This window comes from Sabethes cyaneus, chromosome 3 (assembly GCF_943734655.1).
Source record: "Sabethes cyaneus chromosome 3, idSabCyanKW18_F2, whole genome shotgun sequence".
Taxonomy (NCBI): Eukaryota; Metazoa; Arthropoda; class Insecta; order Diptera; family Culicidae; genus Sabethes; species Sabethes cyaneus.
Window position 1 is genome coordinate 101,926,577 of NC_071355.1, and position 144,179 is coordinate 102,070,755.

General features: G+C 39.7%; 3 protein-coding genes across 6 annotated transcripts in view; 2 read left to right on the forward strand and 1 right to left on the reverse strand.

The window, feature by feature from the left end:
• Positions 1–15,569: 15,569 nt before the first annotated feature.
• LOC128741284 (mothers against decapentaplegic homolog 4) lies at positions 15,570–78,445 on the reverse strand. Of its 3 annotated transcripts, none has more exons than XM_053836985.1 (9): positions 77,818–78,445; positions 46,211–46,464; positions 45,976–46,150; positions 45,731–45,910; positions 45,378–45,560; positions 42,829–43,600; positions 17,236–17,404; positions 17,055–17,178; positions 15,570–16,996 (listed from the first exon to the last, which is right to left on the reverse strand). In XM_053836985.1, exons 1-9 carry the CDS (start codon positions 77,876–77,878, stop codon positions 16,785–16,787), a joined length of 2,130 nt encoding a protein of 709 aa, XP_053692960.1. In that variant the 5' UTR covers positions 77,879–78,445; the 3' UTR covers positions 15,570–16,784. The 3 variants fall into 3 exon arrangements, with proteins under 3 accessions (XP_053692960.1, XP_053692959.1, XP_053692961.1); XM_053836984.1 differs by having other exon boundaries at positions 46,211–46,467; XM_053836986.1 differs by lacking the exon at positions 45,378–45,560 and having other exon boundaries at positions 46,211–46,467.
• Positions 78,446–84,465: 6,020 nt separating this feature from the next.
• On the forward strand, positions 84,466–85,611 carry LOC128743070 (protein unc-50 homolog). Of its 2 annotated transcripts, XM_053839589.1 has the most exons (4): positions 84,466–84,573; positions 84,623–84,885; positions 84,945–85,010; positions 85,066–85,611. In XM_053839589.1, the coding sequence occupies exons 2-4, from the start codon at positions 84,633–84,635 to the stop codon at positions 85,560–85,562; spliced, it is 816 nt and encodes a 271-aa protein (XP_053695564.1). In that variant the 5' UTR covers positions 84,466–84,573; positions 84,623–84,632; the 3' UTR covers positions 85,563–85,611. The 2 variants fall into 2 exon arrangements, with proteins under 2 accessions (XP_053695564.1, XP_053695563.1); XM_053839588.1 differs by lacking the exon at positions 84,466–84,573 and having other exon boundaries at positions 84,609–84,885.
• Positions 85,612–97,686: 12,075 nt separating this feature from the next.
• LOC128739225 (ubiquitin carboxyl-terminal hydrolase 8) overlaps positions 97,687–144,179 on the forward strand; it is a 55,865-nt gene continuing 9,372 nt past the window's right edge. Inside the window, exons 1-9 of the mRNA XM_053834681.1 lie at positions 97,687–98,549; positions 98,607–98,748; positions 100,471–100,811; positions 101,976–102,106; positions 102,170–102,377; positions 141,274–141,404; positions 141,463–141,562; positions 141,635–141,751; positions 141,814–142,023. Of these exons, the coding sequence (XP_053690656.1) occupies positions 97,818–98,549; positions 98,607–98,748; positions 100,471–100,811; positions 101,976–102,106; positions 102,170–102,377; positions 141,274–141,404; positions 141,463–141,562; positions 141,635–141,751; positions 141,814–142,023 (2,112 nt within the window). The 5' untranslated portion in view covers positions 97,687–97,817. The remainder of the gene's footprint in view (positions 98,550–98,606; positions 98,749–100,470; positions 100,812–101,975; positions 102,107–102,169; positions 102,378–141,273; positions 141,405–141,462; positions 141,563–141,634; positions 141,752–141,813; positions 142,024–144,179) is intronic.

Consider the following 144,179-nt stretch of genomic DNA (forward strand, 5'->3'; position numbering starts at 1 on the left):
TGATATTAACTAGAGCTAGACTGCCTAGAATTCATATTGATATTAACTAGAGCTAGAGTGCCTAGAAGTCGAACAAGAAACATCTAGGCTAGAGTGCCTAAAAGTAAAATGAGTTTGATAGTAACTAGAGCTTGAGTGCCTAGATATAAAACTGATATTAACTAGAGCTAGAGTGCCTAGAAATCAAACGAGAAGCATCTAGGCTAGAGTGCCTAGAAGTAAAATGAGTTTGATAGTAACTAGAGCTAGACTGCCTACAAATCAAACGACAATTGATATTGATATTAACTAGAGCTAGAGTGCCTAGAAATCAAACGAGAAGCATCTAGGCTAAAGTGCCTAGAAGTAAAATGAGTTTGATAGTAACTAGAGCTAGAGTGCCTAGAAATCAAACGACAAATGATATTGATATTAATTGGAGCTAGAGTGCCTAGAAATCAAACGAGAACCATCTAGTGCTAGAGTGCCTAGAATTAATATTGATATTAACTAGAGCTAGAGTGCCTAAAAGTCTAACGAGATGCATCTAGGCTAGAGTGCCTAAGTAGAAGTAAAATGATTTTGATAGTAACTAGAGCAAGAGTGCCACGAAATCAAACGAGAAGCATCTAGTACTAGAGTGCCTAGAATTGATATTGACAAGAACTAGCGTACATAGAAGTCGAACGAGAACCATCTAGTGCTAGAGTGCCTAGAAGTAAAATGAGTTTGATAGTAACTAGAGCTAGACTGCCTACAAATCAAACGACAATTGATATTGATATTAACTAGAACTAGAGTGCCTAATAATCAAACGAGAACCATCTAGGCTAAAGTGCCTAGTAGTAAAATGAATTTGATATTAACTAGAGCTAGACTGCCTAGAATTCATATTGATATTAACTAGAGCTAGAGTGCCTAGAAGTCGAACAAGAAGCATCTAGGCTAGAGTGCTTAGAAGTAAAATGAGTTTGATAGTAACTAGAGTTAGAGTGCCTACAAATCAAACGACAACTGATATCGATATTAACTAGAGCTAGAGTGCCTAGAAATCAAACGAGAACCATCTAGGCTAGAGTGCCTAGGGGTAAAATGAATTTGATAGTAACTAGAGCTAGAGTGCCTACAAATCAAACGACAATTGATATTGATATTAACTATAGCTAGAGTGCCTAGAAATCAAACGAGAAGCATCTAGGCTAGAGTGCCTAGAAGTAAAATTAGTTTGATAGTAACTAGAGCTAGAGTGCCTAGAAATCAAACGACAAATGATATTGATATTAATTGGAGCTAGAGTGCCTAGAAATCAAACGAGAACCATCTAGTGCTAGAGTGCCTAGAATTAATATTGATATTAACTAGAGCTAGAGTGCCTAAGTAGAAGTAAAATGATTTTGATAGTAACTAGAGCAAGAGTGCCACGAAATCAAACGAGAAGCATCTAGTACTAGAGTGCCTAGAATTGATATTGACAAGAACTAGCGTACATAGAAGTCGAACGAGAACCATCTAGTGCTAGAGTGCCTAGAATTAAGCTTGATATAAACTAGAGGCAGAGCGCCTAGAAGTCGGACGAAGACCTTTGAGTGTTGTTGACGTCGTCAAAATAGATAAGAAAAACCAAAGGTCCGAGATGGCTACCTTGCGGAATTCCAGAGAAAGCGGTGAAAACTTGCGAAATGGACCCGTCGATAGATACATTAACGTGACGATAGACAGATACGATTTAAACCACCGGAGCAGCGGCCCTCCAATAGTGAGTTTGTCCAGTTTAGCGATAGCGATTTGATGATTCAGCTTGTCAAAGGCACCATAGAGGTCCGTGTACATAACGTCTGTCTGAGAACGGTCTTCGAAGCAATCCATTATGTGGGAAGTGAGTGATATGATACAGTAGTTCAGTTATTTTTCAATCTGCGCAAGAAAGACTCAAATTGCAAAGGAATGTGCCGGAGGATCTTTCGTGCGTTTGTTATATAAATACCAAAAAAAATTCAAGCTGTTGTCGATATAATACAAACCAGCCCCTCGAAAGATGAGTCTTCCATATAATGTTCAAGCAAAACACACTCAAATGAAATAATACAAAAATGCGAATCAATTTTGGGACGTATGCAGAAGACCAAACCTACCGATCCTATTGTCCGAATTATGAAAAGCGATCAAGAGTTAAAGATTACTCGCAAAGGCAATATTCAAAAACCAAAATTATATGAATCCGTATCATTACAGAGTAGAGGTAAAGGTGGATGTAGGGAATGAGAGTATATACAGTGTGACGGAAGAAAGTGAGGGGAAAAGAGAGATAGAAACATGAATTCAATAGGAGCAAGGAAACGACAAGATTCACTAACGAATAGTAGTTCGGTTGGAAAAAGTAAACAGACGTCAGTCTTGTGATTGACTTGATGGAAAGAGGAGAGCAGCGAGGTGATAGTTAGTCTGTTGATCCGGAGTGCCTTCCACCGGACACGACACCTACTACCAATTTTTTGGTTAAAAAACTACTCAAAATCTGAGTTTGTACACTTTAAGGGCATTTTGAGTAGTTTCAACCTAGCTTTAACTAAATCCGACCAATTTACAGGTAGAATCATTTAAGAGTGTACACTTATATTAAATACAGAATCAAAGTGGAACCTAATCTTTTCATTGTTGAAATTTAGTTCTAGATTGTTTAACAAGTAAATAGCTGAATTTTATGCTACAATGTTAATATATATTGGCATTTTTAACTGTTTCACCGTGATGCTAAAAATAGGAGGGTCAAGTTCATAAGGGATCGAAAAACGATATGAGGCCATTGTGTTTCATTCAATTAATTGTAATATTTTCTATATAAATTATTTTCCACACTTGAATGAACTACATTCAAAAGCCCCTCGGAAGAAAAAATACGCTGCCAGAAATGACGTTTGACTTCGTTTTAGATGGGCTATAGCCAAGGGGTTTCCAGTAAGGCGTATTAGTGCGTAGTAATCAGAGATTACTTTTGTAATCATTTACGAATTAATTAGGTAATCAATGGTAATCAGTAGAGTAATCAATGATAATTTTAAGTAATCATAATTAATTTATAGTAATCACAAGAGATTGATTACTGGTAATCAGAAGTAATCAGTAAAGTAACTTTTTTCAAAGGTGCGTAGTAATGATTGCTGTTGGAAACTCCTTGAGCCCAACGAACGTAAGTTGACTGCAGAGATGCCATATTTTCTAAAAAAAAATGTCTGGAACTGCTCGAAAACCGAAAAAATCGAGCAGTTTTCCGGCTACTCGAATTTTCTGGTTTGAAAATAATCTGCGAAAATCTGCACACTTTTTTGGGAAATCTGTGAAAATTTAAAGAGCTTCGAACAAAAATCTGCACCAAAACAATAAGTCATAAAAACTGCAAATATCTGCAGAATCATCAAATTCAAAAATCTGGAATTTGCAGACAAATCTGCAAGTCTAGTATCCCTGGTTGACTGCGAACATGCCGTACATAGAGTGACTATATATACACGGTAAAAAATCATCACGTTTATTTCAAGTGTTTTTGCATTTGCTTCAATTTGTCACGCCGCACTGCAAATTGAAGTGATTTAGCATTGATTTTCAAGAGATTTCTATTTTTTAACAAAGAGTTCTACCGTTGAAAAGTATTTAATGGAAAACACCATCTGCATGACTGTTTTCATCCATTGAAAATGAATTTTGTTTTGCAGTTCGTAAATGTCAAAGGCTTGCGAAACAAAAGTGCAACTTACAGTAGTCAGGTAAAAAACAGAAAATCAGCAGATTAAACCATGTTTTCCTTTGAAATCATTGATATTTTGGAGCGTGAGTATAGTGAATTTATCTCTGTAGTCGAAATTATTAAATTAAATATTTTTAGTTTACGGAATTGATCAGATGAAGACAGACATGAATCCCGTAGCTGCATTCTATAATATTTAGCCATCCCAGTATCGGTGATCGTGGATAACTGTTAAAATATCATTCATTATGGTAAATTATATTACACATTATATTGATATCTATACCTATAAAGAAGGATTTCTGTCTGTCTGTCTGTCTGTCTGTCTGTCTGTCTGTCTGTCTGTCTGTCTGTCTGTCCTGTGTTCCTTATAGAATCAAAAACTACTGAACCAATCGGCGTGAAAATTTGCATGTAGAGGTTTTTGGGGCCAGGAAAGGTTTTAGTGATGGTTAGAGACCCCTCCCCCCACTAAGAGGGGGGGCTCCCATACAAATGAAACACAAATTTCTGCCTAACCCGAGAACTAATCAAGCAAATAGAACCAAATTTGGCATGTGGGTGTTTTCGGTGACAAGAATTTATTCTAGGGTAATTTGAGACCCCTCCCCTCTTTATAAGGGGAATTATAACTCCTCTCCCCTTTAAGAGGGGGGGTTTCCATACAATATCCTCATAACTCGAGAACTAATCAAGCAAATGGAACCAAATTTGGCATGTGAAGGTTTTCGAGGGCAAGAAAATTTTCTATGTTGAATTAGGACCCCTCCTCACTTTAAGAGGGGGGGCTCCTGTACAAATGAAATACCAATTTCCTCATAACTCGAGAACTAATCAAGCAAATGGAACCAAATTTGGCATGTGTGTGTTTTTGAAGACAAAATTTTTTTCCATGATGAATTGGGACCCCTCCCCACTTTAAGAGGGGGGGGGGCTCCTATACAAACGAAATACAAATTTCCTTATAACTCGAGAGCTAATCCAGCAAATGGAACCAAATTTGGCATGTAGGTGTTTTTGGAGGCAAGAATGTTTTCTATGATGAATAAGAACCTCTCCCCACTTTAGGAGGGGGGTCTCCTATACAAATGAAATACAAATTTCCTCATAACTCGAGAACTAATCAAGCAAATAGAATCAAATTTGGCATGTAGGTGTTTTCGGTGACAAGAATTTATTCTATGGTAAATTGAGACCCCTCCCTCTTTATAAGGGGAATTGTAACTCCTCTCCCCTTTAAGAGGGGAGGCTTCCATACAAATTTCCTCATAACTCGAGAACTAATCAAGCAAATGGAACCAACTTTGGCATGTGAAGGTTTTCGAGGGCAAGAAAATTTTCTACGGTGAATTAGGACCCCTCCCCACTCTAAGAGGGGGAGCTCCTGTACAAATGAAATACAAATTTCCTCCTAACTCGAGAACTAATCAAGCAAATAGAACAACATTTGGCATGTGGGTGTTTTTTTTGGTGACAAGAATTTATTCTATGGTGAATTGAGACCCCTCCTCTCTTTATAAGAGGAATTATAACTCCTCTCCCCTTTAAGAGGGGGGACTTCCATACAAATTTCCTCATAACTCGAGAACTAATCAAGCAAATGCAACCAAATTTGGCATGTGAAGGTTTTCGAGAGCAAGAAAATTTTCTATGGTGTATTAGGACCCCTCCCCACTTTAAGAGGAGGGGCTCCTGTACAAATGAAATACAAATTTCCTCATAACTCGAGAACTAATCAAACGAATTGAACCAAATTTGGCATGTGTGTGTTTTTGGAGACAATTTTTTTTTTCAATGATGAATTGGGACCCCTCCCCACTTTAGGAGGGGGGGTCCTATACAAACGAAATACAAATTTCCTCATAACTCGAGAACTAATCCAGCAAATGGAACCAAATTTGGCGTGTAGGTGTTTTTGGAGGCAAGAATTTTTTCTGTGATGAATTAGGACCTCTTCCCACATTAGGAGGGGGGGCTCCAATACAAATGAAATACACATTTCCTCATAATTCGAGAACTAATCAAGCAAATGGAACCATATTTGGCATGTGGGTGTTTTTGGAGGCAACTATTTTTCCCATGATGAATTAGGACTTCTTACCTTTTTAGGAGGGGGGGGGGCTCCCATTCAAACGAAATACAAATTTGCTCATAACTTTAGAACTAATCAAGCAAATGGAACCAAATTTGGCATGTGAGAGTTTTAGATGGCAGAATTTTTTTTCTGTGGTGTATTACGACCCCTTTCGCTTTTAAGAGGGTGGGCTCTCATACAAATGAAATACAAATTTCCTTATAATTTGAGTACTAATCAAGCAAATGGAACCAAATTTAGCATGTAGGAGATTTTTGAGTCTTGAATTTATTTTATGATAGTTAGAGACCTCTCACCCCTGTGGTAGGGGATATGGACTCTCATACAAATAAAACAAAAATTTTTGCGAAACTCAAAAACTAATCCAACTCGAGAAATTCGAGACTCTTCCATAAAACATTAATCAATAACAAGACCACAAAAACTATCTATAGTAACACTAGATCATTCAGGACGAGCCGGTCGCGAGTGTTGCCGGTGACCCGCCGTCGGAAGCGCCGCCCACTGGGGGGCTTGCAAAACTCGAGAAGTGACAAAGATCATCCGAGATTCATGATTTATGTACAACACAGGTTAATTTGTGGCAATACGAAGTTTGTCGGGTCAGCTAGTAATATAATAAATAAACTTGTTGAACAAATTAAGTTTTATCAAGCTTTTTTTTTCAATTCATTTGACAGTCCAAAAATCAAAACATATAGCACACTCGAAATTGAAGTGATTTTTTGTTGGTTTCATCGTGCTTTGTATTGACTCATTTTCAATAGATTTTCATTTCGAATTATAATGTTTGGCAAGTAGTGCTAATTCAAAGGTAAATCACTTCACTTCAACGTGATATTTTTTTACCGTGTATTATAGTTAGAGTTTTTCAATAATTGAACGTACCATTCGTGCCGTCTGACACCATCGCGGCGGCACCTGCAGCAGCCTTCTCGACTTCCAGAAAACCTTACCCTAGACAGACATACAATTGTACCAGCGTTGTACGTGTACAGCGTTGTACATGTACAACGGAAGGGTGACAGACATACTGCTGTACGTTGTACGTGGTTGTGCTCATCACCGATAATCTCTAATTGCATGGTCTAAGCGTTGGTTTTTGTTCCTATTCACGAAATGTTAACACAAATTTCAAGATGCCGAGCGTTTAGCGTTAAATCTTTGCCAAAATCTTGCAAAATAATAATTATTTTAAATTCTGCCTAGTTTTTGTTATCACAACTACCAGTCATTGGCGCTGCGCGCAGTAAAAATCGAGCAGTTGTAGCTTCGTACAACGGTGAAAGCAGGGGCTTGCGATGGGTGCCATGTTTTTGTTGCCAACATCTCAGCACATCTCGACAAAGGTTGGCAGCAAATCTACCTGTCAGACGGGCGCTATTTCTTGCATTTTTTGAAATAGCGCCCTTCGTTAAGTGGACTGTCAAACACCGTTCGTTAAGATACGGATAGCACCCCGCTGGGTGAAAGAGGTAGGTAGAGTGACTATATACAGAGTGGCGACAATGTCAAAATTGGAATGATAATTATCTGTCAGTGTCATTCCAATCGAGCAGACGACCTATCCAACGCGTATGCAGGAAAGAGAAAGAAAAACCTTGGAAAAGCCGCATTGCATACATTTGGGATGACTTGGCGCCACTCTGTATATAGTCACTCTAGAGGTAGGTACAGAAACCACCGTTGTACCACTTTGCTTGCGTGATTCTACCCAAGTAACAACGATAGCTGAATTGCAAGAGCAATGGCTGTTTACGGGTTGGTTTAAGGCGATCAAAGCTGCATAAAGTAAGCACTTAAATGATGTTTAAATAAGCGATGTTTAAGCTACTTTAAGTTTTTCAAACCAGTTCTCTCCCAAAAGCTCATAAACAAGCTTAATAGTGCATTTTTCTGCTAAACTATCTGCTTCCCAACAGCCATAAACATCAAACCGTTTTACGGCTGCTTAAAGGTGTTAAAATGTAGAGTGGAAGCTTTCATTAGGCTCACAGCTTTCAAACTACTTTAGGGCTGCTTAGAGGTGTTAAAGTGGCTTTACAAACTTCTACCAAGTTTTTTTCGGCTCACAGCACACTTACTGTTAGATCATAGAATTTCGCAGTTCGGCTGACAGCAAAAGCTTATCCGTTATCGACATTATCGACTGCTTCACGCTAGGCGGGCTAGGCTTCAGGTGTAAAGATATTCTCACTGTCTGTTCTGCAGATGCAAATGGGGCGGATCATACGGTGAGTGCTTATGGATCAAAAGATGGCGGGTTCAATTCCCGGAAAAAAAGACATGCATTTTTAATTAGCTATAGCTTACTTATACGAATTAAAGTTATTCGAAATTAAAAATATCACGTTCGAAACATGTTTACAGCAAAATAAAAAAAGGCCGCGCTTCATTTTTTAAATTTAAAGATAGATTTTTTTTGGCTGCATAAAGATTGATGAAGCGTTGATTAAGCGACTGGAAAAGCAGATTGCAAAACTATTTCTCGTTCTAAAAATAGAATTGACAGCATTGCGTAAATTGGCTATTTGAAAGCGCAAAAAAGTTTCTATTAAGCTTCATTGCAGCTTCGAAAGCAGCTATTAATTAGCCTGAAGCTTGATAAAATCACCAGATTTAGATGTTTAAGAGCTGAAAAAAGGTTTTTATTTCTAAACCTAAATCATAGGTCAGCCACAGGTTGAATAAAATCAGCTATAAAAGCGTTTGATCAGCCTGAAATTGTTACTTGGGTATCGTTGTACATGGTGACAGATATACAATTGTACAGGTACAACGCTGGTACAATTGTATGTCTGTCTCTGGTATTACCGCTATGAAGACTTTCGTATAGACGAACGGGTGTGCAAAGCCGGATAGAATCACTTTGAACCAAAATGAAAAAAATTGGTACATTTAAGCAAACATAAATTCAAGGACGGATTAAAAGGGAATAACTCAAGCGCTACTTTTTTTGATAAATGTTGTTTACTTTTATTTTTGGTTAGATTGCATAAACAACATGCTAGTTGCTGCAGCGACACCATAGTGAAAACGTGAATACTTTGATGACATTACAGATCAAAATCAATCCTCTTAGTGATGTGTGCACCACGTAGCGGGAGCACTACCACATATTTGCAAAATGGCGGTGGAGCTTTTACACATGTTGCGAGATTAAGGCTGTGAACCATTTCGCGAAATTTTTAACTTTTTGGTTAAAATTTGACAGTTCGATGGTTATTTCTCCTTGAGTGGTTAAAATCAGTTCAGAATGTGAACCATTTCATATTTGACAGATTGATAGTTTTTTTTGCTCAATGAGAGCATATAAGGTGAGGATGAAAATATTGTTTTTTCTGTCCGAGTTAAAATCGGAGGAATTTTTGATGTTCATTTGCTTTTATTTGATAGATAAAATTCATCTCATTTCAACCCGGGTTGTTTGAACAAATTTATAATGTGATAAGCATCCATACCAATGTAAAAAAAATCTAACGAAAAATCAGTGAAACTTGTCGAAGCTCTCTTCCTCACCTGTGCATATCTCATTGGCTCTCAGAACTTGGTTAAAACTAACCATGCTCCCGAGCAGGGTTATTTTCGGAAAACCATCGAACTGTCAAATTTTAACCAAAAAGTTAAAAATTTCGCGAAATGGTTCACAGCCTAAGATAAATGACTGTTCTCTGTGATAAAAATGCTATATCTAGATAGAATTAACAAAAGGGCGAATGTCGCAAATGTAAACAAAACGGGTGAGAGTTATTTTTTGCTGGACCAGCATAGGAAAACCAACCCTCACTCGGTTTGTTTACGCTTGCGACATTCGCCCTTTTGTTTATTCTATCTTCATATATTACATTAAATCGTTTCGGTATCTTCGGTGTACTTTTTCGTTACATTCCAAACAATAAGTGCGCCGAAGAGACCGAAAATATTTAAGCTAAATTTGCACTTTTATGAACGATTGCGCACTTATTGATTGGACAATCTTCCTTGCAATTAGCAATAGCTCATATGCAACTTACCACTCTCCAGCACTCAAAATAGACCATTTTAGTTGAAGCCGTCAAGCCAATTTCCTCGTGCATATTTGAAATGTTTTTAAAACATTTTTGTTTTCGTCAAATCAAAACAACAAGTTCATAGGGTGCGCGCCTATGTGAAAATAAATAGAGTTACCAAATATTTAGATTAAAAATGAATTCGCCTGATCTGAACGAGGTGTTCATATTAGCGAGGGTTGAGTGTAATATTTTGATCGAGTAAAACACATGTGCATTATCCAAGTTTACATTTAATTATGACTCGGTACTTTTTCGATTTCACAGCTCACTTTAACACTCACGCCAGCATGCTTTTTTCTTGCACGTAGCAAGTTATAACATAAATCAGCGTGAAATTTCTTTTTCTTAAAATATATGCATTATGTTTTTATTTTAAATGTTTTTTACAAACTTTTTGTGCAACTTATTTCATATTTAGTTCTACTATAATTTTATTTTATTTGCTTTTCTATAAAACCTAATCCGTTAGAGGTTATAGACTGTTTTTGATAAGATGAAACTAAAAATATGGAAATGCCATTCCATTACATTAGCTCTACATTTGCGCATTCAAACACTGTCTTATAACATATGTTTTTATTAGATAATACCAACTTAATAGCAACAAATTAAAGTGACGCAAGGATGAAACAGCTTTTTATAATCTCGTAGAACTATACCTCATAATTTGTATAATGACCATTTCTGGAGAATAAAAATCACTTTCATTTTTGTGATAAAAAGTATCCAAAAAACTATGAGCATGAATTGCACACATAACGGCAAATAATATATCCCAATCGGCAATCCCAATTATTATCAGGTGACCAAACCAACTGCTTCACAACCACAACAAAACATGTTGTTTCTTTTTCAAATAAATACATATTCTGATTTTTTATAGAAAAAATGTTCTGGATCTTGGATCACGTGAGAAACATAATTTACGATATTGACTTATGGAATATTCGAAAATTTCATAGCGTAGATTATAATGATTTTTCCACCTCCGCCCCCACCTAATGATATTTTGCATAGTGGGTTGCCAGTGTGTAACACATCGACACATACCCAACTTTGCCTCTTAACGCGTTGCATAATTTGTGAATAGTCTCTTATTGTATGAACGATGACATCAAAAAAATTTCGGGCCGATCCACCCCATTCGGAACTATGAAGTTGCTGATATTTGTTTGGTTTTTGTGTGAGAAAAAAAGAGAAGGAAGTATTTTTGCTTTTGTTTTCACGTAAGTTCTGACAGTTCGGCATGGGTTTTCGTGTAAGAGCGAACAGGCTTAAAAATCTCTTTCACTTTCGTAGTCGCGAATCGGCAGGCAAGCATGTTTTCGTCCTATAGGTTTTCGCTGCCACCATCTCGTGTGTGCGAAAATGAGATAGCATTTCACCACTGCGTTTCATTAAACTGCCAGCAGTCTGATTTAGGGGATTTGGGCCTGGTGCCAAATTTTAAGCCCGGGACAGCCGGGACATGGGACATCCTTACCCAGGGAGCTGATATGACGCCTTATTTTCGTTGCTTACATGAAAAAGGTAGCGAGCGTTCTGCTTATATTGCTGTTATTCGGTTCTGTATAAAAACCTTCCCAAAAGAAAAATAAAAGCAAAAAAGACTCCGTTACCAGTTTTCCCAAGCAACAATGTGAGTTTTATTGTACGCTTATGGTGGTCTTCAAAACCAATTTTGGTCTTAAATGCCATCATAAGAGTGTAATAAAACCCAAATTGTTACTTGGGTTGATAGCCGAATCGTTCGGACTTCCACTTCTGTTCTGTGTTCTCATGCAATCACTCATTGCGATTGCAGCTCGATATAGAGATGCCATTAGGGTAGAGGGTGGGTACAGAGACTATAGATATCTATAGTCTCTGTAGGGTGGGCCGGCCCATTCGGAATTTTGTAAGCCTGGTGGCAGGTGATTTCTGTTTGACAGAACTTGGAATCTGGGTAGAATTTTCATTTACTTTGAGTTACTGTTAAAATGCTGAGCGAATTCCTTTTTCAGTGACGCAACTTATATAAAACAATCTCCCTTGGCGTTCCGCATCATGTTGTTTTTTTTCGACAGACTAGGACAGACTTCGCAGTCAACTATTACAGTGCTGGACAATTGCGGGGCTAATAATGCGATCATATCGAATCGGTTTTTATACAGCCACTCCCAACCGAGATTTGATCATGCAACTACTGGCTTATTGACCAGTGTCGTACGTCGAGGTCTCAGGTCGAGGCCAATTGGGAACTCATATTGATTTCATGTACTTCATGTAACAAGGCAAAATCAATTTTGTATCTGTTGAATTTTTTTTATATTTGTCTGTCAAGATCATTCTTGTTCTTTGATTTATTTGTTTTATGAATGGCTTTTCAAGACACGAAGCTGAAAACGGTTGGATTAACAACAATTAAAAAAAAATCACATTTCTAATACGGACGGGAAAACTGCTCAACAGTTAACATTATTTAGTTGAGTTAGTCGTTAGTGAGCGAGTGAAAAATTCTACCCTCTAACAAAGTGACAGTAACTGTTATTAACAATTTCTCATAACACGCGCCAGTGTCAAAAATATCGTGACGATAGGTGGCGATCGTTTTTACGTGCCGGTCAAAATTGACGCACCATCGGTTCCTATAAAGAAAATGTTTACTACTATCAGATTGTTTAAAATTATCGGCCAAATATTGCAAAAACGTTATATTTTGATATAAATTATTGGAAAAAAATAATTGACTATTTTTGGGTTTTTTTCGTGTTGTAAAATAAATATTAGATCATTCCTCGAGAAATTTATTGTCGCTTTTTGGTTTTCATGAAGTTCATAATCCGGATTTCACGGCAGTTGCTACTTCTCACTGTTCTCCTTATTTCCGTGACTCCCAAAACCTGCTTCACTTTTACCAAAGTGAATTCGGAGGTAAAAACTGATTTGATTAAAACAATCACGTAAAACGTCTGCAAGCTAAATTGGCCGGCTCCGGCAAAATTTCATAGATTGCACCAATTTCCATCCCACCCTGGAATTCGTTCCGAAAAAAATATTTTGAGATTTCTCAGGATAACCTTACCGAAATCTACAGCTTACGTAAAACGAAAATCTTCTACCGTATGGTACTATTATTTTCCATGTTGAATTGGATTTTTATCACAACGACCATTTTTTTATCTATTTTTTATGAATAAACCATTCATATCATTTTATTATAACTATGTCAAGATGGTACGTCACACTCAGAAATGTTTGACATTGCTCAGCTAATAGCGTTGGTTCGTTGTGTTGTGAATGCTAGAGCATTTTATCGGACCTATGTCGAAGAACACTCTAAAACATTATTATTTTTGACAAGAGAAAACGGCAACCGATATTTATTTTCGTAATGAACTCAATTTCGTGAAAAAGCATGTAGCATGTTGCCTTTTGAAGTGGCAGTATAGTAGCACATACCCTTAAAAAAAATTGTTTTTAAACATACTTTTAGGATAAGAATCACACTCAAGTCTTTACACGGGGGATACGTGGCGCGTAAAAGAAAACCCTTTAAAAAATCGCGGTAATTCGAAAAATGTTGCAGAAACAAACCACGTTAGTTAAAAAATCGTCATAAAAAACGCATTAATTCCAAAATCGTAACAAATTTCCGTGCAAAAAAAAATTGAATGTAAGTATAAGAAATTACAAATTACCGTGCCAGCATCATATCGAAGACAGTGCTTAACTCTGAATAGTTGCAGATTTTTCCTAAATATTTGCAAAACCATTTAAATAATATAAAGTCATCAGATATAGTGATCAAATTGTTTAAATAGCTAGAATTTTGTCTATACTCCAAACCTCCAAACATATAGAATTGGGCTCTGTCTTGAATATGGTACTGGAACGGTACACTTTTAAAGTCTTTTACAGCCTTTTTAATAACCACAGACGTATTAGTTTGGAAAATGCATTCAGAAAGCAACCAATGACAATAGTATAACACTCTAAATTGACCGTTGTTTGCTAAAGTAATAAATATTCTCAAATCACAACTTTTTGCCGCATAAAATGTTGCGAAATAGAAAACATACATCAAATCATAGAAAGAAAAATACTTGGTTTGAGATGTGTGATTTAGTATTAGTCACACTCACCAACTTAAAAAAGACAATTTGTCGAATTTATTAACTTTTTTCTATCACGTTATCTTCGTATGCTTGTTATTTCAATTTTAATGTCAGAGGTAGAGCTTCATTGGTTGTAATCCGTCTTTAGTCATTTTCCCATTTGCTTTGCATCATACTTCATTGCATCTCATATCAACATGTTTTACTATAAATAGTGTTATCATTATTTTAGGTATCTGATAAGTATACATATTTATTATATATTACTCACTAACAAATCACACTTTTTCATATTATTAGGAGTAATCGAAAAGCAACTAAAATGATTGGCAACTCTATAATAAATCAATATTTCGAGTGAAGTGGAAAGTGCAAAGTTGTCATTTTAAACTGTATTCTAATACGCATCACTGTCAAGTAGCCCCCGATCTTCTACGACAGATGTGACAAAAAATTAACGTGCATTGCGTCCTCTTGCGTTTATGCGTTACTAGCTGACCCGACAAACTTCGTATTGCCACAAATTAACCTATGTTGTACATAAATCATGAATCTCGGATGATCTTTGTCACAATCTCGAGTTTTGCAAGCTCCCCAGTGGGCGGCGCTTCCGACGGCGGGTCACCGGCAACACTCGCGACCGTCTCGTCCTGAATGATCTAGTGTTACTATAGATAGTTTTTGTGGTCTTGTATTGACTAATGTTTTATGGAAGAGTCTCGAATTTCTCGAGTTGGATTAGTTTTTGAGTTTCGCAAAAATTTCTGTTTTATTTGTATGAGAGTCCATATTCCCCTACCACAGGGGTGAGAGGTCTCTAACTATCGTAAAATAAATTCAAGACTCCAAAATCTCCCACATGCCAAATTTGGTTCCATTTGCTTGATTAGTTCTCAAATTATAAGGAAATTTGAATTTCATTTGTATGGGAGCTCCCCTCTTAAAAGGAGAAGGGGTCGTAATTCACCATAGAAAAAATTTCTGCCATCTAAAACTCCCACATGCCAAATTTGGTTCCATTTGATTGATTAGTTCTCGAGATAAGAGGAAATTTGCATTTCATTTGTATGGAAGCCCACCCTCTTAAAGGGGCGATGGGCCATAACTCGCTTTCTAAAGAAGACAGGGGTATCAATTCACCATAGAAAAAAAATCTTGCGTTCAAAACCACTTACATGTCAAATTTGGTTCCATTTGCTTGATTAGTTCTCGAGTTATGAGGAAATTTGTTTTTCATTTGTATAGGAGCCCCCCCCCCCCCCTCTTAAAGTGGGGAAATCCATAGACAATATACCATAGAAAATATTCTTGCCTACAAAAACACCCACATGATAAATTTGGTTCCATTTGCTTGATTAGTTCTAGAGTTATGAGGAAATTTGTATTTCGTTTGTATGAGAGCCCCCCCTCTTAAAAAGGTAAGGGGTCCTAATTCATCATAGAAACAATGGTTGCCTCCAAAAACACCCACACGCCAAATATGGTTCCATTTGCTTGATTAGTTCTCGAATTATGAGGAAATTTGTATTTCATTTGTGTAGAAGCACCCCCTCTTAAAGTTGGGAGGGGTCCTAATTCACCATAGAAAATATTTTTGCCTCCAGAAACCTCCACATGCCAAATTTGGTTCTATTTGCTTGATTAGTTTTCGAGTTATGAGGAAATTTGAATTTCATTTGTATAGGAGCCTCCCCTCCTAAAGTGGGTAGGGGTCCCAATTCATCATAAAAAAAATTTTTGTCTCCAAAAACACCCACGTGCCAAATTTGGTTCCATTTGCTTGATTAGTTCTCGAGTTATGAGGAAATTTGTATTTCGTTTGTATAGGAGCCCCCCCTCTTAAAGTTGGGAGGGGTCCTAATTTACCATAGAAAATATTCTTGCCCTCGAAAACTTTCACATGCCAAATTTGATTTCATTTGCTTGATTAGCTCTCGAGTTATGAGGAAATTTGTATTTCATTTGTGTAGGAGCCCCCCCTCCTAAAGTAAGTAGGAGTCCCAGTTCATCATAGAAAAAATTTTTGTCTCCAAAAACACCCACGTGTCAAATTTGGTTCCATTTGCTTGATTAGTTCTCGAGTTATGAGGAAATTTGTATTTCGTTTGTATAGGAGCCCCCCCCTCTTAAAGTGGGGAGGGGTTCTAATTCACCATAGAAAATATTCATGCCCTGAAAACTTTCACATGCCAAATTTCGTTCCATTTGCTTGATTAATTCTCGAGTTATGAGGAAATTTGCATTTCATTTGTATAGGAGCCCCCCTTCCTAAAGTGGGGAGGGGTCCCAATTCATCATAGAAAAAAATTTTGTCTCCAAAAACACACACGTGCCAAATTTAGTTCCATTTGCTTGATTAGTTCTCGAGTTATGAGGAAATTTGTATGGAAGCCCCCCCTTTTAAAGAGGAGAGGAGTTATAATTCCCCTTATAAAGAGGGGATGGGTCTCAATTTACCATAGAAAAAATTCTTGTCACCGAAAACACCCACATGCCAAATTTTGTTCTATTTGCTTGATTAGTTGTCGAGTTATGCAGAAATTTGTGTTTCATTTGTATGGGAGCCCCCCCTCTTAGTGGGAGGAGGGGTTTCTAACCATCACTAAAACCTTTTCTGGCCCCAAAAAACCTCTACTTGCATATTTTCATGCCGATTGGTTCAGTAGTTTTCGATTCTATAAGGAACATACGGACAGACAGACAGACAGACAGACAGACAGAAATCCTTCTTTATAGGTATAGACAAGTAACATGTAACATAGTTTAGCGTGAAACCGTGCATTCCTTCACTGTACCCTATATCGATAGCTAACAGTCACTCATTCCACCGCACGTGGCCCATCAATCGGCATTTGGTGTAGCACTTCGTCCAGCAATTGAAGAGCTCGATGCAAATGTACCTCTATCCAACATGGTGTTTCTTTGATGGATTGTCGTGGATAATCGGGACCCCAGCCTTTAACGAATGATAGTCGTAAAATGCAGAGTCGCCTTAAATCATCGACTCCGATCCCAGCAGCTGCAGACAGATCTTGAAACGACAAAAAGCATGATAATAACTGATTGAATCATGGAGTGACATAACTTACTTCTGGGTGCACCAACTGCTAGTCCTGATACGCCGGCTACTGCTGCCGCTTGCATTTGTGCCGCTTTTTGGGCACTTGTTGCTAATGATTGCATTTGCAAGTGACATTGACGTAGATCAAAAACCTGAAAAATTCAAATTGAATATATAACGTTTACTCAACGGTTAAGCATTTTTCGCACTTTTATACAAGCTGCTGGATAGATCTTATGAACAGCATCGCCAGGTGTTCGACCGGCTTCGCGGTCCAAATAATAACTCTGTACGAATACTGAGTGATCACTTAAACACCTTAGCCAGACATCTCCTTCTCCACGTAGGTCCAGTTGCACTCCTTTGCCGATGTGTAATCTACATGACAGGACATAGAACTCACTTGAGTATCACTGATATCAACATAGTTTTAAAAGTAAAGTCATATTTTATTTACTCTATCAATGTGAACGATATCAAAAAAAGAAGCATTTTTTTTGCGGGTTGATGGGTTGCCACTTATTGCTGTTAGACCATTGTCAGTTAAATGAACGGGAAGGGGACACAAACTACAATTGCTTCACTACACTGCAATGATTCAGAATGCAAATTTGATTATTGTTCCTTTAAAACTACATAACTTTCCTTCGAAAATACATTAGGGCAGCTTTGCAGTATCCGAGAAAAAATATTTCATTACGAAAGCACAGAGAACAGATTGGCAGGCTCAAAGAAAGTAATCGATTTTTTGTGACGTTTTTATTCCTGCTGAATATGAACGACGTTAATTCTTGGATGGCCCACCTCACACCCATACACATCTTTTGTAGCGTTGCAGGATTACGAGCAGATATCTTTTGATAATAGTTTGATACAGAGAGATTCCATTTCATCTGACTTTACTTCCGTGTATTCCCAATCATATCTCTCAATCCAAGGCTCTTTGCGTTACGAATAGGGGAACAAGGGGCAAGACGACCACCCGGGGCAAAAGTGCCACTCTTCAGTTTTCCATGAAAACGACGGAGAATTTTAATATGGTTATTTTTTATGGTTTCTAAAGTGTCTTACAATATACCATAAGAAAGTTCATCGATAAAAAATATAAACTCAGACATTAAAATGATTTTGAAATTTTACTTTTTGAAAATTGCACAGAATGATAATGACTATGCCGAAAACAAGCATACTGAAATCTTATTTATCTTTATGTGTATTATTTTTGGTCTAACACATTAACTAGACCTAATTCCTATAAAGTCAACATTTCTCTACTTGTGGTCATTTTTCCCACCATAGTGGCTCTTTTGCCCCGTACCTATTAATATCGAGCGAAAAAATATCTGAAACGAAAACGTTATTTTTTTTCTATATTTATATTATTTTGATATTGAACTCACTGAAACTGTTTAGATTATACCCTCATCTTTTAGGCCTTTTCAGGTTGAATTCAATTGGTTCTTTTTGCCCGTAATTAATTGAAAACAGTTAAGATGTTCTTTATGCCCCGGGTCCTCCTATCTTACAGATTTGTTTAAATTCTTTTAAAACTGCTTGCCTGTTGTTGGCACTGTTTCTGTAGCAAAACGCAACGGTTTGATGGGTTTAGCTTTAGCTGTAAGTTATTTATTAATTTTAGTAACATTATCTATACCTATAAAAATGGATTTCTGTCTGTCTGTCCTGTGTTCCTTATAGAATCAAAAACTACTGAACCAATCGGCGTGAAAATTTGCATGTAGAGGTTTTTGGGGCCAGGAAAGGTTTTAGTGATGGTTAGAGACCCCTCCCCCCACTAAGAGGGGGGGCTCCCATACAAATGAAACACAAATTTCTGCAAAACTCGAGAACTAATCAAGTAAATAGAACCAAATTTGGCATGTGGGTGTTTTCGGTAACAAGAATTTATTCTAGGGTAATTTGAGACCCCTCCCCTCTTTATAAGGGGAATTATAACTCCTCTCCCCTTTAAGAGGGGGGGCTTCCATACAAATTTCCTCATAACTCGAGAACTAATCAAGCAAATGGAACCAAATTTGGCATGTGTGTGTTTTTGGAGACCAAAATTTTTTCTATGATGAATTGGGACCCCTCCCCACTTTAGGAGGGGGGGCTCCCATACAAGCGAAATACAAATTTCCTCATAACTCGAGAACTAATCAAGCAAATGGAACCAAATTTGGCATGTGAAGGTTTTCGAAGGCAAGAATATTTTCTATGATGAATTAGGACCCCTCCCCACTTTAGGAGGGGGGGCTCATATACAAGCGAAATACAAATTTCCTCATAACTCGAGAACTAATCAAGCAAATGGAACCAAATTTGGCATGTGAAGGTTTTCGAAGGCAAGAATATTTTCTATGATGAATTAGGACCCCTCCCCACTTTAGGAGGGGGGGCTCATATACAAGCGAAATACAAATTTCCTCATAACTCGAGAACTAATCAAGCAAATGGAACCAAATTTGGCATGTGAAGGTTTTCGAAGGCAAGAATATTTTCTATGATGAATTAGGACCCCTCCCCACTTTAGGAGGGGGGGCTCCCATACAAGCGAAATACAAATTTCCTCATAACTCGAGAACTAATCAAGCAAATGGAACCAAATTTGGCACGTGGGTGTTTTTGGAGACAAAATTTTTTTCTATGATGAATTGGGTCCCCTACCCACTTTAGGAGGGGGGGCTCCTATACAAATGAAATTCAAATTTCCTCATAACTCGAGAACTAATCAAGCAAATGGAACCAAATTTGGCATGTGGAGGTTTCTGGAGGCAAAAATATTTTCTATGGTGAATTAGGACCCCTCCCCACTTTAGGAAGGGGGGCTCCTATACAAATGAAACACAAATTTCCTCATAACTCGAGAATTAATCAAGCAAATGGAACCAAATTTGGCATGTGAAAGTTTTCGAGGGCAGGAATATTTTCTATGGTGAATTAAGACCCCTCCCAACTTTAAGAGGGGGGGCTCCTATACAAACGAAATTCAAATTTCCTCATAACTCGAGAACTAATCAAGCAAATGGAACCAAATTTGGCACGTGGGTGTTTTTGGAGACAAAATTTTTTTCTATGATGAATTGGGTCCCCTACCCACTTTAGGAGGGGGGGCTCCTATACAAATGAAATTCAAATTTCCTCATAACTCGAGAACTAATCAAGCAAATAGAACCAAATTTGGCATGTGGGTGTTTTTGGAGGCAACCATTTTTTCTATGATGAATTAGGACCCCTTACCTTTTTAAGAGGGGGGGCTCTCATACAAACGAAATACAAATTTCCTCATAACTGTAGAACTAATCAAGCAAATGGAACCAAATTTATCATGTAAGTGGTTTTGGACGCAAGATTTTTTTCTATGGTGAATTGAGACCCCTCTCTTCTTTAGAAAGCGAGTTATGGCCCATCTCCCCATTAAGAGGGTGGCCTTCCATACAAATGAAATGCAAATTTCCTCTTATCTCGAGAACTAATCAAGCAAATGGAACCAAATTTGGCATGTGGGAGGTTTTGGAGTCTTGAATTTATTTTACGATAGTTAGAGACTTCTCACCCCTGTGGTAGGGGGATATGGGCTCTCATACAAATAAAACAGAAACTTTTGCGAAACTCAAAAACTAATCGAACTCGAGAAATTCGAGACTCTTCCATAAAACATTAGTCAATACAAGACCACAAAAACTATTTAGTGTAACACTAGATCATTCAGGCCGAGACGGTCGCGAGTGTTGCCGGTGACCCGCCGTCGGAAGCGCTGCCCACTGGGGGGCTTGCAAAACTCGAGATTGTGACAAAGATCATCCGAGATTCATGATTTATGTACAACACAGGTTAATTTGTGGCAATACGAAGTTTGTCGGGTCAGCTAGTTTCATATAATTATCTAAACTTACAAATTTTCAGTACAATTTTACACCAAAGAAATTCTTCCCTGTAGTTTAAGCACTAGTTGAGGTTAACGTTTTTCAACTAGAATTTTTAGAATTACTTCATTAGACATATATTAGTTATCAAATTATCATTTTACGCACTTTTAACTGTAAATAGTAATTTAGCTAAGTAGGTTTTAATTAACAAATTAATTTTATCAAATAGAATAATAAATTCACTTTTAAATATCAATATTGATTCACTTTTTAATTTGTAGGAACGCGACCGTGACTTTCAGATTTTAACTATAGCCAATGTTTGTTTTCGTTTTTGATTCGATCCGTCACGGTGACGCACGTCGAGTTCGCCCGGTGAAAAAAGCAGTCAGCGTGTAGTTTACACTGCCAAACGTCTGGGGGCTATTCGCCGTCACACCTGTTTTGCTGTTTTTGGAAACTGGTTGAACAAAATGTAGCCCTTATAAAATAATGAGTTCTGCGTGCACGTTTTTCGGAAATTCAGCAGTCTGAGATCTCCAGCATGTCTTGTTTGGTAATGGTGCACATCTCTTCCGTACACTATTGTGTTTGTCAGGTACTGAGGTGCCATTTCTTTTGCCACACGATACACAAAAACTAACGTATTATAGGTAATCGACTCGCTGCTTTATAGACATCCACTGCCAACAGTCTAACATAAACATCGTTGGCGTTAGTCGATAACAACACAGAATCAACCGCATAGCTTTGTTCTGGAGAATCTGCATTCGTTTCATCTGTAGCTTTGATGCAAGAAACAGGACTGTGGCACAATAGTCGAAGTGGGGGGCGATGATTGATTTATAAATCAGTATTGCAGCTTGCAAGAAAAATCTTCACATCGCGGTTATCTTGATTGTTGAACCAAAAGATCACCGCAGAATTAAATTCAGTAATTATGTACATGAAAATTTAGTAAATCAATTGTTTTTCATCACAACTATACTACAGAACTGTTATTTTGTAGAACTGCAAACTATTAAACCTAAATTTTAATTTTGCGTTTATCTCGCGGTTATCTCCAGAGCGCGTTATCACCGCCGCTGCAGGAGGATTTTTCATAAGCGCCGCAATATCTTTGCATTTGTCGTCAAGAAACGATTGATTCTACACAGCACACCAATCTTTCGAGCAGCCTTACGGATCGTATAAATAATGTGCTCATTGAAATTTAGTTTTTCGTCAATCATCACTCCAAGATATTTCACAACCTTTACTTGTTCAACCACTTCTCTGTCAATTCGGACTGTTCTATTTCCATCATTCTGCAGCCGTTTAGTAGCTACCATACATTTTGTTTTAGCAACGTTCAAGTTTTTTCCATTTCAACCATTCAGAGAATTATTCAATTCATTGTTCATCACATTGAAACAGTCATCGTAGTTGGTAGCAATTACAAACAGTACTGTATCATCCGCAATAAGGTTAACTTCTGCCATCTCCAAAATTCGTTTCACATCGGTCGTATCTCTTCTCTATACATATAATAAAACCAAGTTGGTGCGTTTGTTTGTAAGGGGTAAACTCAAGAACGACTTGGCTGAATTGCATGATTCTTTTTTCGGCTGTTGTGTTTTGATCTGCGTCAGGTTTATTTGCAAAAAAACATAATGAAAATCCACGCGAAAAGCTGGCAAATAGTAAAAAACCGATATTTTAGTTTTCCCGCCATCCATCGTACAAACAATGTTGTAGATTGATATGATTATGATAGGTGTAAATCAGCCTACACCACCAATATCAAGCAACGTCGTTACTGAGTAAACAAACACGTTGTTGAAGGTAACTTTGATGGAATGGTTGATTGCGCCGGATTTTTTCAGAACATCTGTTCGTTACCACTGTGCTAAACTATTAGTTAGAAATGATAATCTTTTTGGAACTGGAACAAAATTTGGCATGTGGATGTTTTTGGAGACAAGTTTTTCTATGGTAAATTGAAACTCCTCCCCTCTTTAGAAGGGGAATTATGATTCCTCTCCCCTTTAAGAGGGAGGGCTTCCATACAAAAGAAATACAATTTTCCTCATAACTCGAGATCTAATCAAGCAGATAGAACCAAATTTGGCATGTGAAGGTTTATGGAGGTAAGAATTTTTTCAATGGTGAATTAGGGCCCCTCGCCACTTTAGGGGAGGGGGCTCCTATATAAATGAAATATGTTCAAATTACCTCATAACTAGAGAACTAATCAACCACATGGAACCAAATTTGGCTTGTGGGGGGTTTTGGAGGCAGCAAATTTTTTTATGATGGTTTTAGTCGCCTCACAGGGGTGATGGTAGGGGGATAAAGACTCTCATACAAATAAAACAGAAATTTTTGCTCAACTTAAAAAGTAATCGAACTCGAGAAATTTTAGATTCTTCCATAAAACATTAATCAATAACAAGACCACTAAAAACTATCAATTAGGTTTATTTATTTTCCTAGGTCTACTGACCTCTATTACTTTCTTTCAGTTGGATTCGAACGAGCGACAGCGAGAATAACCCCTGCGACATGGTACTTTCCACGAAAACTGTGTGACCCGATAAACTTCGTATTGCCACCAGGCTTCATTCTCGATTTTTTGCTCAGTAGATGCTCAATTGACAACAGCGCGTCAACTAAACAGAATTCGAAAAAGTAGTGTAAAGGACGATTGTAGAGCTTATTATTATCTACACTATTGTTGAAGAAATTCTAATTCTATCTTTTGTATTTACGGCGCTATGCGATTGCTACCCAAATGAGCGCTCTTTTTGCTACCAACGGGGTAGCAACCCCCTAGCACCGTAATTACAAAAGATAGAACTATACTTTTTTTAACAGTAATGTAGATAATAATTTGCTCCTCAATCGCTCTTTACACTACTTTTTCGAATTCTATTTAGTTGAGGCGCTGTAGTCAAATGAGCATCTACTGAGCAGAAAACCGAGAATGAAGCCTGATTGCCACAAATTAAACTGAGTTGTACCCAAATCGCGAATCTCGGATGACCTTTGCACAATCTCGAGTTTTGCTAGTTTCTCGGGAGTTCATGGGTGCTTTAATATACAAATTTTCCTCACAGTAAAGTAGAGAGCAACTCCCCCCATTGTTTAGCCTGATCAAATAAACCGGATAGCATTTAAATATTCGCCATCATTACAAACCATTTCGCCGAATACCATTCTGCGGGACACCAATTCTCGGTTGACCATAACGCGGAATATAGTTTCGCAGAATACCATTTCGCGAAAAATCTTACGCGGGATTTCACGGAAAGCCTTTTCGTAGAAAGTACCATTTCGCAGGGGTGACCCAACTGAAGGAAAGTAATAGAGGTCAGTAGATCTAGGAAAATAAATAAACCTAGATAGAGGTGATCTCTACGGAGGGCTGCCCCTCGCAGTGGCCGGTGCTTCCGACGGTAGGTCGCCGGCAACACTTGCAGCCTGTGGCCGTCTCGCGCTTAATTATCTAATGTTACTATTGATAGTTTTTGGTGGTCTTGTTATTGACTAATGTTTAATGAGCCTAAAATTTCTCGAGTTCGATTAGTATTTGAGTTACGCAAAAATTTCGGTTTTATCTGTATTACAGTCCTTATCCCCCACCACAGAGGTGAGGGGTCTCAAATCACTATAAAAAAATTCCTGCCTCCAAAACCCCCCACATGTCAAATTTGGTTCCATTTGCTTGATTAGTTCTAGAGTTATGAGGATATTTGTGTTTCATTTGTGTGGAAGTTCCCTCCCTTAAAAGGGGGGTTCATTATTCCCCTCCTAAAGAGGGGAGGGGTCTCAATTCACCATAGAAAAAATGCCTCCAAAAACTCCCACATGCCAAATTTGGTTCCATTTGCTTGATTAGTTCTGGAGTTATGAGGAAATTTGTATTTCATTTGTTTGGGAGTCCCCCTCCTAAAAAGGTAAGGGGTCCTAATTCATCATAGAAAAAATTCATGCCTCCAAAAACACCCACATGCCAATGATGGTTCCATTTGATTAATTAGTTTTCGACTTATGAGGAAATTCGTATTTCATTTGTATAGGAGCCCCCCTCCCTCCTAAAGTGGAGAAGGGTTTCTATTCACCACAGAAAAAATTCTCATCTCCAAACCACCCACATGTCACATTTTGTTCCATTTGCTTGATTAGTTCTCGAGTTGTGCAGAAATTTGTGTTTCATTTGTATGGGAGCCCCCCGTCTTAGTGGGGGGAGGGGTCTCTAACCATCATAAGAACCTTCCCTGGCCCCATAAACCCCTATATGCAAATTTTTACGCCGATCCATTTCCATCCAAATCCAAATCCATTTTTATAGGTATAGATTTGTATGGTAGCCCCCCCCTCTTAGTGGGGAGAGGGGTCTGTAACCATCATAAGAACCTTCCCTGGCCCCAAAACCCCTACATGCAAATTTTTACGCCGATCGGTTCAGTAGTTTTCGATTCTATAAGGAACATATGGACAGGCAGACAGACAGAAATCCATTTTTATAGGTATAGATATTGCATATTATTAGATGGTTATCTGCAGCAGACGGAATTGGGGGTTATTTAACGTAATCGAATTTGCTGTCACAAAAAACAAATTGACACCCAGAACAATGCATTGCAATGGCTGGGAACTGATATTTGGCAATAAATTTTACGATACTTTTTTACGAATAGACGTTCTATGAAAATCTGGTAGTCAATTAACCATTCTCTTAAAGTCTTAACTTCTCCAAAAAATGTACCAAATGCCTGAAACTTGAAATCCTGGGGCTGAGTGAGGTCCGCTGGCCGGGTACTGGCGAACACAGGACATCATCCGGGCAAGTCTTGCTCTTCTCTGGTATCCGAAGTAAAAATGCTACTCGAGAAAGAGTTGGATGCCTGCTGAGCCCAGGGGCACATGTGGCCCTGATGAAGTGGGAAACGATAAATCTCGGGTACTTTTTCATTTCGACGTATCTGCAAATGAGAGATTCTCTTCGTGTCTCTTCTCTTCCGCTGTTTACGGCGATACTAATGCATTGAAAACAAAATTTTCAAAACATTTGGCTAGCTAGAGACTCCGGCAACCGATTCATGCAAAGCTGATGTCTCAAAATGCATTAGTAACGCCGTAAACAGCGGAAGAGAGGAGACACGTAGAGAATCTTTCATTTGCAGATACGTCGAAATGAAAAAGCACCCGAGAAATGAGCGAGTAATCGTTGCCAGATTCAGAACACGAGTTAGGAACCTTACAGCAATCCCGTGCTATGCGCCAAGAGATGCTCCCGACCTGCAGTAGAAAGAGTTTTTACAGTCAGCTGAACAGCGTGGTTGAGAAAATCCCGAAGGGGGACATCCAAATCCACATGAGCGACTTCAACGCGAAGATTGGCTCAAACAACGCGGACCTTGAACGCGTCATGGGACGCCATGGCCTAGGAGAAATGAGCGAAAACGGGAGCTGTTTACAAAATTCTGTGGTAATGACCATGTTCATTGGTAGATCGCCCCTCCCACATAGACCAGTACATAAAATCACGTGGGTTTCCCGCGACGGCCGAACAGAAAACCAAATCGACCACATCTGCAACAGCCGGAAATGGCGAAGGAGCCTTCTTGATATACGCAACAAAAGCAGCGCTGATATTGCATCCGACCATCATCTTGTTATCGCTGAGATACGTCTGCGCGTCGCACGTGTCCAACGACGGAGAATCCTGAGGTGAAAAGGGCCTTTGTCGAACAATTTGAATCTCGAGCCTCCGAGCTGCCACCTGGTGGAACCGTCGAAGAGCGATGGACCGGCATCAAGAACGCCTTCATCACGACCAGCGACGAAACTCTCGGCAATGTGCGCAACGGGCGGAGGGAGTAGATTTCGGATGAACTTGGAGGAAGATCGACGAGCGTAGAGAGGCGAAAGCCGGTATTAAGCGAGCGCGGACCAGATCGGCTAAGACAGCTGCCCGTCAACGATACGCCGAACTGGAGAGGACTGTTAAACGTGCTTGTAGGCGGGACAAGAGATCCTGGACTAACTCCCTAGCCAAACAAGGAGAAACCGCCGCCGCCAATGGTGATATCCGTTTGTTGTACAATATTTCTCGCCGCCTTAGTGGTGCCAGGATGAATACAAAGATGCCGCTAAAGGACAGAGCTGGTCAGCTACTGACTGACCGTACAGAATAGCTTAAGCGATGGACTGAACATTTTGAACAACTCTTCCGAGTTTCAAATGTCAGAGACCAACAAAACCAGCAGCGTTGTCTCCGCTGAGACGTACTAAGTTTCGCAGGCATACAGCAGTACGGATTTAACGTTTGAATTAAAGATTCGGGTTTTCGTACGTAGAGTGATCTGGTTTGAGCGCCAAATATTTCGCAGACCTGCAAAGGCACCCCTGGCCTTCCTGATCCGAGTGGCTATATCAGTCTTGGTACCACCATCGGGCGTTGTCTGGCTACCAAGATATTGAAAGGCGTCTACCTGCTCAACTTGTTGTCCTTGTCCCGCTACTGTGAAGTTGGTGGAATTGTCAGTGTTCATTAACATAGACTTAGTTTTCGCTACATTGACTGTGAGACCTGCTGCCTGGGAGCTCTCGGAGGTCATCTAACTTGCTCTGCATATCGTTTCGACGTTGGGCGAGCAAGACAATGTCGTCGGCTAAGTCGAGGTCATTTAGCTGCTCCATCGTTAGAGGATTCCAAGGCAATCCTCGATTTGGTCTACTGGTCTAAGAACACATAACATCAGACGCTGAATATTTCGACGGACGTAGAAATTCATTTAATATATGTTCTCATTTAAAGAAAATTACAGAAAAACGGAAGCGATAGGTAATAAAACTTGTTCTCTTTCAGTTTTTATGTTGTTATCATTATTTTTCTTTGTTTACGTTATTTTAAGTGAAATTTTTATTTTTCAGTTACGAAAGGAAAAAGCTTGATCCAGATTAAAACACGGATTACGTCGATGATTTTTATATGAGAGACAGCAAAGCTTCTCGTAGGACTTAGAAAGCAGCAATGAACCATGCCGGAAATGTTTGTTACTTTTAGTAAAGCTCACATTCGCTTAGTATTCCGCACAAAAGATTTTCGCAAAATCAACTTTATCGATAATGGGTTTCAAATTGTTCTTGCAAAGGAAAGGGAGTTGCTGAACAAGTTCCTACTTGTGGAGTTGCCGTTCTACTGAAAATTAACCAAGAGTGAAACAAAGTCCAACTAAGGAAATATTTGGAAACTCCCATGATATAGAGTTAGACAAAACTTGTCCGCTGTCATCGGCAAACATAAAAGAGGCCACCAACAGTGTAGAGAACATTCTTAGCCCGGATTCTCCATCGAAGGCTGTCGGTTTGATTGGCAGCAGCAGCGATGAAATTTCAAAGTCCGGCGAAGGCAAACGTACGCAACTACCGAGGAAAACAACGTGTAGTGCACAAAATGAACCAAAAACCGACAACTATGGTGGGAAGCGTTTAGTGAATACACACTGGTTGCTGAAAGAATCTGCAAACTTGTCGACTTTCTCAGTGGAAAATGAAGCAACAACGTCCAAGCATTCATCCGTTAAAAATAAGAAAAGTAATGGATCCAGTAAATCGAGCAATCCGAAAAATGAGTTGGTTATCCCGATTTTGCGACAGGCAGTTGATCGAGAAAAGCTTCGTACTGAAGAAGAATCTGCGCAAGACATTGGTTAATCTTGACAAGCTGGATAAAAGCCTGTTAGATGTTCCAATTTTGTAACGTCCTTACATAATATATTATGTTTCCATATTTATTCTAAAGGGAAATTAATTTTTTCAGAACTGTTTCCAACTGTCGGTTGCGGATATTCAGGATACGTTCCCGGAAAATGAGTACGAACTAAAGAAAATATTTGATCGCTACAAAGATATCGGAATTACCAGTGGCAACTAGCAGGCGAACTGTGTTATTTTACGGAATTGACTAGTGTTCTAGATGAGGATCAAAAATACATGACATTAACTCGACAGGAGGAGTTTGTACCACCAGAGAATTTTTCGGAATTTTTCACATCAATGCTCATCATGGATGAAGTTGTTTAACTACACGAATCATAAGAAGGCATTGGACCATATCAGATTGCAGGATGAAACCATCCCGTTCGAGCTATTTTACGTCGCTGCCGTGCAGCAGAAAGAAGAGAAGAGACGATGAAGCTACGTGTGGATAGTTATCATCAAATTAAGTTCATTTGTTGAGTTATGTATTGTTTGGCGTTATGCAGATGTACGTGAGGCCTTGGTGAGAACGAAGGATTTTACTTTCTACCGGAAGCAACTTGTTTTCGATTTACTTTGTACTGATATACACTTAAGAAATACTAGAGCTATTTTCAACTGAAATTTTAAATAAATAATGTCTGTAATGATTCAGTGAATTCACGTAAATAGTTTTTGTTTTTTAACCTGGGTTCTTAGGTATTTAGGAGAACTTTGGGTAAAACCGACACCCTAATAATTTTCACACAAATTCCTTATTTAAAATTAAAAACCCGATTTAATCCACCTAGTGGTGAAAGGAACCTTTGTTATACGGTCTTACTTGCTATTTGAGATAGAAATCGACACGTCTTCGGAGTATAATTCATCTATTGGTTAACGTTACGTACTGCGTTGCTTTACATAAAATATTTGAAAATTGAATAAGTTTGCAAAATGTGAACAAAATATGCCCACCTATAAATTTTGATAGATCCTTTTTTCATGAAAGTGCTGAATAAAGATAAGTAAGTTGTTAATAATTTGAGTAAGTGCAAGTAAAAGTAAGTTGTAAGAGCAAATATTATTCTTTAACATATACATTGCGTAGTAAAGGTCTAGTTTATAGATTTTTGAACTATGCATAATTTCCTGTAATGCCTATTTGATTCACACCAATAAAGTTTTCCAGAATAAATTTCATCAATTTTTATTAACTTTCGGCTACTCACGCTGTTGTATTTTGTATAACACGTGTAGGCTTTTGAACGCCACATTGTTATAAAGATACTATTCGTAGTGTAACTAACGTATATTCTTCAATAAACTTGTTATGAGCAAAATGTCATAATTATTCAATGCATTAATACTTTAAATTGTTGGGAATATAGATCAGCATAAACTGACATCACAGAAATGAAGCATCAGCATATGAGGTGTACCGGAATTGGCTCAACTGGAATTTTCTCTCGTTTCTTCATATGGAAAAATGGTGTCTATATGTATCAAAACAGTCAGCAATAATGTAAAATGTTTAACATGTATCCGTCTGTTGGTAGTCGAGTAATTCGGGGTCAAAATTAGGGTATTTTTTATAATCAAAGTTCTACAGTTCCTAAACAAGCAAACGTAGAGGTATACTATATTCCGAAAAGTTATGTATTTTTACTATTTGTGCAACTTTGTAATACATGAAAAAGGCATACAACAATTACGAAAAGAGCTAAAATAAAAAACTGATTTCACTAATTCATATACAATAAATAAGATTTTTCTAGCTTCGCTGAAGAGATAGAGGGTTACTGTCTTCAGCAAAATTTCTTGTAATAATATGCTCTAAAACTTTGCAAAACACATCAATGTGTTATATTGAAACTGAAGAAAAATATTTTTTTATTTCACTTTTAGGGGGATTAATCAAAATTTAAATTGCACCAGACGATAGAATTTTCAATTTCAAGAAATTCTTCCAAAGGTTCGATAAACCTAAAACCAAGTTTTCCCAGTCAAAACTCTAGTGCGCATGTCTTTTTGGCTTTGGGTCATTGTGCGCGCGAGTAACCGTATTACAAAAGTTGGCGCGAGTGTTGGAGGGTTAATATCTTTTGATCGGCAAAACCAATTCTTCTGAAATTTTGTAGATATATTTGCAGCATTAAAATCTCTAATTTGATGCAAAAATAATTCAAACTAGATAAATCATCCTAGATGAAATAGTTATAAATTATTGTAAATTTTAATGTGTAGTATTCAATTGCTCATAACTTTCAAATTAAACGTCCAATCAAAAAACAAATCAATAGTGATCTATTAGGCTATGTTACCTTTCAAATGAGACTAATAGCGCCTAAGTCTGTTTAGCCATCTTTAAGAAACAGGCGATAATTATTACCTTGTCAAAACAGGTTTTTTTAGGATAACTTTTAAACTACTTATTTGTTTTCAATAAAATTTACCCAAAAAATTTAGCATTAACAAGAGCTTTCATTCGATACCAAGATCGTTGAAATCAGTCATTTGGTTCCGGAGAAAATCGTGTCACGTAATTTTCACGATTTTACTTATAACTTTTAAACGAAATGTCGGACCTCGAAACAATTCAATAGTGATATACTAGGCAATAATACCTTTCAAACAAAAGTAATAGCGAACAAATCGGTTCAGCCATCTCCGAGAAACAGGCGATAGAAAAGTTGCGCCCCGCACATACATACACACATACACACACACACACACAGACATTGCTCAGTTCGTCGAACCCTATCGATTGGTATATGTGGCTCGGCCCTCCGGGCCTCGGATCAATTTCGTGTTTTTCGACCAATTCCTAAACCTTTGTTATAGTATAACAAAGGTAATAACAAAGGTAAAAAGAAGAAAACTTATCCAATTTAATTTTACTATGTAGATTTTATTCACGACAGATCCGTATTTCGCCTACGACTTCCTCAGTGTCTGTTTTCGAAAACAGACATTAAGGAAGCCTGCAAGTCGTAGGCGAAACACGTATCTGTCGTGAATAAAATCTACATAGTAGAATTAAATTGGATAAGTTTTCTTCTTTTTTAATTTTAGGTTTCGTATTCTACTAAGACGCTCCAAAAACTTCAAATTCCTTATTTATACGTCAATTATTGTCCAACAAACCTCCCAGAATCTTAGTTTAACTCTAAATCCTTTATTCCACGAGGTTTGTTTGATACATATTTTGAATGTTTTTGAATCAGTGATTAAAATTTTCACTCACATGTAGGATAAACGTTTTTCGCTCACCCATTATTCTCATATGACAACTAGATTCTGTGCTTATCTGTTTGAACAAAGCGAACGAAAAACATTTTTCCACTGCAGAATGAGAGTTGATAATATCTCATAGCATTTTTCCCTGAAAAACATTTATCCTCTCACTCAGTGAACCATGAAAAATATAAATCGCAGGTGGAATTGGCGCGAAACTCTAATGCATTACTAGGTATATAATGAAACCCATGGTGATACCCAAATACATAAATTCGGTTGTTTTATATGTTTCTCTCTTGTTGGCTGGTTGCTTGGTAAATTCAATAGTAACCTGTGCATTTTCGTCTCTGAAAAACGGCTGATACTGCTTTATCCTCTCGCAACAAAGAGAGGATAAACTCGTGTTACGAAAAATTAAAAATAAACAAATCATGATCGCGTGTTTCTAGGGATAAAGGAAAATATGGATAACCTGCGCTCACGAGCGACAATACATATGTATAAAACATTCTCGTTTCTATTTTGCAAGGTTATAAGTCGTAGTAGGCAAAATTCATTGAATATCGCGCATTTGAAACGATAAATTGAATGCCTGTTTTTGATATATAATGAAAAAGAAAACTCTTCAGTATCTTCAGGCGTAACAAGCAGCAGTGCGGGTACACTCGACACCCTGTCAGGGTAAAACCGACACCTCATAAATATCATATGAAATCTCTTCTTAAAAAAAAATATAATTCTCAGGGAAGGTGCCTATAGTACGCCTAACGACAGCGAGGAAGAATCAACCCCCTCGCCTCCTCCCCCCCCCCCTGATTTTTCATTTATCCTTGAATTCGTCTTTTTGAATTCAATGGTCAATGGTCAATGGCGCGAATGATATTTTTCACTAGTTTTTCGGCCCACACTCCCACTTTATACCAAAACAAAAATAAATGCATTAAACTTAAAAGACATATTATCTAGAAGCGCAAACCCTGCGTCGATTTTACCCCGAATTGACTAAAAATTTCAGAATAATGGTTTAGAGCAGCAATAAATGTAAACATTGTCTGTGTTTTTCCAAAATAGACTAAAGAATAATCGCTGATAAATCAAGGATGCAAAAGCTTCGAATTTTACAAATGTTTCCTACTAAAACGCTTAAAACGCGAAATTTTACAAGGACTGTTTCTTCACTTCTTACCGGTCTTGTTTTGCTGTTTGTTTTGACAGCTACGGAATTTCGGCGGTGTTAAGATGACTCGAAACGTAAGAAATAACAAGTGTAAAAAGAATGCATTAGACGAGCAAAAAACAACTTATGACTAAAAAATCGAGGGGTGTCGGTTTTACCCACAGTGTCGGTGGGTCCTACGTGATTTACGGAAAATCAGGAAGGATTTTTTATTGGGTTGCCTCTTTAGTTTGACAACCAGATTCCTGTTTCGCATCGAGCACTCACACATATGCGCATACAATGTAAATACATAATTTTCAAATGTGTGATGTTTACACGAGCACTGCAGCGACACTAGCATTCTATATATGCCGTATGGTCGCCACCTACCGCTCATTTAAAAACGATTCTAAGTTAATTTGTCCATAGCAAATCTAAATTGAGGTCCATCCATTTTGTTTACAGTGTGACACTTATGTATTTGAACAAAAACACAGTCGTATATTTTTGTAAATAAAGGCTGAATTTCGAATTTTACCTTTAGAAGTTGTTCACCCATCAGAACTCAACAAACAATCTTTACTCTATTGAATCGTCTTTTGCCTAGATAACACGCACCACCACGTCCGCACAAGATTTGCAGTGTGGACTGGAGTTCCATCGTGTTGAAAGCCGCAATCTTCTTCACCATAGATTCCCCGAACGTGATGTATCAAATTTTGTTCTAAGACCATTTCTAGATAGTATTTTGCATTAACTTTCAAACCCTAGTCAATAAATAATAGAGGAAGTTTCCCTTTCTTTGAACTGCCTCGCCATACCATGACCGCTGATGAATTTTGGTATCGTGGTACCTTCCGTTTGTGCCTTGGAACGTCCATGATCGAAACCGACCATAACCGATCATTTTGAGCATGATGCGGTGTTTGAAGAACATCTTTCAGCAGTTTGCATCTTTCCTGTCGTTTTTGTTTTGTTGCTTCCATTAATTCCTGAATTTTACGTTTTTTGAATGCTTTCATATCCAGATCCATTTTCAAAATTCGACGAAGAGTTTTTCTTTTGAATTCAGCTGAACTGCCATGTGCCGTGCGGACCGGTCACAATTGCAACGAACTCGTTCTCGAACAACCTTTTTGAACTCTACAGTTCGAACGATTCGTTGTCTTCTGGTTTTTACGGTTTTCAACGGATCCCGTCTCGACAAATCTTCTTACAAACCCTCTTTGCATGCCGTGATATTTGAGGTAACGAAAAATAGTGCCGCATGTAGCACCGTTTAACAATTTATTTCTTATCAACGACCATAACTCAAACTCTGGTACGTGCACACCGAACGAGACACAATCGGAAAATGAAACTACGTGAAGTAAGACTTAAGTAATGATGCCGCACACACATGGTCTTAGTTTGATTGTATTAATTGTATATGCCGCTGCAAGCATAAAATAATTTTTGCTCGAATATATATGTCACACTGTACAAGAAAATTTTACTTGGTTTATACATATTTAATAATAGTGACTTTTTCTAAAAAAAGTAATACAATCTCATGACTTCTTTTACCGCTCACTTGAAATATGATGATCCATTCACCGCCCATATGGGTGCCATTTATCGCTCATATTTTTTACTGTTATCAAATAAATAAAACCCGCGTTTTGACCCTTGTTTTGGGTTTGGCATTTATAGCAGGATAGAACGCTAATATAAATACTGTTGACATATTTCACGTTATTTAGTAGAATAGTTTCTAAATAATCAAAGCAACAAGTACGCTGGAGCTAATAATCAATTTAGTCATTTGCACTAGGTTTTAATAAAGACCCGATCAAAATGTCGTTTTTCGCTCCTCACTATAAAGATTATTTATTTTCGAAATGAGCTATTATGAATATAGTGGAAATTTATGTTTAATTCGCGACATTAAACATACAAACCTATTGTTTGTCAATAGTTTTTACAATAAGGAACCATTTTAAAAAGATATACCATAGACGAACCAAATTTGCCGCAGGTCCAAAGTTGACGCGCTTTTCAGAAATTTTCTATAACTTATCTTGACTATTAATATTTCGCAAATGCGTACTTTTGACACTTTGTTTACATATATGAAACGCATTCGTGCCATAAAAAGCTTTTGATTGGTCATAATTGTAAATAAAAAATAAACAGAAAGATGTTTGTGCCATTTTTGCCTACCTTAGCACAAACTCTAAAGAAACACTCAAATAGGGTTTATATTACGCGCAAAAGTGCTTTTTTGTTATTATATCTTCGAAAACTGTTAAAACTTAAGTATTATTAATATATTGTACACGTTATTCGAACTCTAAAAGCATTTTAGCTTATTTCTGGACAAAAATGTTTTGCATCAAATTAGGCTCTTAATATTCCTTATTATTTACAGAGTAAGATATAAAAAGTATGTCATCTATTCCGACACTAAAAATCTCGTAAGTCACCAAGAAAGGTATTGGTTCAACGGAAGGAGCTGCAGAAAACACTTGCTCAGGGCAAACATATGGTTTTGGCGTTGGAGAGGAGGTCCTATAAACTGTAAATTACTTTTTTTTTATTTGTTTATTTGTTTATTTGTATAAAAAATATCAACAGGCCTACTGGCCCTACTGATACACTTAACCTAGAATCTACGTGCTAGTGCCAGGAAACGAGTTTTCAGTACCTCGCGGCTGATGTTTAAGTCGAAGCTATGTGTGAATCGATTGAAATGGCGTTGCAAACCGATGATTGTGCTAAATGTGCTATAGTTGGTTCGCCGATGCGGTACACGCAGAAATGGACCGTTGCGTAGAACACGACTTTGGGCGTATATGTTGAGGTTCGCGAGTAGACATGGGCAATCCACTCTCGAGGTCAGCATGTCGGCGACTGCCATTGCTCTGATCACGTCGCGACGAGTGTTCAACGGGTCAAGATCGATGAGTCTGCAGCGTTGTTCATAGCAGGGCAGCTGAAAGGGGTCGTTCCAGGGCAATCTTCGAAATGCAAAACGTATGAATCGGCGCTGCACTGACTCGATTCGGTCAACTTCATTTTGGTAGTACGGACTCCACACAGGAGCACAGTACTCAAGGTTGGACCGGACAAGAGCACAGTAGAGAGCTTTGAGGCAGTAGATGTCGTTGAAGTTCTTGGCGATCCGCATGATAAATCCCAGATTCCTGCAGGCCTTATCGACAATATATGCGATGTGCTGTTTGAAGTCGAGCTTAGAGTCAAGCAGTATTCCCAAGTCCTTAACACAATTTTCGCGGCGTAGATGCACGTCTGATAGAATGTAGTCGAAAACGAGAGGGTTCAATTTCCTTGAGAATGTAATTATTTCACATTTGTCGGAATTTAGCAGCATGCGGTTGTCTGTGCACCATTTTGCAAAAATCAGCAGCTGCTCTTGCAGGAACGCGGCGTCGGACGGACTATCGACTTTAGCATACAGCTTCAGATCGTCGGCAAAAGAGAGTCGCGGGCATTTAAGCAGGAAGTTGACATCGTTGAAGTAGATGAGGAAAACCAAAGGTCCGAGATGGCTACCTTGTGGAATTCCAGAACTAGCAGTGAAAGGTCTGGAGGTGAACCCGTCGATACTAACTTCTAGGTGGCGATCGGAGAGGTAGGAATTAAACCATCGTAGCAACGAGCCTCCGATTCCGAGTTTGTCCAGTTTGGCGATGGCGATTCGATGGTTCAATTTGTCGAAAGCAGCGGAAAGGTCCGTGTAAATAACGTCCGTCTGCGACCGGTCGTCGAAACTTTTTATCACGTCGGACGTAAGAGTTAGAAGACTGGTTGTCGTGGACCGCTGGGGCATAAAGCCGTGTTGATCGTCTACGACATATTGCTTAAAGAATGCAAATACAGGTGCATACACAACAAGCTCGAACAGTTTTGATATTGAGTTTAGTGCAGAGATGCCGCGATAGTTATTCACATTTCTCCTATTCCCCTTTTTATGAACAGGAAACATGTATGCCGATTTCCATATTGTTGGGAAGACACCTGTACTGATTGATAAACTGAACAGGTGGCTCATCGGAGCAGCCAAGGCGTTGATACACTGTTTCAGCAGAACAGACGGAATACCATCCGGTCCAGAAGAACGAGAGGATTTTAGCTTCGCGGCGGCTGATATGACCATCGCGTCGTCGATGGAAAGGTGAGTTAAGCAATTGCTAAGTACGGGGACGCACTGGATGGCTGCGGAAATTTCTTCTCTTGTCAATCTTTCGTCAGTAAATACGCTGGAGAATTTCCGCGCGAATAATTGGGAAATCTGTTCTGTGTTACTGGCAGTTTCACTACCCAGGAACATTACCGAAGGAAGCCCGTTGTCCTTCCGCTGTTCGTTGACGTGCTTCCAAAAGGATTTGGGATTCCTTTTCAGTCTACGTTCGATGTTGCTCAGGTAATTCCGGAAACAGGAGCGACTCAATCGTTTGTAACGCGTGTTGATCGACAAGTAGTGGTTACGGAGTGGCAACGTTCGATATTTTGAAAATTTCTTGAGAGCGGTCTTTCTCTCGGATTTCAGACGTCGTAACATAGCGTTTACCCAGGGTATCTGCTTCAGAGCGGGCATGGTTCTTTTTGGGACATGTCGATCGATAGCGTAGTTCAGGATGTTGGAGAAAGTCATTGCGGCAGAATTAACATCATCCTTGTCCAAAACTGCATCCCAATTGATGCTAGTCAGGGTTCTTTGGATTTCCCTGAAGTCCGCACGGGCGAAATCATAGTAGACGATCGGTGGTGCACTAGTCACGTCAAGACGTATTTGTTGACGGATAGTAACCAGCAAGGGTGGATGATGTGGAACGTCCTTAACTAGAGGTGAAGGAGCCATCGCTATTTCGGGAGCCTGAACTTGCACACTAGCAAAGCATAAATCGAGAAAGCGACCGTTTTCGTTAGCAATGTTGTTAACTTGTTGCATGGTGGCAGTGCTGTAGCAGTCGAGTAACTAGTTAGTGAGTGGGGATAGAGACGACGAGCTAGAGTCAACGTACATGAAACCATTGCCTCGTCCGCGCCACTTTAACCCAGGCAGGTTGAAATCGCCCATAACTATTATCTCGTCTACTGGAGACGCCATTGAAGCTATTGCAGTAACTGAATTCATATGAGCATTCAAAATAACGGGATCGCGGATGCGATCAGGAGGCAGATACAGTGCACACAAGAATAACCTCCGGTCTGCAAGCTTTACCGTCACCCACACTTGCTCGACGGGCAGCCAGTTGTCATTTTCGACGATAGACGCTTTGAACTGGTGATGGACTGCTATCGAGACGCCACCTCCTGTGCTTTTGCGACTATTGTGTATGCTGCGGTCGCAACGGAACACCTCATAATTAGGCCCAAATATCTGCCGAGAGCACGTACGATTGTCAAGCCAGGTTTCGGTCAATACGATTATCTCGTACGGACTGTCGGAGCAGGCGAGCAGATAGTCAACAGCACTCGTGTTCATGCCACCCACATTTTGGTAGTAGCAGTGAATATGTTGGGGTTCTGTGCGGTTGTACGGTTCCTGGTTGCGAAGCGAAGGACTGGAAGCAGAGTACGGATCACCAGTGGGGCGGGAATCAATAATTACGAACTTGCCTGGCAGGGGGTTTTGGACGCCCCGTCCGCTGCTCCCGCACGCAGGACCGGGACGGCTGCTGGTCGCTGGCTGGAATGACTTGACTGCGGCAGGGAGGTCGGGGGCGTCCATGGTGCCAACAACAGTGCATCCCGGTGTTCCGGTGTAAGTTGGTTGACTGAAACTGGCAGGAGCGTCGAGCCGGCGGAAATCAGCTGGCTGAACTTCGAGGATCGGTAAGCCGGTAGTTGAAGAACTGGAAACGTAAACTGCATCAGCAGAGAAATAGCGGTTCAGCGTGATATACTTGCCGAGGATGGGTGTCTGGAAGCCCTGGCTCCCGCACCCGTACACAGGACCGGAACGACTGATGTACGCTGGCGGGAATATCTTGACTGCGGCGGGGGGGTTGGGGGCTTCCATGATGCTGTACTCGATGCATTCCGGTATCGCCTGAATTTCAGCAACTAGGCGTCTGAAGTCGACGGCTCTAAAGGGGCTGGAGAGTCCAGCGCCATCGGAGTCACGGATAAGGTGTCGACAGCAGAGTTACCGGGTGGTTTAACGGCTGGAGTTGCAGGCGGAGCGGTGGGAATAGGGGGAAGCCATACCGCTGAATTCGAACGAGCGTCGTCGAATTCCCTAAAAGCGATTCCTTGTGGCCAACAGTCGGGGGTCAAGGCCGCAGCTTTGTATTTCAAGGGAATGCCAACCTTGAAGGACACGAAATTTAGCGACTGGAGGTCAGTACCCTTTTTTACTAAGGGAACAACTCGAATGGCATCCCGAATCTGTAGGCCATCCCGAACTAGTCCTTCGACAACGTCAGTGGTCACGGTGGGGTGGAAACGCGACAAGTACACCCAGAATAAATTGGGTGGGGAACTGACCACAAGCTTATCACGGTTCTCGACGGGCCTCGTTCCGGTGGCCGGTTTATTCGGAGTCACCGAGTCACCTCGGCGACGTTTTGAAGGACGATCGCGGTCCGGTATCCGCATCGGGGTTGCAGCATTGACCTTGTCGGCAAGTTTTGCAACCTGATGGTTATTCCTGACAATTTCGTCTTTGAGTTCCGAGATTCCATTTATTTGCCCCTCGATGACGGTAGAGATGACATTTCCGAGAGACGAAACCACACTTTTGAAGCGCGCAAACTTCATTAGTTTTACGCACTCGTCACACATCCAGAATAGGTTGGGGTTTTCGTGGAGAATCTTCGAAAATGGGCCGTTGAAACCAGCGCACCGGACATGGCAGGCTTGGTCGCAAAAACCCATACATGTAATATGATCATCTGCTTTTTTCAGTGTTTTAGCACAGCGGTCACAAGCGGAACAGTTGGTCATATTGACTCGAAAAATATCGATTCTTGTTAGAGTGTACGGTATGCGACCGCCGATATGGATGCCCTTAGGATCACTCTGACAGCAGGTACACGCAGCGTGCAGATTTATTTCCGTGTAGCACTGGCACTGGCTTCGTACAAGATGTAAACAAAACAGTCGAACAAGATCACTTAAAAGCTCGTAGAATCACTTCGATTGTGTTCGATTATTAAAATTACTATTGAAAAACGCCACAGGCAATCTTCGTTAGCACTCTTCACAAAGAAAAAACAATAAAACAAACGATAAACAAGTAAAATAATATCGAAAACTTAGCGGGTGGTAAAAACACAGCTATCAACGTTCAATACACTGAACCGAAAAAGTTCTTGTTTTGCTTATGAGTAAAATCAAGTTCCCCAAACGGGTAGGGCAATCAAAAATATTCGTTTAGGTTAAACTAGGATACTTTTTACGCTTGTCTGGCCGATCCAATCCTGCAATTTCCGGTAAGCGGCCAATTTAGTTTTTCCTGCGATACCCTGAATCTTGACACTTTCCTAGCTGTCGTTCAAAACAATGTAAAGCTGTTTTAGAAGTCATTTCCACAATTTTCATTGTTAAACACAGATTATAGCAGATTTCTGGATAGCCTGGTTGTGGTTGCAATATAAACATATCGGTTGTCCCAATTCTCCCGACATTTTCGCAAAAACTGGGGTGAAATATACCACACAAATAACGAAAACCTTGTGTAACTATTTAAAATAATGCGCAGTTATCTAAAATACAGAATACATCGCCTTTTCTGTTAAATTATATTGATTTTTCAAGTGCGTCAAATAAGGAACATTTCGCGTCAAATAAGGCACGTTGCAAAATTCATGCGTCAATTTAGGAACCCCGAGCGTCACACAAAAACTTGACAAAATATAAAGAATTCAATACATATTTACTGTTTGTTTATATTTTACATATTCTTTGCTAATCTAACTATTACTGTGCAAAACCTAGACTTTAATGGCCAAACTATTATTTTGTAATTAATGTTTAAAATTGAAAATTTCTTAACCTCGTCAAATTTGGTGCCTCCACGGTAAGCATTTTTTGTTTGAAATTAGCGGTAAATGGAGCTGAGCGGTGAATGCCGACCTTATCTGTATTTTCGCCATCTAACACTCATTTAAAAACGATTTTAAGTTAGTTTGTCCATAGCAAATCTAAATTGAGGTCCATCGAAACCCAATTTGCGTCATAAGATAGAGAAAACAGTTGTGTTTACAAGAAAAAATTGACCAAACTCGTGTTTTAGTCTTTGACCTTGAAATGCGGTCAGGCATTAATATTAAAAAAAAAAGAAAAAAATACTTGGTTTCTAATTAAATATTTAGTGACTTTTTTTTTAAAGTAATGCAGTCTCATGGCCCCTTTTACCGCTCACTTGAAATATGCTGATCCATTCACCGCCCATATGGGATCCATTTACTGCTCATATTTTTTACTGTTACCAAATAAGGGGCCGTACATGAATTACGTAAGGCATAATGGGGGGAGGGGGATTCTGCAAAATCTTATTTGGGGGGGAGGGGGGTTTAATCATTTCTTACGTAAGATTTTCATACACGAAAAAATTATGAAAAATTGATATTTTTTAATAGCAACTCATGTTACTTGTTACAAAAGATTTTAAATTGATGAGTTAAGTTGTGAAGTGTCGAAATCCTTCATGCTGCAACGAAATGCGGAGCAACCTGCTAAGTATTTTAGCCTTGCCAAATCAGGGAAACAGCAGTCGACCTACTTGTTCCAGAGCTGCGTGTGACCAGACTGGGGTCAGTATTTTGCTTCAAAGGAAACCGTGGATGGTCATTACAGATCTGTACATTAGACGCAATGCAGTACCAATACCAAGATAAGACCACGTCGCGTGTCATCTAGAAGAGGCAAAGAAGTTCTTTGTACGCTACTTGACAAGGACACGTGTTCAGACGATTTAGAGTGGATCAATGCGAATTAAGTGAACGCTAGTGAGTTTCAGCGCATACATTTATTAACAACCTTAATGCTGAAATACGTTCTGTTCGTGAGTGGGCCATAAAGAGATTTATAACAGATAATTGATATTGTTTTTTTTTATGAATTTGTTTGAATCCTAGATTTTATGAACTTGTTTGAACGTTGTTCACTGTTTCAATATTTTTTCAATGCCTAACTTTTTAAATAAAACTTTAATTTTGATGTTTCAAAAAATCTTACTAAGATTTTTTACGGGGGGAGTAGGGATTGACCGAAATCTTACAAAATCTTATATAGGGGGGAGGGGGGGGGGGGGGGGGGGGTTCAAAAATGAGGAAAAAGCCCTTACGTATTTATTGCACGGCCCCTAAATAAAACCCGCATTTTGACCCTTGTTTTGGGTTTGGCATTTATAGCAGAATAGAACGCTAATATAAATACTGTTGACTTATTTCAGGTTATATAGTAGAATAGTTTCTAAAGACCCAACGCAACAAATTCGCTTGAGCTAATCATTAATTTAGTCATTTGCACTCGGTCTTAATAAAGACGCGATCAAAATGTCGTTTTTCGCTCCTCACTATAAAGATTATTTATTTTGGAAGTGATCCTTTATGAATATAGTGAAATTTATGTTTAATTCGTATCATTAAACATACAAAATTATCGTTTGTCAATAGTTTTTGCAATAATGAACCATTTTAAAAAGATATAAGCATTTTTTGTTTGAAATGAGCAGTAATTGGAGCTGAGCGGCGAATGGCGACCTCATGGTACGTTAGTTAGTTAATTCTGTCATTGGAGTGATATTTTACCTATTGACGTTAATAATAATAAATAAATAAATAAAAACTTACCTTGCCTTTTCACTTTGCTCAGTTCGATGAACATTACTCAATGCACCCAAACAAAATCGATTTCCGCCCGATGGATCGACATATCCATCAACAGTTACATTAGGCCTGTTTGAGGGTACTTTGAACATTTCACCAACCTGAGTATCAAGTTCGAAATATGCGACAGAACACCAGTACTCTGGGGCTGGCTGCCGTGAAAGAAGCCGTGGTTGGCCAGGAACATCCTGTATCTGACCAGAGCTAGAACTACTAGTACCAGATCCGCCACCATGCTGCCAATATTGTGAATGGCCAGTGTGTGAGCGAGGATCTGGTGCAGGAGGTTGAATGGATTGCGTATAGGTTAACGTGTTGGAACCAGACCATGTAACTGATCCGGCCTGATGTTGGCCGTATTGTCCCTGAACAGAGGATTGATGTTGCTGTTGTTGTGATTGTTGTTGCTGTTGACTGCCAGATGCTTGAACATAGCCATTTTGCTGGAGATGAGGCGATACTGGCGAAGCTGCAGGAATGGATCCTTGCACGCCAAGGTTTTGTCCCAATTGAGAATCACAGCTAAGAGGAGCATCAACTGTATTATTGTAGTACTGTGCTTGTCCTTCGGCATTCAATAAATTTGGTTGCGATGCACTACCAATTAGTCCACTTCCCCCATTTGTCATTTGAGAATTCGATTGGACAGATCCTTGCGGCCCCTGAGTTTGAGGGGCAGGTGGCGGGCGCAAACCACCAGTACTAGGCAGGTTTACTGGGTTTCCTAGAACGGACGCTTTTGCGAAACAAAAATTAGTAGAATATCTATTACTTTAAAAACAATTTATGGAGTTCGCCGTCAAAAACTTGACAAAAATTTTGCATTATGTATTTTAGACTTTTTCGCTTATTTTGATACAAACTTTATAACGAACCGATAAAAGTTAATGGATGAAAAAATGCACTTGTATTCCAGCGGCTTGCGAAATGACTGACGCGGCGCTGCCATCATAATATCATATTTTATGAATACTTATATAATTTTATGTTTTTTTTCTTTAAAACTATTAACGAGCTAAGCTTTGTAATTAAAATGTTTACAGAAAAATAATTTTTTAGTTTTTCGTCTACCTTTGTTTAATCCTTTTGCAGTAAAAGAACATTTCAGAGAGTGCGGTTGCAGTCGCGACTCGCGAGTGCTCTGCCATAAATCGCGTTTTTTTCAGTGAAATTCATGTGGGCATACTACATTGCATGTTTTTCTATTCGATGCAGCAAAAATATGTTGCATGCAATGATCTTTTTTTTAAATTATTTATCGATTTAAAGCAATTACTAGTTAAAGCAAGCAGTAAATGTTCCTCGAAATATACGCTGACATTTAGCAATGAGTATGTCAGTGAATTCGCATTAACTGTTATGTGTGCGACAAAAAAACCACCTTTAGCAGGGCGACAAGGGTACCCGAGTACCCAAAATTGATATTGTCATAACAACAACAATTTTAAACCGATTTTGATGAAATAGTTGTCATTTGGCCATTAAAAGACATATAGGACCCGAAAATCCGGAATTCCGACAGTGTCCGCTGTGAGGTAGAGAACTGATTGTATTGCAGAAACGTCAGTCATGCGGATATCAAAACTCTAGAAATTCATACAGTGAACTATTTCATATAATGAGGTGGATCAGGTAGGCCATTCCGAAGTAGGTTCCTGGGGGGTCATGGGTCGCCAGTCTACAGGCCAATGCGATCTAAAGTGATCAGTTTATATCATTAGCTGGAAACAGGGTCCACAATGTCAAGTTCAAAGCTGATAACTTTGCTGAAAGCTGATATTCTTTCAAAACAAGCGGCTCTCACCTTTTACCGGAGGTTGCTCCGGAGTTACCGGTGCCCGGGAACTACTTGTCATTTGATGGCCAAATGTTTTATCTAATCAAAACTAGATAAATGTACGAATCAAATGCCACTGGTTTCATCCAAATCGGTTCAAAATAGCCAAAGTTATGAACATAGCAAATTATGGGTAGGTACCCGGGTACCCTTGTCGCCCTCCTACGTAATAAAAAAATTCAAGTACCTCTCATTGCTAATCCCCTTTATGGATATGCACCAAATTACCTCAATTACTCTGAAGATTAACGAGTTTTACGATGTAGTAAAGCTCTATTATTTATCATAGGATGTTAGAGTTAACGGTATCAAGTAAGGGTTTCAGATGGGAACGGGCAGTAGGTATATCGTCACAAAAATAACATACATGTACATTATTGTTATCTTAACGCAAGATTTTTTCATACACTATCCTTATTCGGATTATTATAAATGTGCTATCAGGTGGAAAAGTGCACAAAACATTTTTTTTTTTGAATTTTTTGTCGACTAGCTCCATTTAAACTTTAGAAAAAAATAATTAAATTAAAATAATTCTGAACATAAAACTTGTTTTCTTGTAACGGTTGATTTTCTAATAACAAGCCGAAACGCAAGTTATACTGGCTCGAAGTTCAATTGTTATTGGATAGTGAGGCAACCGAATTATTGCTGAAACATGAATACGATCGCTTACAGTGCGGCAGGGACGATGAGAGCCGATTGAGTGAAGTAGAGCTAGCCGCCGCTGTGGAGGATGAGCTTTGGCTACCTATCCAGCTGCCATTGCTGTTTCGAGATTCGGGTGGCTCGAGTTTTGGTATTGACCGAGGGCCGCTGCCCGGTGGTGGAGGAAACATACCACCAATTTGTGACGGATCTAATTTTCGTTACGGAAAAAATAAATAAACACAACGAAAAGAAAAGAAACTAATGACAGAACTAATGATGACATTATTACAAAATGGAAAATAGTAGGTGACATAAAAAATCATATAATTTCAGGATAACGGATAACGTGGTGTCGATTTAATAATTTGCGATAGATACCTGGAACTGGTTGATGGAGGCCAATTGCATATCCAGAACCGGGTACCAACGAGGGATGGTGTTGAATAGTTCCGATTTCATTTCCATCAATATCCATCGATCCCGAGCTGACAGATCCAGGAGTATATTCGTCTTTTATAAGGCGATTGGGGCCAGCCTGTAATGTCAATCCGGAGAGATCTAATAAACAAGAAAAAGAAACAAAATGAGTAAACGTGCACAGTTTATTTTGTTTGCAATACTACCTATGCCAGGAGAAACTACGCGCTCGTAATGGTACGGATTGACACATACAGAATCGCATTTGAGATCGAAAGCAAACTGACAATACTTAACGTGCTTAAGTTCGTTTTTGTGTAAATCTGGCCAACGCCAGATACGAGCATAAATAACGTGCGGAAATCCTTTACGTCCGGCAACCTGCATAATAAGTTTAGTAAAAATAATTTAATCTTCTAATGGTTAGATAAGCTACACTACCTGTAATCTCCCGTCTAAAGTACGTTGAATTGTCACGCATTTGCTTGGATGTGCTCCATTAGTTGTGATGGCAGTAATCAATGAGTCAAGTTCATCACGCTTTTCCTTTAGCTTTTTTACCAAAGATTCAATAGCTCTTTTGGCAAATCCCTCACTTTCCCCGCCTTGCCGGTGGCACATCAACGAGTGTACAATGCTAAGACAGGCATCAGCACTGGTTGGGGCAGCGCTTGGTATTGACGACATGTCTCGAACTACTATACAGACAACAGAAAATGTAAATTAGCATACTATTGTATTGTATCACATACACGTTTTTTTATTATTTGATTATAGTCACTTTAACAGTTTGAGTTATTCGGACTTCGCTGGGGTTAGAATTTAAACCCAGATCATCGGTATGAGAGGCGTGAATGCTAACCACTACACCTGGATATGATAGGGGGTCATATCACGGATTACCTTCGAATGGCCGAAACAACAAATGGCATAATAGATATAATGGCCGAATGTCATATTCGACCGAAAATATTCACGGCCTTCAACCTGCATAAATGTGGGATATATGCTGTCCTTACTCGCGTCGCTAGTTCGGACTCAACTATGGGATAATTTTTACTGGTCAGTAAACCTAGAAAAATACATGCACCTAAATAGAAGTGGCTCCTGTGGGCGGGGGACTACCCTCCACAGTGGCCGCGCTTAGGACGGCGGGAAACCGACGAACACTCGCTGCCTGCGGCCGTCTTGCCCTGAATATTCTTGAAAATATTTGCTACTGACACGGTAAATAGGTCTTGCATCTTATAAGAGTTCTTCAGGGGAACGTTCCAGATTCGCGAAGAGAAATAGATGAAAAAATCTATTAAAAATGTGTAAATACTTACAGAATGAGTAATAAAAAATTTGTTGACGCAGTTGCATTTTTATTAAATGCTAAACAAAGGCGAATAAAATTCGCCTTTTCATGTTGAGGCTTTTGGGACTCAGCCAAATAGTAGTTTGGCCTTTCATGATTCGGCCTTTCGTAATTCGGCCAAATAGGGTAAGGTGGGGCAAGACGGTTCACGGGGCAAGATAGGTCAGTTGCATTAACATGAAAGTTTTAGCTTAATCCAAGCCAACGATTCATATAAAGTTGGATTTCGAATTTGGCATGATTCGATTTTGCCGTGGTTCGATTTTGACAGCAAAAGTATTCATTTTTGGCAACGCATGATATTTCACTTCCAAAAATATGCTTAAATATCAATCAGTTTCCGCATACATACTTTAAATGACGAAAAAATGATGCCCTTAGTATGTTCATGAAAAAAAGTTATGTGGCTTCGAATAATATTTTTATTGCCGTAGGACTACGTCGTACCGCAGGGTGTCAATAATTTATTTGTACCGGACGGATAGCTCTTGTCGGACTTTTTAAACATAAAATGGTTGCAATCGTTGATTAAGGATATTTAGTCAACTTCTAATGCATTTACATTAATTTTTTTCAAATCGAAAAAGGGTCTCGATTTTGGCAACATAGGCGACACGCATTTATTGCCAAATTCGAAATCCTACTCTAGTACCTAATAAAGTAATGTTCTTGCGCTCCTATCATTTCTAAAACCACATAGGATAACAAAATTTGTCATATACTACAAAAGTTTTAAATAAACATGTATTTTATTCTACCAGCTCAATAGGGGCAAGATGGGTCACATTGAAAAAGACTTATGTGGCACCCTATGTTTGTCCATATATCTATATTTTTGAGTTTATTTATTGTTGTTATTAAATAAGTGACTAGTTTTTAGCTGACCCGGCATATATTTTATCCACAAAACAGTTAATGCGGCAAAAGGTTAGTTTTCCGACATTTCACTTTTTGTCTGATATAATTTTTATTTTGTTTCGTTTTATTTATTTTTGTCGCCAATTTTGAAATATATAAGCCGTTTTTCTGCAGTAACAATGAATAATTTTTGTTTCTGTAAAGGGTTTCGATAAAAAATGCGCTTTTTGTAAGGTGACCTATTTTACCCCGCATTTTATTTATTTATTTTATTTAGTTATTTATTCTACACAAATACATGACATAAGACAAAGTCTTTTTATGGCCATTCACGATAAGATCACGAAATATAATAATAACTAACAACACAATGACTAACTGAACTATACTAAAATAATTATTGGTTGAAAAATATCAAGCAGCCTCTCTTAAACATTACTTCCGAGCTCAACAGCTTCAATTCTGGAGGTAACATGTTCCAATACGCCACACACCTCACAAAGAAAGTTCCTCCGTATTTCGCTGTAGAATGAGACGGAATCACCAGGTTGTTGGTCCTTCGGCTTCGTGATAAAGTCAGCTTGTCAAAAAGATAATTCGGGGCACGACGATTTATGATTTTGTGCAGAAACAAGCATGCTCTCAAAGCATAGAAACATCGGAAAGGACGCCCCAAAAGCTGTTTCTGCAAATGACGTACCGACGTTCGGCGATTAATGTTGTACACGTATCTGGTGCAGTCGTTTAGGGCCACTTCCAATTTCGAAGCCATAGCAGCACTCATGTTTAAGAGTACAATATCACAAAAAATAAAATGTGGTAAAATTAAGGACTTGAAGAGTTGCAGCTTAGTATGTTCTGGTAAACACGAGGACGTCGTCCTTAAAGTACGAAGACAGGAGTAGATTTTACCGCATTTTATAGAGACTGCTCTATCCCACTCAAGATTATCTTGAAAACAAAGTCCAAGGTTGTTGGCTTCACTGCTTAGCTCGACACGGTGACCTTCAAGAGATATTCCTGGTAGTGTTGATACAGGTGTTTGCCTTGGTCCGAATAACATTGCTTTAGTTTTTGCAGGATTTAATTTTAAAGAATTTTTCCTCGCCCAATTTGCTAAGTGCAGTAGGTCCTGATTGGCAAGTTGAATCAATTCTTGTACAGCTACATCGGATCTGATGCATGTCAACTGAACATCATCTGCAAACATTTGCACACTGGTATGTCTAAGTACATTAGGTAGATCGTTAATGTAAATAGAGAAGAGCAGTGGACCAAGAACAGATCCCTGTGGTACACCCGACGACACGGCCAGCTTACACGAATTAGAGTTCCCGCAATACACTGCCTGGGTTCTTCCCATAAGATAGGATTCGATGAGCTTAGCAGCAGAATTCCGAAATTGAAAACGAGACGCCAATTTGTAACACAAATACCGATGTGATATAGTGTCGAAAGCTTTGGAGAAATCGAGCAACAGTAGAATCGCATTCTGCTTCTTGTCGACTACAGCAGCAATATCATCATATACCCTGGAAGAACTGTACCGTGCTAACGATAAACGGAGGTTCTACGAGAAGTTAAACCGCTCGCGCAAAGGCCATGTGCCGCAGGCCGATATGTGTCGAGACTCAGACGGTAATCTTCTCACGAACGAACGTGAGGTGATCGAGAGGTGGAAGCAGTATTATGACGAGCACCTTAACAGCGATGTAGCTGAACATGGAGGTGACGATATGGCAATAGATCTTGGAGCACGTGCAGAAGACGACAGAATACCAGCCCCTGACCTCCAGGAGGTAGCAGAAGAGATCGGTCGGCTGAAGAACAATAAAGCGGCTGGGGCTGATCAGCTACCCGGCGAGCTGCTGAAATACGGTGGTGACGCACTGGCTAGAGCGCTGCACTGGGTCATTGTCAAGATTTGGGAGGATGAGCTACTACCGGAGGAGTGGACGGAAGGCATCGTGTGTCCGATCTACAAAAAGGGCGACAAGTTGGATTGTTGCAATTACCGCGCAATCACACTGTTGAACGCCGCCTACAAGGTACTCTCCCAACTTTTATGTCGTCGACTATCACCATTTGCAAAGGAGTTCGTGGGGCAATATCAAGCGGGATTCATGGGTGCCCGTGCCACCACGGACCAGATTTTCGCGCTTCGGCAAGTGTTGCAGAAATGTCGCGAATACAACGTGCCCACGCATCATTTATTCATCGACTTCAAATCGGCGTACGACACGATCGATCGAGATCAGCTATGGCAGATTATGCACTACTACGGATTTCCGGATAAACTAACGCGATTGGTCAAGGCGACGATGGATCGAGTAATGTGTGTTGTTCGAGTATCAGGGGCAGTCTCGAGTCCCTTTGGATCTCGAAGAGGGTTACGGCAAGGTGATGGGCTTTCATGTTTGCTGTTTAACATCGCTTTGGAGGGTGTGATAAGAAGAGCGGGTATAGACACGAGTGGCACGATATTCACGAAGTTCGTCCAGCTTCTTGGTTTCGCTGACGACGTTGACATCATTACACGTACCTTTGAGAGGATGGCGGAAACGTACATCGGACTGAAAGCTGAAGCCAAACGGATAGGACTTGTCATTAATGTATCGAAAACAAAATACATGAAAGGAAGAGGTTCTAAAGAAGTGAATGCTGACCTCCCTCCCCGAATTCATTTAGACGGTGATGAAATCGAGGTGGTAGAAGAGTTCGTGTATCTGGGCTCACTGGTTACCGCAGACAACGACACCAGCAGAGAAATACAAAGACGCATTATGGCAGGAAATCGTGCCTACTTTGGACTCCGTAGGACGCTGCGATCGAACAAAATTCGCCACCGCACGAAGTTAACAATCTACAAGACGCTGATTAGACCGGTAGTCCTTTACGGCCATGAGACATGGACTATGCTCGTGGAGGACCAACGCGCCCTTAGTGTTTTCGAACGGAAGGTGTTGCGCACCATCTACGGCGGAGTGCAGATGGAAGACGGAACGTGGAGGAGGCGAATGAACCATGAATTGCATCAGCTGCTTAGGGAACCACCCATCGCTGCCACTGCAAAAATCGGTCGCCTGCGATGGGCTGGGCATGTCGTGAGGATGTCGGACGACTGCCCGGTTAAAAAAGTTCTCAATAACGATCCGACTGGAACGAGACGGCGGGGCGCGCAGCGAGCAAGATGGATCGATCAAGTGGAAGGCGACCTGCGGACCCTACGTAGACTACGTGGCTGGCGAATTGCGGCCATGGACCGAGTAGAATGGAGACGACTTCTTCGTACAGCAGAGGAAACCACGGCCTGGAGCTGATTAAGTAAGTAAGTAAGTATCATCATATACCCTCAAAAGGGCCGTGTTTTGACCTATCTTGCCCCTTACTTTTTGAAAGCTTAAAATGACATGTCTTTTAAATGTATTCACAAAAAATATATAATCCTCGAAAAATCGGACTTAATTTTTTCGGAAGAGATTATTCCATCATTTATTTCCATTTATTCCATCTAAATAAATGATAAGCTGCTTAAAATTGAATTCGTAGAAAAACGCATCGGGTACTTTCCTTAGGTGACCCGTCTTGCCCTACCTGACCCTACAATTTCGGCCTTTTGTGACAGTTGTTGAAATTCGGCCATTTGGATGTCGGCTGTTTGTGAGTATGAAATAGGGAAGGCAAAAGAGGAAGCGTCCAGCATAGCTCCATTTAGAGTGACTATATAGCTATATATAGTTTTAGCTCATGAAGCACCTCCACATGAAAGAGTATGAGAAACTTAGCATTCAACGCTTACGCCGCACACCCAGGCGTAAAAGAAACCGCCGCCGGTGCTGTGTGCAGATATTCTGCTACCCATACACTCGCGCACGCACATCCTCACATCGTCTTCCGGCATTGCTTATTCCCAAGTCAAAAATTCGTGGGGAATCAACTGCACGTGAGCCGTGAGGCTGGTGGCGGACTGGGATACAAATTTTGCATTACTTTTTTTTCTTCACCTTCGCCCTCGATTCTACTCACGAGCGGGAGTACGAGCCGTCGTGAGTAATCGTTATTAGCAGAATAGCGGGCAGAGCAGATTACCGGGCTGCAACGACGAACGACGAGCGACGACTGCAGCTTTTAGGTAAACACACAGTCGCAAAAAATTGTTGCAGTGCATGAAAAAATAAGAGCGGAAGTTTTATGAAGGGAAGGGATATGCTTATGCCGGTGTGTTTGTTAGAATGAGTACGCGTGGGTGAGAAAATTAGACCACACGAGTGTGGGCTTCGCAACACTGGTCCTGTCGCCCGGTTCTTTACTGTATACAACGGACCCCCGCTCGTTTGAAAGATTCCTCACGCAAACTAACGGGGTTAATTTTTAATTTGAGCAACCCTAAATATGCTGAAACTTGTATGAATTGGCCGCCCTGCTTTGTAAGCAGCGAATATTTTATTCTCAGGAAAGATTTCTATCATAATTGTTGGGAAACGGAATGTGATACACATTAAACACGTTAACCCTCTAACGGGCAACACCGTAAAAACGATGCGATCAAGCTAATGACTATTTTATCATGAAAGTACACAAAAAAACCTTTAGTTCTGATTTTCATGCAAAAATAATTATCTAGAGGAGCGCCAGGTAAGAAAAAGTCCAATTTCTCTTTTCCTTTTTTCATGCCTAACGCTCTGCCCAGATATTTTTTCAATTCAGATATATTACAAAATTAAAATAATGCATGAAATTTACTCATAGAATTTTTTTTAGGTCAATTATTTTGTTCTAGATGTCCTTTTCCTTCGAAAGTAAAACAGGGAATATTCGCGCATTAATTATTTTCGGAATTTTACGGAACTTTTATTTTTGAAAGATGATAACTTTTGAATGCATAGTCAGACTGTTATGATATTAGTACACTCAAGTACTTTTTTACACGGTTTTGTTTTTTGAATATTAAGAACGGGTAACTTAGGAACCATTAATTTATCTCTCAGTACATTTGGGAGTGGCTGGACATTCCTCACGTAGATTGCAAATAGTTCCTTAGTGGCACCGTTCTCGAGTAATCGAAAAAAACAAACCGTGTAAAAAAAGACCTGAGTGTATCAAAATGTCAAGAAATCTATTCTGAACACATTTTGCATATTGCCAATTAAAAACGAATTTTGTATACGGCTCTGGAGCTCCAAAAGCGAAGGCCGTCTACACGGTCTTTTTTTTGCTTTATTAGAGTTCTTTATGTCAACCGTATTAGTATACACTGTTGTCGGTTGGTTCTGGGCGAGTTCAGTTAGTGTTCGTGTATGTACTTATCACTAAGATTTTTAATCTATTTCCTACGTACTATACGATACTTATAGGGAATAAGGATGGAGATTATTCCAAATGGAAATGTTGAGTTGGAATTTATGCTGCTACTACGCCACCGAAAAAGTCCCACACCAGGTTGTGCATGGTTAAGAGAACCATTTCCTGTTCTCAACTCCTAAGAGCCCGTATTGATGGCAAGATTTACCGCGCTTACCTTCGCGTTACTTCTGGGGATGACTGTTTCTTAGGAGCGCCATGCGGACTAAATTAGGTTCTCGGCAAAGCATGTTAACAAGCCACCCCCTGACTAGCCATATTATCTGTGTACCGTATGGCCGTTACCCGTTAGAAAGTTAAATCCGTACAAACAAATCGCGTTTGCATTGTCTGCAAAAGCAAATGATGTCATGTTGAGAATGACATTTGAACCATTTTTAATTTGCACGTTGTGCAAACCAGCGGGGTTCAAATTAAAAAGTGTTCAGATTAAAAACGGTCAAACGAAAGGGGGTCCACGGTAACCTGCACTGCATTTCTTTTTATTGTTATCGCCATTGAGCAGGCTTCTGCCGTGCTCTGCAAAAAATCTCAAATCTCGGCGTTTTATTAGCAAAGCGCAGCCGATGCGACGAGTTTTGTTTTGCTTTTGCAGTGCTTTGCTGCTTTGCTCTGCCGCCGAGGGAGCATCAGTTTGGTTTTCTTCTTCTTTTTCTGCTGGAGCCCTACCAAATGCATGCTCTCAAGGTCACGGAGCAAATCGTTCCAGTCCATATAATTGCTTATCGCATATTCTTTTTGGGACACGGAGCGAATAGTCTCGTGTCTCCAGTGTGCGAAGAAAATATTAGCTCTGCTTGTCGTTGTGCTCCTTCTGCGCAAGATGAGTGGTCGTAAGAGAAAACAGTATTCAGGCATCGTTCGAAGGGAGAGGAAACGGTTGAACAGAAAACGAAAGCACTTGATCGTTGTGAGAAGCAGATCTCTGCCTCTGTATGTATAAGATGAGCAAGATGAAGCCTGCTATTGAGTGAGTGATATGGCTAAGACATATTGCGTTTCTCTGACCAACACACAACAAGAGAGACTTGCACAGTCATCGGGGTAATATAGAATTCAGCATCAAGGAAGGATAATGAGGGTCCTGAGGAATAAACCTTTGCTATAGTCACATGACCTACTGAGATTCGAACTGACGACGACTCGCTTGTCAAATTAGCCTCGGTAACCTTGCAGCTACGGAAATGAAATACAAACCGATTGACTAAATCTATTACAATTTGTTTTATCAAAATCAAAAGCGAACCTTACGCTTGCGTCCGTTAGATAGACTTTTACCGGACAGTGCGACTCTTGCTCACATAAGGGACCATTCAGATACTACGTGGACAGAAAAGTATCAATTTTTACATCGCCCCCTCCCCACAAGTGTGGACACTGCCTCAACCCTACCCGTCTATCCTGTTTGTCCACATGAACAATTTTTTCTTATCTAAAATTCAACAAACGTATATGCATGATGATAAATTTTGTTTTTAACTTGCGTTATACTGTAATGAACTAATAACGCTAACTTTCTCTTACCTTCACTTCGTACATGAAGCGACTTGTTTCATTTGTTGAAGAGAACGTTTTCAACAAGCTTCAGAAAATCAAGCACGATTTGTCGACGTTGACTACTTTATAATATACGATATATTACAGGAAATGTTACTGAAATTGAGTTCATTTGCATATGCATATGTGTGCTACTGAATGTTTTATGTTCAATAGAAAAGTAAGTACAAATAAAACTTTAAAACCGATTGTCATGATAAAGTAATGTTTTGAAACGCTGATTGAAGCTAGTTTTATAGCGAAGCGGTGTTGCTTCAGATGAAAACGAAACTTCCATTGCCTTATTGTTGGGCTACGATTTGCAATTGAAGGTGACGCTTTCGGGCCCTGGGGTTGCCAAGTCTGAAAATTACAGAAACCAGCCGGTGGGACCTGCCTTTCAAAAATCAAAAAAGCCGGGGGGGGGGGTTGCAGCATATTAGAAGGTTTGCCAGGATTGTGTAATGTGCGTTGGACAGTCGCCAGTAGTATGTAACCGGCATAGAGAGAAAGTAGGAGTCGGTTGACAGTTTCCCGTGTAAATTATTGAAGATAGCTAGTTGTTGAGTGACAACTACTTGCTTCTGACGCTAGTGGACAATACTGCAAAACTAGCTATCTTCAATGATCCACCGTTCAGGATTGCTAATAAATTTATCACAAAATCAGGCAAAAAATACAAATCCGGCTTTATACGTCGGAAAACCGGCCTGTTTGCCGGATTGACCGGCCACCGGCTTTGCAAGTGAAAAACCTGTTCCACCTTGACCTTTGCTTGAAGATTCATTTCCTTCAACAAGACCCTTATCCAATCAGAATATCTCAGCTTGGCCGGTGATTTTAACACGTCGCAAGACCGCTCTGCTTTGATTGCCAAAATTTAAAGGGGCAAGTCCTTTTAGAAATTATACGTTGTCTATAGATGTCCTTTTTGCAGCGAGCTACATTTGATTTAGAGGCAAAATACAATCTAGATTCTCTACAACCGCGATATATACGATAAATGAGCCACGCGTCTAGTGAATGTTCGTTGGTTTGAATCATGGTGAGTCTAGACTATACTCACCATGGTTTAAATATTCATGCGGTGTGACACCTTCTAAGGCTTTTGGCAATGTTTCTAATTTTCATAGCGATGATTGCTCACCGCCAGCTCATTATCAGCGATTTGAATTTTGACTATTGGTAACACTGTCTTATCCTATTCGCTCGCGAAGAATCGCCAACGCAAAAACTGGTGAGAAAAATATGAATGGAATACGCTCGCAAATACTCACTTGGTAACTCTTGTCTCACACTGATTGTTCATCGCTGTTAACAAATGGAGAATGTATTTTGTGATTACACGTAAACATGCCTATTTTTGGCAATAATACAAAAAATTCATTGCTCTATCTATACCTATAAAAAAGGATTTCTGTCTGTCTGTCCGTATGTTCCTTATAGAATCGAAAACTACTGAACCGATCGTAGTGAAAATTTTCATGCAGGGGTTTTTGGTACCAGGGAAGGTTCTTATGATGGTTAGAGATCCGTCACCCCACTAAGAGGGGAGGCTCCCATACAAATCTATATCTATAAAAATGGATTTCTGTTTGTCTGCCCGAATGTTCCTTATAGAATCGAAAACTACTGAGCCGATCGGCATGAAAATTTGCATATAGGGGGTTTTGGGGGCAGGGAAGGTTCCTATGATGGTTAGAGACGCCTCCCCCCACTGAGAGGGGACTCCCATACAAATGAAACACAAATTTCTGCATAACGCGAGAACTAATCAAGCAAATGGAACAAAATTTTATATGTGGGTGTTTTTGGAGACAAGAATTTTTTCTATGGTGAATTAAGACCCCTCCCTACTTTAGGAGGGGAGGCTCCCATACAAATGAAATACAAATTTCCTCATACCTCCAGAACTAATCAAGCAAATGGAACCAAATTTAGCATGTGGGTGTTTTTGTAGGCAATTTTTTTTTTTATGGTGAATTGAGACCCCTTCCCTCTTTAGGAGGGGAATAATAACCTCTCTCCCTTTTAAGAGGGGGGGCTTCCATACAAATGAAATACAAATTTCCTCATAACTCGAAAACTAATCAAGCAAATGGAACCAAATTTGACATGTGGGTGTTTTTGGAAACAAGAATTTTTTCTATGGTGAATTAAGACCCCTCCCTAACTCCGCCAGTGACGGACCTTCGCTGATGAACCGCCACGGGTGGCTCCCTAAAAAGAGTGAACAAGTGATGGGGAAATTGGATCGGGACCCGAGCTGTCTGTCACAAGCCAGGATAAAGGAGGAGTGTTGAGATTTGTCGCTCGGTCTGCAGCTCCGGATGGCTCCATGGTAAGTTTATGGTGGATCCATCCGGAACTGCACATCGAGTCTCTTCCGCGGCAAATCTTGTAAAAATCTTTTACTCTCAATGTAGCAAGTAGTCAAGGAGCATGCTACATTCTGAGCAAAGTGCGGAGGAGGACCCCAATCCTCGGTGTAACGCGACCCGTGCCTAGGGATGAATGCTTGGGGGGGTCTAATAAAGTTTCCCAAGGTCGAACGGAGCCTGCATGGTACCAGAGCACCCTGTGCAGTATATTGCTCCCTCTGTTCCAAGCTGGTAAAGAACCGTTGATTTTCTCCCCAGCAGAGTACAACCATCGCCATGGATAACCTTGAAACAATAATTGATGGGGCAACCAACGACCCCCAAGAGTTGGTGATAAACACCGGAGTAGGTGTAGAAGTGGCGCACGACGGTAGACCGGAAGTGCGCAGTCCGATCGGCACGGACAATACTGGCGAAGTAATGGATACAGGGATGGAAGAGGACTTTAACCTCGACAGCATGTCGCTGGAAGGAGAACTCTCGGCTTCATCTCTGATCCTGAATTCGCCATCAGGGAATGCGGAAAGCGACGCGGATAACCTTCCCGATCCGGTGACGCTACCTGAAGTCAAGGGGCAACCTGGGACTTCCGGAGTTGTAGCCAAGCGTCTCTCCAAAGCGCAACGGCGACGGCAGAAGTGGTATCGGAGCAAGGGCTACTCAAAGGACGAAGCGGAGGAACTTGCCCTTCTGCCGGCCGGCCAGCCTAGCCAGCGGGACCTTGTCGTTACCAAAAGGCAACGATCCGCTGATACGGCGTCGCCGAACATCAGCAGCAAAGGTCCCACTAAAAAGAGACCACGCAGTCGAGCCTGCGCGGGTCCTTCGGCACCAAAACCATCCTCGGGGTGCACCTACAGGGAAATGGTGGATGCTTTCAGTGTAGCCATAACTACGGCTGATTATCCCGTTTCCCTGCTCACTACGGATCAGCTCCAGACTGTCCGCGCCGTTCTTCTGGATCAAATAGCTGACCAGGAGACTCCAGCCATTAGACCCAAGTTCAGGAGCTGCCAGTTCAAGAACGGCTACTTGATACTGGCTTGCTCTGACCAGAACACGGTCAAATGGCTGGAGCAAACGGCATCTACTCTCGTCCCGTGGGAAGGAGCACAACTACGGGCCTACGACACGAAGGACCTGCCGAAGGCTCACACCTTCATAGGGTACTTCCAGGACAGTGTCGGTACCACGGACGAGAAAATCCTGAGATTCCTCCAGAATCAGAACGACGGCTTTTCAACGCAAGCGTGGCAGATACGCCGTCGCATTGTGCGTGGAAATACCGTGGAACTGTTAATGGAGGTTGACCAAAAGTCGGCAAGTCAGATCACTGAGCAGCGCTTTACGCTAAATTTTATGTTTGGCAAAGCACGCATGCGACAGGTTGGTAGAGGTCTGATCAACACAGGCGCAACAGTCTCTGCTGCAAAGTCGAGGAAGGTACGAGCGGAACTCCCTTCTGGGAGCGCCCCGCCACCACCAAGACAATGCAATCCTGCAACGTTGAGGGTGGAAAGTGCGGAACTTCCCACTGGAAGTGCCCCGCCGCCACCTAAACAATGCAATCCTGCGAAGACTAGGCGAGCGCCGCGAAAACCTCGCAAGAGGCGTACGCAGCAATCACCAGTCGATAGCAGACCTCAGAGGCTCAATCCGCCGTTAAGTGCGGGTCGGACATCTGTGGCCTGTCGCCTGCGGCAACCGAAGCCTGCCGGTGTGAGCGACCCAGCCGCTCAACTCAGCGAAAACGCTGCTGGTACCCGTTCGCCAAGGCTCGATCCAGTACTGGATCAAGCTGAAAACGGCAATCCTGCCTCCAAATGAGCAGCTTTCGCTGCATTCAGGTGAACCTCCACCATGCCAAGGGCGCGTCTAGTGTCCTATGCCGGAGGTTCACCAAAGAGCAGCTGAGTGCTGCTCTGATCCAGGAGCCATGGATCAACGATACCACGATCCTCGGTCTATCCGGCGCTAATGGTAAGTTGATCTATTGTAATACACAGTCCAAGCCTAGGACTGCCATTCTGTTAAATAAGAGAATAACATTTTCTCCAATTACAGAATTCATCCAACGCGACGTCGTTGCCATTACGGTGGTAGTCCCGACGACTAGAGGGAAGCAGGAGATAGTCGTTGCGTCCGCCTACTTTCCAGGGGACAAGGACGAAATACCACCGCCCGAGGTTGCTGAACTTGTGCGGTACTGCAGAGCAGTCAACAAGCCGTACGTGATAGGCTGCGACGCAAATGCGCACCACACGATATGGGGCAGCTCGGACACAAACAACAGGGGTGAGTACCTACTTGAATATCTTACTTCTAACGATGTCAATGTAATCAATGTAGGGAATGACCCCACCTTTATAAACGCTATCAGACAAGAGGTCCTAGACCTTACTCTATGTAGCGCCTCTATAGCTGAGAAAGTCAAAAATTGGCATGTCTCTGATGAAACTTGGTTCATCAGACCACAGACATATCATTTTCGACATCGAGGCTAATCCTCTAAAGAGAGAACAATTCAGGAATCCGAGGAAAACCAATTGGAGTTCCTTTAGGGATCATCTGATTGCCTCACGTAATTCCTGTCACAATAATATACGAACTCCAGTTGAGCTGGATATCGCCGCTAATGACCTGCAATGTAGGATCACAGACGCGTATAACACAAACTGTCCCGTAAACACGCGAACAGTTTGCCGTGATGTGCCCTGGTGGAATGAGACGCTTAGCAATCTCCATCGGAAGGCAAGGCGTCTGTTCAACAGGGCCAAAATCACGTCTAACTGGGAAGACTACAGAGCTTCCCTCACCAAATACAACGCTGAGCTACGCAAAGCCAAAAGGAAATCTCGAGTTAAATTTTGCGAAAGCATTCAAACTCTGCCAGAGGCTACGCGTCTGCAGAAAGCGATGTCCAAGGACCATTGCAATGGTCTAGGGCAATTGAAAAAAGAGGATGGGAGTCTCACTGTTACCACCAGGGAAACTCTGGAAGTTCTGATGAACACGCACTTCCCTGGTTCGACAGTGACCACTGGGCAAAACATAGGTGGGCAACAGTGGAATGGGTCATTACACAATGTGCCAAATGATTCGGTTCTACTTGCACGCCGATTGTTTACGGAGGCCTCGATCAATTGGGCACTCAGCTCTTTTGAACCAATGAAATCTCCAGGTCCGGATGGTATTCTACCCATTTTCTTACAAAAAACGGACGGTGTTATAATGTCCGAGCTCATCAACCTCTTTCGAGCCAGTTTCATTTTGGGGTATATCCCAGAGAATTGGCGGAAAGTAAGGGTTGTGTTCATACCTAAGGCTGGCAAAAAAGACAAAACCATGCCTAAGGCTTTCAGACCGATAAGTCTGACTTCAACGCTTCTTAAGCTGATGGAGAAAATCACGGATAACTATATCCGCAATGAGTTTTTAAAAAACTCTCCGTTACATGTAAATCAACATGCATACCAACACGGTAAATCTACGGAAACCGCACTGCACTGCTTAGTGACGTTAATTGAGAAATCGCTCAAATATCAAGAGACGGCACTTTGTGCTTTTCTTGATATTGAAGGCGCTTTCGATAACACGTCCTTTGCGTCAACTAATACGGCTCTCTGTCAAAAGAGAATCGACCACACTACAATGAGCTGGATTCAAGCAATGCTCTCGAGCAGACAAATTACAGCATCATTGGGAGATACGTCGGTCACGATTTCGGTGATCAAAGGATGTCCACAGGGAGGAGTTCTCTCCCCCCTGCTCTGGTCACTGGTGGCCGACGCACTCCTTCACAAGCTGTCACAGCTTGGTTATGAGACCATTGCTTACGCCGACGACGTTGTACTTATCGTCAGAGGAAAGTTTGACGCAGTACTGTCAAGTCGCTTGCAAGGAGCTCTAAACACCACCATGTTATGGCGCTCACAAGAGGGACTTAATGTAAATCCCACCAAAACAGTCGTTATACCATTCACTAGGCGAAGGAAACATACTATTACTCCGCCTATACTGAATGGTGTCAGACTGGGCTTCAGTAATGAAGTCAAACACCTCGGAATAATTCTCGATAAAAAACTGAACTGGGCTGCCCACCTAGATTATGCTGTTAAGAAAGCAACTTCGGCTATCTGGGCATGCAGGTCACTGTTTGGCAAAACCTGGGGATTGAAACCTCAACTAGCCTTCTGGTCATATACTACTATTGCACGGCCTAGGATAACCTATGCTGCAGTCGTATGGTGGCCAAAGGTGAATGAGGTGACAGCCCAAGCCAAACTAAACAAAGTTCAGCGCCTGGCCTGTCTTACAGTTACCAGTGCCATGCGTACAACACCTACTGCAGCCATGGAGGCAATGCTATGCTTACTGCCTTTGCATCTTCATGTGAAGAAGGAAGCAGAGCTCGGCGCACTACGGTTGCAAAGGAGTAAAACCATACTCGAAGGTGACCAAATCGGTCATCTTCGCATACTTCGGGAATTCAATCTGACACCCTTAGTAACTTCAGTCTCTGACTGCATGGAAGCCAGGCCCAATATGGACGTTCCATATGAGGTGATTGAAACAGATCGCTCAATGTGGAATAATGGAGGGCCAGATCTTCCATCTGGAACTATCTGTTTTTTTACAGATGGTTCAAAAATGGGGGCCTGCACAGGCTCCGGAGTCTACGGACCCGGCATCAGGGAAACTATCTCATTAGGAAAGTGGCCCACCGTTTTTCAAGCAGAAGTATATGCCATATACATCTGTGCGACAATATGCTTGAAACGAAAGTACAGGCATGCGAAAATCGGTATCTTCACGGACAGCCAAGCAGCACTACTGGCTCTCAAGTCCGCCAAATGCGTGTCCAAATTAGTTTGGGAGTGCAGCACAGCATTGAGGGAACTCTCCCGCCAAAACAAAGTTTTATTACTTTGGGTGCCCGGTCACTGCGGAATCGAGGGCAATGAATTTGCTGACAACCTAGCAAGACAAGGATCAGCTCAGCAATTTATTGGTCCTGAACCGTTTCTGGGCACCTCCACATCCGCCGTGAAAGGCGAACTGATGACATGGGAACAGTGTTACCAGGTCGATGGCCCATTTTCCCGCTGCCCAGAGATTAATTTCCCGCTGAAATCCCGCTGTCTACAGTTTATTTCCTGCTGGAAATCCCTCTGAATCAATATTATTCTTTCGTTTCTGGTGCAGAATAAAAATTAAAAAATATTTATTTCAGTAAGGCTTGCATTTGAAATTAAGATGATCTGCTGACATTGAGAGGTTGCAATTAAATGAATATTATGCAAATTTGCTGCATTCATGTTGACGAAGTTTTTGGCTTCAGGAAACAGAAAAAGAAATACTTTGTTATCCCTCATATAATGACAGTTTGCTACGAAATTTCGCAAGCATTTTAAGATTAAGGAGTCTAAGAACACATGCAAAAATGTCGAAAGAAGCTTTTAGCACAAATTCTATGATAAAAATCATGCAAAATTTCTGCAACGCTGGCAAATGGTTATGGTTTTTGGTGACAAAGGAAAATATGTTTCAATCTTTATAAGCACCTAAAAATCAAAAATATCTGCAAAGCGCATTGGCTTTTTGTTCTCGCTGATATTTTGTTTTAGCTAAATGTACCGATTGGTTTTGGTTTTGTTATCATACAAATGCTGCGGTATATAGCAAACTACGATGTATATAGTATAGATACATAAGTGCTGTTTTGTGTCCAACTCATGAATCAGTTGGATTTTGCATTTGGCAATGAATTAATTTGTGGAAAAATTAGGAATACGCAAAACGAACCGGTTTGGTGGTCTTCTTGTTCAGTTAGTTCTAATGAGTATTTGTCAGAACTCATCCCATTCTAAGCAAAAACCACGGAGTTTTATAATCAATAGAATATACTGAACCATTTGTCAATGCATGAGCAGACATTGGAATGTAAGTAACCGAAGTATTTTGCTGTCAACCTCTTTTTCAGCAGTCTTCTTGCTTACCAAATACCGCTAAATCGGCATCCCGCTAAAATCCCGCTGAGTTATTTAAGCAAACCGCTAGATTCCCGCTAGCCGCTGTTTGGCCATTATGTCCCGCTGTCCGACTTGAAATACCGCTAAATCTAGCGGGAAAACCGCAGATCTGGCATCGCTGCATGGGAAAAGCTAGAAATAGCATCCCGTTGGAATCAAACACAGGGTTGTAGACAAGCTAAACAGTTTATCTACCCAAACCCTGCAGTAGCTAAAAAACTACTCCATTTAACTCGTAGTGAACTACGCACGATCACGGGACTCCTAACAGGACACAGCCCCGCTCTTTATCATTTAAAGAATATCGGCAAGGTATCATCTGACACCTGCCGCTTTTGTAACTCTGAACCTGAAAGTTCAGCGCATCTGCTCTAGGATTGGGCGACACCGTATCGATACCCGCGATATCGATACTCGAAGGCCGATATTTCGATATATTTCATCGATACTTACGACGTCGATATTATGCTAAATCGATAATTTCATCCCGATACTGTTCTGATAAAGCGGGATATGCAGCTGAAAAAATATAGACTAAAACTAGGTCAGGAAATGCTCAAAAAAACAAAATTTTTAGGATTTTTCTCGCACTGTTTTCTTTTCGGGTAGCTTCTAAGCTTAATTCTCAAATTTACTATATTAGAAATGACCTCGACACAGCCGTTTTTATGTTAGACGACTTGAAACGAGCCGAACTGTGTCGATTTCGGTACAAGTGCCGAACTGCAAGATTTGTTAAATTCGTTATAATCTTATCGATCTGGCAACCGTGCTGTGCAATGTGCTGAGTGCCCGACCCCTTGGAATTGACTCTTATGCAAAACCTTGAACAATGTCACTTACGTGTTTAACGCTTATTGAACAGTAAGTGCGTACGATATGCGATTTTCAGCAATTCAAAACTGACCAGAGAGCACATAGAGTAGTATTGGGCGTTGAAGGCATAAAGATTTTCCAGTTTTTTACGCGCCATAATAGCGGTGAAAGTGGCAGAGGTGGGACAAAGATCGAGCAGAGCTAGAACCGGAAAGGAGCAACTCCCGCCGGAACTCTGCAGGAATGGCCAAGAACCGCCAGCAACGACACATCACTGGATGGTTTCAGGGGTTTGGGAGAGAGCTGCCGGATGAGTGGATTGAGGGTGTGGTTTGTCCCATCTACAGAAAGGGGGATCGGATAGATTGCTGCAATTACCGCAGCATAACGCTGGTCAAAGTCACCAACAGATTTTGTTACGTCGTCTATCCCCGGTGGCTGGAGTGTTCGTAGGGTAGTACCAGGTTGGCTTTTGAAGGCCCGTGCTAATACGGATCAAATTTTTACTCTTCGGCATGTCATCTAGATGTGTCGGGAGTACAACCCATCATATTTTTGTGGATTCCGGGGCAGCATACGATTCAGTCGGGTGTGAACAGCTGTGGTGCGGTTTTCCGTACAAAGCGACGTGTCCGAAATAGAGTTGTACTGGAGCGAGTGATGTGTTGCGTGCGTGTTTTGGGGGCCCTCTCTTTGCTCAACATGTTTTTTATTGATTAATTTTTATGAATCCCTTTTTTTGAGTAGCATTTCCTAATCCCAGAATGCCGCCTTAAATAGTATCGATAAATCTAATATCGATGCTTCACGAGCGATATATCGACGGTATCGATAAAGCGGCGGATTTGATATTGATATTCAATTATCGATACTTTTGGGAATTTTGCCCAATCCTAATCTGCTCTGCTATTGCGGAGTTCTTGCATTATCAAGGCACAACTTCTTAGGAAGTTTCCTTCTTACTCCATATCAGGTATGGAGCCTAAATCCCAAAACGGTCATTGGCTTTATAAACCATGTAGTACCGAATTGGGGCACAGGATTACAACTATTCCGCTCAACTCCATCAATGGGTATGAGCGATCCGTAAACTGTGTACAGCAATCGGGGCCTGCCACAAAAGACGATCATTAAGACTGTCGCAGTGGCCTTTTAACCCAATGCCCTTCTGGCATACAAAAAAAAAGACCCCTCCCCACTTTAGGAGGGGGGGCTCCTATACAAATGAAATACAAATTTCCTCATAACTCGAGAACTAATTAATCAAATGGAACCATATTTGGCATGTGGATGTTTTTGGAGGTATGAATTTTTTCTATGTTGAATTAGGACCCCTTACTTTTTTAAGAGGGGGGGCTCCCATACAAATGAAATACAAATTTCCTCATAACTCTAGATGTAATCAAGCAAATGGAATCAAATTTGGCATGTGGGGGGTTTTGGAGGCAGGATTTTTTTTAATGATGGTTTGATACCCCTCACCCCTGTGGTAGGGGGATAAGGACTCTCATACAAATAAAACAGAAATTTTTGCGTAACTCAAAAACTAATCAAACTCAAGAAATTTTAGACTCATAAAACATTAATCAATAACAAGACCACCAAAAACTATCAATAGTAACATTAGATAATTCAGCGCGAGTCGGCCATAGGCCGCGAGTGTTGCCGGCGACCTGCCATCGGAAGTGCCGGCCACTGCGGGGAGCAGCCCCCCTAGAGATCACCTCTATGTAGGTTTATTTATTTTCCTAGATCTACTGGCCTCTATTACTTTCCTTCAGTTGGGTCACCCCTGCGAAATGGTACTTTCTACGAAAAGATATTTCGTGAAATGGTACATCCCGCGTAAGGTTTTTCGCGAAATGGTATTCTGCGAAACTCTATATTCCGAGTTATGGTCAACCGAGAATTGGTGTTCCGCAAAATGGTATTCGGCGAAATGGTTCGTAATGATGGCGAATATTTAAATGCTATCCGCTTTATTTTATCATGCTGAGCGATGTGGGGAGTTGTTTTCTACTTTACTGTGAGGAAAATTTGTATATTAAAGCACCCATGAACTCCTCAGAAACTTGCAAAACTCGAGATTGTGACAAAGGTCATCCGAGATTCACGATTTATGTACAGCATAGTTTAATTTGTGGCAATACGAAGTTTGTCGGGTCAGCTAGTCAAATATAAAATGTTATTCGATTCACATATGGTCGGTGTTCAATCAAACCGAACCTAGTCGCAAAATTTAAAAAAAATGAGTCAATGGCAGCAAACGATCAAAAATTTTCTAACCTACATTTTACTCTAATCAGACTGCAAAAATGTTGCAAAAATCCAGAGTTAAGAGATGATATCGAACGATTGATAGGTATAAACCATACATAGCAGCAAACTTTGAACGCGTTTTTCTCGAAATCAGCGTTTTGTCACTTGATTCGGCCTGACTTAACCCTCGCTGTCCCATGGTAGCACAGGTGCTCCATGACTTCTGATACTAAAATTGACCGATAAATTTTTTAAGGAATTTAAATATGGATATTTTGATTACATCACGTTGTAAAAACAATGTTTTATAACATTACAAAAACTTGTTTTAAGCCAACGTAAGAACCGATAACTCAATATTTAGTGAATGGGGCACAACACTAATGTTTTATAAGCTGAATAGTTGTGTTTAATGAATTGCTTATTAATAGCTTTTTCAAATGATCAAAAACTACAGGCCGGACTCGATTATGCGAGTTTTTAGACTCGATTACTCGGGTGAAGAAAAATTTTTTTTTCAATGATTTTATTTTATACCTTGATGTTATAGTTTTCATGCTACATGATGATTCCAACTTGACAAGTGTTGATTCACCTCCCTAAAGCTACAAAATTCCTTTCTTATATCCCTTTTATCGGGGAACAAACCAAAAATAAATCCTGCGATGATGGAATCAATTTTTTTACTTAAAAATCATCATCATCATCATCATCATCATCATCATCATCATCATCATCATCATCATCATCATCATCATCATCATCATCATCATCATCGTAATCATCGGTAAAACTTTTTTATGACTTTAGGGCAGGGCTTGTTCGTTCACTTTGACTCAATTTTGATTCATTTGACAGTACCGTCTCAGCCGAGCAAAATTTGACAAATTGTATATGGATAATTGTATATATTTGTAGAAATAGTTACAATCTTCAAGTTTGCTGAATAAAGTTTTGCTGTGTATGTTGTAGTTATGATGCTACAATGCTAGTATGTCACTAATAACTAAATGAACATTCATTTAGTCACTAATAAGGTACTAGCATTGTAGCACGGTAAATACAAAAGATATAGTAAAACTTTTTTCAGCAAAATTGTAGATAATAACCGGTTCTACAAATGTCTTATATATAACTTTGTCAAATTTTGCTCGACTGAGACGGTACTATCAAATGAATCAACATTGAGTCGAAGTGAACGAACAAGCCCTGCTTTAGGGGAAATTGATCAATAAAAAACAATTATAATACCTAAATATTGAAAAACATAACATAAAAAAAAATATTGTACCAAAAAAAATCATCTGACTTTTAGGAAGATAGATCAATAATAAATAAAACATTTCTGATACCTAAAAGTCATAAAACTTGACACACCAAAAAAAATGTACCAAAAATGATTACAGTAATGACCCGATTTTGTCACCCCCATGATGAATTCAGGGATGACAAAAACGGGACAGTGACAAAATCGGGTATTTGTTCAATTGTTATTTTTTTGCAGATAACTTAGAACGAACTACATATATTTCATTCTGATCACTTTTAAGACATTTCGCACTTCCATCCTCTCTGTGGACATTTGTCACCTGTTCACAGCACAGGTCCCACAGGTATAAAAACACGCGTTTTTTAATTGCGCCGAAATGGTTGATTATATTGGTTAACTACGTTCAGAGAGATTTCACAGCATAAAAAGCTCTTTCTTATGGTATGAACGCTTCTTTGATTAACCCCCCTAAAAGTAAGATAGAAAATTTATTTTTCAAGCAGTAAGAGATAGAGCAAAACAATGTTCTACAAAATTTTTGAGAAGATTATTATAAAGAACTTTACCAAAGAAAGTGATCTTCTAGCTATTATAGTTGTGGAGATAAGAAACAACTTTTGTAAAAACTCCACGATAATCAACACAGTTATTTTCAGTGTTTTAACACATTTGACATGTTTGAAAATGATTTTCAAACTAAGCTTTTGATAAATCAAAAGCGTGACAAAATCGGGTAAAAAACGTGACAAAATCGGGGGTGACAAAATCGGGTCAAAAACGTGACAAAATCGGGGAGTGACAAAATCGGGGAGTGACAAAATCGGGGAGTGACAAAATCGGGTTACCACTGTATTCGATTATCTGAGTGATTCGATTATCCGGGATGAAAATAAAATTGATCACCCGGATAATCGAGCCCAGGCTGTACTACCAAAACACCCCTGGGACAGAGAGGGTTAACACCGACCATATGTCAGACCGTAACAATTGACAAAAATCTAATTTCAAGAAAAACGAAATCAAAGTTTGTAATCTGTGTTGTTTAAATTTATCAAGCGTTCGAAATCATTTCATATGTCTGGCTATTTGTAACGTTTGTGTAATTTGATTCGTTTGGAGAGTTATTGATCGTTTGTTGTCATTAACCCACTCTGTCCCATGGTAGCACAGGTGCTCCATGACTTCTGATACTAAAATTGACCGATAAAACTTTTAAGGCATTTAAATATGGATATTTTGATTTCATCACGTAGTAAAAACAATCTATATATTATTTTTATATTATAAGAGCCTTGTCTGTAGCCAAAACGAGGGGCGCGATATGTATTTTCGTGGTAATAATCGCCCACATAAGCAAAGACTCAAACCAATCATACCAGACTGCATTCAAGACGAGCAAAAGTAACGTAGTTGCACCTCATAGAATTACATAGCGTACCTCCAATTTGCTCTCAATACGACGCGAGGCAACGCGCGCGGGTTGTAGCTAGTGTTTTATAAGCTGTATAATTGTGTTTAATGAATTGCTTATCAATAGCTTTTTCATATGATCAAAAACTGTATACTACCAAAACACCCCTGGGACAGAGAGGGTTAAAGCATTTTTTTAAATTTTTCGACTAGATCCGGTCTGACTTAACACCGACCATATGATAATTATGAAGTCGTCAACATATACGTCAACGACCATATGCGTCTTTCCAACAAGAAATTTGCAATTATGCGCTGCGGTATTGATTATGCGCTCTGGTAATTTTCGGTTCATATGTTAACGTCAATGTATGCGTCAGAAGATGAAAATGAAACTTTATTTGAGCTTAAAATTAGTTCGAAAAAAGACACTGAGGAAGCCTACAAGTCGTAGGTGAAATACGTATCTGTCGTGAATAAAATATACCTACATAGTAGAATTAAATTGGATAAGTTCTCTTCTTTTTACCTTTGTTATACTATAACAAAGGTTTAGGAATTGGTCGAAAAACACGAAATTGATCCGAGGCCCGGAGGGCCGAGTCACATATACCAATCGACAGGGTTCGACGAACTGAGCAATGTCTGTGTGTGTGTGTGTGTGTATGTGTGTATGTATGTGCGGGGCGCAGCTTTTCTATCGCCTGTTTCTCGAAGATGGCTGAACGGAGTTGTACGCTATTACTTTTGTTTGAAAGGTATTATTGCCTAGTATATCACTATTGAATTGTTTCATGGTCCGACTTTTCGTTTGAAAGTTATAAGCAAAAATGTGAAAACTACGTGACACGACTTTCTCCGGAACCAAATGACCGATTTCAACGATCTTAGTATCGAATTAAAGCTCTTGTTAAGGCTAAATTTTTCGGATAAATTTTATTGAAAACAAACGAGTAGTTTAAAAGTTATGCTTAAAAAATCTGTTTTGACAAGGCAATAATTATCGCCTGTTTCTTAGAGATGGCTAAACCGATTCAGGCGCTTTTAGTCTCATTTGAAAGGTAACATAGCCTAATAGATCACTATTGATTTGTTTTTTGATTGGACGTTTAATTTGAAAGTTATGAGCAATTGAAAACAACACATTAAAATTTACAATAATTTATAACGATTTCATCTAAGATAGTTTATCTAGTTTGAATTATTTTGGCATCAAATTAGAGGTTTTAATGCTGCAAATATATCTGCAAAATTTCAGAAGAATCGGTTTTGCCGATCAAAAGATATTAACCCTCCAACACTCGCGCCAACTTTTGTAATACGGTTACTCGCGCGCACAATGGCCCAAAGCCAAAAAGACATGCGCACTAGAGTTTTGACTGAGAAAACTTGGTTTTAGGTTTATGAAACCTTCGGAAGAATTTCTTGAAATTGAAAGTTCTATCATCTGGTGCAATTTAAATTTTGATTAATCCCCCTAAAAGTGAAATAAAAAAATTATTTTCCTTCAGTTTCCAAATAACACATTGATGTGTTCTGCAAAGTTTTAGAACATATTATTACAAGAAATTTTGTTGAATACAGTAACCTTCTATCTATTCAGCGAAAATAGAAAAATCTTATTCATTGTATATGAATTTGTAAAATCAGGTTTTTCTATTTTAGCTCTTCTTGTAATTGTTGTATGACTTTTTCGTGTATTACAAAATTGTATAAATAGTAAACATACACAACTTTGATGAATATAGTATACCTCTATGTTTGTTTGTTTAGGTACTGTAAAACTTTGATTAAAAAAATGCCTTAATTTTGACCCCGAATGACTCGACTACCAACAGATACATTTACATTTTATATTTGCTGATAGTTTTGCTGCATACAGATACCATTTTTCCATATGAAAAAACGAGAGAAAATTTCAGGGCCAATCGCGGTACACCTCACATGCTGATTGCTTCGTTTCTGTGATGTCAGTTTATGCTGATCTATTTTCCCACAATTTAAAGTATTAATACATTGAATAATTATGACGTTTTGCTCATAACAAGTGAATTGAAGAATATACGTTAGTTGAACAGCGATTTGTAACTTTATAACAATATGGCATTCAAAAACCTACACGTGTTGTACAAAATGCAACAACGTGAGTAACCGTAGGTGAATAAAAATTGATGAAATTTATTCAATTAAACTTGTATGTTAAAGAATAATATTTTCTCTTACAACTTGCTTTTACTTGCACTTACTCAAATTAGTAACTACCAACTTACCCTTACTCAGTAATTTCATGAAAAAAAGGATCAAAATTTACAGGTGCTGCTATTGTGTTCAAATTTTGTAAACTTATTTATTCAATTTCCAAAAATTTTATGAAAACCAACGCACTACGCAACGTTAACCAATGAATGAATTATGTTCCGAAGACGTGTTGATTTCTATCTCGAAGAGCAAGTAAGACCGTATAACAAAGGTTCCTTTCACCACTAGGTGGATTAAATCGGGTTTTTAATTTTAGGTTTCGTATTCTACTAAGACGCTCCAAAAACTTCAGTTTATTTGAGCTGACAAACAAATACTGATCAATAATTTAGTGATAATTTGACATGATTAATTCAGCAGCCGCAATTAAAATTTCTATTTTTTGACTCGTCTATATGGACATTTTCTATACCCCCTCCCCCACCATTTCGTGGTCAAGCGTGGACATTTCCATACCCCTTCAAACTATCCACATGATGTATGGATGACTCCTAACAGATTGTCTTGAACAGAAACCGAAATCAAAAAATGTAACTCTCTTTATCTCCCACCCGGAGAACGCCCCCTAAGGCTGATCCATCTAGCCCTTGATCTAGCCCATACGATGAGGTAAAGTGGAACAAGACGAACCACCTAAGGAAAACTTCCGATGCGTTTCTCTAAGCATGCATTACCCACTTATTATTTATTTAGATACCGCCATCCGGGGTGACATTGGGCCACGGGGGTGAGATTGTGCCAAAAACTGAAAATGTTTCTTTAAGAAAATATATTAAAACCATGAAAATTGGGGACTCAAATTTAAAATGATTTGAAACATAACATATAATTTAATAACTTGGAAAGGAACACAGATAATATTAACGAACGATTTGGCGTAAATAGTGTTTCAAAGTTCAGGGTCAAAAATACTCGAAAAAAACGTTACCAAAAAATGTCCCATATAAACAAACCCAAATATGAAATCGCATCAACTTGCTATTCTGAATGTATATAAAGTATTCATTTATAATGTAGTGAAAGGTTATTATGCGTTAGTTGGCTTTTGTTTACGAAAAAAACATTTTCCTATGTTATGCACTTTCCGCGCTTCACTGGGGCGAGATTGTGCCAAGCTATAATGAGCCACCCAGTGTATGGAATTCATACGCACAACAAAAATACGCCGGCGTACACTAATACACTCGTATGGCTTACAAGCGAGCACAACATTTTGACAGATTACATTGTATTATCTTTTTTAGAGCAAACAGCGTCGTAAGTCTGCTAAGTAATATATTAATTATAGTAATTAAAACTTTCATTTAATTTACAGAGAATGGTTCGCAAACATAGGCGCATTCCTGGGTCACGGTCTTACCAAAATTACCCCAAGGACAAGTTGGATTTGTGTCTTAACCCTCTCTGTCCCATGGTAGCACAGGTGCTCCATGACTTCCGATACTAAAATCGACCGATAAAATTTTTGAGGCATTCCAATATGGATATTTTGATTTTGTAACGTAGTAAAAACATTGTTTTACAAGGTGTATAGTTGCGTTTGACGGATTGTTAATTAAAAGCTTTTTTACATGATCAAAAACTGTAAACCACCAAAACACCCCTGGGACAGAGAGGGTTAAGGCAATCAAAAATGGTATGACTCACCGGGAAGAGGCCGAAAAGTTCGGAATTCCGCGAAATCTTACAAAATCTTATTTGGGGGGGAGGGGGGTTTAATAATTTCTTACGTAAGATTTTCACACGCGAAAAAATTATGAAAAAGTCACATTTTTAATAGCAGCTCATGTTATTTGTTACACATTTTTTTAAATTGATGAGTTAAGTTGTGAAGTATCGAAATCTTTCATGCTGCAAGGAAATGCGTAGCAACCTGCTGAGTACTTTAGTCTTGCCCACTCAAGGAAACAGCAGTTGGCCTACTTGTTCCAGAGCCTCTGTCATCGGTTTATGCAATTATTCCAACATATTTCGTTGCAATTGCCTATCCCAATCCCGCAAGGCAGTCACAATCCCTTATGATATCATGATTTTGTTTAAAAGTAGCTTACTCAACTAATGTATAGCTGCACCAATGGAACAAGTGCTTGATAAGCTACTATACAACAAAAATATTTCTTGGGATGTATTGTTCTTCTGTTCCCAAAGATCTTGCCTGCCGCATCTGACCAGAGTGGGGTCAGTATTTTGCTTCAAAGGAAATCGCGGATGGGCATTACAGATCTATATATTAGACGCAACGCAGTGCCAATTCCAACATAAGACCATGTCGCGTGTCATCTAGAAGAGGCAAAGAAGTTCACTACTTGACGAGGACACGTGTTCAGACGATTTAGATTGGATCAATGCGAATTAAGTGAACGCTAGTGAGTTTCTGAGCATTCACCAACATTTATTGACAACCTCAATGCTGAAATACGCTCTGTTCGTGAGTGAGCCATAAAGGGATTTACAACAGATAATTGATATTGTTTGTTTTTTTTATGAATATGTTTGAATTTTGGATTTTATGAACTTGTTTGAACTTTGTTAGCTGTTTCAATATTCTTTCAATGTCTAGCTTTTTAAATAAAACTTGAGTTTTGATGTTTCAAAAAATCTTACTAAGATTTTTAAGGGGGGGGGGAGGGGGGATTGGCCAAAATCTTACAAAATCTTATATAGGGGGGAGAGGGGGGGGTTCAAAAATGAGGAAAAAGACCTTACGTAATTATTGCACGGCCCCAAACTATATTCTCACCAGAGGAAGAAGACATTTTTGTGAAATGCTTGGTAGCTATGTGTGACACGGGATTTCCTGTGAACGAGGAAGATTTACGGCATGTTGTCAAGGACTACCTCGTCAAGGTCGGCAGAACCATTGATCGCTTCAAAGACAACTATCCTGGCCCAGATTGGGCTAAATCGTTCCTTAATCGGCACTCCGACCTTTCTGTACGCTTCTTTCCTAATATTAAAAAAAAGTCGGGCAGCTATTACACCGGAGATCTTGACGAATTACATTAATAATTTAAGAAATGTGACAGCCGATATTCCCCCACAAAACATCATCAATTATGATGAGATGAACCTGACAGACGATCCTGGTGCTCGGAAGTGTATTGTGCAAAGAGGTGTTAAATATCCGGGAAATATTTTGAACACGTCAAAAAGCAGTATTTCACTAATGATGTCAGGTAGTGCGGCAGGGGACCTGCACCCTGCCTACGTGGTTTACAAATCAGCTAAGCTTTGGAACACCTGGGTTGAGAACGGGCCACCTGGAGCAAGATATAACAACTCGAAAAGTGGATGGTTCGATGGAGCGACTTTCGTAAACTGGTTTGAATTTCATATGCTCCCCATCCTAAAGAAACTGGACGGGAAAAAAGTTCTGATTGGGGATAATGTTAGTTCTCACTTCTCGCCACGTGTGCTTCAACTATGCGAATCGAACAATATAATCTTCACGTGTCTTCCCCCGAATTCGACCCACCTCACACAGCCACTCGATGTAGCATTCTTTGGGACAATGAAACGTAACTGGAGAAAACTTTTGCGGGCTTATAAAGAACAAAATAACTCTTCTGCATCGACCCTCCAAAAGGCAGATTTCCCACTCTTGATTCAGAATCTCTTAGATAGCCTTAAGGAGAACCAAAAAGTCAATCTCCAGGTCGGATTTAAGAAATGTGGCATTTATCCAACCAGCGTAGAACCTCTGCTGAAAAGTATCAATGCTGTATCCAGTTCTCCTGTTGCCATCGAAGACAGTTTCCAGGGGATTTTGAATTCGAAGCGAGTAGTTGTCTTGGAGGGTGGAACACGGAAGAGACGAAAGAAGTTCGACATCCCTGCTGGATCCAGTATTACGGCTGAAGAGATCCTTGAGTATGAAAAGCTGAAGAACGAGGGTCAGAACATCACACCAAAACGTCCGAAGAAGTTGAAAATTCATCCTGGTGGCCGTACGGCAACGAAAGAAGGTCACAATAAGGAGAATGAACCCCCAAAGAAACAGCTGAATATGACTACCAGACGTAAAAAACAGAAGTAAATTTCTGTTTATCTTTTAATATTTGTTGATCATTAAGAAAACTTGCTTAAAAAGGCATGTTTCATTGTAATTTAACTTTTGTTTAGAAGGGTCAGAATAAACTCTTCAAAATAAGCGAAATTTGTTATACCTTATATACACTGACTGTTTTCAAGGGAGTTTGCAATCACCTGTCTTGTGCCTGCATGTTCTTGAACGAATTCTACATGATTAACCTTTTGAAATGATCAAATAGATAAGTCCTCTAAAATTTTTCGCCCACCTCGTTTCTTCTTCGTTTTTTCCAGAGGGAGGAGTGGTCTCGAACCATCATAGAAAAAAACCTTACCTCCAAAAATCACAACATGCCAAATTTGGTTCCATTTGCTTGATTAGTTCTCAAGTTATGCAGAAATTTATATTTCATTTGTATGGGGCTCCCCTTCCAGAGGAGAGAGAGGTCTGTAACCATCATAAGAACCTTTCCCGGCCCCAAAAACCTATGTATACAAATTTTCACGCCGATCGGTTCAGTAGTTTTTGAGTCCATAAGGATAATAACAGGATGAGGATAAGGATAACAGAAACTCATTTTTTCAGGTATTGATTTGTAATTTTCGTTATTTTTGGCCGACCCCCAATCTCTAATAGTCCACGTTGCTTATGGACGGCCCAATACGAACTGTTTCACAATATTATTTATGTGTATTGTACATAGATGCTTGTTCTACGTTGTTTTATAAGTATTTAACATGATGTTATGTTTTTAGCACAATGTCACCCCCTAGAAGGGGTGAGATTGTGCCAAAGTTCATATACTTATAATATAATCAGAATCAATTGTAACTAAACCATCTCTACGGCAAGTGTTAACTGAACATTGAAGTATATATTGACAGGCTTTGAGTCAATTTAATTGCTAAATTGTGTGTGTAACAAGCTAAAGAACGAAAAGGCATGCTTTTTTGGCTCAATCTCACCCCGGCAGACGGTAGTCATTAATAATCTCCACCAAAAAATCAACAATTCCGATTTTTCCAAGATTACATATTTTTTGTGAATACATTTAAGGGCTTTCAAAGGAAAGTACGGGTCAAAGTGCGAAGTAAAATGGGTCACATAAAAAAAGCGATTTTTTGATGAAAATTTAATTGTAAATTATTTGTAAATTGTGAATTGAAACGAAATGAATATATGCGCATGCAAATTAGACATCCTAGATTTAACTGATGACTGCACGTGGTGTATGCGGGGTTATTAATAAATTTATGTTTATAAAAATATTTTTTGCCAAAAATATCGGAAAACTAGCCTTTAACCAAATTGACTTTTTTTTTGGTTAAAATATAGGCTGGACCGGCTACAAACTTGGCACTTATCCAACAAAAACAATGCAGTGCCTCAGAATTATAGATATACATATATGTACTACAAGCTTGGGGTGTCCCATTATGACCATTTTTCATTGTGACCTATCTTGCACCTTTTGAGCTGGTCAAAGAAAATACTTGATTTTGTAAAACTTTTGTAGTATATATCAAATTGTTTCATGTTATGTGCTTTTAGAAATGATAAGAGCACACAGAAAACCAATTATTTATTCTGCTGACGAAAAATTAGTTCTGCTTCGCTTGCTTGCTTCGCTTTTCATTCTAATTTTTTTTATCGAAAAAGGATAAAAAATGAGTTATGTTATATGATGGTTTAAAAAAATCCGTTAGGTAGGTACCTATTGTACGAAAAAATCGTTGGCTTGGATTAAGCTAAAATTATCATGTTAATACAACTGACCAATCTTACCCCGTGACCAATCTTGCCCCTCCTTATCGTAATATCAAAAAAGAAAAGTCGATTCGGGTCAGAAATGTCCAAACTCGGGAATTCTGGATAAAGAAGGGTTAAGTTTTCGAACCGACTTTCCGGTATTCCGAACCATGTTTTGAAATCACTCGAAAAGATGGTCCATAACGGATGTCAATAAGAATAGCTATAGAATAGAATATTACTGTCGGTTTCGTTAAAACCTTAATTAATATAACAAAGCGATTAGATTCGCTCAAAGGCATTTAAACAAGTAGCAAAAATAATTGCTAAAAGCAGCCCACTTCTTATTACAACAAAGAATATATGCATTCAGGATATACACTTTTGGAATTTTATGGACATGTTGTTAGCGTTCCTTTTGTCATGTGATTTTGCAACAAGACCCATAGACTTTATGAGTTGTTTACTAATTAGAAGGAAGATGACGGCTCGGTGCACATTATGTGGATTTACTTAAAAATAGGTATATTTACTTTGCAAGCTCATATTCTTCAAATTTGTGCATCCCCTGTGTTACAATTAGATAGAGTAGGTTGATTTGATGTTATTAATAATGAATATTTACTTAAAACAACTGACAAACTTCAAGGGTTTTTTGTACGTTTTGGTCAATTATATCAACGAAAGTAATTTGCTCTCAATATAAAGTCAATGTACTAGTACTTACTTTCCTGTGCAGGAGGTAAACCAGCTGCATATAGGTGCGCGCCGCCAGACAATCCCACCATCCTCTCGAAGTCCTGGGTAAGACCCAGGTTGCTTTTGGAATCCACTTTTAAAGAATGAATAGAAACTCACATATAAATTTATCCAAGCTATTCGTATTATTATTGCCGAGTCAGTACTGCAGCATAGCTATTTTTACGAATCTCTTGATAAACTACTTTGTACTTCAGGTACAAATAGTTATGCCCGGTGATGTCTATTAGGGCTTTGTATTCATTTCAATCTTCTTTTAACATAAATGTTATTGTTTACTATTCACACTAAATTGGTTTAGGTAAATGGTTGCAGAATTGGGTCCAATCCCTTGGTGATCCAACACAAAATACACAAAAAGTACTTATTTTTGATTTTGTAGTGATAATCTTTACATGCAGTTCACGCAGTTTTTTCGTTACTATCACTGATTCTCAGCGACGACACATTCACTTCAGATTTCATAGGAATGCTAAGCGCTCCAGCAATCCTTTCTAGAACTACAAGCACAGCGCCCGAATTCAATAATCCATTTTATTACTGCACTACAAATTATACTGATGTTGACTTAGTTATAAAATTTATATACCACCAATTTTGTTTTCGTACGAATAGTAAAACTTTCTAAAAGACTCTATTTCGACTGCTGTTAGAAGTTTTAAAATGGCGAATCATGTAATAATTTTTCGAAAAGTCGTGATTGGCGTTAATGTTTTCCTGATACAGGGATGCCAAATATTTATTAAAAAAAAGTAGACACTTTTACGCACGCTTTTAGGCTGTGAACCAGCCCGGTGTCACCAATACACTCTCACATATGATTTGACAGTACCCCCATACTGATGGGCCCCTCGTTGCTGGGCCCCAAACAACAATGGCCGCTCCATATATTTTCTACAACCCATCGACATCTCTATATCGAACTGCAGTAAACGTCAGCGACAGCATGTCCTGGGCTCAAAATTTGACAGCGGGCCCAAATCAGACTGCTGGCAGTTGAGTGAAACGCAGTGCTGACATGCTATCTCATTTTCGCGCACACGAGATGTTGGCAGCGAAAACATGGTTGCCTGCCAATGGGGTGATTTTCTATGAAATGATTTCCCGCCCAGTGTTTTGACGTTTTAGATTGCAGTCATAGAAAAATGGCGTCGTGCCGGGGGGTCGCTGTGAACCATTTCGCGAAATTTTTAACTTTTTAGTTAAAATTTGACAGTTCGATGGTTCGACCTGAGAGAGAGTCGCGGAAACGGTCTTCTTTTTCTCATGCTTTGGTTGTTCTTCTTCTTATTATTACCTTTGCTGTCAATTTCGGGCAAATAAATTAAACTTGTGCATAAACTCCTCATTAGACTATACACTCAAAATATTCTGCACATAACTAATAGTAAATTTCCATATGAAATTCCCAATTCCCTATAATTATCATGAGCCGCATATAAACGTAATCTTCCCAGAAACACACATAAAAATTATATGCCTATGAATAGTATGTGCAATTACACACATCAAAAATATACGCATATGAATAGTATGTGCAAAAGTTTCGCGTACCCATAAATTATAACTGCTGGGCATATAAAGTTCATTAACTGGGCACATTGCAAAAATCTATGTGTGGGACACATAGAAACTATACGAAAAGTTTTCTCAGTGTAGTTATTGCGGTTATTTACATAAATTTTCAACCTGTTACGGCGGTAACCCGCATCGTCAATAGATCATTTTGCGATTACGTCATTTTGCCGTCAAATGACACCACTTGGTGGTTTGTTTACATGTTTTTGTCACATCCAGCAGTTTCGATTTGAAATTTCGTGAAGGATTACTGCATAAATTTCTGTAAAATGCATGTAAGGCACTTTCTCTTCAATAAAAACTATAAATTTCTATCATTATCTGCCGGACAAAGATAGAAAACTCAATTCAAAATTTAACACCACGTAAACAAACCACCAAGTGCTGTCAAAAAAGTGTGGTTAGGAGCTCCCGTGTAATGATCTATCACCGCAACGAGAACAAGGCAAGGTGGCCAAATATATTTTGGTTTATATGCGCAATTGTTACTGATGCTTTAGCAACGTTAAAAAACGTCTTTTAGCCTTTTACATTCAAAAATATGTATTATATAAATTCATTGAATATCATAAGTATTGCGGTTATTTACATAAATTTTCAACCTGTTGCGGCGGTAACCCGCATCGTCAATCGCCGCAACGAGAACAAGGCAAGGTGGCCAAATATATTTTGGTTTATATGCGCAATTGTTTCTGATGCTTTAGCAACGTTAAAAAACGTCTTTTAGCCTTTTACATTCAAAAATATGTATTATATAAATTCATTGAATATCATAAGTAGTGATGTCCGAAATTTTCAATTATTCGAATACCGATTAATCGGCGAGCGTTGGCTGCACTAATCGATTAATTCAACTATTCGTACTAGTGGTATTCGATTAGAAATATTCGAATATTTTATTCATTAATTCGATTAATCGAACGATTATGAACGATTAGCGACCATTATTCGGGGATTATTCGCATTCATATTATTTCGTTTGAGCTATTCGATTAATTCAACTACTCGTACTGGCAGTATTCGATTAAAAATTATTCGAATATTTTTATAGTTATTCGATTAGTTGAATTAATCGAACGATTAACGGACATCACTAATCATAAGTATAAAAATATGTGTAAATAGTAACAAAATTTAAGACGTACGGAATGGGGTTGCAAATATCTAAACAATAGAAATTAATCTATTTGTATGGCAGCTCTGGACAAAAGCACATCCTTCAATATTTGGCGAGGTCAGTATTGGGCGATAATGTATCGATATAACTGGTATCGATATTCGTGGACGAAATCTCGATATAGTTTTTTTCGAAATAGTTAATTTCGGCATGCATATAACAGCTTTGTAAATGTTAACACGTTATACGGAGTGTTATAAAACAAATGTAAAATGCAGATCGTCACGTGATGCGAGCAATTTTCCTGATTATGCTTTCAGCTGAGTATACGTATCGATATGTGAAAAATATCGATATTCAATTAACGAAAATTCGTCAGCTTCGCTCAATACAGAATTATTTTGACAGCTTGCTAAGAACTTTCCGAGAATGAAAAGATTTCTTGCAAAGCACAATACTATATATATAGTTCGGCGGATAGAAAACCAGGCGAATTGGCATCCCTGATTTTTGAAATAAAATTTGAAATTATGGAGAAATGTGCAGGTTTTTACGGAAAATAATAACTAGCGGCTGTTGAAAATGACTAGTTCTATGAAAATAAAGTGTGTTTATTAACATTACTCCCACAATTTGAATTTTGAAAAACGTTTGGCTCCGCTTTTGACGTTTAATTGGCTCCCGATTTTTGTATCCGCCGAACTATATATATAGTAACTATACATTAGACGTGTAAAGTGGGCGTTTTGTAATGACATATTTTGGTACTAATTGGCCCAAGGGTATTTCAGTTTTTACAAAAAAGTTAATGTACAATTCAGAAAAACAAAGCTCATTCAATTTCAAATGTGTGTTTTTCAAGGGGTCGGACACTCGGCACAGCCGTTTTTATGTTAGGCGACTTGAAACGAGCCGAACTGTGCCGATGCTGTACCGAAAGTGCCGAACTGCAAGATTTGTTAAATTCGTTAAAATCTGATAGATGTGGCAACCGTGCGAGATGGTTTTGACAACTGGCAGTGCTCCCATTTTATATGTAAAATTGAACCGGAGGTGTGTAAAGCCCTATAAATGTTATTTTTATAAGGCTTTAGAGGTGTGCCGTTTGATATCTCTGCAGTGCCGGGGCATTATGTGCTGAGTGTCCGACCCCTTGGAATATAATCTTTACTCAAAGATTCTAACCGGCAATCAGAAATGACGGTGACGATGGTGACGGTTAGTGTAGAGGGCGGAAGTCCAACAGCGAAGCAATGAATAACAGTTTATCGCTTTTTCGTTCGTTTCTGTGGGTACACAGTAAAATAATGTAACCCATTTATATGTACACAGAAAAATCATTCAACCTAATTTTTCACTCAATGGTCAGAATTTCGTTCTTACTATTTATTTAGTACTAACTGTATACAGTATCGTACGCCAATCGTTAAACCTATATGAACTTGAATGATAGCAAATGATATAAAACTTTATCAGGAACAGTAACTGTTGATCATACAATACATTTATAATACCCACCGTTTTATCAATAGTTTTTGATTATGCGGGGCCGAAGATACCGAAACGATTTATTGCAAAATAGCACTTTTATGAGCGATATCGCACTTTGGATGGTACAATTTTCCTTGCAATTGGGTCCTAAAATTTGTGATAAAAAGATGATTTTTTTAGAAGAAACGATAAAGCTTCCCATTATGACTACCAGAGTATAGTTTTTTATTTTTAAAAAAGATGCAGAGCACTAAAAAATTAAAAAACAAAAATATTGTAATTTATTCTCCCTTGACATTAGAGATCTTCCTTGACATAACGACAATAACACGTTTCTGGCAACAATGATAACTTTTTCTCACTGGCAACTCTGGTTTGACATTAGAGCAGCTGATCGTTTTGACAGTTACAGCTTCGCAGTTGTCTCTTGTGCTTGTCTGCGTTTTGCTGGTCGTGAGGAAGTGGAACATCAAATTTGTACTAGTTATCGGATAAAAGTTTTGATTCGGGCAATGTATTCCAATCCATCGATTCACGGTGCTAGACTTTGTCCAAATCTAGTTTGCGCTAAGAATGACTAAACGATGTCAAACTGATGGCCAACAGTATAATCTCGGTATAATCGACCCCGCAGAACAGTATGAAAAAAAAAAACGCCAACCGAAACTGGCACCGTATTATCAATCAGATTGGTATGTTCTGCTACTCCGACGTGAATCAGCAGTAGGGCGAACGGCAGACCAAAAATTTCTGTGCGTTTCTAACCAAACACGGTCGCATCTCGATGGCGGGTGTTGCATCCGAAAACTGAAGCCATTCACGCTGTGACCAAGTGCAGTCACTACGCTTATTGCTGATTTTGACAAAGGCCTTAATTAAACTAAGATGACCGGAACCGGAAAATGTGCTGTAAACTCAGAAAATGTTTTAGGTCGCGATTGCCAAGCCATTTCCTGATTTTGCAACTTTTGACTTTTTGACACACTATCACATGAGCGTGAAAGGTAAACAAAAAGTTTTCCGTGACATTTCAAGACATACTATGGTTTCTTTTTATAATTCGTGTTGTCTAGACACCGCTTGACACAATCATGCACAACTATAGTTTGTCTATATAAGGTTGCCCAAATGTTTATTTTTTGTTCAAAATTTCACAAAATTAAAAAAAAAAAGGTTTTTAACGGCAATAGCCTAAAAATATAAAATTGAATATCAAAATATGTGTTCCTAACCCTAACCTCATCGATTCAAGCTAAAAACGACATAGGGCTTTAGGACCCAATTGACAATAACTGATGCGAACTTTTACCATACATGAATGTTTCAATTATAGTTGCGTAAAGGCCCAAACAGAATGCAGCGTTAACGCATCCGTCAGCGTCAATTTGACAGTAAACCCATGGGAAACTGTCAGAATAACGCTGACGGACGCGTTGACGCAGCATTCTGTTTGGCCCTTAACCCTTCATGCAACAAAATGGTGCTGCTTGGGATAAGCACTCGCCGTATGATCCGCCCCATTTGCATCTGCAGAACAGATAGTTAGAATATCTTTACACCTGAAGCCTAGCCCGCCTAGCGTGAAGCAGTCGATAATGTCGATAACTGACAAACTTTTGCTGTCAGCCGAATTGCGAAATTCTATGATCTGACAATATGTGTGCTGAGAGCCGAAAGATATCTTGGTAGAAGTTTGTAAAGCCACGTCAACACCCTTGAGCAGCCTTAAAGTAATTTGAAAGCTGTGAGCCTAATGAAAGCTTCCACTCTACACTTTAACACTTTTTATCAGTCGTAAAACGGTTTGATGTTTAGAAGCAGTTTGTTTAGCAGAAAAATTCGCTATTAAGCTTGTTTATCAGCTTTTGGGAGAGAACTGGTTTGAAAAACTTAAAGTAGCTTAAACATCGCATATTTAAACACCATTTAAGTGCTTACTTTATGCAGCTTTGATCGCCTTAAACCAACCCGTAAACAGCCATTGCTCTTGCAATTCAGCTACCGTTGTTACTTGGGTCTTCTACCACACCTTTTCAAACCTCATTGAGTGCAGCAGAATCAGCTAACTGATGGCACCTTTATCTCATTTGCTTTGCGTTGACGAGAGCTAACATCAGGCGGGCTCAGGAGTCGTGGGCCCCACTGACAACTGAAGAGCTAACTTGCGTGAAGAGTGGCGAATATATGATTTCTCGTTTACGCTAACGCTAACATGTTGGCATCGAAAACATGGCTGCCTACCAGCTACTTGAGCAGGATCCAGCAAAAAATAACTCTCGCACTCGTTTTGTTTACATTTGCGACATTCGCCCTTTTGTTAATTCTATCTCGAATTCTACTCCAACTTTTTACTTTTAATTAGTGGAAATTACATAAAAATATGTAATAGAAATTTAACGTGTAAAATTGACATCACAAATTTGTTTACTTTATTGGACGACTAATGCAAATTTTTGCCTGTGAGTTTTAGGAGTTAAGTGCTAGAATTCTTACGAATCTAGAACTTGAGTATTCTGTTTTGTAAATAGGAGTTAAAAGGTTTATAAAATTAAACTGCTTTCGCCTTCTAACTAATGTTGAAGTATAGTTTCAGAAACATGAAGTACTCAACTTCACCCGTGCCATCACGGAGTAACAGTTCTCTGTTAGGAATACCATCTAGAACCACATCACCGTTGCCTCCACCGATTAGCCAAAAAGCTGATTGTATGAGTGCCACTAACAAGAGTTATAAATATTTGCGTCGATTCGTTAAATTCGATCAAATGGATTTTGAATACGCACTTTGGCAAATGCTCTATCTATGCATCGCACCACAAAAAGTCTACCGGAACTGTAACTATAGGAAACGTATGAAATACGCAAGTAAATTATGAAAGTAGCGTAAAAGAAAACAACACTTTTTTCAGATACCAAGTCGCAGTTTGCCCGGGATGATCCAGCTTTTCTTGTTTTGTTGGTAGGGTGTCTTTGTGGTAAGTTCTTGCAAGAATGCTTAAACACTGATATTAAAAATAATGTCTATTCTAGTCACATCGCTCGGATTTGCATGGGTCCTATCACTAGGTTTCGGCCAATGTATTCTGTTTCTCCTCTACGTTGTTTTCGTAGATTGTATCTTCTGCGGAATGGTTGTTGCCACCGTACTGTGGTTTGTTGCAAACCGTTATTTGCGCGAGCCGACCTGTGACTCGGATGTTGAATGGGGCTATGCCTTTGACGTACACTTGAATGCTTTTTTTCCTCCACTGATTCTGTTGCATTTTATTCAATTGTTTTTCTATCATGCGCTGATCAGTCAAAACTGGTTTATTTCATCTTTCATTGGTAACACAATTTGGTTAATAGCACTTAGTTATTACATTTATATTACCTTTCTCGGCTATAGTGTTATACCGGGCTTGAAGAACACGCGAATTATATTAGTTACATTGCCACTTGTGTTTCTGTTTTATGTGGTGACCCTTATAATCAGATGGAATTTGAGCATATCTCTAGTGTATTTTTATCACTATCGAGTTCTGTAACAGTTCATGTTAACTATTCATTTGATAAAACTTTAATAAAATGTATTAATTCAGATACATAATACTGTTTCTTGATTCCGAATTCGCATGTAACTAACTTTGACGTTCAGAATGAATAAAATAACTTTTTAGTTTGAAGTGGATTGTTGTAGGTTTACATCGTAACAGTCAAGTTACACAATATCAAATGGAAATTCATCGTTAACAGAAGCTATAGATAATGAATTTCGAAATTTATAAATTCAAGTATTCAATCAATGTAATAGTATTTATTGTTAAGTATTCGGCTTTTTCCGAGCCAAATAACGGAAGGCATAAGGTTTTTTTTTGCATAGAGCAGAGACTATTAGGAAGATTACAGAGGAGACAAGGCACTCAAAACCGCTAAATTTCGAATCAAAGCGGTCGAATCGATTAATCGAGCGATTACCGGACATCACTACAACCAGGGATGCCAGGTGATTTTTTGGAAAGTCTTCACGAATCAAGGAAAAATGTCTTCATTTGTCTTCCTTCGGCTTTCCGCCCATTTAAACTGCATGGTGAAGACATGTCTTCACATGTCTTCAAGTGAAGACATTTCACTTTTTTGTAACAAAAATGTCTTCAAAATGAAGACATGTCTTCACTTCTGGCATCTCTGACTACAACTATCCAGCTTTTTACGAGCCATAATGGCGGACGTGTTCGTAATATTTGAACAGCATTTTTGACATTTCCCTATACACGGTAAAAAATTATCACGTCCATCTTAAGTGTTCTTGCATTTGAATCAAATTATTGTGCAGCACTATAAATTGAAGTGATTTAGTATTGATTTTTGAAGGGTTTCCATTTTTTAAAGAAGATGCCATCTATTGAAAATTATTTAATGGATATCGCCATCGAATTGTAGTGCATATCTATAGAATTTGCACTAAATTTTTTTCGTAATTCACAAATGTCAAAAACTCGCGAAACATGGAGGCAGCTTTCTCTAATCGAAAGAAAAAATACAACCCCAAATGGAGAAAATACGTTTTCGCACCAAACTATTGCTATTCTAGAGTGTAAGTATAGCGAATTTATACCTGTGATCGTAATCAATAAATCGCAATCTGTTTTCAGGTTATGGAAGTGATCACACGGCACCCGATATGATAGCAGCAATCAACCTGAGATCAACGTTATTTAGGTATCCCAGTATTAAAAACAGCAATCCGGTTTCACGATCAGCGATTGAGGTTTTATTTGTATTATGTTTAGTTATAGAATTAGGGGCCATCCACATACCACGTGGACAGCTTAGAGGGGGGGGGGGGGGTATGAAAATGTCCACGGTTGTCCACGGAAGGGGGGGAGGGGGTACGGAAAATGTCCACGTGGACAAGTTTTTTTTTTCATGCAATAGAAATTAGAAACAACTCAATAGAACTGCAATAGAAATTTTTTTACAACTCTTGCCTTCTTTGTGAAATGATAAATGTAACGGAAGAATCCACGAATATTCACCAGTCACGTGACCCATTTATCACATAGGTCGCACTTGCGCCAAATGATTGCATTTTGCCTCAAAATCAAAAGCAGCTCGCCAAAAAAGGGCTTGGACGGCCAAGCTGAGATGTTCTGGATAAAGATACTCTAGACAAAGATACTCTGGACAGAGAAGAATCGTCAAGCGAAAGTCAAGCTATCAGCTTTTTTGCAGTCGATAATAATTTGCAGTAGACAAGATCATAAGAATTAAGGTCCTAACACCGTATCCGTAATCCGTATGCAATTTAATACGCTGCGGAAAGTTGACGGAAAATCCATGGAAAAACTCAAATTTCCGCAACGCCTAAAAAGCTGTATGCATTGTGTCGGCCTTTAGACTGGCGCTTCCTTTCACGTCAGCTTTTTGATAAATACTGCATAAATCAAGTTGAAAACAATATTTTGAACAATGCATTTCTGTTTTGTTAAATTTGAATAAGAAAAAAAATGTCCACGTGGACAAACAGGGGAGGGGGGTGGGGGTTGAGGGAATGTCCACGCTTGTCCACGGAGGGGGACGGGGGGGTTGAAAATTGGTATTTTTCTGTCCACGTGGTATCTGGATGGCCCCTTATGTAATTGTATAATTATGAGTAATAAATAAAGCATCTTTACGAACAATCTTCTATTCAATTGACAGCTCAAAAGTTTAAAAGAAAGAACATTCGAAATTAAAGTGATTTTCTGTTGATTTCATCATGCTTTGTGTTGATTCATTTTCAATAAATTTTCATTTTGAATCGTAATGTTTGGCAAGTAGTGCTAATCCAACGGTAAATCACTTCGCTTCAACGTGACAATTTTTTACCGTGTAGGGAAATGTCAAAAATGCTGTTCAAATATCACGAACACGTCCGCCATTATGGCTCGTAAAAAGCTGGATAGTTGTAGTGATGTCCGGTAATCGCTCGATTAATCGATTAGAACATGAAATGATCGAATTCTGCCGGCACGAGTAATTCATTAATCGAGTAGTTCAAAGGGGATAGAAAAAGGTATAGTTACTATACTATAACTATGTATATAGTTCGGCGGATACAAAAATCGGGAGCCAATTAAACGTCAAAAGCGGAGCCAAACGTTTTTCAAAATTCAAATTGTGGGAGTAATCTTAATAAACACACTTTATTTTCATAGAACCAGTCATTTTCAACAGCCGCTAGTTATTATTTTCCGTAAAAACCTGCTCATTATTTCTCCATAATTTTAAATTTTATTTCAAAAATCAGGGATGCTAATTCGCCTGGTTTTCTATCCGCCGAACTAGATATATAGTAACTATAAAAAAGGCGTTCATAATCGTCCGATTAATCGAATTATTAAACGAAATATTCGAATGTTTATAGTCGAATACTACTAGCACGAATACTGAACTAATCGATTAGTGCACACAATGCTAACCGATTAATCGGTAATCGAATACCGTGGACCCCCGTTCGTTTGACCGTTTTTAATCTGAACACTTTTTAATTTGAACCCCGTTGGTTTGCACGACGTGCAAATTAAAAATGGTTCAAATGTCATTCTCAATGTGACATCATTTGCTCTTGCAGACAATGCACATAAACACGATTTGTTTGTACTGATCTAGCGTGTTTAATCTGTTTCAAAATGCGTTTTTCCAACGATTATATTAGAAATCTGACTGGGAGAATGAAATATTCGGTGCTTGCATCAAAGTAAATTGATATATACCAGGTATATGACAATGCGAGCTGTCATATACACTTTGCACTAACACATCTACACTAGTTCTGAGATTTCGAGCATTTTGTATGGAAAATTAGTTAATTTTAAAAAAAATCGTTGGATATGCAAGATTTGTCTATTTTTTTCTCACAGTTTTTATGTTTATGCTTAGAACATTATTTCTAGTATGTATTTTCATGAATACAATGAAGTGCAACATTCCAAATTGCAAGCGAAATTTTTTTCGTCAAAACGGTATCAAGATGTCTCAAAGAAATGTCGTTATATCGCTTTCCTACAAGCAGTAAAACAAAAAAGAATTTTTTTAAAATGCTCGGACATGATTGTTCAATAAGCAGCATGAACAACATTGTTATCCGCCCGCGATATTTTTCGTCTGATTTCTGGTAAGCTTTTAAAGTGTTAATTATTTTCTAAGACTGTTTTGTAGCAATCTAAGATTACTTTTTATGGTTTTCTACGTAGTGTTGAGACGGGTAAATTTATGATAAAAAGGTATCATCTTGGAACAGTGACTTCAACTTAAGGATTTTCAAGCAGTAGCACAAGCATCTATCCGAATAAAACTATTTTTTAAAAGAAGACATCAAAGGCAGATATTCAAGAGCATCATGCAAGCAAAATGTTGGATGGAACGTGTTTTAATTTAAGCAACCGTATACCGCATTGATCGTGAATGTAGACGTTTCGATTAAGCCTCAAAAAAACCCTAATTAGCTATGTGCGCCTAGGACAGGACGTGCCAACTGGCTTCTTATTCTTCTTTTTATTATTACCGCCATCCCGATTGAATATTCTTTGTTACACTCTGCACCACTGTTGCCTGCACATATTATTTTAAGAATAAATTCGTTTGCCGAACAAGAGCTCCCGGACACGCCACAGTTTACGAGACCAAAATCATGTTTTGCATTTCATTTTGAAAATTAAAATTCGTGTACAAACAAAACTAATGGTGAACCAAGCATAGAACTACAGAATACAAAAGAAATCAAAATTTGGAAATAATAACTTATTGTCGTATTCCCACTAATGAGTTTCAGCAACACTGAAAGCGATACCGCGTTAAGCCCCAAACACAATGCATACGGATTTTACTACGTTGCGGAAATTTGACAGAAAACCCATGGAAAAACTGTCAAATTGCCGCAACGTAGTAAAATCCGTATGCATTGTGTTTGGGGCTTTACATTTTCCAATCAACGGTTGCTCGTCGCTTCCAGCCAATCAGAAATTGAGTCAATTTTGGGTCAACGTCGTGGTTGACACTTGGCACGTCCTGTCCTAGATGTGCGCGAAACGGTGCTGCCACCTTCCCAAGTTTGTTCTATTTGTGAAGTCTGTGCACAGGTTTGTTAAAGAGTGAAAAGGATAGACAAAACTTTGCACCAAATCTTCACAAACTTTCCATATGGCAATTCCATGAGAGTACAAGAGATCGATTTATGCTTACATAGCGAATACCGTGGAGGGATGGCAATTATCGCCAAAAATGGTTATCGATAACAATCGATATTTCCCGTCATTTTATCGATATTATCGATAAGTATCGATAATTTTTAATACAAACCATATATTGACAGGCGAGGCCAACCAAGGCACTTTCAGCGTTCCTTATACTCTATGTGTGTGACAGTAACCAACATGAATATGTTGAGCTTGATTGGTTAGGTTATTCTAGTTGAGCGCTGAGCCCCGCTTATGCGAAATCCACCCAAATGTCTAGCAGCGAAAACTTTTTTCTTCCAGACTTTCAGACAAATATCTTCCCGCTGTTACCCGTGAAAAAAAGCAGTAAGGCAACAACCGTTTCTAGCAGAAACTTTGCCTTACGCGGTTTTGCTCAGTTTTTTCTGCCGAATTTTTGTTCGTTTTCTGTCAGCCAAGTTGGAACATGTTGGCAAAGCCTAAACTCGTCGAGATTCTAGACAAAATTTTCTAAGTTTGTACACGAATGGTGGCCTTAAGGTAAAGTGACCAGATTTTTTTTGGATGAATGCGGGACATATTGATTGGCTTATTTGCTAAATCGGTTGGTAATGTTGAGTTATTTGTAAACAGTTCTGCTCGGTATATTTTTTCGCAGTTTAAAGGTACCGTGGTTTCGAGATATTCATCATGCAGGAGAAGAAATGAAAGTCATTGTGTGCGGTCATGTGCAGAATCCAGCGTCGGGTCGGGAGTTGGCGGGACAGACGGATTATCCTAAAAGAGCTGTAGTGTGAGTAATTGAGGAGTGCAAGTAAACTCTCAAGGCTGGCGGCAAGGCGCAGGTCAGACGTTGGAGTTGAACTCTTGATTATCAACTACGGTTGAGGGACATTCGGAAAGTCAAGGCTGATCTCAGCATCACGGATTGTGCTTTGGCAAAAGAACTGAATTCTGACTGTATTGGAAATCCGTCTGGGAATGACTACAGGTGTTACCGAGCAAGAATAACAGAAACCTCAAACAATAAACAAAGGCTAAAATCCGGTCTTGTGAGCTGTGCGGCTAAGTGATGACGAAACGCGATGCATGTGTCTGACTCGATGATGAATAAAGCCGATTTCAGCCAAACCCACGGGTTAAATTTTTCATGCTCTGGCTCGCGGAAGGATTTTTAGCAGATTCGAGATTAGTTTTGGAGATGGGTTCATGATAAAAGGTCATGACTTGGCAAGGGATCTGTACACTGATACACTGGGGTAGGTACCTTACCAGGCGGATTTTGCCCTTCATTAAGTCCCATGAAGCCTGTCGCAGTTTCAGCATGCATGCTACAATGGACACTGGACTTCAATTCATCTCAAAAGAACTGAGCGCACCAAATTGTCCCCGGGCTCGTCCAGTTCTGCAATACTGGAGATGAAGAGAACAGTCACCAGCGACATTGGTCAGATGAGGAATTCGAGGTGCCATCCGAATCCGGGACAGTCCCTCATAATCCGGGACGTCCGGTCAGCCTACCTTAAGGGTGAATCGCATGGTGAAGAAGTGAATGCGGGTGTTTAATAGGGGGGGGTATGTCATATAACCAAGAGTTTAAAAATATCGATAATTATCGTTAATCCGAAAGTTTTATCGATGATCGACGATGCCTCGGAAATATCGATATTATCGATAAGAATCGATATGTTTGCCATCCCTCCGTGGACCCCCGTTCGTTTGACCGTTTTTAATTTGTACACTTTTTAATTTGAAACCCGTTGGTTTGCACGACGTGCAAATTAAAAATGGTTCAAATGTCATTCTCAATATGACATCATTTGCTTATGCAGATAATGCACATAAACGCGATTTGTTTGTACTGATCTAGCGTGTTCAATCTGTTTCACACGCAACTAAATACTCCTGAATATATGATTAAGATATAATCAAATATTGCAATCGTCTATACTGCTTTATAATTCACAGTCATGAATTGTATATGAAGACACGCACGACTGCAAAACAACTTATTGTTCACTTCGATTTGACATACTCTAATCATTATTCAATTCCAATTTGAAATTGTCATGAAAACGATTTAATGTGAACTTTATATTACGATTTTGTGTTATCTGGGAAGTGAAATAATTGATGGGTCCCAAATTTATGCTTGCACAAATATCTGTATTTGTGGTAGCTCTGCGTTCTCTAAAACAAAAACCATGGTATCTCGCACAATTTTGCAGAAAACGTATGCTTTTTGTAAGTACCATGAAAAAGGTTTCAAATTTACCATGATTCTTGTACAAGAATATGTTCTCAGCTAATTTTACCACATTTCATGGTCATGTCTAGCAAATTTGACTACGATTCTGTTATTTTTGTTATGTATCGGGGTAACGCCGAAAGTAACGCTTAGTAATTTTGACCAAAACACTGTTTAAGCTAAACAGAAATCTTTTCTGCAAAAATTCACTGGTGTGTCCTCTTAATTTTACCCTCTAATAATATGGCAACAATTACCATGATTTTTGTTTCAGTGTTGGATACCCGACCACGCCTGTCAAGATTTATCGGATCATGCAAATGAGTGAAATAAACTGACATCACTGGCCGTCACTGTCAGAGTCAGAGTGTCTGTGTCAGTATCGCATTTTTGATTCCGATCATTCCGATAGTGCAAGTCCGTCAAGTAGAGGTGGGCAAAACGGCTCTTTTGTGTGAGCGGTTCCGAACCGTTCATTTGCTGCTGCGAACCGATTCAAATGAGCGGCTCATGGCTCACAGTTCGTTGTTCGGCAGGTTGACAGTTCAGTAAAGTACGATTCCTGAACCAAACTTCGTGTCGCCTTCGGGTGCGTTTAAGGAACCGTGGTTCTTTTTCAAGATCCGTTCGTTTGAACGTTCTTTTGACGTTGGACTACGTCTTACGGCAAGTTTTGAGATAGGGTGTCATTCCAAAAAATCGAAAAATGCGAGCGTCACGAAAAATGAAAGGTTTTGAGCGCTAATAGCTCAGCGGTTTTCCGATCGATTTTCAATATTCTTACCCCAATCGATCGGAAAATCTTCTAAGAATTGACCCAAATGAAGAAAAGTATGGATTCTTGATGTTGAACTATTGAAAAATTGAAAATAATGAACCTATGTTTTACCAGAATTCTCGCTTCGTGATTGGTTGGAAGATATTTTACGATGATCTAAACCTATACCAATTTGATATCTGTGCTTGGGAAGTAAACCAAAACAAACGACAAAGTTCCCTCATTTCAACAAGATTTCTTAACACCGCGGTTCAATCTAGATCATTTTGATGTCCTTGCTTGAGAGTACGCCAGAGAGAGTGACAAACCCCCTCGTGTCAACAGATTTCTTACGAACGCGATTAAACTTAGTGCAATTTGATGTCTGTGATAGGGAAGTGTGCCAGAAAAAATGACACAAGTTCAGAAGACACAAGACGCAGATCGCAAATTCTTTACTGCGAGACGATTAAACCTCGGCGAATTTGATATTTGTGTTGGAAAAATGTGCTACAGCTGCAGTGTTCGGTTATAATACGACTCTGTATGAATACGCATGCTTATACCGTTTCATTAGAAGTGTAGTGAAAAGATGTGCTGTTGATAAAATGGGATTGAATTGGTAAAATCCTTTCAACGTGGGAAATATGGATAATAAAAACTATCTTTAATTTCAGTAAGGTAGCAGCCCAAGGAACAAAACGGCAGCAGTTAAAAGAGCAGGTGTGGAATAAGAGTTGCGTGGTAGCATCCAGTGCTGAATAAGCGAATTTACTGAAGTGCGTGTTGTTTAAACGTTATATCCCACATTTTTCCTAGCTTTTAATCAACATCTACATGTTGTTATTTAAGTGTGGAACGAGAGTCGAATAAGCATTGTGCAAACGTATCAGCAGCACAGCTAAGAGCAGGCGTGGAATACCGGTCGCTTAAAAGCTACCGTATCAGCTAAGAGCAATTATGGAGAAAAAGTGGAATTAGAGTGGAATAAGCATTGTGCAAACGTTTCAGCAGTATTACAGAAAGCACGTGTGGAATAGTAGTGGAATAAGGATGGAATAAACGTGGCGCAAACGTATCAGCAGCATTGCTGACAGCACGTGCAGAATAAAAGTGGAATAAATGTTGCGCAAACGAAACAGCAGCATTGCTGAGAGCAACTGTGGAATAGTGATGGAATAAGGGTCGAATGAAAGTTGCGCAAACGTATCTGCTGCATTGTTGAGAGCAAGTGTGAAAATATGTGTCGATTAATCGTCGTACAAACGTATCAGCAGCACCACCAAGAGCAGGTGTGGAATAAATAGTGCTTGATGGCAGCCAATAACACCAATAACTTGAATGACACTTTATACTTTACACTTTATAATTTATATAAATAAATTTATATTAGGTACACTTTATTTCTTTTTTTTACAGATTAAGAATAGAAAAAATTTTCATTACCACTTTTAGCAGACAAGTCTTTGCTGGTCGTGGCAATCCTTTTATTTGTTGTTGTCTGGACGGTATGTATCTTCTCCCTCGGCGTGTCGTTATCCCTCGTCCAAGGCAACCAGCTCTGCTTGACGCTTTGCGAGTTACTCACAATAGATTTGCTCAGCGAGATGAATTGCGTCGGGCTAAAGCCACCAGAATTGTTATGGTCGGGTGGCATAGTGGCGATACCACCACTGCTGGTAGCGCCGTACCGTAATCGCGTGACCAGCTCCCGCTGCCGGTGCGCAAAAAACCCACTTCTGCTCTTGCCATCAACTGCTGCTTTTTGTTTTTTAGATGAAAAAGACTAAATCCGATCCGATGACAAATATACGTAGCGTTTAGTTCAGGAAGCAGTACTGTCTGCGTAAACTAATGACGGGGTGACAAAAGTACTATTCCTCTGCGGTACTGGCACGAACCACTTCTGCTGTTAACTAATCACTACTGCTGCTAACTAATAACATCACTGCTAACTAACTGAACAATCGCACACAATGTTCACAGCTAGCCGAAAGTTCTGGATTTCCAGTTTCCAGTGAATTTCACTCAGTAGCACCGCTCACCGTCGTCAATATTCAAGAGAAAAAAAACTTTGCGTTGTGAGTGTGTTATGTTGCTGGTATTGCTGGTGGTACAAGCGAAATACTTTAGCACAAATAGTTTATTAAATGTTTAACATGTGCAGAATAAATACTTCTAAAGCAATCTTGTACAGCAGATGCCAAACATGATTTAAGAAACTACTCTTCAGCGCTTAAATGTATTTTAGCCCATTTTTGTTCCATGCTTGACAAACTTAAACTGGTAAATACACATCGGCTAAAAACTCGGCGCCTGTCATCTGTCAGATTATCTCAGATGTGTTCGTCGATGGCTTCCGATCGTCAGGATGTAAGTTCGAATCCGGATGAATGAAAAAAGTATAATGGCAGGCTTGATAAATTTTGAGTCAACCAACGATTTCCTACTAAGTCTCTCATTAAATTATAAAAATACGAATACAAAAGTGAACATGAAAATAACGAAACCCACAAAATAAAATAACAGTAGCTACTTCCTGCATATTTTATTCTTTTTGCTTGTCTAAATATTGAACTGCTGTGGAATAAACGTAGCTTCAGTGTCATTAGCAGCAGTTTAATAAACATCTCTATGCGTACTGAATAAACGTTTTACTATACGTTGATTAACAGTCATACAAACGCATCTTCCACGTCCATATTCAGCACTGTGCTGTTTAAATTCTCCAAAACCAACTGTATAAGCATTGAACAGAGGTGTTTAGATATACTTTAAAAGCAGCTATACAGCATGTGCTGAATAAAAGCTGTCGGTGAAACGTTTAATAAGCAAAAATTGTTCCTTGGGAGGAAAGCAATAGTTTGTGTTCTTGATTTTGTTAAATTGTTTTCAAATGCACAATATTTTGAGAATTAAACGTATGCAATGTTACTACTTTGATAAATGTTACATACAACGCATGTAACATGTATATATGTTGCATATAGCCTGTATACACGAAGAATCGAATGATTACATGCATGAATACATGCTACTACACTCAAAATATTCTGCACATAACTAATGGTAAATTTCCATATGAAATTCCAGATAATTATCATGTGTCACATATAAGCACAATCCGCCTAGAAATACACATAAAAATTATACGGATATGAATAGTATGTGCAATTATACACATAAAAAATATGCGCATATGAATAGTATGTGCAAAAGTTTCGCGTACCCATAAATTATAACTATAAAGTTCATTAATTGGGCACATTGCAAAAATCTATGTGTGGGGCACATAGAAACTATACGAAAAGTTTTCTCAGTGTATCACTACAAAGAGACTTAAGCCCCAAACACAATGCATACGGATTTTACTACGTTGCGGCAATTTGACAGTTTTTTCATGGGTTTTCTGTCAAATTTCCGCAACGTAGTAAAATCCGTATGCATTGTGTTTGGGCCTTTATACGTATAGTCCTGCGTCACCTATATATGCGGTCGTGTCTTGTACACAACCCCTATAGACCAAATCAAGGTGACGTCATCTGGCAGATACTGGCGCCCTTGTTTACAAACAGACCGCAGAGTCCAAAAAAGTTTCAGTTGTTTAGTCGGCAAGTATGTTGTTTAAACCGAGTTTAAACAGCATTAGGACTAAATTTAAAAAGCCATTATGCCTGTAAAATGGTAAAACACACGCTACATTCGCTATAAACGAAAAGGAAAATTTTCCAAAATGTAAACAAGGGCGCCAGTATCTGTCAGTTGACTGTATGATGATTTGGTCTATTGACCAAATCAAGGTGACGTCATCTGGCAGATACTGGCGCCCTTGCTTACAAACAGACCGCAGAGTTCAAAAAAGTTTCAGCTGTTTAAACGGCAAATTTGTTGTTTAAACCGAGTTTAAAGGGCATTAGGACTAAATTTAAAAGCCATTATGCCTGTAAAATGTTCAAAAACACGCTACATTCGCTATAAGCGGAAAGGAAAGTTTTCCAAAATGTAAACAAGGGCGCCAGTATCTGTCAATTGACGGTATGATGATTTGGTCTATAGATCATTACACGGGAGCTCCTAACCACACTTTTTTGACAGCACTTGGTGGTTTGTTTACATGGTGTTAAAGTTTGAATTGAGTTTTCTATCTTTGTCCGGCAGGTAATGATAAAAAGTTATGGTTTTTATTTAAGAGAAAGCACCTTACATGCATTTTAAAGCAACTGATGCAGTAATCCTCCACGAAATTTTAAATCGAAACTGCTGGATGTGACAAAAAACATGTAAACAAACCACCAAGTGGTGTCATTTGACGGCAAAATGACGTCATCTCAAAATGATCTATGATTTTTTTGTGAACCGGTTCATTTGAATGGCTCGTGAGGCTCGTGAGCCGTTCGCCCATCTCTACAGTCAAGTCAAAATTAGATAGAGGCGTGCAAGTGTAATGTTTTCGTTTTCGGGCTAATTGAGTTTACTAAAGGAGGCCTGTTTAAAGCGAATATTATAGAGTTAAAAGACCAGAATTACTTCTGAGAAATCGTGAAAAAATATTTTCAAGAGTACTCTTTTCTCCGGTATAGGCCCAAACACTAAAGTCATGGATTCTGTTAAACCATTGCACCTCGGTAGTAGTTTGAAAGATTTGGAGGACATGTATAAATTAAGTAAATCCATTACCGGTAAAAAGGCTTTGCAACTGTGTTCTAGTGCGAGTAAGCTTAGGGAACAAGCTGACCGATATTACATACAGCGAGACGAAGAAAATGCTTATGTTTGTTACATGAAGTTTCTAAATCTTTTGGAAACAATCAAAAAAAGTAAAGAGTACCCTGAAAAAAAATCTCAAATTCAGAGCATTATTGGTACAAACGCGCAAATTACTCAAATTTTCGATAAATTGGAGAAATTAAACGATAGCCTTAAACGACGGTATACCAGTCTGAATACAGAGCGGGAGCGAGAAATGAATAAAGCTCGCGATCGCCGGGATAATATATCAACCATAATTTCAGTTAAGCATTCAATAGATGCTAAAGAATTATTTGATATGATCAATGACCGCAAGCTTAGCGTGCTTATCATGGACTGTCGATCGGATGAGGATTTCCAAAAATCTCGAATTAAGTATGATCATGTCGTGAATGTACCAGATCAGCTTCTGGTGGCTGGAATGACCGCTGGGAAAATTCATGAAAAATTGCCCGAACAGTCCAAAACACTGTGGCAGTCACGACGAGTTAAGGAGCAAATAGTTTTGATAGATTTCAATACTGCTGGAGTTGCAGCTAAGGACTCACCATTGTGGGTGCTGAACGATATCCTGAACAATGTGACTAGAGATGTATATTATATGGCAGCATGTATCATATATCTTTATTAATTCCAGTGGGATCAGGATGTTACCTATGTGAAACCTCTGATAAAGCTAGAAGGAGGTTATAAAACATTCCAGTTGCACTACCCCACACATTGCATTAACCCTAAATATCTACCACCTTCTAATGAAGTCAGTGAAGATACCCGGATCGGTAAGTGCTAAATAATAAATAATCAATATAGGTACCTTGCCTGAAGCAAGGTAAATATTCACCTTCCCGTGCTTCCTATTCGCCCAAACCGAGAGAGTCGATATGAGCCTGTGGGTCCATCTATCTTTCTGTGTCGTGTTCCACTTCTGCTGCTACTTAGCCATTGATTCTACTCTCACCAGCTTTCTAATTCCTCTGACCTCCTTTTGCTGGTCCTCCATACCGCAGTATCGACGATGATACACTGGCTAAAAGGCGCCTCTTGCTATTGCTTGGTCCAAAGTTATTCGGCATGATCCTAGACAGTGCACTGACGGCTTCCGCTACTTTTTCGCATGCGTAGTCAACGTGGCCGTTGAATTTTAGCCGATTGTCGATCATCACACCCGGTGCTTCAACTCGCGTTTTGAGGTTATGATATGTTCTCCGACGGTAATGCCGACGTGTTGGACTGCTCTCCGATTACTGACCAGTAGTATCTTCGTTTTATGGTGCGCTATTTGCAATTTCGCGTTCTGCATCCAATTCTCCACCCTGCGGATTGACTCAGCCGCCAATGCCTCCACTTCCTCTAGCGATTCACCTGTAACCGTCGTCACGATGTCGTCCGCAAAGCCAACGATTTCCACTCCCGTTGGTAGCTTTAGGGTTAGCACGCCGTCGTACATACCGTTCTAGAGAGATGGACCAAGTATTGACCCTTGTGGAACGCATGTCGTGATCACGGCCGTCTTCTTTCCGAGGTTCGTCTGGTATACTAGCCGCGATTCGTGAAGTTCTAGCCTCACCCTGCTCCCTGTTGCACTGCTCCTCCGCTTTGTTTTCATGTTGCTTACCTTATCGCCTGGCGATTGCCGATTCCGCTTTTCTGCGAGGCGCTCTCGACGCCGCTTGTTCCAGGGTCGTCTCTGCCAGGGCCTCCTCCGCGATTACAGCCCTCTTAATCAAGGCCGCATGCTCCACTTCCTTCTCTATCAGGGTCTCCTCGGCGACTACGGCCCTCTTAATCAAAGCCTCCTCCACTTCCGCCTCTATCACCGCCGCTAAGGTCCATGCCGCTTGGATGGATGTTACTTCTCTCCTTCATGAACTCGATCAGCTTCAGAAGCTTTCATTGGCAGCCTGCAACTTGTTCGTTTATTGGTTTTCCTTCTTTGACTTCGGGGTGAGCGTAGTGAAGTTTAGCATCGAGCATTGCCCTTTTGGGGTTATCTGCTGCTGTGTGTTGCCACTGAACACTTGTGCGACCATATCCTTCAATATGGGCGATCTGCACAGCTTCTCCTTCCTATCGAACACATTGGCATCGCTGTTCTGCGTATCCACCGCGCTATCGCTATCTTCTCCTGTATTTGATTTTATGTTTAATTCTTGAAAGCTCATTTTAGATGCAACAAGTAGGTAGGGAAATATGTAGTCCGCTGCGCCAGTGCCCTGGCGTAACACAGTAAGGGCTTCGAACTGGTCGGATGCGCCCCGGTGTCCGCTAGACTCCGTTCGCGGTGAGGTAATTTTGATTTTGACCCCCCTCACCATGCATCTCTCGACACGTAAGTAGATAGTCAGCATTAAACAGCTGCCACTTTTTTGAACGGAGTAGCAATGCGCGTCCGGTCCTCTTTCTCTAGTATTGTATAAAATTATAAAAATGTAAACAATCTTATAAAACTAAAAAGGAAAATTCATGGGTACTTCATCCGATATTCTCTATAATAATTTCAGAGGACATCGAGTATCCTAATATAAGCGATATTAGGATGAAAGATGACAGCTTTGGATCACAGCCCGATCGGCCTTACATCGATCGGAATAGTAAAGCAGCAGCTTTGCATATTTATGAAGCAAAAAGTAAGCCTATTACTGAAATTTTGGATGAACAAGAAAAGCTTTTGAATAAGTCAGCGCAAAATGATCTTGCAATGGTTTCTACTATAAAGAACCTTGAGCAAGTTTTGACTGAAAGAGAAAAAGCGGCCGAAAACCAGGAGCAACGTAGACTGTGTACTGAGGCAACTGAACTCCTGTATCAGTTAATGCAGTTAGAAAATAAAAAGAAAGATTATGTGAGTATAGCTATCAGAACCTATAGCTTATATATACTTGTATCACAGACAAACAGACAGAACACTCGTTTTCCATTTTTCGCACCGATTAAACCGTTGTTTCAAATTTGGGCTTAGTTGGGAATGTCTCCGTTTTGGTCAAAGTAGCGCTTTTTAATGAAAGAGGGAGAATGACCCATAAACAAACTTGCTCGTTCAAGGGATACTCTTGTTGCTATTTGATATTTGGGAATGTCGATCATAGATGGTGCTAGTGTTCAGGCAAAATGTGTTGTACGATAATTTTTGTTGACTTTTTTTCCAAGTGTTATGTCTGTTTGTCTGTGCTTGTATTATAACGGAATAGTCGTTCCGAATTTGCATAAAAAGAAAATCAGTACAGAAAATGTGTAATACGTAAATGTGTGTAAAAAACTATTTGCAACCACCCCGATGGCAACTTTGACGTTTGCGAACAAAATAGGTGAAGCCAACATAGCTGGATCTCTGGATTACTTTTATACGTATCGGATCACAAGTGTGCGTGTAAAAGAACGATTCACACGATATTTCTGCAGCGCCACACGTGATTTTCGCTGCATTATCATTTATTTCTTGTCCTAAAGGCTGTTTTCTGTTAGTTGATAGTAAATTATTTTATCGATGAATTGTTATTGAGATTCATGTAAAATTCTTCACTTCTACGTGATTATGTTTTGTTGGCTTGATCGCATCACTTCACTGCCGTGTGAATGCTGCGTATTAAAAACAAAACGCCTGTAGCGCCACCTCATTTTGTGTCGGTTTCAGGAAACATAGTAGATGCCCGGGGGTTGTATGCAACACGTCCATTCTAGCATAGTGTAAATTATTTTGGAATCCAAAGGCATAAAATAAAATCGGTCATCAGAATTTTTTTCAAGGACCTTAATTATAATTATAATTAAAATTTCTTAAAAATATTTTCCGTTGATTGGTTTTATTCGCATTTACTGTTTGATATTAAATACTTAAAAATGCCTGAAACATGGATCAGTCGATTGCATAGCGCCATAGCGAGTGCTTTGAGGACACAATATTTCGATGGAGTCGTTAATTTATATTCAAAAATTATCCTTGTTTAAATATTGCTCTAAATCTTTTGCATTATTTTTTTTGGCATTGAATTGATTTGGACATCTAAAGATTTCCGAGAATGATAGTTTAGGAGAACAAGTTCAGCAGTTCAAAGAAAAAGAAGGAAGTTTGCAAGAAGCGGGCGAGCATATTACTATTGATGAGGCAGCTTTATTAGAAGAAGAAGCTAATCGTAAAAGGTATGTATCATCAATGCGTCAGAAATATTTCATTTAATATAAAATCATTTGAACTTTACGCAGAATACGGGATGAGCAAATGAGAATTGAGCTCGAACGCTCTAGAATTGCACAGGAACGTGCCGACAGGTTGAGGATTGCTTATGAACACAAGCGGCACTTGAAAGAATTACAGGACGATGAAATACCGCAACGAAAAATTCCACAAATTGATCGATCAGCTAAACCTAGCAGCATACAGCGTGATTTTGCACCTGTAATGGGGAATGTGGTGAGTAGAGTATGATTTTTATTATAATACTAGCTGAACGACTAACTTCGTATTGCCAAAAATGAAACTGTGGTATACATAAATCCTGGGGTCTACCCCACGCAGTGGCTGGTGCTTCCGACGGCAGGTCGCTGACAACACTCGCGGTCTGCGGCCGTCTCGCCCTGAATCATCTAGTGTTACTCTAGGTAGTTTTTGGTGGTCTTGTTATTGACTAATGTTTTATGGAAGAGTCTAAAATTTCTCGAATTCGATTAGAAGTCACGCAACAATTTCTGTTTCATTTGTATGGGAGTCCGCCCTTACTACCACAAGCATGAAGGGTTTCAAACCATCATAAAATAAATTCATGCCTCTAAAATCCTCCACATGCCAAATTTGGTTCCATTTGCTTGATTAGTTCTCGAGTTATGCAGAAATTTGTATTTCATTTGAATGGGGCCCCCCTCTTTTAGTGGACGTAGAGGTCTCAGTACACCATAGGAAAAATTTTTGGCTCCAAAAACTCCCTCATGCCAAATTTGGTTCCATTTCCTTGATTAGTTCGCGAATTATGAGGAAATTTGTATTTCATTTGTATGGGAGCCCGCCCCCCTCCTATAGGTGGGAGGGGCCATAATTCCCCTCCCAAAGAGTAGAGGGGTCTCAACTCAAAAACACCCACATGACAAATTTGGTTCTATTTGCTTGATTAGGTCTAGAGTTATGATGAAATTTGTATTTCATTTGTATGGGAGCACCCTCTCCAAAAAAGGGAAGGGCTCCTATTTCATCATGGAAAAGATTCTTGCCTTCAAACCCCACATGCCAAATTTGGTTCTATTTGATTGATTAGTTCTCGAGTTATGAGGAAATTTGTATTTAATTTGTATAAAAACCCCCTCCCAAAGTGGGGATGGGTCCTAATTCACCATAAAAAACTTCTTGATTCCAAAAACCTTCACATGCCAAATTTGGAGGAAATTGTATTTAATTTGTATAGAAGTCCCCCCCCTCTTAAAAGAGGGAGGGGTCATAATTCCCTTCCTAAAGAAGTTAAGGGTCTCAATTCACTATAGAAAAAAATCCTGCCTCCAAAAACACCCACATGCCAAATTTGAATCCATTTGCTCGATTAGTACTCTAGTTATGCAGAAACTTGTGTTTCATTTGTATGGCAGCCCCACCTCTTAGTGGGGGAGGGTTCTCTTATTATCATAAGAACCTTCCCCGGCCCCAAAAACTCCTATATACAAATTTTCGCGCCGATCGGTTCAGTAGTTTTCGATTCTATAAGGAACATACGGACAGACAGACAAAAATCCATTTTATAGGTATAGACTAGCTAACCCGACAAACTTCGTATTGCCACAAATTAAACTGTGTTGTACATAAATCGGGAATCTCGGATGACCTTTGTCACAATCTCGAGTTTTGCAGGTTTCTGAGGAGTTCAAAAGCAAAGCCTGGGTGCTAATTCCGTTATCGAAATTTGACCTTCTGTTTTTGTACGACAGACTTATGAGGAGGTTTAATACACAAATTTTCCTTACAGTGAAGGTGAAAACAACTTCCCCCATTATTTAGCCTGATAAAATAGAGCGGATAGCATCAAAATATTCGCCATGATTACATAACATTTCGCCGCATACTGTTTTGCGGAACACCACTTCTCGGTTGACTATAACGCGGAATATAGAGTTTCGCGGAACACCACTTCGCGAAAAACCTTACGCGGGATGTACCATTTCACGGAAAATGTTTTCGTGGAAAGTAAAATTTCACAGGAGTTATTCTCTTCTCTTCTTTATACGAAACGAGGGCATATAAAGAAAACATGTTCTGCAGTTTCAACTACATCCGCGCAGTCGGGACATGCGGGGGACTCCGCATGCCTAAACTTGTGCAGGTACTGTCTAAAACAACTATGACCCACCCGGGTAGTTCAGTGATAAGTCGATGTATCCATCGGTTTTTTGTGGAATTAGACCATGCTCGCTGCCATGTGGTCATCCAGGCCGATCTTGTGGTACTCCATATGCCTCTAGTTCCACGTTGGTTGAAGCACTCTACGTCCTCGCTGATGATGATGCCAATAGACATCATATCCGCTAAGATGCAGATTGCGTCATGTGAAACTGTGCGATATGCACTCGCCACTCTCAACCTCAAGCACATGAGACGATAGGTGCTTTCCTGCTTGGCTAGATAAATTTTGCTATCTTACGCCGATGACCACACCGGCCCGCCATACCTGAGTATGGTTAATAGCCTTCGCTTGCTGCCATATACCGCATAGCTATTAGACATCATACGAGACATCACGTTAACCTCCGATTTATGATGCGCTAGCTCCAGTTTTCTGGTCGCATCCAATCTTCAACAATGCTTATAGAGTGGGCAGCCGTCAACTCAACCTCTCTGATAGATTCACCGTAGACTTCCAAGGTGATGTCGTCCGCAAAGCCGACAATCACAACCCCTACCGGGAACTTTTGCTTCAACACCTCGTCATACATGACGTTCCACAACACCGGGCCCAGTATGGAACCTTGCGAAACCCCTGCGGTGATTGGAACGCACTTCTGACCCTCCTCCGTGTTGTAGCATAGCACACGATTCTGGAAATAATTTCCCAGAATCCTGTACAGCGACATCGGCACTTGGACGTTCCGAAGCGAGTTGGCTATGGAGTCCCAGCTAGCGCTATTAAACGCATTTCTCACGTCGAGCGTGACATCTGCGCAATAGCGGTAACCAGTCCTCTTGCACTGGATTACCACCTCGGCTGTCTTAGTGACAGACAAGATGGCATCCACTGTTGATTTGCCCTTTCGGATGCCGAATTGGTTCCTTGACAGACCATTTGTACCCTCAGTGCACTGTACGACTCTGTTAAGGATAACCCTCTCCAGCACCTTGCCGGCAGCATCGAGCAGACAGATCGGCCTATATGACGAGAGGACCCCCGGAGGTTTTCCCGGCTTCGGCAATAGGACCAGGTTCTGTCGTTTCCATCTGTCCGGGAAGTGGCCATCTTCCAGGCATCTACTCATTACTGCCCCGAATAGTTCAGGAGCCTCCAAAATAGCTGCTTTAATGGCCAAATTAGGAATTCCGTCTGGTCCCGGTGCTTTGCTCACTTTTACAAGGCCGAGGCAATTATATTGCCACCAACAAAAAAATATTTGTTTTACGTCTATAATAATATCAATATAATTATAGAAGCAAAATAAATATTTTTTGTTGATGGCAATATAGTTGCCACTGCCTTATAAAGGGTTAAGGATTTAGTGATCACAATGAGTTCCTCGTTCGTAACCGTCACTTCCTCCCCGACCTCTAAACCGCCATCGCCCACGTTACTTTGGATGTTCGGCATGGAGGCCGACCATCTTACGCTATGGTCTGAGATACTGGAACGTCCGCCGTGGGACGACTCGGCGTCCTGGGGCCAGGGCCAGGGCCTTGGCTCGTGGCGCGGGAAGAGGCCCTTGATGATCCGCTCCAACATCTCTGGTGATCGCTCTGTGGGTGCCATCACGCTTTTGGTCTTTGCCATTACGACTCTGTAGGCGTCACCCCAGGGGTTCTCCCACTCGTAAGAGGACATGAACGACCAAAAATTTTGAAAAAATCATTATATTTTTATTTTTAATATAATTTTTTCCGTTTTTTTTGATACCATATTTGTAATGATCCGGCCACGGGAAGTGGCCGAAAAACGATCATACACATAAGCATTCCAGTGCGGCGTGGAAGAACTTCGGCGGAATAAACAGCCGCTCCTGGAAAACCACGATTTTCAAACTTTATGTACCTTTTTCTCAGAAACTACAAAACGTATTGGAACAAACTTTTTTTTTGTTTTGTTGGTAGTAGCTTGGCAAAGACTTTATAACTTTTGAGTTTCGTAAACAAAACACAGCTTGAGAAAAACGAAAAAGAAGAAGAAAAGATGCCTGAAAAAATAAAATTTTGTCTGCTTTTTCTTTTTCTCAAGCTGTGTTTCGTTTACAAATGTCAAAAGTTATAAAAGTCTTTGCCAAGCTACTACCAACCAAATAAAAAAAAGTTTGTTCCAATATGTTGTGTAGTTTCTGAGAAAAAGGTACATAAGGTTTGAATATCGTGGTTTTCCAGGAGCGGCGGTTTATTCCGCCGAAGTTGTTCCACGCCGCACTGGAATGCTTATGTGTATGATCGTTTTTCGGCCACTTCCCGTGGTCGTATCATTACGTATCATTAGTATCAAAATAAGTGGAAAAGACTGTAAAATCAAAATCTGAAATGAAAAAATAATGATTGTTTAAAAAAATTTTATCGTTTATGTCCCCTTAAGCGCCGCGTGTGCTGCAACATGTGCTACTCGACATTCAGCCCTGCCTTCATCCGAACGAGCTCTTTGCATCATTCTCCTCGCACGAAAGCACGCTCCGGGGGGTTCCGCAATTTCATCTGTCCACCAGTAAGCCGGTTACCTACCATACCTAGGTCGGCCTTTCCTAGGCATGGTAGCGTCACACGCTCGCGACAGTACCTCAACCAAATGATCAGCGTTCGGATCGGGCATACCGCGATCACCGCACTCTCTTCGGATTGCTTCCACAAATACTTCGGGGTCGAAGTATGATGTCTTCCATCCACGGGTGGTTGGAGTGTCGGCTCTACTGCTACTCGCTGCCTGCCGCCTCGTTATCTGACCAACACCATAGCGGACCGCCTGATCACAGAACAGAAGTGGAAGTAGAAATCTAAACACGTTCATGCTACTTTCTACAGATACTAGCGAACCTGGCGGTAGCGAGTCACTTTTTTCCACGAAAACACACGAACGCATACGAATGCACTCGAAGGCATGTGAAAGCCGCTACGCGATTGGCAGCGAGCGTTCTGCTTATATTGCTGTTATTCGCTTCTATTCGAAAACCTTCCCAGAAGAAAAATAAAAACAAAAAAGACTGTCACCAGTTTTGATCGCCGAATCGTTCGGACTTCCACTTCTGTTCTATGGCCTGATGGTCACTGTGAGTGTAGCCATTATCTACCCTCCAGTTTCCTATCAGACCAGGACTGCCGAATGTCAAGTCAGTGATAGACTCCGCACCGTTCCTACTGAAGGTACTTGTGGTGCCGACGTTGGCCAGATCTGCGTTAAGCTTTGCCAGTTTTTTTACAGATGGTTAAAAAATGGGGGCCTGCACAGGCTCCGGAGTCTACGGACCCGGCATCTGGGAAACTATCTCATTGGGAAAGTGGCCCACCGTTTTTCAAGCAGAAGTATATGCGATATACATCTGTGCAACAATATGCTTGAAACGAAAGTACAGGCATGCGAAAATCGGTATCTTCACGGACAGCCAAGCAGCACTACTGGCACTCAAGTCCGCCAAATGCGTGTCCAAATTAGTTTGGGAGTGCAGTGCAGCATTGAGGGAACTCTCCCGCCAAAACAAAGTTTTATTACTTTGGGTGCCCGGTCACTGCGGAATCGAGGGCAATGAATTTGCTGACAACCTGGCAAGACAAGGATCAGCTCAGCAATTTATTGGTCCTGAACCGTTTCTGGGCACCTTCACATCCGCCGTAAAAGGCGAATTGATGACATGGGAAAAGCTAGAAATAGTATCCCGTTGGAATCAAATACAGGGTTGTAGACAAGCTAAACAGTTTATCTATCCAAACCCTGCAGTAGCTAAAAAACTACTTCATTTAACTCGTAGTGAACTACGCACGATCACGGGACTCCTAACAGAACACAGCCCCGCTCTTTATCATTTAAAGAATATCGGCAAGGTATCATCCGACACCTGCCGCTTTTGTAACTCTGAACCTGAAAGTTCAGCGCATCTGCTCTGCTATTGCGGAGCTCTTGCATTATCAAGGCGCAACTTCTTAGGAAGTTTCCTTCTTACTCCATATCAGGTATGGAGCCTAAATCCCAAAACGGTCATTGGCTTTATAAACCATGTAGTACCGAATTGGGGCACAGGATTACAACTATTCCGCTCAACTCCATCAATGGGTATGAGTGATCCGTAAACTGTGTACAGCAAATGGGGCCTGCCACAAAAGACGATCATTAAGACTGTCGCAGTGGCCTTTTAACCCAATGCCCTTCTGGCGTACAAAAAAAAAGCTTTGCCAGAACCTCAAGCACAATCCGACCCCTATGGTTCGTGCGACGACTTCTCCACTCTACCGCCCAAGCGTTAAAGTCGCCCGCCTCAACCACCGGCCTTAGACCAGTCAGCACAGCTGATACTCGGTCTATCATCCGCGTAAACTGCTCGATAGGCCAACTCGGCTGAGCATAACAGCTGCAGTAGAACACTCCACCCACTTTGGTATTCGCAAATCCCTCGTCTGCAGTTGACACAACCTCTTGAACCGGGAGCCTGCTTGTCGTCCATATAGCCGCTGTCCCGGACCTATCCGAGACCCAGTTGTCGTTTCCGGCAGGAACGCGATATGGGTCCGAGATGATGGCTATGTCCGTTGCCGACTCAGAAACTGCTTGGTGTAGCAGCTGCTGAGCCGTGCTGCAGTGGTTCAGGTTGAGTTGTGTCACTTGCACTATAAACATGGCTTGGCCGCCGGCACAGCAGCCGGGCACCTTGGACCTCCCGTTACGTGCTTTGCGTCCCGTTTACCGGTACAGATCAAGCACTTGGGAGGCTCCGCGCAGTCCCTTGCTTTATGGCCAGCACTGCCACATCTGTACAATTGACTCCTATCTGGCCCCTTGCAGTTCCAGGCCTTATGCCCGTGCCCGAAGCACATCGGTGATCTCTTCCAGGTTTTTAAGCTGGAGAGTCATTGCTGGTGTGAGAGCACGTACCTGCACTCCCTCCCCGAGCGCTCCTTCCGCTATCGACTTGTATGCAGAACTCTTCTTGGTGACGTCCTTCTTCAACTCAAGGATCGTTTCGCCCGTGCGTGAGCGGCGGATGCTCCGCACGTCCGCGCCCAGATCCTTGAGTAGGGCATCTCCTCTCATGGCCTTCAAAACTTCCGAGTATTTTGACCCGTCGGTTTTCAGGATAAGAATTTGGTGGAGCTTCCTCTTTTTTTCCTCTTGGTCTTGACCTCGATCCACGGGCCACCCGTCTTGGTGCTTCCCGCTGCTTGCTTGGTCGGCTGGCTCCACCAACTCGCTAGCCTGAGGGCTTTTACCGATCAGGCGTTTTTTTGGTCCACCAGGGGTGCCATCCCCCGGGGACTGTCTCAGACGCTTGGAAAATGCCTTACCGCTGTTGGTAGCGCTTTCCGTGGCTTTCGTCAGCGCGTCCGCAGGCATCCGTCTGTCCTGACTTCGATGCCTTCACTGTCTTCACCTCTCCTGCACGCGCCACGAGGTCGTTGTGCACTTTGGTCGCTGCACACAAGGTTCTGCGAAGCATGAGCAAGCTCTACTTCAAGTCCTTGGAGAAATTGCCGCGACCTGACGTGAACTCGATGATTATATCGAGCTGCTGTGACACGGCTACCACGCTGTGTCGCTGTGTCTGGCGTGGCAGGCATTCCGCTACCTTACCACCCACACTAGGACTTCGGGTTGCATCCTTCTCCACCCTTGGTGGAGAACGCTGGATGCCTCCCCTCGCGAACTGGTTTTCTACCGTATCTGCACTTGTTGTAAATTTCTTTAAAAGACTCATTTTGATTCTAAAGGGTCCCCCTTCAAGCCGTTATCCAAACCCATTTGAAGTAGTCGCTTTAATGATCCCATGGCGATCTATGGAACAGGGAGAACCATGCGAGGGTTGGGGCAGCGCCTTATAGGCAACTTCACCTCAGAGCCAGATCGGCGTAAATCAAGAAACAGCATCTGAACCTACTCCCGCCCGGTGGTCGCTGGTCGATAGATTTAGAACGTACTTGAGACACATGCACCGTTTGCCACCTCACCGTTTCAAGCCGCTATCACGTGACTTTACTAGGGGAGCTCGTCGCAAGCCCTAAGTCGTGTTGTATATCGTGTCCGAATCATGTCCAATAACATAGTCGCCAGTTTACCGAAGTGAAACCTTACTGGCATCGGCTCCAATGGGTCCTAAAGGACCGTTCAGACACCTGGTTGACCAGAAGTCTAAGGTCCAGGTGTCCCTCTCTCCCTGTCTGTTTACAGCCACGGGTCCAACCAGAGGGGAGTTTCTGGTTTTACCCGGAACTTGGTTGTATTGGGATAAGAGTTGCTAGAACTGAAAGAGGTCAGGTTACACTGTGTGTGTGTGTGTGTGTGTGTATGTGTGTGTGTGTATGTGTGTGTGTGTGCGTGTGTGTGTGCATGTGTGTGTGGGTGTGCGCGCGCGTGTGTGTGTGTGTGCGCGTGTGTGTGTGTGCGTGTGTGTGTACGTGTGTGTGTGTGTGCGTGTGTGTGTGTAACGCCTGTGTTTCGAAGATGGCTGAGCCAATCAATACACTGTTACTCTCGATTGAAAGGTGTCACTACCTAGTAGTTAGTAGATCACTATTTACGATCGAACGTTCCGTTTACAAGATATAAGCAAAAATTGTGAAAACCACAAGACTCGATTATCTCTATAACCGCTTGACAAATTTCAATAATTTTAGTATCAAATGAAAGCTCTTTTTATTGCCACATCTTGTGAAAAATTTCAATAAAAAAGAATAAGTAGTTCAAAACTTATGCTCAAAAATATGTTTTGACTAGGTTTCATTTTGTCGAACGTTTCTCAGACATGACTGAACTGATTAATGCGCTAGTCTCCTTTGAAAGGTAATATAGCCTCATACATCACTATTGATTTATCAATTGATTGGATGTTTAATTTGGGGATTATGACCAATTGTGTACAACACATTAAAATGTACAATTATTTAAAACGATTTTAACCAGATAATTGATCAGATTTCAATTATTATAGTATCAAATGAGAGGCCTTAACGATCTGAACATATCTGCCAAATTTGTTGTTTGTTTGTTTGTTTGTTTATTTGTAAAAATCAACTGACATGGATTGTCTTATTGAATATTTCTGGTCGGTTTATAAAAAGCTAACATTATACAATTTTTGAGCGAACTTATGTGATGGATCATTAAATTCAAATAAACTTTCCACAATAGAAAAAGTCCGGATGCAGGCAGTTATTGGCTCATAGGATCCAAAGGTGGTCCGATGAAATCTCGGTTGCAATAGCTCGGTTGAGCGCAGGGCACGTTGCGATGCACGAAAGTTGATGAGAGACAGGATGCTCGGTGACTCGATTTCGCCATTTAAGATTTTTGCAACACACACTGCTTGCTGAACCTTCCTACGCTGTTCAAGTGTCTGAAGACCCAATAAACGGCAACGATCGGCGTACGGTGGTAGATTGATTGGGTCGCGCCATGGTAGGTCTCTCAACGCAAGCCGCAAGAAACGGTTTTGCACTCTTTCGATACGCAAATTCCACGACAACTGATAGGGGCACCATACCAAGCAAGCATTTTCAATCAACGGGCGAACTAATGAACAGTACAGCGCCTTCATGCAGTGGGGATCACTGAAGTCACGTGCAATTTTAGCAATGAAACCGAGCTGTCGGGAGGCTTTCGATATTGCCGTGGTACGATGTAAGTTGAACGTGAGTTTGGTGTCAAGCAGAACCCCAAGGTCATTGACTTGATCGACTCTTTTGAGCACATGTTCATTTATTTGGTAATTGAAAACAACCGGACTGGCGATGCGGTGGAAAGTCATCACTTGACATTTTGTGATGCTGATAACATGCCAATTTTTCTTGCACCAATCAACAAACACATCCAAGAGCCTTTGAAGCCAGATACAATCGTCTATAGAACGAACTACTGAATATAATTTCAAATCGTCAGCATACATTAGCTTGTATCCAACTCCAAGCAGCGAAGCAATATCGTTCACAAACAGCAAAAACAGAAACGGCCATGTTGCTACCTTGTGGTACACCCGACAACTGTAAACTGGTAAGAGAAGCAAGAGTCGAGCTGCACGCATAGGACTCTACCACATAGGTAGGAACTGAGCCATTTCGTAAAGTTCTGAGATGCACCAAGTCGTGAAATTTTCTGCAGCAGTATTTTATGGTCAATACGATCGAACGCAGCCTTCAAGTCCGTGTAGATCACATCAATTTGTGCCTTTTGTTTCATATGTGATATACAAGTAGATGTGAACTCCAATAGGTTTGTGCTTACGGATCGACTAGGCATAAATCCATGTTGGTCGGTAGAGATATAGCATTTTGTTCTAGCAAGAAGAAAATTGCTCACTACTATTTCAAATAGCTTGGACGCAGCAGAAAGACTAGTGATACCACGATAGTTTCGAACGTTCCGACGGTCGCCACTTTTAAACACCGGGAACATGAATGACTCCAGATCGTCGGAAATTTTCCATCCCTAAATGATTTGTTGAATATCTGGCACAACGGATCCACTAACGCAAGTGCACAACGGGCGAAGACCAGAGCCGGAATTCCACCGGGTCCAGGGCAACTTCATCGTTTCATTTTCTTGGCAGCTGACAGAATCATATCGGAAGTTATTTCAAAAGTGTTTATATCCACTAAATCAGCAGGAACATCAGCAGATGCGATGACAACCTCCGAATCAGATGCAGATTTTTCAGCAAAAACCGACGCGAAAAATTTCGCAATAGTTCACACCATTCCAAAATACTATTTGCTTCAGCGTCATCGAGAAATACATTAGAAGTGGTAGCAGAATGTTTTCGTTTCGATTTAACAAAATTCCAAAAACTTTTTGGATTTCTGCGAAGGTCAATTTGAACCCGCATAACGTAGGATTTGTACAATGTAGCATTTAATCGTCGATAAGCATCACTCGATCTTTTGAAATTCTGTTTTGCCATTGCAGTCTTCCAAAAACGGTGTTTACGCTGCCAAAGGTTGCGCTCTCGTTTCAACTCACGAAGATGAGGGGAGGACCACGGAGGGGAAACAGGCCTTTTTGCAACAGGTAAATTTGTGTTCAACCACTGTCGTAAAGTGTCGCAAAAGTAAGTTGCCATATCGTCAACGTCGTTGTATTCTGACAGTGTCACCCAATTGAAGTTCAAAAAATAATCAGAAAAGGCATTAAAGTCCATTTTGCGATAGTTCAAAGCAGTAGATCTATTCGCAGTGCAAACCAGCGGACAGCAGTTATTCATTGCAGCCACTTCCATTGACAATGTTAAAGGCGGTTGGTGTGGATCAACGGGTAGCAGTGGGGCGACGCAGACATCAGTAACAAGCTGTTGTTCCAAAGACCAAAAAACTAGGTCGAGCACACGGCCGAGATGATTTCTGTGCAAATTTGTTTGGTGAAGATTTAAAAGATCCATACCGTCAATAAGTGCTGCGCTTGCATTGGTGAGATTAGAACTGACGACAATTTGTGCTCCATCCGGCCCATCAGTCCAACAAATGCGTGGCTGGTTATAATCACCGCATACCAGAACAATTTCATCATTTAAACATTTGCGACACAGATCAGAAACCGATGAAATATGCTTTTCAATGGCATCCATGTCATCGCGTCTATCTGGTGGAAGGTACAAACCGCATATCAACAATTTTTTCCCCCGAACTGTAGCACTAACACATATTTGCTCTAAGTAACGACCAGACGCTGGCTCGATGATTGAACTATTGTGTTCATTTGAAACTGCGATTAGTACCCCACCGAAACGACTCTTGTTACTATTTAGCTGGCTGCGATCACACCGAAACACGTAAGAATCCCCAAAAAGCTGCAACGAGTTTAAGCGGTCATCTAGTTCGGTCTCTGTCAGGATGATGATGTCGAAGTTGCAGTCACGTGTTGTCAAAAAGATGTCGTCAATTTTTGTCCTCAATCCACGCGTATTCTGATAATAGATCCAGAGCCGCTCATTCACATTATCATCACGCTGCAACATATGATCATTCAGTGTATGGAAAACTAAATTACGGTCAAAGTACTCGCCTCTGGTGGGTACCCAAAGGGTCCCACCGTCCACTATAGAACGCAATTTGTTAAGTAATGGTCTTGCCGGACAACAATTATTAAAAAAATGAATGAAAGCTTTACTGATATAATGCACAGTGGGACCAAATTGCATAAACGTGATCATTTGCTATAGTGTAAAAATGCTTAATTTTTCAAAGGGTGTGTCTTTGGAGAAGTTTATTAATAACACATAGCGTATTTTTTCAGCTACTACGTTGATCGCGATTCGTCTTATTATGGTGGTACAAATCTTTGTTTTTTATTATGCGTCCAAAACATATAGTGTTTTCACAAAAGTTGTGGAACATAGTAAAATAAACAACTTCGCTGCATATAGTAACTAACTATCTCTTACTGGTTGCGAATAATGTAATGATTTGTTTGACAAAACAGTTTAGGGGGACCCTATTCTGGTCGAAAAATACTGAATTTTTGTGACGTTGAAGTATATTGGTTATTGACTAAGGTATAATTAAAGATGCATTATATATTTTTAGATACAAAATAGCGATTATAATGCTTTAGGCAGCTGGGCGCGTAGATGCTCTCTAGAAAAGGGGCCATCCATATACCTCATCGATAGTTTAGTGAATGCGCAGTATGAAAATGTCCACGCTTGTCTACGGAAGGGAGGGAGGGGGTAAACAAAATGCTTTTTTTTCATTCAACAAATAGAAATTAGAAAGAGAAATATTGAATAAATTATACATATTAGGATAAACCATTGAGCAACGTTTGAAACTCAAAAAAAGTTTTATCTTCTGAGGCATAAGGATGTTGAGTACATAAGGATGTTGATTGCCCAGCCTCAATGTTGAAGTGATGCAATCTACTATTATTATTTCACAACCCTTTGTATCGTATGGTAAATAAAAAAGGTCATTCTAAGAAGCGTCACAGAATTAAACACACGAATTAACCAGTCACGTGACGCATTTATCATTTTGCCCTTGCACCGAATGTGGATTGCATTTTGTCTCAAAATCAAAAGCAGCTCACCATAAAAACGACATCAATGGGCAACGTATTTCTAAAAGGAGTCGCCCTCACAAAATTTTAAGAACCATGTCGAAAAGGTCTTGTTTTATATTGAAGTCAACGGTCAAGTTGAGGTACTCTGGTTGCACAGAGATACTCTTGAAGCAAAATAATCGTCAAGCGAAAGTCACGCTGAAACGGGTTACCTTGTAGTCGATAATATTTCGCAGTAGACAAAATTACTATGGACAGAAGAATTAGAGAATAACACGCCTATTACATCGTCCTCCCGGAAATTACAAACAAAAATTTGATTTTTTCGACTTTGCAGGGTAGAGTCACCCATTAAGGTGATACGGTACTAAATCTCAACATGGCTGGAAAAATGGTGTCCTTGTGGGGATCTAAGATATAGGATGTCCAGCCATGTTGGATTCAGTGCCGTTTTGCCTTAAATAAATATATCTGTACCTATAACAAAGGATTTCTGTCTGTCTGTCTGCCCGAATGTTCCTTATAGAATCGAAAACTACTGAACCGATCGGTGTGAAAATTTGCATATAGGGGTTTTTGGGGCCAGGGAAGGTTCTTATGATGGTTAGAGACCCCTCCTCCCACTAAGAGGGGGGCTCCAATACAAATGAAACACAAATTTCTGCATAACTCGAGAATTAATCAAGCAAATGGAATGAAATTTTACATGTGGGTGTTTTTGGAGACAAAAATTTCTTCTATGGTGAATTGAAAACTCTCCCCACTTTAGGAGGGGGGCTCCTAAACAAATGAAATACAAATTTCCTCATAACTCGAGTACTAATTAATCAAATGGAACCATATTTGGCATGTGGGTGTTTTTGGAGGCATGATATTTTTCTATGATGAATTAGGACCCCTTACCTTTTTAGGAGGGGGGCTCCCATACAAATGAAATACAAATTTCTTCATAACTTGAAAAGTAATCAAGCAAATGGAACCAAATTTAGCATGTGGGGGGTTTTGGAGCCAGGAATTTTTTATGATGGTTTGAGACCCATTACCCATTTTTTTTTCTTTCTTTTTTCTTCCCATTACCCATTACAGTAACATTAGATAATTCAGCGCGAGACGGCCACAGGCCGCGAGTGTTGCCGGCGACGTGCTGTCAGAAGCGCCGGCCACTGCGGGGGGCAGCCCCCCGTAGAGCACACCTCTCTAGGTTTATTTATTTTCCTAGAACTACTGACCTCTATTACTTTCCTTCAGTTGGGTCACCCCTGCGAAATGGTACTTTCTACGAAAATATTTTCCGTGAAATGGTATATCCCGCGTAAGGTTTTTCGCGAAATGGTATTCTGCGAAATTCTATATTCCGCGTTATGGTCCACCGAGAATTGGTGTTCCGCAAGATGGTATTCGGCGAAATGGTTTGTAATGATGGCGAATATTTAAATGCTATCCGCTTTATTTTATCAGGCTAAGCAAAGGGGGGAAGTTGTTTTCTACTTTACTGTGAGGACAATTTGTATATTAAAACACCCATGAACTCCCCAGAAACTTGCAAAACTCAAGATTGTGACAAAGGTCATCCGAGATTCACGATTTATGTACAACACAGTTTAATTTGCGGCAATACGAAGTTTTTCGGGTCAGCTAGTATAAATATAAACGCTGTTCAAAAACTTGGCACACGATTTTTATAATTGCTTTCAAATGTTCTATAAATTTATTCAGTATATTAAATACACATGCATGTTAATGAAAACTAACACCTAAATTAAACACTTAAACACTAGCTAAACGCTTAAACACTAACAGTTAAATTATGTTCAAAGACATGTCGAATTCTATCTCAAATGACAAATAAAATGATATGCCTAACAAAGGTTCCTTTCACCAATAGGTGGATTAAATCGGGTTTGTGTTAAATTTATGAATTATCTTTGTGTAAATCGTTCTTACTCACGGAAGATAGACAAGATCTACAGTGAGCATGGTCTTGTGACGGATAAAAACAATGGACAAATAGTTTAGTTCAGAATTTGGTCGCTAACTGGCACTGGTGCTCTATTTCTTTTTAATAGTTTTAATCGCTACTTAGAATATTGACTATGTACAATGTAATCCAAAATACGTTGGTTACCCTAATCGACAAAAGATAATGTAAGAAAACCACTATTTTCACCTTCTTTTTTTCAAAAAAAAAGTCCTCTTGGTTTTTCTATCCGCTTTGAATAAGACGAAGAGTATCAGCAGCACATCAGCAGATTACTCGGAGTCAAAACTTCGATATCTAAGCTCTGATTCAAACTACTTGCACTGTTTTTGTGCCGGTGCCAGTGCTCATGCACACGGCATAACGAATACATGCATAAATTTTTGTAAACAATTGTGTTTGTCCATAGGGGGCGGATGCAAAACTTCGAATTGCCGCTGAACAATTACAGAAAATTTGTGTCTGCAAAAAATGCAAATTTCGAAATATTTTATCTGTCTAAATGGGTGCATAGAGCAATTCCAGCTCAACTAGCAAAACGATTTGACTCGACTATTTTTGATTGGAATGAAATTTTCCTAACGTGTTGGATGCCACGCAAGAACTCTTTTTCCACTAAACTTGATTTTTTTCGTCAGGAGTAACTTTTCAAAAGGGCGTATTTAGAAATGAGATTACTTTTTTTCAAAACATCATATCTAGAAAACTACTTATTTGAATATTTTTTTGAAACGATGGTTCTACAATTGATGAAGGGACGGTAGGGGAAAGAAAATGAAAATTTTTGGTGAAGGAGGGGGAAGAGCGGAAAGGAAGGGGGGGGGGTATTGGTAGCTATGCTTGACAAGTAGTCATTTTGACTCCTACCTTTTGTCCAATACTGGAAGGTGCATGAGTCGAACCAAGCTGTAATCTGAGATTATAACCAAATTCGAACCCACAACACCCTCCAGGGCATGTGGTTCGCTGGTACTTGTACCTTTTGTGGGTTCGAATCCGGTTATAATCTCAGATTACAGCTTGGTTCGACTCATGCACCTTCCAGTATTGGACAAAAGGTAGGAGTCAAAATGACTACTTGTCAAGCATAGCTACCAATACCCCCCCCCTTCCTTTCCGCTCTTCCCCCTCCTTCACCAAAAATTTTCATTTTCTTTCCCCTACCGTCCCTTCATCAATTGTAGAACCATCGTTTCAAAAAAATATTAAAATATATGTATGACCTCATTCCAAGGTCAAGACTAAAATCTTGAGATTAGTCTATTACATAGGAACGGGGCCTTCCCTCGAAAACCCGCGCCGAGAAACGCGGCTAACATACGCTGATGGACGAACAGCGTCACGTGCAGTACCTTGCAAGTCGTAAGGGCCGGCACAGTGTCGTCGTCCTGAAAGTAAATAGTAGTTAGATTAAAACTTCTCGCTCGGTGGTAATCTGCAATTGATGCAGGAAGCGGCACAATATGTGTCGATAACACAACCAACACGCGTAGCTATCCTTGAGAAGTGGATTTTGCGGTCTCCTTTTGTCCAGCGCCTCTATGGTTCAAAGGTACAAGTACCAGCGAACCACATGCCCTGGAGGGTGTTGTGGGTTCGAATCCGGTTATAATCTCAGATTACAGCTTGGTTCGACTCATGCACCTTCCAGTATTGGACAAAAGGTAGGAGTCAAAATGACTACTTGTCAAGCATAGCTACCAATACCCCCCCCCCCTTCCTTTCCGCTCTTCCCCCTCCTTCACCAAAAATTTTCATTTTCTTTCCCCTACCGTCCCTTCATCAATTGTAGAACCATCGTTTCAAAAAAATATTAAAATATATGTATGACCTCATTCCAAGGTCAAGACTAAAATCTTGAGATTAGTCTATTACTTATTTGATCAAAATGGCGTCAAAGGAAAAGTTGTAGGAAATTAAGTGTATTTTTAGAAGGAAATTACACTGAAAGAAAAAACTTCAAAACCATGATAAAAATGATAAAATGTCAATAGCCCTAAAATTTGGTGAAGAGCTATCGCTGGACACGATTTTGGAGTTTTTTTAAAAAAATCTTTGAAATTTCAAAAATATCCAAATTCTGCAATTTTTTGTAAAATTCAAACAAAATCAAATTCTTCGCATCATTTTGAACAAATTATGTCATAAACTTTTTTCTTAGGCCCAAGCCGTTCCTAAGTTTTATTGCAAATTTAAAATCTAGAAAGAAAAAACCATGATAAAAATCATAAAATATCAATTATCTCACAAACATCCTCTCCGATTTGCCTAATTAATTACTTCGACGTTTCGAATAATCTCAGGAGTGAAATACCACATTAGTCGACATAACAATGCATTATATTGCACAAACAAACTAGCACAATTAAATAATAAAACTATAAAAATTTGTACGAAATTGTTACTTTTATTTAAATGTATTCAAAAGTATCTAGAATATGAAAATTTATTATATTGATTCTATGTTGAAAATGCATCTTTTTCATCAAAATACATTATTTAGTAAGGAAAATGTCTGGAAGCTTCAGGTAGGCGTAAACACACATATTTTCACTAACAATTCAGATAGAATTACGCATACTCCATATATTTAAAATGCCATATCTCCCAACCTACCAATATTGTTTTTTCAAGTGATTCTTATGTAAAATTTTCTGGCGAAGATTTTAAGTATATTTATTTAAAAATAAAATTGGGGTGTTTTGAGATATTCGCATTTTTCGTTTTAAATTGCAAAAAAAATATATGATGTTGGCAAGTTATATAAAAACTGATAACATCATTCGATTGTGCGGCCAAAAATCCATCGAAAAAGTATAATGACATGTCTTCACATCAAGCCGTTTCAGAGATATTTAAACCCGAAAAATGACTTTTTGAAAATCTGTAAAAACGGAAGTAGCGTCACAGCTAAGGGGATTGATCAATTGATGTAAAACTTTGAGAAATTGGTTGTGGGGTCGGAATGAACAATTTTGCCAACTTTGGTTGAAATCACTGATGGTCGAATTCAAACCTTGTGTACGTTTGAGATGGAATGACCCATATGAGAGAACCGAGAGAGATTTTTTCAGTTAATGCCATAACTATGGCATGTCGTAGAATTTCATGGAGAATCTCTCGTTTACTCAAACTTTTATTTTGTTGCTAGATGCTTGTAACATGTAACTAAACGTAACAGAGCAAAACATACAAACATATAGATGGACGATAAAATGAAATCTTATCTCTTATATTATCGGTTTAAGTTTTGTTTACAAAGTTACATAGTCACGTGCTGTTCAAGCCAAAGATGTTGATACCTGATACATAGTCACAAAGTGATATTACAAAGTCACATAGTTACTGAGAAATAGTTTCTTTTACGCATCATTTGAATAATTAAGTTCATGGTTGTTTTTAATCTTTTCTGTGGTCGGGTCCTGCCAAAATGAGCAGAAAAGTCTATAGACAAGAAAGCTGAAAAAATACTTATTGCAAAAAAATCTTGATGGCCCTATTTTCTTATATATTTGATGGCACTTCGTGCAACATTCTTAGTGGTGCAACACTGATTAAACGGATTCGATTTCTTCTTCTTGATCACGGCTATGGACCGAACACTTTTTATCTATTTATAACCAGCTCGAATCAAAAACTGACAACCCCAAATAAGCTATCGGCCAAATCATATAAGCATTTAATCTTCCTTCATTCAAGAGTTCAACCGCCCAGTTAGCTTCGAGGTACGATGCTGGTCTAACAAGCCAGTCGTCGTATGTTCGTATCTCGGCTAGGCAGTGCTTGCTAGATAGAGTCAGTAGGATCTCGTTACACTGACCCCGTAATTTTCCTGTACTCTAAACAGCCGGCTGCGAAGTCTGTCGATAAAGAAGGGTAATGTCTAATGACGGTTTAAGCCCACGGCTTTGCTTTCATTCGAGAGTAGTTCTGGTATAGAGGTTAAGACGGTTGCATTCTGTGCGATATGAAAATGTATGAAAGTTTTTTTCTGTGCTATTTGTGAATGTTCTCGAAAATAGCTGTATTATTTTTGACAATTTCGTCGTAATAAAATGTCGATATAGCAGACAAAAGCAAAGAAGTTTTTGTTATTTAAAAAAAATTATAACAAAACCCGTTAGAACAATTTTGCAACAAATTTTGATATAGTTTTGCTCTAAACGTAACAAATTTTGTTATATTTTTTGCTACAGCTGCTCTGAAGTTCTGATAGAATTTTTGATATTTTAACTACTAACGGGACCAAAATTATAACAAATCATGTTAGAAAACCCGTCGTAACAGAATATTATGATTTGTTATAATTTTGTTATGTTTGTCTGATCGGGATGCCATATATCTTCTCCCGTGGGCACAACACCTCTGATCTTTTAACTTGTACAACAGATAACATAACATCCTACAGTACAACAATTTAACTTAGTGCGATCTTATTAGTTAGTTCACATACATTACTCTACTTTACACATACATAAACTGATTTAATACAAATAAGCTAGACAAAACATGACGATATTTTTTCTTTAACATAGCACGAGATACATTCAAATCGAACACTTCATTACAAAGATTGAACACGTAACATACACTTGTTAATGGTTCATTGTGACCGTAATTTGTTCGTGAACCACTAATAAACAAGAAGTTATTGTGACGTAAATTTCGAGGCCTAGCATTAAAATTTAGACGTTGAAGCAGGTCGGGGCAGTCAATATCCGACCGAATTAGATCAGCTACAAAGGTACCTACAAAGGTCGGCTATAGCCTTTGCAATATTACGACGTACGCTTACCAAATCTAGTCCAGTGAGCTGACATCTACTCTCGTATGATGGTAAATTATTTGGGTCGTTCCATGGAAGGACAGATATTTGGATCTGGTTTTCGTCAGTGAAACAGACAGCAGTCAATTGACGGCGGTTGATCCAATTATTAAAAACGAACGTCATCATTCTGCCATGTTGTTATCAATGGATATCAACAACAACTCGGTGATCGGTGAAATAGAGATGTCCAAAAAAATACGATTCGATCAAATTGATGAGTTAGCCGTAAATTTCGAAATTAGTGAAATCGCTTGGGATCAAATTTTGGACGCGGATAGCATGGAAGTACGCGAGAAAAATTTAATGACCGAATTTTTAAAATCAATTGGCCTGTTTCATATCTCAAAATCGTTTGATTCCCCAGGAGAGAGTCGTATAGATAATATGGTATTAAAGTTTTACTATCGGTTCTTTGAAATTTGTAGTCGACATGCTCTGTTCGATAGCACGGTTGGGAGTGGGTGGACTGTATTGGGGTTTCCTATCAGCGCAGATTAACGTTGAGTTATTTCCCTTTTCCTGGGAGGGTCTTTGCCTATCCGTGGCAAATAAGGTCCAATATATTTCTTTCTAGTCACAGCCAGCCAGCTGCAGGGACGTTCGAATGTTCCCCTACGATGACACACAACATTTCACACTACAGACTATACCTATATTTACACACTGAACATTATATACATGCACAGACAGCACGACGGCTGCTGGCGGATTAATTGCGCGGACTGATTAAACTTATCGTTTAGCGGGCTTATATAATTTTAGCGGACAATATCCCATTGTCGCTTTCATAAAGCCATATTCAAATCAGGGCATCCTATTCTAAGCCAGTATCAGCTAAAGCCCTATTGATGATTAGTGCGCTAAGCCGGCGCTGCTTAACCGCTGGTCACTCACGCACGTACTACAGTGATGCCTCCCTTCGTACGGTTCGTGCTCACTCCCGAACATCCTGCCCGCCTTGAAATCGCCAGGTTTCAAATAAACGTTCTCGAGGACCTAGAGGATCTCTGCGTCCCTGATTGGCTCGATTGTATTAGACACCGGTGGCCCTGCCATCCGGTTGGTATCCTATTGGTTATTGATGCCTCATCTAGTGGTCCTTGTCTATTGCCTTCCATCTTCGTGAAGAGATTTTCGTGCCGTTGAAATTTTGCTGGAATGTAATCCGCCTAAATGTTTGCCTTGGTGTTTAAAAGAAAGTTTACTTAACTTAGGGTCGGGTTGGGGTGGCAGTTCCGGTCGCCCTGTTGACCGAAAACGCGCCGCCCCCCAATGCCTTAGTGCTGGATTCCTGCTAGCCACTTCGAACTTATGGCTGATGCTCCGTGTTGTACCATATCGTCTCCTTGAGGCTCGCCTGCCATACTTGGTTGGTTGGTTGTTGGTTGTTGCTGCCCTTCCTTGCAGCCCTTGCTCCTGCACGCATTTGGTACGCCCTTGCGGTACCCCTAAGCGTGTACTATGTTGATTGTTACTGCACCATGCACCTTAATGATGCAGCTTCCCGTATGTGGAGTCCCTTGACTCCGATTAGTCCTCGTAACCTTAAGTTCACCCTTACCGGTAGTGGTAGGTTCCACACCGGTCTCTGTTATGACCAACATGCCCTTCGGTATTCCCTGCGATACCGCTGCATGCTTGGGAATCCGTCCCTTGAAGAATTCCTGACCATCAGAGTGCTCCCATGTTAGCACCGCCGCTGCAAACCAAATCCCTTGATCTGGGTAATGCCACCGCCGGGCGTGGAGTCCCTTGACTCGCTTGCCGGCTTGAGCCCCCGCCAACTAGGGGATGAACGCTGTGTCTTCGGTGAACGAGTAACTGCTTTCCTTGCAGTTGTATTTTCCAATAAACAATTCGTGGGAGAACCTATCTCCTCACAAGCTGAGTGAACCAAATACCGACTTCCGTTTCGGTGATCCTAAATGATTGCCAACCAATTGCAGTTCCGTCACTGCCTTGCCTTCCAATGCGGCTTCCTATTTTGCCGCTCCCGTAGATGTAATGTCCGCTCTTGTCGAACATTGTTGCCCCACCATGAATCAACTACCTGCCGTTTCAGCTGATTCAGGCAGACGAACCGCTCCGTCGTCCACTTATTTGATACACCTTTGCATACACTGCCGCCTTCAACGAACCCAATTGTCGCTGAAAAACATTAACCGCCTAAAGACTGGTTTACCGTTTACTAGATGGTACTTATCTTGGGGATGTGGTGGGGTGCAGTTCGGTCGCCAAGTTGACCAGAACGCGCAACCCCTAATTGCTTTACTCGCTGGAACCCGCCGGCCACTTCTAACATGTGGCATCCTAGTTAGTGTCCGAAGCTTCGCAGTCAGCTCCGAGTACGCTTTGTAAGTGATTTAGTCTCACTAACCGTTTCTTGCGACGTAACCATTTACCTATTCCGAAACCATTCCTTCGTTTCCGAAATTCACCTGCCCTGCCAGGTGAAAATGTTGCGCTGCAGCAGCTGCCGAACGTTGCTGCCCGCCCTAAGACAACTATCCATTGATGGCAATTCTGATTGCTGTAGACAAACCGTTTCGGCCACAGACGTTGATTGTGATACCTCGTTACTGATAAACGTAAATTACCACCGTATTACCAAACCCAGTATGCAAACCTGCACCAGCCGTTTGGTGCATCAGCAACGCATTGAAGACTGAAAGCGTTGACCGCGTAAATTCCAAATTCCCATCAGATTAATTCAGAATACTTAACAGAGAGGGGTGGTGGGGTGGCAGTCTGGTCGCCAGGTTGACCATAATGCACTACCCCTAAATGTCTTCCTCGATCGGAACCGCCTAACCACCTTGACTTGTGGTCCGCCGCCTTGGCGTTTAACCCGTTGCCCATGACTTATGTTAAGTCGAGTCGATCCAAAAGCAAACAATAACCAATTGCACCCTTTAAACATAGTTTGCCTTCCAAATGGTTGCGCATACCACAGCATCATTGCTTACCTCCGTTTGCTCTTTAAAATATACCAGTTGTGCTTATCGAGTGTGTCTTTCAAATGTAATCCTTCACCAATTGTCTAAACCAAAAGCGCACCCGTCTTTATGCCATTCCAAATCTTTGCCCTTCAATTGCCCTTTTGCCTTATTTCTTTCCGAATAAATCATACCGCTATCAGGAATAACCAATTCAATGCTATAAACCTCATCATGCCGCTCTAACTATCATGTAATTGCACCGATTTACAGTAATTTGTTAATTATTCGCCCTTTCATTCGTCGACATTCATTCGCATTATAGCTCATACATTGAATACACCTTGGCAGAAACAATACCTTATCAATACCTATTCATTATCCTTGCGGAAACAAAGCGAACCGCCATCTCAGATAGATAATTTTTCAACCACTTTACAAAGGATCATGAAGTAGCACAAAATAAATCACGTAACTGGCTATTTCCTTTATTTTTTGCATCATTTATTCCACTGCACTACACAGTATTGATCTCACTGTCCAATCTAATCATTTTCCTTCCGCTGCTTTCACACATCGTTGTCATAGAAATTTATCACGGTCGATTCTGACTTCATAATTCCAATCCTGAAACGATTAGGCAACGGATGCTTCGTCCTTTATCCCTTGTATGACGTTAATAGTACCATCCTGATTCGGAGTATGTCCAGATCCTTTAAACCAGTGGCCTTTGGTATGGCCTTACAGTAGTCCATGAATTTGTAAAGTGTTCCACATGTCTGAGATGAGAGTGGTTACTCCATGACGGTAAAATCTAAACTGCCGAAGTGCCGGCTACCGAAATTTCCTTGTATGATATGTGAACGACTATTCTCTTCTTTTAGTGTCAGTTTCAGTTACACTCTAAATACTTAGTTCACTCGAATCGGAATTGAATAGTTGTAAAACCAATATAAGCCAAAGTAAATTTCTTTCCTTCCTAGGCCTCGCACTTGAGCATACTAGTAGTATTCACCAACCATTTTGTTTGGTTTTGAATACTATTTCCTTTAATTCACCGCGGGCACCTTTTAAACCTGTTCCACATATTTTTCTACCGGTTGATAATTGTTCCATCGTTTTTTAACTATCCTTACCTCCCCTTAAAGAGAGCGATGATTGGGGATCGATCGGCTCTCTGCTGATCGGTATTGGGAGTAGAGCGGAGTGTAATTATATTCCAGAGTAGATCACGATAAGTGCGATCGGAGGCTGCCAACTTGATATGCGAAACTATTCCGATTTACGGCATGTTAAGGAAATGAGCATCGAAAGAAGATCTCCTCGCTTCCTAATTTAGCGATCGCGTATGTGAAGAGTAGAGCGTATTGTGATTAGAACTTGGTTAATTTGATTCCCTTCTAGAGCGATAATGTAATAATTGCGATATACGTATTGTGTTATTTGAAGCGAATGGCAATTGGATTTAGAGCAACGAGGACTGCATATTCACTGTGAACCTTTACGGAAACATGATATGCAATTGGGACGGGTGGCTAAATGCAATCGTGCGCTATTTGGTGTGCGTTCGTGCTAATTATCCAACCTTTCCTTATCATGGAGAAATTATTCTTTCACGTGGTATTTACACCGACTAAGAGCTTGAATTACTTGAGCAATGGCGTTGATGTGTGATCCCTTTTGCGCTGATTTACCTTGGGTATTTTGATACCTGAATCCTGAACCTTGATCCGGCTCCCAATCCGGTTCGAAGGACCAATGTTCGATAGCACGGTTGGGAGTGGGTGGACTGTATTGGGGTTTCCTATCAGCGCAGATTAACGTTGAGTTATTTCCCTTTTCCTGGGAGGGTCTTTGCCTATCCGTGGCAAATAAGGTCCAATATATTTCTTCCTAGTCACAGCCAGCCAGCTGCAGGGACGTTCGAATGTTCCCCTACGATGACACACAACACTTCACACTACAGACTATACCTATATTTACACACTGAACATTATATACATGCACAGACAGCACGACGGCTGCTGGCGGATTAATTGCGCGGACTGATTAAACTTATCGTTTAGCGGGCTTATATAATTTTAGCGGACAATATCCCATTGTCGCTTTCATAAAGCCATATTCAAATCAGGGCATCCTATTCTAAGCCAGTATCAGCTAAAGCCCTATTGATGATTAGTGCGCTAAGCCGGCGCTGCTTAACCGCTGGTCACTCACGCACGTACTACAGTGATGCCTCCCTTCGTACGGTTCGTGCTCACTCCCGAACATGCTCCTATAACATTATCACGGTGCGGGACAAAAAGTAAGCATCCAGAATGGTTTGATACAGCTCTGATACGTCTGCAAAAAGCAAAAAAGAAAGCGTATAACCGATTTAAAAGATACCATCTTGATTGCGACCAAAACGAATATAAGCGACTACACGCGATTTTTAAACAAGAACACCGCCGATTATATACTGCGTACGTATCAAAGGTTCAAAATAATATAAAAAGTGATCCGAAGAGCTTTTGGAAATTTGTCAACGGTAAAAGAAAGAGCAGGAGCAAACCGACTCGGATCAGCCATGCAGGGACAACTTCATCGAGCCCACAAAGCGCAGCACAAATTTTTGCCAACTTTTTCAGGTCAATATACCCGGAAGAGAGTAGTAATGAGAGTTGTCCCAACCAGGAAAATCCGACGATGGAATCTATAACGTTCTCCGAAGAGGAAATCGCACGTGGCTTGAATGCACTTGATGCAACCAAAGCACCTGGGCCGGATGAAATTCCAAACAAGCTATTAAAAACCTGCTGTGATTCGTTGGCTAATCCGTTGACCAGAATTTTCAATGCTTCTCTAGGGATTGGATACTTTCCTAACTCGTGGAAAATCTCACGGCTAAAACCAATTCATAAAAAGGGGTCCAAAATAAAAGCAGAAAATTATAGAGGAGTAGCTATATTATCCGCAATCCTGAAGCTGTTTGAAGCGCTAGTTTATAACAAGTTATATTCAGCAGTTGAAAATTGGATATCATCAGCACAGCATGGATTCTTCAAGCGCCGGTTAGTGGTAACAAACTTGTGTGAGTTCACAACGCGTGTCATAGAATGGATGAAAATGGGGTATCAAGTTGATTGTGTGTACACAGATATGACGAAAGCCTTCGACGTAGTTGGAATTCTAGAGGTGTTGCGTGCCGCGGCACGTGCCGGTATTGGTGGCTCCTTGATAACATGGATTCATGGATATTTGACCGGAAGAAAGCAATACGTTACTGTAGATGGTGCAAACTTAGAACTTTACAATGTAACATCAGGAGTTCCGCAAGGCAGTCATTTGGGACCACTTCTGTTCATCCTACTGATGAATGAACTGCCTACCGCAATTGACAATGCCCTCGTATTAATTTACGCTGATGATGTGAAGCTCTTTTATCCAGTGAAAAAAGCAGGAAGATTGCTTAAAGCTTCAAAGAGATGTGCAAACTTTTGGGCGTTTCTGTTCAGCATGCAAGTTGCAAATCAACAACGAAAAATGTGCTACCATAACGTTTACACGCTGCTCAAATCCGTTAATATTCGACTACAGGTTGGATGGAAAAATAATCAAACGAGTGAGCAGGATTAAGGACTTAGGAGTCAATCTAGATGCAGGGTTGACTTTCAACGATCACGTGAATACGCTGGTTTCCGAGTGTCTTGCACTATTTGCTGTAGTAAGACGATTCGCAGCAGAACTGGATGACCCGTATACGATCAAATCTATATATGTGAGCCTGGTACGATCAAAATTAGAATTCGCAAGTGTGGTGTGGAGGCCAATGTATGCAACCTACATGAGCAAATTGGAAGCGGTACAGAAAAAATTCGTTAAATTTGCCGTGAGAAATTTGGGATGGAGAGGAAATCTTCCGGAATATAAAGATTTGTGCTGTCTGCTGGATATGGATACTCTGGAAAATAGATACCAGATTGTGGACGTTAGCTTTTTTCTCAATTTGCAGAGAGGACGATACGACAGCGATTATTTGAAATCCAGGATAACTGCTAACCAGAGTACAGTAGTTCTGAGGAGACCAAGGCCATTCACTCTAGAACACCGTCGAGCTAACTACGCGCGCAACGAACCAGCCTATCGCTTTATGCAGCTAATGAACAATTTTAGAAATGTACTAAATTTAAATATGTCGACTGATACTATTAAGGAAAAACTTAGGCTATTTCTGAGAGGTCAATTACATGTACACTAAAACCTCTTCATTTTATATTATTTTGTATTTGTTATTATATTTTATATTTGTATCCTTATATTAGATGACGGGCAAAGCTCATATATCTTGACAATAAATAAATAAATAAAGGAAACGAATCATGAAAGGAAATGATAGACCCGTATTTTAAAACTGAGCGAACCAGAGAGCAGTAAATTGCTTTAAGGCAATGGACGCTTTTAAATGATTTAGTTACTCAAAACATACTTTAAATACTTTCAATGAGGAGAACGTGCTGCTCAAGCCACAAGTACTGATACTCAAAACATTAACCCTAGAGCGCGTCCAGCTTTTGCAGAGATATAGGCGGTGTGTTCCTTGAAGATAAACTTAGTGTCCAATAAGATACCTAGATCTTTAACAACAGTTTCTCTATTCAATACTTGGTTAAATACTTTGTAGTCGTTTCGTAATAATGAGCGTTTACGAGAAAACGATATGACAGAGCATTTTGATGCATTCAAGATCATTCTGTTAGTGGAACACCAAGAGGAAAAGCAATCCAGTTGCTCTTGGACAAAGTTTAGGTCGTCGACGTTTTGTATAATGCAATACAGTTTGAAGTCATCAGCATAAGATAATTTCTGGCACTTAAGTGGTAAATGAATATCATTGAGGTATATATGAGGCAGCAATATGAAAGGACCTAGATGGTTTCCTTGTGGAGCTCCAGATGTTGCTGCAAAAAATGTCGATTGCGAGTCGGCAATTTTTACTGCCATCTTGCGGTCATCTAGGTAGGACCGTAACCAATTCAGTAAGGAACCAGAGAATCCAAGACATTCAAGTTTGGCAATTGTAATTTGATGATTTAGTTTATCAAAAGCGGCGGAAAAATCGGTGTATATGGAGTCAACTTGTAGACGTTGTTGCAACGCACGGATGATTGTAGATGAATAAACCAACAGATTGGTGTTTGTAGAACGCTTGGAGACAAAACCATGTTGTTCATCCGCGCTATAATGACGAAAGGTGTGAGTAAAAAAGTTGACTGCAATCTTTTCAAACAATTGAGCTTTCGCGGTAATTGCAGCAATTTGCCTTGTTTCCTTTTTTGTGCACAGGATCAGGCTTCTGATAAGTACTGCACCGTGACAGTAGTTCTTGCGCCATTTAGTAATATAAGCGAATGAAAGTCATATTTTGTTGAAAACACTATCAGAGCGACTACAGGTGACTGTATTCGTGTTCGTTCGTTTCTATTCTGTTATTCGTTCTTCACAGACTCTTTGTTCACTCCTTCCACCACAATCGACATACGTTTTATACATGCCTTTTTACTATAGTTACTATATATATAGTTCGGCGGATAGAAAATCGGGAGCCAAATAAACGTCAAAAGCGGAGCCAAAAGCTTTTCAAATTCCAAAATGCAGGAGTAATGTTAAAAAAACACACTTTATTTTCATAGAACTAGTCATTTTCAACACCCGCCAGTGATTATTTTTCGTAAAAACCTGCACATTTCACCATAATTTCAAATTTAATTTCATAAATCAGGGATGCCAATTCGCTTGGTTTTCTATCCGCCGAACTATATATATAGTAACTATACTTTTTACTATCCAGTTGGTCGCCGCTTCTTTTGTCGTCGCCTTCAACTGTCGATTTTTGTGCATAAGGTTCATTCACCGAATGATTTCTGCCCATTGAATGAATTGGTTACATGGCATGTCGTTGTTCGTTCGGGGTTAGCAGTTTATATAGTAAATTAACGCTCGTTGTCTATCAAAGCGTTTGATACGCAAGTTTAAATCAAGCGATATGTGTTTTATTAGCATAGTAAGAAATTTGGATGTTTATTTATAAGCATGGCATGCAATAAAAAATCGTACATAACCCATGGTTTATAGGCTTACAATTGAAACAATATTTATAAAAATCGAGCTCTTCTGGTTTTCTAGAAAACGTTACGCCAAATTTTCTTTGTTTTCAAGTTCAAAATTCTTTAACCAAGTAGCGTAGAACGAAGCATTTTCATGAAAACGCGACAAAATTGTCTCAGCAATCTGCGAAAATTATATTTAAGAATAAATGTGGCATATATACACTCAAAAAAAACGGCATGTCAAGTTTACGTGAAAACATAGGTAACTCTCATCCACGGCACTTTTCATGTAACGTTTGCGTGAACTTTTGGTAGCTTGCACTCATAATAACCGGTTTACGTGCGATCCCAGTAAATTTTATCAATTTTCCTATTAACTACCACCTGAAGTGCATGTAAATTGCTGTACAGAAATTTACATGATTTTTCACGTGGATGACACGTGTTGATTTTTTAGAGTGTAGAATTTTCAAATTATAAATCTTTTTTAAAATATTTACGTAACTCAGAAAAGCTTTATCCGAGTTCTCTTTCATCAATACCTAATGCTCTAATTATCTTTTTTGTAAAATATTTTTTGAACTAAGGTGGCAAGTAGGATTTAAAAATTGCATAGCTAGGGTGAAATCTACTGTATAATTTACACCCATGATTATTTAAAACCTAGGTGTAAATCTCCATAAATCGCTGTTAATTTTAGATACGATGTAGGGCACGGGAGAGTATTTTCGGACCATGGCCCATAAGCGATTGCTTCTATTTTTACGGGTTAGGCCTAGTTCTAGTGGAAGAACAGGAGGTTTTGACGTTCTTATAACTAAAAACAGTAACTAATGTAACTAATCTAACATTCTTGAGAAAATAGTTATAAAATTTAAAAGTTGTATATCGTCAAAGTATTTTTAGTAACAAAAGAAAAAAATAGGCTGAATTCCGCTTTTTACGGCGATACTAATGCATTTTAGCGCATCAGCTTTGGTCGAATCGGTTGCCGGAGTCACTAGCTAGCTAAAGGTTTTGAAAATTATGGTGATTTTTTTAATGCCGTTTATCAAATTAAACAACTAGTTTTCGGGTGTAATTTGTTAATACCCTCATTATGTTTACCTACTGTTAGAAAAACATGTACTTTTACGAAAAGTCTGTGGCCAAAATATCATTTATAGAAAGGTGCGTCAAACTTACAACGCAAATTGAAAATAACGCTCAAATTCAAAGTCCAACTTTGGTGTTTGGAATGCCTGTTATAAATAATCTATAATCTTAATGCATGCGTTTCAGTTGTATCTTTAATTTCTAGAAAGGTTCGGTTGGAAAAAAATGAGGTTGAAGAGAGTTATGAGCTCCGTTCCCACTTACCCCGTATTCCCACTTGCTCCGGGGTACCTTATTTCTGAGGCATCTATACCTATAAAGAAGGATTTCTGTCTGTCTGTCTGTCTGTCTGTCTGTCCGTATGTTCCTTATAGAATCGAAAACTACTGAACCAATCGGCATGAAAATATGCATGTAGAGGTTTTTTGGGGCCAGGAAAGGTTTTAGTGATGGTTAGAAACCCCTCCCTCCACTAAGAGGGGGGGCTCCCATACAAATGAAACACAAATTTCTGCATAACTTGACAACTAATCAAGCAAATAGACCAAAATTTGGCATGTGGGTGTTTTCGGTGACAAGAATTTATTCTATGGTAAATTGAGACTCCTCCCCTCTTTATAAGGGGAATTATAACTCCTCTCCTCTTTAAAAGGGGGGGCTTCCATACAAATTTCCTCATAACTCGAGAACTAATCAAGCAAATGGAACCAAATTTGGCATGTGAAGGTTTTCGAGGGCAAGAATATTTTCTATAGTAAATTAGGACCCCTCCCCACTTTAACAGGGGGGGCTCCTGTACCAAAGGAACACAATTTTCCTCATAACTCGAGAAGTAATTAAGTAAATGGAACCAAATTTAGCACGTGGGTGTTTTTGGAGACAAATTTTTTTTCTATGATGAATTGGGACCCCTCCCCACTTTAGGAAGGGGGGCTCCTATACAAATGAAATGCAAATTTCCTCATAACTCGAGAATTAATCAAGCAAATGGAACCAAATTTGGCATGTGAAAGTTTTCGAGGGCAGGAATATTTTCTATGGTGAATTAAGACCCCTCCCAACTTTAAGAGGGGGGGCTCCTATACAAACGAAATACAAATTTCCTCATAACTCGAGAACTAATCAAGCAAATGGAACCAAATTTGGCACGTGGGTGTTTTTGGTGACAAAAATTTTTTCTATGATGAATTGGGTCCCCTACCCACTTTAGAAGTGGGGGCTCCTATACAAATGAAATTCAAATTTCCTCATAACTCGAGAACTAATCAAGCAAATAGAACCAAATTTGGCATGTGGACGTTTCTGGAGGCAAAAATATTTTCTATGGTGAATTAGGACCCCTCCCCACTTTAGGAAGGGGAGCTCCTATACAAATGAAATGCAAATTTCCTCATAACTCGAGAATTAATCAAGCAAATGGAACCAAATTTGGCATGTGAAAGTTTTCGAGGGCAGGAATATTTTCTATGGTGAATTAAGACCCCTCCCAACTTTAAGAGGGGGGGCTCCTATACAAATGAAATTCAAATTTCCTCATAACTCGAGAACTAATCAAGCAAATAGAACCAAATTTGGCATGTGGGTGTTTTTGGAGGCAACCATTTTTTCTATGATGAATTAGGACCCCTTACCTTTTTAAGAGGGCGGGCTCTCATACAAACGAAATACAAATTTCCTCATAACTCTAGAACTAATCAAGCAAATGGAACCAAATTTATCATGTAAGTGGTTTTGGACGCAAGATTTTTTTCTATGGTGAATTGAGACCCCTCTCTTCTTTAGAAAGCGATTATGGCCCATCTCCCCATTAAGAGGGTGGCCTTCCATACAAATGAAATGCAAATTTCCTCTTATCTCGAGAACTAATCAATCAAATGGAACCAAATTTGGCATGTGGGAGATTTTGGAGTCTTGAATTTCTTTTACGATAGTTAGAGATCTTTCACCCCTGTGGTAGGGGGATATGGACTCTCATACAAATAAAACAGAAATTTTTGCGAAACTCAAAAACTAATCGAACTCGAGAAATTCGAGACTCTTCCATAAAACATTAGTCAATACAAGACCACAAAAACTATCTATAGTAACACTAGATCATTCAGGCCGAGACGGTCGCGAGTGTTGCCGGTGACCCGCCGTCGGAAGCGCCGCCCACTGGGGGGCTTGCAAAACTCGAGATTGTGACAAAGATCATCCGAGATTCATGATTTATGTACAACACAGGTTAATTTGTGGCAATACGAAGTTTGTCGGGTCAGCTAGTATATATATATATATATGAACTTCAAAATATATTACATCAAAACAAGCCAAATGAAATTTCGAATCAGGAAATACCTTCATTAATTAATTGAATCACATTTATAGGTGACCAAACAAGACCTATTTTCACTCATAAGATCAGTCTTTGGCTTCTTGATTCAATAAATATGCTATCGTTCCCTTGTAGATATGAAATACTGCCGACTACAATTTTCGTGCAACAGTCGATTCATAAGAATCGTTTCGCGACAATTCTTTTACGGCTTAGAAGACTCTCATAATTGCAAGATGACTGTTGCCGCTAGTGTTAGATGCCGAAGAATGCATAAAAAATGAGAGAACAGTGCAGTCATATCAAACCGCCATAAGTTATTTCCAACGACAATAGTTGAACAAACGCTCGATTGTATATTTCGCACAGTTCTTGTTTAGCTCTGTGCTTCTCTGTTCTCAGTACGTTTTGAATGGGATTTCGTCACAGTGGCGCGAGCAGGCATAGCGAACACAGGCAAACAGTAGAAACTGCTTTGAATGACAATCATGGGAAAGAGAGCACTTTTCGATAGCCTGCACAGGATAGACGAAAGATTGCTTCAACATTTAGGAAAGGTACCAGAGCCAAATGATAAATTAAATAGGTATGCTAAAGGAACAGTAAGGCTATTAGAGCACTTTTCAAGTACAATTGGAGGGATTTAAAGCAATATTACAGTATGTTTACTCTTATTTTTACTAAATTATTTACTAAATTAAATTCTTATTATACAGTGCAGCATATAGTTACACCATATAAATGAGAAATTTTATGACCAACAACTTTGTCGAAAAAACTATGGTCGTATGTTTAAATCTCGTTGAGATATTCACATTATTAATACATATCTCGCAAAGTAATGCTAGTTTAGGAAGTACTTTATAAAGTCAATGCAACCATTGCAATATGTACTATATTTTATGGCATTGCCTATCAAATGTTTGCCCATTCTGAAACAAAGTTATGTGCAGACAGGAGACACTAAAGAAAACCCAAATATTGCTCGTATCGAGTTGTATGCAAACAATTATCCGCAAATATTACCGCAAGAGCGAGAAACACGATAGACAGTGTAAACGGTGTTAAACAGCGTTATGACACAGAGTAAAACGTAACACATGTAAGCTTGCTGTCGTAAAAATATGCCCTGCCTACGTAGGAAGCAGGTTGAAGTAAATTATTTTCATGCACAGTAAAAATATGATTGAACAGCAAATATAAGATGGAAGTGTTGGGCATGTTTAGTCTGTTTTTGGAGGACTTGACAATTACATCGTAATATTGAGAGTTATTAACAGGTATTGAATGACAAATGACAGATTTTCGGATCGATCCAAAATTAGATTGTACTATAATAAATAATTAAATCCTGTCTACTAATAGTATTGGAGCAGCTAGATTTATTTTATCCTAAAATATAATCATTTTCGCAAACGATGAATTCGAGAACATCCATAATTTCTTTGCCGTGGAGTCGCATGGTCTTTTTTCTCTTGGTAAAAATGCTTTTGAAATTGTCATTCTATTTCTTACGTATATCAACCATAAGCACGTTGTCCTGTCGGTGGTATAGAATTCCATACTAATTCCTTCTCTTCCTTGCTGACACGTGGCTCCTCGGTTCTGTTGCTTCATACGGTAACACTTTTGAGTTTGTCGATAAACGTGCACGGTTTATTGTTGTCTCAGCTAGTGTAGCTATTTTTCACCAAAGCAAAGCATAATTGCGTTGTATTAGACAAAGACCGCTAGTAACTACGGTCTAACTTTTCGACGGTCAGCTGGGCAGGCCAATGCCTAAGGAATTGTTTTCAATTTTACCCTGATTAGTTGTTCCACAGGCACGATACTAAAATGTAGCGCTTGTTTTAGTAAGGCAGACATACTAGCGTAGTTTGCAATATTGCTTCTTTTTGAAATAGATTCAAGTGTTAACTGCTTTTTACAATTTCAACAAAGTTTGTGTGGAGATGAAAGTGTTACATTTACATTTACTATGTTAACTAGTCGTTTTTAATTTGAATTAAGCATTAACTTGTTCGTACGGATCGAGGATTTTGTGTCGCACAAAATAAAACAAACATCAATCGTATGGAAATAATTTACAATCACTCTGTTTAGTGCTTGGCAGGAAAGATAATTAGATTACCGCGGCATTCCAAACATATCACAACTAGAGTAGACTTGAAATTAAATCATGGTTGTGGTAGCAGGATATAAAATCAAATTGCCTCATTATTATTTGCTAATACCATATAAAAAGGTACGTAATACTAAAATTATCATGATAAAATATCTATATAAGTATTTATTGAATTTTTTTTGACGTAGGACTACGTCTTACGGCAAGGTTTGGCTGGATAGGGTGTCATTCCGAAAAATCCTTCTCGAAAAGTGGTCAGGTTTTGAACGCTAATAGCTTAGCGGCTTCCCGATCGATTTTCAATATTTTTGCACCAATCGATTGGAACATTTTCTAAAAGTTGGCTCAAATGAAGGACGCTATTATTTCGTAAGTGTACACTATTGAAAAACTGAAAATAATAAAGCATTGTCCAACTAGAAATCCTCGTCTCCTGATTGGTCGAAGAAAAGACGTCATCATGGTTTGCACGTTTTTTTTTTGCAAAAAAGTGACAGAAACTACTCGTTCCAATAGGTCGAAGATTCTTTACGGTGCTTTAACATATACCATTTGATATTTGTGCTTGGGAGGGAGTACAAAACCACCCCTCTTCTTCAACCGATGATATCGTTTCAGCATTAAATTGAGCGGTCATCCTTTGCTTTTGTTAGATTGTATCCATATAGGTTTGCAAGACTTGCAAAAATTTAGATTTCTCAACCTGCAGCACAACCAAACCATTTTAATATAAAAATTTTTTGATATCATCAAATCAAATACATAAATACATACACTGAAGTCGCTTTTTACGCGGTTCGTTTTTTACGCGAATTTCGGGATTTACGCGGTTTTTTGTACGCGAATTTCGGAATTTACGTGGTTTTTTTACGCGATGTTCGAAATTTACGCGGATGCACTCAATAAGTCTATTTTTTCACGAAACGTTGAAATCCACGAAGTTTTTTTTACGCGAATTTTTGGTTTTTTACGCGAATTTTGGAACTTACGCGGTTTGTTACGCGAATTTCGGAATCTACGCGGTTTTTTACGTGATTTTCGGAATTTACGCGGAACGTATCCTTCGCGTAAAAAGCGACTTGAGTGTATATGTCTAGCTAAATAGAGTTTGCTGTTGAAGTAAGATTTGAGGCGATAATAACATTCATTCAAAAATAATTGAATATTCTCAACTTGCAATCTCAACAAACCCTATATATGCTGCATGTAGTATGTATATGTACATGAAGAATCGTATTATTACATGCATGGATATATGCTACTATCGCCACAAAGAGACTTACGTAGTCCTGCGTCACCTATATGCGGTCGTGTCTTGTACACAACCTCTCTGATTTGTTCGTTGCATTTTTAATTGCAAAAATGCCTGTATTTGTTATATTATGGATATATACTTGATAGTAAAATAAATATTTGGTATTTCGAAAAGAAACCTAATACAGAATTCTTCTTAACTCTGATGATGAAGACAAATTGGAATCTAGGCATTGGTCTACAAAATATTTTAAAATCTAAACGAAGAAAACAGTGAAAGAAACGATTGAAAATTGATAGTAATACGTAATAATAAGATAGTAATAAGACAAATAATAAAAATCTTGTCTTTGAAGCCAGAAAACGGTTCAAACCACGTTTAATTAATCTAGTGGGGACTGAATTCTCCTTATAATGAATTGAAAAATCAGAATATAATTGTTTTAAACTGCACAGATAGTTTTTCATAGTACATTTTTCAAAGTATTTTGGTATCAAAGGCGTTATATTGTCCAAAATTTTAAAAATGAAATTTCGTTTTTAAGTTTCAAACAGTCATAACATGGTCTGGTGATAACATTCCAGAAATCAATGACGCGTGTTTGAACCTAAAAAGATGTTTGATTACTTTTTTGAAAACATCGTTTCTCGATAAATTATTCTTCAAGATAAATGTATCTGAAGGGGTTATATATAGTTTTTCGAAAAATCGATTTTCTGTTTATTTCATGATCGTAGTGTACATATATTTAAGTATGCACACAGAAAATTTCATGCCAATCCGACAAATATTAACGAAGTTATACGCATATTTGTAACGATGTGTCAGAGCGATTGAAGAAGAAACGCAAAACTTTAAACGCGCGTTTCTCAATACCGTGTTTTCAAAGTCGGTGAGCAGAATTTCTCGAAAACGGCTGAACCGAATCACTTCAAATTTTGACACAAGTGTTCTAAGGATATATTCTAGAGATTATTCGAAGGTTTTTCCTTACCAATCATTATTTCTCATTTTATGGACAATTTAAGAACGAAATTTATGCCAAAAATCGATTTTTTATGTTACAGAAGCCGTCGTTTTGTCGAAAATGATTATATTGCCAAATTCTTCGATCAATCTATAGATAATCACCCTTATTCTTGTTTTCGTTCGAATGATATTCGTTCGAAAGTGGAGCCGATTCGTATTCTTGTTTTCGTTCGAATCAATTCAAACGTTCGAAGGCCCCTTCCTTTTGTTCATTCGAATATGAGAATAGTGGTTACGAATATGTGATATCGTGCTCACCGAACGGCGTCTTTTGCCAAATCCATCATGTTCCACTTAACGCGCGGTCCGACATCTAACTCTTTAATCAAATTTTTTGGCTGATATGGTCCAGATTTCAAAAGCTGTTATGAAATTGTAAATTGTCATCTGCGCTAGCTTCTGGTTACAATTTTTGCTACATCCACAGTGTTTCAGGATAGCAGCATGTGATAGACTTCGTTTTCTTGTCGAATCTTCCCTTCTCATTCCTTTTTTGTTTTCTACTTATATTTTCCTTTGTATTCAATATTCGGAATAACTGCTATCCGCAGCTTTCCGAATATGGCTTCTGTCTATTGATCGCTCCAAGTTTGTTGTCGTTTTCTCATATAAATTCCCTTCCTCTATGCATGATTCAAATTTAAAAATTGCAACGCAGTTGCGGCAACCGAATTAACTGCCCTCTGCCATGGTATCGATAAACTTTCTTTTAAATCGCTCACCTGTTCCATTTTCTAAGTCAAACCCATGTTAATTCTCTTCATCTTTGCTGGAACTACCGTATTGTTTCAGATACTCTAAACCTGACATATTCGGTTCCGATTTTTGCAACACCTGATAAACAACAACGAAGCACTCGTAAGCTTTACAATGAGGCATAATCGTTACGCACAAAGTGTCAAACCAAACTACAACATAAACGGAAATTATTCGCTGTAGGTCCAATATCCACCTTTTCGCGCGCTTAATGGCGGCTAGTGGGTACAGTTTTCGACAATGTTTATTTGCTTTTGGGAACTCCGCTCACGTATGCTTGAAAGTTCTACAATAACAATTAAGGCTGGAAATATCAACTTGACGTGAATAAAGTTGCCAAAGGCATGCTAACGTTCTCCGAAAATTGTACCCACTAGCCGCCATTACGCACGCGAAAAGGCCGATACATGTTATAACTAAGCGGGGAAGTTCGCAGCATAAGCGACTCAGAACGTATTTTATTGAAAAATAGTTATTAGTTTTGTAAAATTTGTTTAAGTTGCATATGAAAAAGATATACGTTATGTAAATTTGTAAATTTTGATTGCAGTTTTGTCGTTTCTATTTTTTGTAACATGGGACAGTTATGCTTCCACTGGAACTGTTGTGCTAAAAACACATATTACTTTCATTCTTAAAGCGTTATAACGAGGAAATAAAAATATCGTACTATACGATTTTTCGTTTAGTAACCGCTGTAGGGTAACAAGGGGCCAGACGACCACCAGGGGCAAAAGTGCCACTCTTCAGTTTTCCATGAAAACGACGAAGAATTTTAATATGGTTATTTTTTATGGTTTTTAAAGTGTCTAACAATATACCATAAGAAAGTTCATCGATAAAAAATATAACATCAGACATTAAAATGATTTTGAAATTTTACTTTTTGAAAATTGCACAAAATGATAATGACTATGCCGAAAACAAGCAAACTGAAATCTTATTTATCTTTATGTGTATTATGTTTGGTCTAACACATTAACTAGACCTAATTCCTACAGATAGAAGTTAAAATTCAACATTTCTCTACTTGTGGTCATTTTCCCCATCATAGTGGCACTTTTGCCCCGTACCTATTAATATCGAGCGAAAAAACATCTGAAACGAAAACGTTATTTTTTTCTATATTTATATTATTTTGATATTGAACTCACTGAAACTGTTTAGATTATACCCCCATCTAAGTTTTAGGCCTTTTCAGGTTGAATCCAATTGGTTCTTTTTGCCCGTAATTAATTGAAAACAGTTAGTGTCCTTTTGCCCCGGGTCCCCCTGCCTACTGGAATTTAATTCGCAGTTAACGACAAAACAGCTGCGGACGGACGCGTGATGCAGTACTTTTCCATTGTCCTGATGAATATTTTAACAATGACTTTTGCTGTCCCAAATAGAGGATTTAGGTACATGAGTTTTTAATTGCCAATGGCAAAAAGCATACACAACACTATACTTACTACAATTCGCCAGAAAGCGGTGCTGGACCTGGAGTGCCTATTTCGAAATATGTTATGTTTCTGCAGTTTTTATAATCATATGTATTTCGTATTTAATATGCAATTTCAGGGACGCGGATTAACAGGACTGAAAAATTTAGGCAATACATGCTATATGAATAGTATACTCCAATGCCTTAGCAACACGACATTCCTCACAGAATACTTTACTGAAGGAACATTTAGACAACACCTCAACGGGTAAATACTGTTAATTTATTGATGGATGTTTTTGTATGATTGCTTGATGCCTTTGCAGGAATAATAAAACACAAGGCAGGATTGCTGAAGAGGTAGCTGCCGTGATAATTACCTTGTGGACAGGAAAGTACAAATGTATTGCCAGTAAGAATCTGAGGGTAAATTTTGAACAAGATTGGGTTATTTATATTTCAAGTTAATAAATTATGTCATATTCCATTCCATATCAGTACGTTGTTGGACAATACGAGCGGCAGTTTGGTGGAATTGAGCAGCAGGATTCGCATGAGTTTTTGACAATTTTAATGGACTGGCTTCATTCTGATCTCCAAACCGTTTCAATGAAGGTAAAAGCCTAATAGCATGGCTTTGAGTCCTAATTAATTTGATTTGATTTAAATTGATACAGATCGAAACTAGCCTAGAGCAGCTTCCACCGTCAGAAAAAGCCTGGGTTGAATACTTGAAAGGCAAGGAAAGCTACGTCTCCCAGCTATTTTACGGGCAAATCAAAAGCACAGTGAAGTGTAGACGTTGTGGGAAAGAGAGTGCAACCTATGAGTCTTTTTCGAATCTCAGTCTAGAACTGCCTAATGATGCCAATAGATGTCATTTAAATGTAAGTTTTAATTGCAATTAATGCGATTTTTTGTTTCATTTTGTAGTACTGTAGGGTACGGGATGGTATTTTCAGCAGGTTTCTAAATTCAGCCTATTTGCCTCTTCTTTCACCAATAAAAATACTTTGCCGACATACAATTTTAATATGTTATAACTATTTTCTCAAGACTGTAAGTTTTCTACTATTTTTCATTTAAAGAACGTCAAAACCACCTATTCTTCCACTAGAACTAGGCCATAGGCCGAAAAAATAGATGTCATTGCTTAATGGGCTGAAAATACCCTCCCGTGCCCAACATTTCGAACAATCGTGTCTTGCTATCTAATATATTCTAAGCTAAACTATATTAAAATCCTGAGGGTGGGGGTACCGAAAAATCTGCAAGTTATCTGCTGCAATTTGTTTGTGAAACATAAACTGAAGTTGCCTCGGCAGAAAAGGTGAAACATTTAACATAAGCAAAATTTTGTTTTTGGTTGTTCTGCTGGCGGAAGTTATAACGCAATATTGGTAAAACAGGTTATGAACACCGTTTCAGACCGAGGTCCAATTATGTTCTACGTCAATTAGTTATTTATTATGCTCAACATATGTATCTGATACCGCTATATTCCTGATGAATTACCAATACTGCTAACAAGAATAGTAGTTTATTCAACGAAGCTGTATTCGGCTATATAACGTACTGCGTAAAAAATAGCTGTTGTCATAGATTATTTTTGGTCTCTTGTATTATTGTACAAGAAGCGTTTACTGCCTATTCACGAGCTTATTCTCATAAGATAAACGCTATAGATGCAGCTACGAGTATGCTGAAATTTGTGCGATTCGTTATCTACTTAGAGATGACACTTGGTACAGTGGTAGGTGGTAGTCAGGTGTGATGGGAGGATTGAAAAACCATTCCGTGTTGCTCTTCAGGACGTCGTGGTCGATTTTCACTGTTGCGCTTTGCAACTTCTTGCTAGCAGCTCGGAAGTTAGTTCTTCGATCACTGTAGATCATCGCAGGAATTCCCCTCCTAACCATGATATTTCGGATAGCCATAACGCAGGCTTCAGTTGTCAGTGTGTAAGCGATCTGCAGGTGAATGGCACGAGTCGTTAAGCAGGTGGAGATAACCCCCCACCGTTTCTCTATACGTCTTCCACTTGACACCGATATCGGACCGAAGTAATCGATTCCCATATGCGTGAAGGGTCGCCTGAATGCGGCCAGCCGAGCTGGAGGAAGGTTACCCATTGCTGGAGGGTGTGGTTTAGCGATAAGGATTTTGCACACCTGACAGCCTTTCCGGATCTGGGGATACGCTGCTTTCAGGCGAGGAATACGGTAGCGTTGGAGTATTTCGTTGATCTCTGTTTCGTGGTTTTGCTGGTTGAACTTTTCATGGACTAATAAGATGATGAGGCGGGTAACATGATGATCCCGCGGAAGAATCACTGGTTCAGCTACATCTCTAGCGATGAATGCGCATGCTTCCGTGCGACCCTTGACACGTAGTACATCATTCTCATCCAGGAAGGCACATCACTGGTAGAGTAAACTTAATCTAGGAATCGTTTTCACTGGATTTGACAACGAACGGTTCTTTGGAAGGATGGCGGTTTCCTCTGCGAAGGCAGTTAACTGTGCACAGCGGTACAGGTGATTTTCTGCGTCGATGAAGTCCTGTCTCTGCAACGGCCCAAATACTCGTGGCTTCCCATAGCAGCTACGTTTGAGGTTGTTGATGTACCGTAGAACATATCCCGTTACGCGTAGCAGCTTGGAACACTTCGAGAAATCTTGTGTACGAATTGGCAGATCACTGGGTAAACTGTGAATAAACAGATGCGGTCGAAGTTCCTCTTCGTCGTTTTCCCAGAAAACGGATTCACCGACCAATCTTCTTCCCTGTGACGTAGGAATTCCGGCTCACGGAGCCAACGGCTGTCACTCGCTTCCATTTCGTCCCTTTGTCGGCAACGTTATGTTTCGTCGGTATCCATCGCCACTCGACTACATCTGTCGTTTCGAGAATTTCGGTAATGCGGAACGCTACAAACTGGCTGAACCGGTGATCTGAACGGATCCAGCAGAGTACATCCTTCGATTTTGTCCAGATCGTTCGCTGACTGACGTGTATCGAAAGCGAACGCACGCCGATGACT

Excerpts from the sequence above, each read along its gene's own strand:
- LOC128741284 (XM_053836984.1), bottom strand. The coding sequence starts at position 77,878 with ATGGTGGGATTGTCTGGCGGCGCGCACCTATATGCAGCTGGTTTACCT. Across the intron at positions 46,151-46,210 it reads CTTTAGACGGGAGATTACAG|GTTGCCGGACGTAAAGGATT; the intron begins GTAGTGTAGCTT and ends CTTATTATGCAG. Across the intron at positions 45,911-45,975 it reads CGTAGTTTCTCCTGGCATAG|ATCTCTCCGGATTGACATTA; the intron begins GTAGTATTGCAA and ends CTTGTTTATTAG.
- LOC128743070 (XM_053839588.1), top strand. The coding sequence starts at position 84,609 with ATGTTGAAGTATAGTTTCAGAAACATGAAGTACTCAACTTCACCCGTG. Across the intron at positions 84,886-84,944 it reads GAACTGTAACTATAGGAAAC|ATACCAAGTCGCAGTTTGCC; the intron begins GTATGAAATACG and ends CACTTTTTTCAG. Across the intron at positions 85,011-85,065 it reads GTTGGTAGGGTGTCTTTGTG|TCACATCGCTCGGATTTGCA; the intron begins GTAAGTTCTTGC and ends TGTCTATTCTAG.